The following is a 109,626-nucleotide window of genomic DNA, read 5'->3' on the forward strand; positions in this document are numbered from 1 at the left end:
GACTAATGCGTTGTAAAAGATGTCATACTATTGTCGAGCATGAACTTGTTAAATTCCATGTTTGTAAAATAAAAAGTCGTCAATATCCAGTGAAAAATCAACCGTCCAACACAGAAGTTAATTCAGTAAATCATCAAGTTCATCAGAATGAAGAGGTGAAGAAGATGTCTACTGTTGATACCAATGTTATCAAAGAAGTAAATTGTTTTATTTGTGAAAAGGCTTTTAGTAATGCTGAAAAGCTCAAAGATCATCTACAAAGTCATTGTGATGATAATGATGAAAGCAGCAGCAATATAAAGGAAATTTTTCAATGTGCTATTTGCGGGATGACAGTAGATACTGGAGAGAAACTTGAAAGTCATGTCGAACAGCATTTATTCAATGATGCTGATGATAATCCTGATCTCATTGACGTGGTAGTTGATATGAAGAAACCTGAATTACATTCTTGTGTCCAATGTAATCAAAAGTTTCATTCAGAAATAAATTTAGCATTACATATGCAAGCACATGAGGAAGAAACTGCCATTGCCGAGTGGGAAGATGAATATAAAATGCAAGGAATTTATGGATGTACTATTTGTTATGATACTTTTGAAAATGAACAACAACTTGCTGATCATTTTGACGTACACAATTGTAGCTCACATATTTGTGTATTATGTGATAAACCATTTTTGACTTTAGCTGAACTTCAAGAACATGTAAACACTCATTAAAACATTTCTTGCCGATGTTTGGCAAATAATAGTTAGTTTATGACTTTATGATATTTTATACCCGTATGGAAATAAATTTCTGGAAAAAACTCTAAAAAAAGTCTGGATAATATCTGGAAAAACTCTGAATAGTTTCTGGGAAAAGTCTGTGATTTGGAACATTACCAGAGTTTCGGTGGTATTGCCAAAGACTCTGGTGAATTTCTGGAAAAACTCGGGAATTTTTAACTAATGTTGATTGTTGCTTCTCAGAGATTCCTGGAGATTTACCAGAAAAACAACAATCAGCGTTGGTCTAAAAACTCAGAGTTTTTCCAGAAATTTATTTCCATTATAATCTTTATATAATATTGATAATTTACTGTTTATGAATTTAAGCTGTTATCTTCGTTATTTAAGTACTAATAGTGTTTTTATCTGATATAATGAAGAAAAAAAAACATCTAAAGGATGGTTGTAAATAATCTTTTACTTTAAATTGGAGTTTATTATGACAAGTTTTATTTTTCATGATTATTTTAGGATTTTGAAACTTTAAAATCAGGAATATTTAAATTAAAAAAAAAATATATCGGATGGAATGAAAAAAAAATAATAAATTAAAGTGCACAGTTCATAGAATGTATGTTTAATATATACAATAAAAATTGGAAAAAAATTTTAAAGTGATACGTAATAAATGAATTTAATAAATAAAAAGCTTTTTTATTAATATTCTTTTGTTGTTGCCTTCTTATTATAAAATGAACTTTCAAACCATAAAAATTTTCAGATAATTAAGAAGTTTCTGCTATTAATAGTTTTAATGAATGATAATTTGTAACTTCCCAGTGGGAAGTTATAGTAATGGGTCCGATTTTGCGAATCCCGAATTTTGACATATCTTCACGTTTTAAGGTCCCCAGAGTCGAATGCGATCGTTTTCCAGTGGACGTCTGTGTGTGTGTATGGACGTATGTGCGTTCAGAATTATTTTTCGCCTCGATTATCTCGAGAACAAAAAATGATATCGATGTGGGACCAATTGCATTCGAAAATGACCTGAATTTCTCAATTTATAAATTATACCATTTTTTAGACAAAATTTCGAAATCTTTAAAAAAAAAATGAATATTAAGTGATTAGAATACTTGTATGAAAATATAGTGACAATATTTCATCGAAAAAACAAAATTTAAAAAACAAAATCAGCAATAAAAGAATTTTAAACTCGTGTCAGGATTGAGAAAACAACATTAAAGACGCTAGAATAGTCAATAATAATTGTCAATAATATGGAATTGTGTCCATAACAATTGAACATTGTTACTAACAAGTGATTATTGATCATAGTAATATTTAAATAATAAGTTTTAAATTGTTATAAACAATAAAAATAGGGATTCATTCTATATATATATGAGTACTTTTAACGCATAATTTTTTCTTTTACTAAAAAAATGTTACCAACCGTATGACATAAATGAAAACATACTTTTTTCGTGTATAACAATGAAATTTGTTGTAAATAATGAAAAAAAGGATCTATGAGGTATATTCGAATTCTTCTAACGCACAATTTTTTCTTTTACTGAAATAAAGTAACTAACCATATCAAATGAATAAAAACAGACTCATTTCACTTATAACAATTCCATTTGTTATAAAGAATGGAAACGGGTTCTATTCCAATTGTTTTTTCATTTTTTCCACTGGGAAGTTGGTCGTGTGGACCTTTCGGGTCGCACCCAGACCACTGCAGAGCACTGATATTTTAGATAATAATTTGAATAATTGGATCTAAGGAAAAAATTTAAGCATTTATTCAATCGATTATGAAAACAAATTTCAATTGAACTGTCAATAGTATGGCATATCAAATTTATCTATGTCCAAAGCTTTACTTACAGGAAAAATGGGTTTAAAAAAATGTCATTGAATTTAAATTTGTGTCATTTTGATCTTCATGTATCAATTTAATTACCCATGTCACGAAAACAGGATTCTTCGACTTGGTTGAAAATTGCAAGAAATAAACTTGGAGTTGTTAAGAAGTATTATTATTATTAGTTACAACAAAAAATATTCCATTTTATAGCAAAGAGTTGAACAAAAAAAAACTACCCTCAAACATCGTATTTTAAGATTATAATAAAGACTACAGAATATACAGAAAAAAGTGTTGGATAAAATTTAAAGAGCGTTTAATTTTGTACATTAAAAGTCTCAAGACTTAACACCCTATTTTTCCAAAGTTTAGTTAAAAAATTTAATTTTAATTCGACTTTCATATTTTTTTGTACACGGGGAGAATTTTTTCACTAAATGTAAGTGTCGAAAATGACAAGCCCACGTTTAGAAATTTAGAAGTAAAATATTTCTGTTCAACAGTGAATTTTGGGTTGTCGTAAGTAATTCCTTTACAAAGACACCTTTAAAGTCACAAGTTTACTTACATGAACTCAAAATTTATTATTGAATAGAAATATTCTTACTTATAAATTTCGAAACGTGGACTTGTCACTTTTTGCACTGAGATTTAGTTAAAAAATTCTCTCCGTGTACTTTCTTTAATTTATGAGATGATTACAAAAAACCAGATACAAGATTGTTTATTGAAAATTTCACCTTTTGCTTCTCTGTCCTTTTGGGTTATTATTTTTATTATTACTAATTATCCTTAAACAATCCAAGAATGTTTCTTTCAATTTCAACCATGCTAAAAAATTCTCAATACCATCACAATAGCAGAACTACTTTAATAATAATCAAAAATAGATTATTGTGAAATAATAAACTAATTAATTGAATCGACAGTAATAAAACTCTTCACTAGTTTATTTACAACAAAGAAATAAAGAAAAAAATAGACTTTATATTCAATATTTTGAAATTGTTGCCATTTTCGTTTCATTGTCGTACAATTTTCAATACTTCCAACTATTACTTAATACAGTATATATAATATATATAATATTTTTATATATATATATATAACATAATACATAATAATTAATACAATCAATTAACTTCATAAATTGCTACTATTTAAATGCTATTATTTACAATGACACAATTCTATTTATTTTCATATCATTCTCTACATTCTCACTTTTTTGTCCACTCTTTGACACTTGTTCATTCACTTATTTTCAAAATTTATTATTGGAAATCCTTTCTCTCTCTTTCGCTCTTACTTTATCAACATTTTCTCTTGTTAAATTTTTTTTTTTAATTTTATTTACTTTTGAAATAATTAAACAAAATAAATAATTAAAGTTACTTGACCTTTATCTTAAAACTTTAACATTATACATAGCCAACAGAAAATAAAAATAAATGTTTTCATTATAATTAAATCATAGTACGTTTTGAAAATATTTTAGTTTTTATTTTCATTACTTTTTAGACTTATTAATGATGTTTTTTTCTTAAAATAATAAATTGTATTATTTCGAAAGTAAAATAATATATATATATATGTTTTAACTTCAATTGATATTAATTTTTATTAATTATTTAATAAAAATTAAAGTAAATATTCAATCAAGAAGAGATATTTTTACAATATTGAAAAAAATATTGTTTTTAATTTTTAGCATACTTTAAGTATCTCAACATTTCTTAAATTTGTTACTCTTAATAATAATAATAATAATAATAATATATCAATATATTTAATATTATTATTCTTGTTATAGTTATTTTTTATAGTGATTTGGTTTCTGTACTATTCATAAATGCCGTTTCATACCATTCTTTTTCATTTACTTTATAATAATCATCATTACTATTTGTTTATATGATCAATGTTATTATAGTTCATTATTGTTATAATTATTTCTATTATTTTGCGTTTTATTCATCTTGTTTCTTTTTTTTTTTTTTACTGCGATATTACGTCTACATAATTAGCAGGATAGAGACCAACACGACCATCTTTCCTTCCTTTACACCAACCCTGTTCATCTTCGTCTTCCAATTTTTCAAAAATGTCACCTGAAAATTGTTCATAAATATTCTTTTAATAATAATAAGAATAATAATATAAGCTTAGAGGTAAATTAAAAAAAGTTTAAGGTTAGTTTTCACTTTTTCTCAGGGTTGAAAAATTCTTTTTTATAATACAAATAATTTCTTAAATTTATTAATAATACAATAATTTATTATAAATAGAATCTAAAAGATTTCATGAGAAGATAATGTTTTATTTCTCTCTAGCTGGACTGGACTTTTATTAAAAATTCCCTAAACCTTCTGATTTTTACTATGAATTTAAAAGAATTTTGTTGAAATTCTTATGACAACTTTATAGACATAATTATTAAATTTTAAAAGCAATATTACCTTGTTTAAATGTCAATTCATCAGCTTCAGCTCCCTCATAGTCATATAAAGCTCGCACTGGTACTCCAGGTTCTCCAGTGTCTACAAGAGCCTCACCACCATCCTCATCCCAGTCTTCTTCATCAAATGGATTAGTATCTTGTTTAGAATTATTTGTTCCATTCCTACAATCAATTATATTTATTTCAATAATATAATTCATTCAAATGCACATAATTTTTTCCAACAAAAATCACTAATAATTTATAATTCTTTTCGCAATACCTTAATAACAAATTTAGTTAAAAAATGAAAAAAAAAAATATCAGTTCAATTTAATAATGATTATATAATATGTTTTATAGTACTAGTGCAGAAAGTAGTCTGTAAATTTATTATGCCAGCATATTTTAATACACTAGTGCAGAAAATACCCTATAAGTTTATTATGCCAGCATATTTTAATCCACTAGTGCAAAAAATACCTTATAAGTTTATTATGCCAGCATGTTTTAACACACTAGTGCAGATAGTAATTGATAGTTTCATCATTTTATTATATTTTGCATAATAGATTATTTTCTACTTGAACCACCATTGCAGGTCTTACAAGCTCATAATTATAAAATGATCCACCTCTCATCACACATTTACCATTAAAAATTACCCAATTCTTTTTATTTCTTGATAATATCAGTAGCGATAAATTTTTCTTCGTCATACCTGCATGGAAAGTTCACTTTTCCATTGGAGAGGGGTTGAACTTTTCATGCACGTATGACGAAAAATCATATTCAGCCCTAGGGAGGACAATTAGACTAGCTTAAATCACGTGTTTCCAACGTGAGCTAGAATACTTTCCCTCCCTAGGTGTGAAATGTATTGATTTCTACCCTATTGTATTTGCATTTTTCATTGGAAAATACTTATATTATTATTAATTACTTAAGGCTAGGCTTTACTAACCTCAAATCACCTCAAATTTTTCTCATCAAACTGTGCATTTTTTATTAGTTTTTCTCATGTGAAAAATATTTAGGAATATTTAGAAAAGTGGCATACACATTGGAAAAGAAAGATGTTTCGTACTAGTGTAATAATAAACGTGGAATGAATGATTTTTTAGTGAAGGGCTAATGACAAGTGCATCCGCCATAACACCTCGAAATTCACTGAAAAGTTTTTTTTATTTTACCATTATTATTACACTTATACTATCAATCTTCGTTTTCCAATGTGTATACCACTTTTCTACATATTCCTGAATATTTTTTACGTGAAAAAACCAAATAAAAAATGCACAGTTTAACGAGAAAAATTTGAAGTGATTTGAGGTTAGTAAAGCCCAGCCTTGAATCAATAAATAAATAGTAAATGAATCTTACGTTATCGTAGAGTTCCTATTAACAGTATGACTATCGTGATTTTTCTCTGAACTGGGCTGTGATTCTAGAGTATCAGTTTTTCCATTACCATGATTGCTGTCTGTGGAAATCACTCGAGGTGTAGATTTCGCTCTGGATTTATTATTTACCGGTGGGAAATCCTGTCAAAACGAATTATCACATTTTAATATACTTATTGAACCACACATTCTTAACTATTTTAAATATTAGATAATTAGTAAAAAAATATATATATATATAAATGTATTAAAAATTCTCAACATGCTTTTTCTAAAGCTAATTGTCTAGGTTTATTTTTGTAATAAAAATAATATAAATAAAAGACTTTACATGCAAATCTTCACCAACAGGTCGTTGATTGATGAGTGTGATAGATCCAGCCGGCAATGCTTCCTTTGATTTAGTTCCCTTGGTTATATCACGAAACTCTTCGGTATAATCCTGTGTAATAAGCAACAACAACACAATCACATGCATGCATTCCATATATTTTTCTAATAAAAAATACTAAACTAGTTCCAAGGGATTTGAACTATTTCATTAATTTATCAGGGTTTTCTTGCAACAATGAATAATAAATACTTAATAATATTAATTATACAGTAGAGTTTCAATAGTTTCCATCAAAGTAATTCACTAAAAAAGAGATTTATTGAATGTAAAAATGCATCTAAAGTCATAAGCAAACAAATGTTGGTGAAGAAAAATTAAAAAATAGGGGACCATCTTGGTTTTTTTTATACAAATAAAAATGGCTGAAACTCTACTGTATTTGTCAATAAAAAAAAATTATCATCATCATCACTTGTTAGAAAATCACCTCAAACTGTGGCCAATTCATCGCCATATTCACTCCATGATTATTTGACCACCATTTTAAGTCTTTTTCATAATCTGCATTGTTAATTGTGTGATAAAATTCTTCATAAATTTGTGGAAGACTACAAAATAAAATTTATTTATATTTAAAAAAAAACGGTGTTTTTATTGTATAAAAAAACAAAAAAAAATGAGATTATTTTAAAATACTTACACTGGATCCTGTGAAATATTTAAGCATTTGTGGATACCAAATAAAACATCCTTGAAAAATTGAAGCCTTTGTGCCTCCATTTCTTGACATTTCTCATAAACTTGCGTCATATCCTCCATATATTTAGGATTATACTGATTAATCTCTTGTAATGCTGCTTCGTATTTTTCCTTGGCTTTTTGTACCTCTTCTTTAGTCTTTTGCACACGATCTTGCATTTTTTTCACCTAATAATTATCATAAGATTAAAATATGATGGCTTGAGTTATTTTAAAAGCGACAATGAATAACATAAAATAATAATAATTAATACGTAGAAAAATGGGTATAGAACCCACGATAATGCATAATTAATTAAGATTAGCAGCATAAAAAGGTTAGAAGTTGAAGTTAAAATACAACTTTTATAAAATGTTACCATAACCTGTTTTTACTTGAGTGGGATTTTTTTTTGACAGTTGTAACTCAAATTGAAAAAAAGGCGATTTGTTGAAGTATTTAGATTTTAATTGCAAACAAATAATAGATTTGGGGGAAATAGGAATTTTTGAGTAGCTAAAGGCCTTCTCATAAATAGGTAAAATAAAAATAAGGCTCTAGAGACAGAGTGAAAAATTAGGAATGCACATGCGCAGAACCAAGTGGCTTTTATTATCATGCTTGTGCGCATGCGCACTCGCAATTTTTAGCTAAATATCTATTTTTATCCTTATCTTATTTATAAATAAGATATACAATTATAATTGTATATAAGAGCTTTGGAAGATTAAATTTTAACAGAATATTGAAAGCAGTAGATTTAAATTTTAAAAAAGTAGAAATCTTTCGAACAAAGTACTGACTTTTAGTAACTAAAGGCTTGAAATTTGAAGAATCATATATTATTAAAAATTTGGAAGTTCGAACTTCCGAAAAAATAGGAATTTCGTATAAAAATTTCAATTTTCTATAGATAGGGATTTTTTGATCTCTGAAGTTTCAGATTTAGAAAAGAAATTTGTTGATGTATGAAATTTTGTATTTGAAAAAAGACATTATAAACCTTCATACGATTAGGCAGATAAAGCTAAGAATAAGAATACGCATGCGTATTCTTATCCTTAGCTTTAAAGTCGAAACACTTAAAGAGTAAAATTGGAGGTTATACAGACATTATTTCGACGCATGCGCGCAAATTATTTATGTGCTGGTTTACAACTTAAAATAATTAATTTCTCGTATTAAATAATTATCTATATAATAACTTCTGATTAATAATTGCTTAAAATAACTTGAAATAATATATAATAAATATAAAAAACATAACTTGAAATAAATAATTTCCCATATAACCTCAAATTTTACTCTTTCAGTGTCTTGGTTATATCTTCCCAATTGTAGGAAGGCCTTATACACTACGCGACATAAATGGTGTCTTAATTTGGTATAGAAGGGTATAGGGAATCGTATGTATAACCTTAAAAAAAAACTAACAAAATCGAACACCATTTATGTCGCGTAGTGTAGTTTAGTAATGTTTAACATTAAGAAAAAGAGATGTTTTAAGGCAGTAACGATTAAATTTTAGAAAATAATAGTATTTTTGTTTTTAATAAGTAGTTACAATTAAAAAAAAAAAACAAAGATATTCTGACAGATTGATGGTTTAAATTTAAAAAAAAGAAGTAGGAAATATTTGTTAAGTAAAGATTGGCAATCCTAGGGATTTTTAGGTAACACTAAAAATAAATTGACAGGTTTGAAAATATCTAGAATTAAAATGCTCTAGGTAGTTTTGCTTACCAATTGAGCTTTCTTCATTGTAGTAATAATGATTATGAAAGAAATGTAATAAAAAAAAAAAAAAAGAAACAGGAAAAAGACATATTAATAACATGCGTCATGCTTATTATTAATACATACAAGCGTAACGTCGGATATCTTATTTTTCTTAAGATTTTTAAAGAATCTTCGGATCCATGCAGAGCATCCAAATATTGTCATCTAGAACGCGTTAATTTGTGTTTGTTTTTGTTCTACTTATCTTACCAAGTTTACAACCAATTAAATTGGAATGAAATTGACTTTTATATATAATTATTCAACAAATAAACTAATTTAGAAGACTATTTCAAAATTATCCTTTAAACATGCTTTCCTAATTTACAACAAAATTTAAATAATTACAATAGATTTTAATTTATTTATAAAAGCTAAATTTAGTTTTAAGTTTTTAATAATTTTTCAACATTAAATCGTGCATATAATTAGTTAAATTTGTTTAATAAGTAAACGTACGTTATCAGAACCTCGAGCTGCTTGCTGTAAATAAATTTTGCTGAATTTATCTTCATACAATCAAAAGTTAGTTCGAAATGATTTTTTTTTTTTCTTTTTACGATGATGAATATCTCTTGTCTATTTATAAAAGTATTATAAAAGAAAGACCATTACCAAGACTATTTTATTCAGATCAAAAAGCACAAACACTAGAGATAAAAGATTAAAAAAAAAAAACAATCAATACCTGATCAGGCGAAAGTGAACTATCTGCTGATGCATTGCGTTCTTGATTAGCAGCCGTTCGTTCTGTTTTACAGCTATTATGATAGTCTGTTTTAGCTTTTTCCACTTTTTGTAATAATTTTGACCACGGTTTTTGTGCTTTTTTGAATGCATCCTCCATTTCTTTTCGCTCTTTCAAGGTCATCATAGACTAAAATAATAAATTTATTAAAATTGATTTAACATTTTTACTTCATTTCACATTTATAACATAATTTATTTATTAAACAGTGACATAATTTTAATTTATGGAATATTGAATTAGAATTTATTCATTAATTTTAATGCGCATGCGCAGAATACAGTAAAATAAATAATTTTGTTCTTCCCATGTAGATACATGGTACCAATATAGAAAAGTAAAATTCTCATAATCACGATGGAAGAAATTTATGTCTTTTTTTTTTTAAAAATGTAATCTAATCAATAATAATACAGGATAACCTCTCTATAGCAATATTTGTTAGCTAAAAATAACTCTAGATTTTAATGTTTTTCCATCATTTTTGTTTTTATGATTACGAATTACACATCAAAAGTGCCCTCTAGCTCCTTCAAGGTGAATTATGTTTCTCACTAGATTGCATGTCCTTTTAAAATATGAAATATTTCATGTTTGAATCTTGCAATAGAGAGGTTCATTTTATTGCTGGATTTTTTTAAGTATTCATAAGGAAAATTAAATTCCAACACTTATTTCAATAGGGCATGTGTTTGACAAATAAATAGTACTTGCTCTAAGATATTTTAAGGACGACAATGAGACGAGGTTAAACCACGTGGTTTGAGCTAATCTACTTTTTCTCCCTAGATGTGAAATGTACTATTTGTCACATTGTCACAAAAATTTTGATTTTATTCTCAGTTTAGAGGTTAGTAAAGTGAGACGTTCTGCCTTGTAGAGACAACATGCGTGGGAGCATGCGCACAAACAAATTTTGTCATTCTATGTAAGGAAGAAACGTCGGACTTTACTACCTCTGAACAGGGAGTAAAATCGAACTTTTCATGGGGGTATAACAAAAAAAGTATTTTGACCATTAAAAATGTTTTACTGTTCTGTTTTTTATATTATGTTTCATTTTATATATTTTTTTAATGTTATTACTTTAACTTTTTGGCGAATTAAAAATTATTTTTTCAAACTACTAAATTCATATTATTATATATATTAACATCGACATAACGTCACTAAGGTGTCTAAGTATACATAAGTTATGTATGTTAAAAACTGATATTTGTACGATTTCGTTTGTTAAAAATTACTGAAAGCTAACATTTAAATGTATTTCACTAAATAAAATAACTTAGCAGAAATTATAATATATTATTAAATATCTGACATCAAAAGAATATTTGGACTTTGTATTTCATTTATTTGTCTAAATAATCTTATTATCTTTGTCAAATACTTCTAAATTGTTGAAGATTTTAAGGCATTTAATTATTTTCACAAAAAATAATATTAAAAGTAATAATTCTAATTTTTGTCTCTAAAATTGTGTGAAATTTAAACTATGAAATGATTGAATTATCTACATAATACCAAATTTTCATCAAAATCTAATAATATTACAGAATGTCCTAAAACTTGTCAAGTTAACAAATAGTTTTATAAAAATACCTTATGATATGTATCTTTTTGCCATGTTTTGACTTGTTGGATAATATCATTACATAAATTCTCTTTGACTCTCAAATGGAGATCACATAACCGATCTGCTTCAACTAATGATCCTTTCCATGCTGCTTCAGTAGTACCATACTCTGGACCTTTTTCTATTTTTTCATTCCATGATTTTGACCACGCTTTCAATGCTTTAGCATAATTTTTTTCAATTTCCGATCGCTCTTGAACTAGAGCAATCAAATTATCACACAATTTATGGCCGTCTTCAATCCTTTTGGTCGTTCGTTTGTAGTTGCCTGGTTCCCAAAATGAATCTGACGTTGCTATCAGCATGTTGTCTTCACTGTGATGTGACATCTTAATCCTAAAATGAGAACCACCTTTCTCCTGTAATGATAGAAAATAAATAAATGTCAATAAGTCATGTTCATACGATTCTGTTTAATGTATAAATAGTATCAAGTTTTAATTATATTTTATTGTCAGATAACTCAATTAGATTCAGCATTATTGGCTTATTACATTACACTAAGACAACGTATTGATTGGCCTCATTCCGTCCATGCCACTCGCAAATTCAATTCCTTCAACAATTTAATTAAATAAGTTAACGATTTCTTAAATTTTTTGATTGATATTCATTAATATTAGATTTAAAGTTAGGCTTTACTAACCTCAAATCACCTCAAATTTTTTTCATCAAACTGTGCATTTTTTATTAGTTTTTCTCATGTGAAAAATATTTAGGAATATTTAGAAAAGTGGCATACACATTGGAAAAGAAAGATGTTTCGTACTAGTGTAATAATAAACGTGGAATGAATAATTTTTTAGTGAAGGGCTAATGACAAGTGCATCCGCCATAACACCTCGAAATTCACTGAAAAGTTTTTTATTTTACCATTATTATTACACTTATACTATCAATCTTCGTTTTCCAATGTGTATACCACTTTTCTACATATTCCTGAATATTTTTTACGTGAAAAAACCAAATAAAAAATGCACAGTTTAACGAGAAAAATTTGAAGTGATTTGAGGTTAGTAAAGCCCAGCTTTAAGGTAGTACTAGCACATAGAAGCGGATTTTATGGAGGCTTGGAGGGGGCCCTATTGAATTTATATAAAACGAATGATAATTTATTGAATTATTGATTAAAGTATTTACTGGATAAATTACAAAAATTTTTTGTTAATTATTACTATAAATTTGATAATTAATTTTAAAGGTGACTTTCATATTGGCCATATTGTAAACGTGAAATGCATGATTTTATAGTTTTCAATTAATAATTTCTTCATTAAATATTCAACAGCTGCAATTTTTTTTGTGAAATATCTATTCGAAAACGTTCCCGAATTAATGATCTCGTTTTTCGTAAATATTTGCAGTACGGAAGATTGGAAAATTGAACGATAAAGTCGAAAGTACTATCTCTCTCTTTCTCACTCTCATTTACGTCAATGTCTGAAATTGTATTTTTAAATACGATTTTTTCATCAAAATGCCCCATGACTGAGCTTTTTTTTGCTTGTAACTTGTTCGTGACAATCTTAAGAACATCATATTTCAACATTAAATTTATTTGCAGACTTTAGCCAAGTGCTAGAACTACCTTAAGTACAAAATGAATGGAAAATTGATTTTTTGACATTTTTTTATCTTTATCATCAAACTTTTCCTATTATTTTCTACTGTTTATGACACATAATTGATTGATATAATTAAATAAATTTTCATCTCTCATCAAATCTTCATCTGTGCTTGAATCAATGTATGCCACAATCCAGAGAGCTATAACTCCTTCAAAATTGTTCTATCAATTGACAAAGCTAGATATCATGATGGTTAATTCATAGATCAACAAAGCCATTCCAAGTACTGTTCTATCAAGGTAAATATATTTAAATAAAAAGATTTTTCTTACAATATTATGCCTATTAATGCTTCCTAAGGAAGTAAGCATAAAAGAAAGCCTATATACAAAATTTATTCTTTATCTCCAACTCCATCAACAACCCAAATGACCTATTTAGCTTTAATACCACTTGTATTCTTTTCTACATGTAAAACTACTCAAAAGCTATTTCAGGGTCATAGAGTAGCTTTGAAAGGCAGGATGCATTTAATGTGAATGACGCGGAAAGCTCCACTGAATGTGACAATTAGGGCAGCTTGGATATTAGTAACCTTGACTACTTCCTCTTAATTCCTTCATGAGCCTCTTAACATTTACATTTTCACGGCTACATGATGAACATTATCAACTATCATCATTCCATTCATTTCACATTTTATCTCTTCAATCATTTATTTATTTATTTATTATCCAAAATTTTATCATCATTTACTGGTTCACCGATGAATTCACTAATTCATGTCAATAATCTTGTTTTTCATGTCCAGTTTTACCAATTATTGATGAAAATAATGAAGAATTCAGACTTGACGGAGAATAAGAGGTCAACTTTCTTGAATATTTTGTGTTTTAAGTGAGCTAATATGCTTTTAGTTGAAGTAAATAATGAAGACAAATAGATTATTATTATTTTTAAATGATGATGAAATAATGTTGTCTATTTTGCTGATTATTGTTATTACAGATAAGAGAGAGAGAGAGAAAAAAAAATATTATTACAAATAAATTTAAATCCAAAGCTATTTTATGAGCCGTGCAAATGGCATTCGTTCTCCTTTACTCCTTTTACTACCTCTGTCTCTCCCCATATAACTTCTTCAGGGCACATTGACCCAAGCTAACGTAGCAGTTCAGCCGGAAGTACTGTCTCGAGAGTCTTCCCGCCAACAAAACCAACTAATTTTATGTTTTAATTGTTAACATGAACAAGTACTACTCTTTAAAACAATCAATAGATAAATTTTATGATTCATAAACTTTTCTTGGTCAAGATGATCATTTTGATGGATACCTCAAGCTATTGTTGAAAAGAAAAACGAGTTAACTGTAATCTAGATATTTAAATTAACGAGAATTTGATCACTCTGTTAGAGAAGATCCTCTCCCCTTGTATGAGCTCTACTCGTCATGTCCATGAGTCCATAACGAATCTTAGCTTGGATAATTAACGTTAATTATGTGCACGTAACACAACCTAGGGTTACTGGCAAGCATCACATTAAAACAAAAACACTATTGAATATGGTATTATGATCGTGTTATATTTATTACTTAATGAGTTTTATTTATTTTAATTCACTTTTATTATACGTTGGAAAATATCCTTTTCTGGTCAATCATTATTGTTATTGATTTATTTACTGAATTCCAGAGAAAAGATCGTAATTAGTTTTTGTTCCTTGCCAATAATAATGTAGGTAATAAACCCAACTAGAAGAAGCTGTTGAAAAGACATCTTTTGGATGTAGATAAAAAGATGTCTGAATGAATGAATGAATATATATTTATTAGCAAACATATGCAACAATATGACTTTCAATTTACGTATAATCATTATAAATTCAAACTTTAGTTTAATTCTAAGTATAAACTTCCCAGTTTACGATAAACAATTATAATTCTTTGTTCTCTATTGCTGTTAATTAGCAACCACTCTATGATCTCTAATTGTACTATCAAGTTTATTGTATAACAGAAATACTATCTCATAACCTTATAGTTGTCTTATTGACATCCAAAAAAATGTCTATTTCTGTGTAAAACTTTTTTCAAATGATGTCTGAAATAATTACCAAAAGAAAGCTAGAAAATACTCTAGACATGTTTTAGACATCATTTAATTTATCTAAAAATTAATCTCCATCGATATCTTTTTAATGAATTTTTGAAAAACTAATTGTTATTTTCAAAAAAAAAACATCATATAGGCATAAAAAAGTTTTTTTTTCGACTTGGGATAGGATAAATTTTATGTGAAATCGATTTATAGGGAATTTAGTGAAGTTGGTATTAGTTTTTAAGGAAATGTCAAGGCTGAGCTTTATTTCAGTTTCCCCCTAGAAAATCCCAAAGAGTCGGGAAATAACTAATTTATCAGCCAATTTGTAACTATATCCACTGATTTTAGTATCAAAATAAAGCCTACTTCATATAGAATGCCGCTGGTAAAAATTTTATTTTCTTAATTTATATTTTAATTAAATTTAATTAGGAAAAAAATTGTCATCGAATTATTATTAGATTTTTCATGCTTCATGGCCGTCAAGAGAAAATAATTCATTATTTTTTTTTTACAAATTTTTCGCTGGAAAAAATTATCTGCCGACATCCTTGCCACCTTCTATATTATAAATAAAATCATTTTACATAATAAAACGCAGTAATTAGGATGTATTTCGTCATATCATTTTTCAGGTGCTTTCTGCTACAGCTAATAGGGCAAAAATTTTAAGTAAAGCCCAGCTTTAATAATATATTCAAATCCTAATTATTTTCGTCTCTAGAATTTTTAAACTTGTATTTTGCTCCACATATTTTTCATCACACTAAAATAAGGTTGATTTTGAATGAATTCGTTGTCAATATTACAAGTTTATCGGGAATTAAGTGTACTTAGTATCAGTACCGAGAAAATTTTTTTTAATTCATCCAAAAATTAAAACTCACATTTGGAGATGAGCTTTTTGAATTTAAAGCATTCCAATTTCGTTATTACATTTTTAAGATATGATGCCACATAATATGTATGTGTGTGTGTGGGTGAGTGACAATTTTTTCGAGACGATAACTTACGAACTAAGGTAAAGTGTCCTATTGCCGACCTAGTGCCTAAAGCCGACCATTCAATTTATTCGTAAATATTTAATTAAAAATAATAAAAAACGTACATTAATTATATAATTATCATTTCTTGCCCTAAAAATCCTGATAATTATTTTTTTTATATTTAAAAAAAAATACTCAAATTGTTAAAAGCCAATTTCTACAGATTCAATCGTCGAAATTCTTAGAATGGACCTTTAAAAGAAAATGTAATAATTTTATATATAATTTATTAATACTTGATGCTATGAATATTTTGGGTTCATTTACTATTAAGTCACTGAGGAAGAATTTACAATTCGAAACTAATAATTTGTTCAGTTGAAAATTAGTAAAATATTGTGGTCGGAAATAGGCATCATTAAAATCATGATTTTTCCTTATAACGACCAATTATAATAGAAATAATCGTTTCGTTCTTACGGTATTAGAAGTGAAATTACATCAATATTATTTGAAAAAAAAATTCATCGAAATTAGCACAACCATTTTCATAATGTCGTCAAAAAATTGAATAAAAAGTTTTTTTTCAAAATTCCTTAGACATCATTATCATAGAATGTGATTGATGATAATTGATGTGAATGATTTAAAATGATAATTTGTTAATAATAATTAATAATTATTATCTAAATTGATGAAAAAATTGTTAACATCAAGCTCTAGGATCTCCACTTATTACTTTTCCCGCCAATTTCAAATTTTTAATTATCCTCAATTTTATTCCTTACGTCTATTTCACTTGAGAATAAAGTAATTAAAAAAAATTAATTGTTTATAAACACAATGTGGAATTAAAAAGCATGTTACATCATAATTAATGTGTCATTTTCTCCACGAAAATAAATTCTATTATAAGCTAAATTTTTTATAAAAATAAATTTACACTCACAATGTTATAATAGAACAAGCTTTATCTGCTTTATTTTAACATTAAAATATGAAAAATACTAAAAACAACATAACAACAAAAATAATAAATGTAAATTTGAAAGCCCTAGAGGCATTCAATTCGTACAACCCCTAGACGTCTTTTGTATACTAGAGAGATTCGAAGAAAAATAACCTTGACTTGAAGATCGATAATTTAAGCCAACTTCTTGAATATTCTAGGTAAAGTAGACTTAAAATATTTAATATTTTGAGTACTTCATTCATTTATGCAACAGATATTTTCGAAACCATTCAATAATCAATACAAATAATGGTAAAAAAGTAACTAAAAAAAAATTCCCTAGAAAAATAATTCAAACAAAAAAAGATAATTTGTTTTTTAAAAGATCACATGACCTATTGATTCATCAAATATTGATATAATCTCAATAAATTTATCATTTTTTAATTCAAAATTGTTCACATTTAATCCATTAGATTAATTGACAGTTGAGAGTCTTACGAGATATTGACCAAACTATAAGACAATTGTGTATACAGTTTGATAAGACAACCATTTGTAGAAGCTAAAACACATCACAAATGGAATTGAATTTGTCTCTTATCAATTTATCGGCGCCTACCAGATATCATTCTAGTACAAGAGACACAGGGGACCGCTTAAAATGGCTGGTTGGTTGCGTAACATATAGGTAGGTCATCATCACGTGGAATATATACTTGCAATGCCCCTTACTAGTCAGCAAGGTCAGGTTGCTGTAATGTATAGTAATAACAATAATTGATGACTTAAGAGACAAATATAGAGGAATTGCGTTATCAGTTAGACTTCTGAGAAAAACTATTATATTGTAATTTAATTAAATTTACGATAAAACTCCAAGCTCTTTTGAATAATCAGTTAGATTTTTCACCACAGATTATGATATTTGTATGGATTTATTGTTAATAGAATTCTCATTGACGACTTTAAGTACATAATTAACTTGTCTAGTTTTGCAAGTATTGTGAATAAGCATGGATGAAGAAATACTGATGGATATGGAGAATTGTGGAATTGAAATTTAGACTTTGCTTGATGACATTTTGCTCATAAATGATTTCTAGATATTTACCAGGTTATAAAAAAAAAGAAGGTAAGATAATTTTTATGACTTTTTTCTTCTAGAAAATGAATTTAATTTTTTATTGATAAAAATAACCAGTTTTATTGTAGGAAATTTCACTTCATGCCAACATCTACACTCTTGGAATTTAAAGTAGCATTTTTTCTTCATAGAATTCACTGTAAAAGTGTTACATAATTGAAGAGAGTAGAAATTCAAGTTAGTTTTTATAAAAAAGAATAATTTTCCAATTCAAATCTTGATTATTTTACCAGTTATTATTTTTCTGCCATTAAAACTTGAATCAATATCCACTTTTACCCTTCATTTTTGTCAGTAATTGATAAAATACTCTAATTGAAATCAAATGTTAATTTCATTTCTGTTATATAAATTAAAAACAACTTTAGAAACCTAAATAAAACTACAGTATAACATTCTTCACAATTAATTCTGAAATAATTCCTTGAACTTTGATGGTTTAAATAAAACCAACTTATTTCAACTATACAAACTTTTGTTACATCAAACATCTAACAACAAATTGGATTATTAGCACATGCTTCTATAAAAGTCACGTGATTTATTATTGAAACTACGTTATCATTCAAGTGGATAGTTATATCCCTCTTTTATTTCATTACAGACCCTCTTTATATCAACCTTTTAGCCCTCTGATTTCTGAACTCCAGACCCTAGTATGAGCAAAGTATATCTAGTTTTTTCTTTATTTTCACCCTTTATTACTGTTGAAGTTTATAACAAAATTCAGTCATTACTTTAGTTTATAATACATCACAATAAGTATTCTCACAGTTATATATATGACATCTAAGTGTTTTAATAATGATGGAATTACGTCTTAGACTAAGTTTATATTACTCTCATAAATCTTTATATTATTATTTTTTTGGAGATAACATTTAGGACTGTTTTAAAAGATTATTATGTAGCCTAATAAGTACTAGTGAAGTTAGTTCATGAGAGTTTTTCAGTCTGTTGGGACATACTTTTTGAATCTTGTTTTAACTCAATGAAGGAAGTTAAAATATAATGTAAAATTAGTTTATTTATTCATAGAAATAAATATCCTTAGACTAATTTTTCCAACAATTACACACATAATTATTGAGTATAATTAAACAAATCTGCAACTTTTATCACTAATTCATCACAATATCTGTCAATACTCATACATCATAGTTAAATTAATTTTAGTCATGTAAGGTAAAATAACTATTCTCCACTAAATGTCTACGTACTCAGAACTTAAGCTAATTATTGTATCATTTAATGAACTTGACAGCATATTATGGCATTTATTTATCAATGATTTATGCTGACTGATGAACAAGATATCTTTTAGTTGCTAGTCTTTTTTAGATATTTCAGATCCAAGTTTTCAATATTTATTTGATAATAGCGATCAAACTGTACAGTCAAAATATTTAAAATTTGGCCAGTTGTATTATAACATATCACTACATCATATACCAGGTTTTCATATAGATAGTAATAACTGTTCTATTTTTATTTTCGAAGATCTATTTTTTTGGTGATTTGACGTCGACCTTACAATGTATAAGAGACTATGAAACATCAAATTCAAAGCTTAATGTCTTTGGTTCTAGATGATCGAAAAAAATAGCTGCTAATAAATTATGTTAGATTCAAAGAAACTCTTCTATCAGTGTAGAAAAGACTTTTTTGCTGATACAGAGTAGTTGTACTTGATTAATCAAGGGTCTATTAATTTAGTTAATTAATTAATTACATAAAAATCATCTTGCAATATTTGTCACTGTGTTTTCTGTAGGGGGGTAGAGGGTGAAGAGGAACGCGGAGGTAAAATGATAACTAATTTATTCTAATTATTTTTATAAATATTTATTAATAATAATAATATTTATATACAGTACGTAATACTTAATTTATATTTAATATTTATTTTGATAATTACTTTTATAGATATTTATTTTGGAACTTAAGTTCCAAAAACGATTATTGTGTTTTTTGTTTATCAATTTTTCAATTTATTAATGCATTAAAAATGATTATTATTTTTTAATATATTGATTAATTTGTTGATTTACGTTTTTTCTTCGTGTTCCACTTTACCCCACCTCTCCCTACTAATCACTCTTTAATAAATAATGCAATGCAATCTAAGAATAAATGCTGCCTTGTAGTGAGTTTTATGAACTTCATAAGTATTAATTACTAACAATCAATAATAAACATGAATGATCTGTTTTTTAAATAACGTAGTGGCACCGATTATCGACTAACTACCTAAATTCCGATCACTTTATTATTTAACAATTATCTGTGTAGAAAAAAATTGTATTTTTATTATAAAAATCTATAGATTGATTGCTGAACTTGTTGTTAGTCAAAAAGAAAAGTAATTCATTGTTTTTAATAATAAAAAAAAAATTCTTAATCAAGTTGAAAAATAGATCTTTCTTTATTCAATTGTTGAAATTATTAAAATCAATGCTTGAAACAAATAAAATTTACGTATAATTTTATCTAATTTCATTAATTTTTTTCAATTACTTACGTTTTTCTTAACATTAATAGTCTTACGATCTTTACACATGTCCCTATTTTTTATAATAAAAAATTAAAAAATATTGTGGGATCGTAGAATTCATAATGTATAAACTTAAACTTGAACTTCTAAAGAAACCACGAAAGAAGGACAGAATTGAAGGAAAAAAAAAATTGAAATCTTTTAATCTAAAATTCAAACTATATTAAAATGATCTAGAAGTTTCTAGAGGTTTTTAAATCTTAAATACTGAAGTTTCTCAAAAATTGTACGAATATGAGTAAATTAAAAATTTATCAATAATACTTTGCCAACAGCTTAATTCCATCCTATATCATGTATTAATGGTTGGAATAAATGCATTCCTTATTATTGAATACTAAAAATTTTTAATGTGTTAAAATTATGAAACTTCAATCCATATTTATTGTCAATACTGTGTTTTCAATCTTTTTTTGTTTATTGGAAAAGACGAGTACTCCTTCTTTGTGATGGCTTTATGAACCTAACAATTGTTAATAAATAAATACAGTAGAACTTCTATAAGTTTGAAGCTCTAGGATCAAGCATTCTGAAAATTAGAACTTATAGGGTGCCCTCTCCATTCAATGCTGAGTGAGACAGAAATAGCTATTTGTCTCACTCCTTCTCTATTGCGCGCTTCTTACTCACAGCTTTTGAATCAGCTGATAGCTTCTCGCCGCAAATCTGTTTTAATGAGATTTCATAATTATTTTTCCAGGACCTTAACCATCCATTGCTAGCGGTAAAAGTATCATCTTCATTTAATTGTGCACTGAATTTTAATGCCTTGGCCAGAAATAGGTATTCCTGAAGCACGTGCTGTTTTGAACCATAACCACACAGCTTTGTTAATTTTATTAAATCGTTGTTTACCAAAACGTTTATTAGGCTTATGAATACTAGAGTCTTGCTGTATAAGAATATCTTTTTTCTTTTTCCATAGCCGAACAGTAGTGTGATTAACATCAAGTTCTTTAGCAATATCATCAACTGATATGCCTTGTTCTAACTCTTTCAAAGCATTTATTTTCACATTGACAGGCAGTTCTGTTAGTTTTTTTATCAAGTTCTTATTTAATGAGTTTTTATTCATTGTTATCAAATTTTCAATACATTTATCATAATAACAGAAATGATAATAATATTTAAATACTGAATACCAATCAAAACTTGACAATTAAGGTTATACTCTATTTCTAACCACAAATACTCTATTCTCTTTTACCAACGGTTGCGCATGCTCAGTGCAGTGCGCCGTAGAGTCGACGCAATATACAAATCACTAGGAGTAGAAGAAGCCACTTCTCCTACAATGTAGGGGAAGTCGATGCTCTACTAGGCACCTTACTGCTTCAGTTCCTATTGTTTTTTGTGCTCAAAAATTAATAATTTTCAAAAAATCAAAATAATTTATTGAGGAATTAATAAACTCAAAAATTACTATAGATAATTTATATTACTTAACAATTATCTCTTGCTTATGGCCTCCTGGCAGGCAAGTTAGATGAAATATCTGAAAGTTATGAGCAGCTTCAAAAGCCTAATAGCCTTTAAAATAACACTTGTTAACAATAGTATAAGGAAAATATTTTTATTATGTTTATAAAGCTTCCTTTGACATAGCGAAATAACCTTTATAAACTCTACTGTATTTTGTTTAATAAACATATTCATCAAAAAAAAAAGTAGGGGAAGTCGAACTTGAGGATGTATGACTCTTTTATGAATTTCATTTTTAAAGCTTTAATTTGAGATATGTAATACAGTAAATAATACTTTATTGGTTTTCATTAAAAAAAATATACCGTTTCTGATATATTTTATGAAACAATTGAACTTAATGGTCTCATTAAACTACGTGTTATTTGTACCGGAAGTATGTGAAATTGGAAGCAAATGACAAAATTTGCTATGTTTCATCCATTTTAATGGAAAAAAATATACTTCAAGAAAATTTGAACGTTCTTTTATTTATTTATGCATCAAAAATAGGCGTTACTGAGTTTATTTTTCTAAAATTAGATAAAAACTTTGGCAAAATGGAATAATGGGTGGTCCGACATGTTGAATGCGATGTTGACAATAGTCATATGGAAACTTTTATTTATAATAAATAATTATAAATCAGTACAGATTAAATTATTACTAATTAATCGTTATTTAAAATTTAAAAAAAGAATTTAGGTACACATAATTTAAAGAACAAACCTATTTAAAAATTTTTTAGATGCACTGCGGGGTTTGACTAGACATACATCCTTTAAAGTATTCAAATTTATAAGAGTTCTACTGTAATACTTTGTATTAATTATTAAAAACTATTTTATGAAATTGAAAATAAAATTTCTAAAAATCTCATTTCTTTTATTTATGTTAAATAAATACTTCTATCAGTGCACACTAGTCAAGTATAATTAAATTGATTTTCAACCTCCATTACATATTCATCATCAACATCATCATCATCTATACCACATTTATTTAATAACGTTAATATCACTTTTTCTTTCAACTACGACTCATCCTAAACTTTAACCTCTGTAGTTTCTGCTTCACTCATTGAAAAACTCTTCATTATCCTTGATAGCTTCTTAAAAAATTCAAAAACATTATACCCAGTCTAAGCCTATTATTGTCGATAATAATATTGCCTTATAAGCAATATAAAAACAAGTATTTATGAAAGAAAAATATTCTTTACCTTAGTATATTAATGTTGAGGTCGACAGAATACAAATGGCATGAAGTAAGTGCCAGGTGCATATAAGTATTTAAAACTCGCTAAGCCATTCATTCAAGCGTAGTAGGTGTTGCACTCATGTTATACTTTCAATAAATTCCAATCTGATTTCCTTTGTTTCAAGGACATTTTGTTGTGGCAACAATCATTGTCGCATTTATTTACACTGATTATCAGATGTTTTATTTAACCAAAAAAAGAATTCCGTATGATGACACATTTTATTTTTATCGATTCACAAACGTTCCTGATGGCTTACGTGTTCGAAAACAAATGCAATCATTACGTAATCATCCAAGATTGAATACTCAATAAGTCAATTTAGGGGACACGTGTGATTCTTATGGAATAGTCTGGTCACATTGTGTGTCATTTAGCCAATAATTACTAAACTTTTGCTAACTTTTTTATTCCCCTAGTACTTTCAAATACTTAGGGATTGATTTAACGACTAAATAGTTTTATTTATGGCATTAAAATCGTGAAGAAATGTTTTATTTTTTTTTTCCACATACACATTCTAATGAGCTAGTCTATCCTTTCAATAAATGTATTTCATTCAGTCATTTATTATTTATATTTATCATGTTTGTGTGCAAAAGAGAAAAGTATTAGAACTTTGATACAATACTGAAAGGGGCTTCTTATGGCAAAGTTTCTTTATGCCAACCTACTAACTACATCCAACCTTTATGTTTAATAGTGCATTTGATAGTTTTATTTTATAAAAATACAAAAATTATTCAATATTATGTAAATTTAAAAATTGCTTTTTTTAGATCCAATTAAGTAAAAAAAAATTAGAAATGTAATGAAAGACTTGACAAATTTTATAGAGTTTGCTATAATGCATGTTTCTTTTTTTTATCTCAAAAAGTAATGACAATTAATCAATGTCAAGTTGGTTTACATATTTGGCATGAATGTAGCTTCCGATTAAAAAAAAACTTCAAAAAGTTCATTTATTGATGAGGTACGATCAATTGTTTAAAAAACAGTGCTATTTTTGACATAAACAATTAAATATCTCGAAAACCATTAGTCGTAGAGAGTTGAGACTGGTCTCATTGTTTTTCTCGTGAAAATCTCAAAAAATTATACGCATTATGTCTCGATCTCCGATGCGTATTTTTCAAGATATTTAATACAAAAAAAAAGCTATTTTTTTATAAACAAAAAAGCACATTTTGCCATGTGGTCACAAATTCATACTGATGTCTGCCGTCACTAAAAACAACCTAATGAACAAAATCGGTTAATGTTTAACGGACTTTCATTTTGAAAACCATATTGACTGGACTATAGTATTTGAACGAAAAAAAAACTTAGTAATAATGGAGTAATGCAAGAAAATCAATTAATAATTTTATCGAAATTGATTCTCTGGCACTTGAAACATAAATGCTTCACGATGTTTGTTTAATCATAAAAGTTTAAGGGTGATAGCTTCTTCCTACAATACCGGTCATGATAAATTTCAATTTTTAATTTACTGCCAAAAAAAGATAATTACTAATAATTATAATCGTCACTCAAAAAAATGCAAAAAGTTTATGTTGTATTGAGAAGCTTGGATTGAAAAAAATCAAAATATTACGTTTAATTATAAATAAACACTTGAAATATATCTGTGTAAATATATTTTGCTGAATACAATTTATAGATGTAATCTAAAACTTCTGTTTACTGTCAAAAAAAATTAATAAGGGGTAATCACTCTGCTGTCATTTTCATTTTATCATACGATAAGAATCATGAGCTTATGCATTAATGATTTTTAAAATATCGATAAATATTTTTGTTATTTTTATTTCATCAAACTTACTGCATACACTGATGGAATTATTTTTCAGCAATATTTACATCAAATGGTTTTCATGTATAGCCATCAGGTACTTCAAGTAGTCAACCAACTCCAGTAGCATAAAGTGTACATTTTCGTGAAAGTCAACCAATGATGCCTTTCCTGACTAACTTATACTTTATTTCTCTGAAGTCTAATAGGTATTTTCAGACCCCAATAATTTTTTTTTTGTTCATTTTAAGTTTAAATAGTCGATTTATTTAGTCCACTTAGTTAGCAGATAAAGAACATCCGTAAATAGTAATTTGAAGAAGCGATGAATCGCGACACTCAATTCAATTCGGACATCCTGAGTATTCATACTATGAGTGGGAGCCATCAGTGATCCTAGATCTCACAGTTGTAACCCAGTTACAAACTTTCCTCGCTCCACCTGCTATCGAGTGTATCATCCAACCGTTAAGACCACATACTCTTCAATTTGGCATTTGGCACAGATAAATTTTTCACACATCTCCATTTGCTTTCCCATCAACTTCTTAGGCTCACTTTTGATCAATATTGACACACAAAATTGATTCAAGACTCCTTCATATTGATGAGAAGAAATAGGCCAAATGTCTGATAATGAACTGGTCCTTGACATGTCTCACCAATTAATACCAAGTGGTCGAAATTGTGCTATTCGTTGATTGGATGTAGGAAAGCTGAAGAATGTCAGATGCATCGACATATCTTGGACATGACACTGGAAAGAGTCACGAGTGAAATGCGGCCTTGAATCTTCTCATGAGAACATTGACCGTACCACTGAAAAGTCCAAGTCTGGAACCGGACTGTCGAGAAATTCAATGGTGGTATCAAGTTAAATGGAATCCCAGAGACAATACAACACGAGAAATACACCAAACCATTTCTCCCTTGTTATATTCTGTAACGGCAAATCTAGAATGTGCTCGTGGGAACAAAAGAAAATTGCATTTCATAAGAACATTCAAGATATTACCATAAAGAAAAAAGTAAAACACTATTATTTAGATAAACTCTTGATTAAAATCTACTAACAATGTTTCACTGTGGTTATGTTATTATGAAAATATTATTTTCAACAAGACAAACTGTCTAGGAATATATATTTTTTTTTTTTCATTCACAAGTAATATTGCCAAGCTGTGAATGGGCCTTAGAGGTACCTATTAGCAACTTTGTGATATTTTTTATTGATAATCTTTGACGATTATCAACTAATTGATATTTGAAATAGTCCATATCTATTACTGCCAATGAAAACTTCAATAGTTATATGTAGGGAATTTTAGGGGATTTTTTTTTTTTTTTATTTCATTAAAATAACAGGAAAACGACTCAGCTGATTCAGACAAAATTTTTATCGGATTTAATTGATATTAATACACTTCAAATGGTGAAAGAATGATGTAATTATTTTCATTTGTTCGCAAGTTATCATCTAGGAAAAATTCTTCACACACACACATGGGTAATAGCACGATTCACATTTTAAAAATAATTTTGATGAGCTTAAGTATTTTGAACCAAAAAAAAACTAAATTAAAACTCGGGATTTCAATTTCTAGATCAATTTCAAAAAATTCCCTAGATAAACCGATGAGTTACTTTCGGCTGGGAATAAGTTCATTGAAATCAGCGTATTTTTCTCTATAAAATGAACTCGGTCTTGACTTGTACCACGAAATTTTTTATTAACCCTGTTTTCTGCTGCACATTGACTGAACTAAAACCCAAATTAGCTCATCAAGGGAAAAAAAGTGCTCTAAGTTTAATCTCTCTATTTGATAAAGCAAAGACTCTTCGGAATATAAGCAAAAAAAAAATCATTATGATTGTACATATGTAACTTTTTCAAAAACTCTAATCTCGGTATTTATACTACCGTTTATCATTTCTAATTTGATATCACTTTTTTTTTTCTTACTACCAATATAATTTTTTCACTAGCTCTATACAACTATAACTAATTAAAAAAAAAATAAATAAAAAAAACTAGTGATTTTGAAACGAATTTTAGTAGGTTAATTATTTATTTCCAATAAAAAATCGATAGACGGCGCCGTAATTTCACATCTATCATCATCACGTAGATAAAGCATCAAAATTAAATTGCGTGCGCACATGAAGACAAATATGCGCCATATGAGGGAGTAGTGAATAAGAAGATACAATAATTTAAAACAGCGAAAATACAGAATACGTGTAATGGAATGTGATAGCTGGCGTTGAAACATCGTAAGTAAGTGTAGAGAGAGAGTTTTAACTTGGACACTCGCCAATTTGTACCACATCCAACTTACGATCAGACCAATGCCCGGAAGATTGAGCTCCAAAGTGTTATACATATATATATGTATACACATATATACATACAAATGTATTTCCTCGAACCGTTTCCAACGATATGCCATCGATTAATAATTAATTACGTGGAAGACGATCTTCAATATCTCTCATTAAATCTAATTAATGGATTGACAGTTTCCATCAGGTTTATAATTGATTTACTATACTTTCTGATCAATATTTTGAATATAAATAAATTATTTAATTGCATTTTAAATTCTATGAATATAGTCTTGTTATTGCTTATTTATAAGACAACTTCAAGATTATCATTAAAAATCAGGAGAAAAATTCATTAAAAACAAGTTAGAAAAACTTGTTTATCAAGAACTTTTCATTACTTTCTTTGATAAGTCGATAAATTTTTTCATAATGTCATTGATAACCTGACAAATTAGCAACAAATAATTATTATTATTTCACTGATTGAAAAAAAAAGGGAATAATCGAAATGACTCACTTTCGCTTGGAAACCTGTTAAAAAATAACGTGGAGACGTTTTGAGAAGTAGTTTTCTCTTCCGGAAGAAGAAGAAACACTTGTTTAATTACCAACAAATAAATGAAGATGTTAAAAAATAAATAAATACAATTTTATTGGAAATAGTATAAATAAAAATATGTCGGTGTGTTTATTTTCCTGCACATTCCATCGATTACATTTTTGAGGTTCGGTAAAAGAATGAAATAAATTATAGCCAATTACCTGCAACATGTAGTGACGTATTCGAAATATTTTTGTTATAAGTAAACATAGTAAACAAGTATGGATTATTTTATGATCTCTAGATTTAATGGCTTTTACTGATATGATATGATAATATGTTTTGAACTTACCCAAAGTAATAATATCGTCTTTATTTGCCGCTAAAGTTATCCACTATTGAGTTAATTCGTAGTAAATTGAGAAACACTAACCAACTAAACACAAAAAATTAAGGACACAAAAAGATATTTTTTTAATCCAAGGCACGTGTGTGATGTGGAATATTTCTATCTACACTATTCACCCACATAAATCATATAAAATAACACCTCAATCACTGTTAAAGATACCCAATAATCACGCTATTTATAGTAAACTTACTTGATAATGAATTTTTAACACACGTAGCCCATTACTATACACGACATAAGCAGACACAAACGTTCATTTGGCTGCTCTATAACCGACTACTGCTGTCTTACTCTAAAATTCTTAATGGGCGTGGTTTATTTCACGAAGATGGACGAATCACTACGATAAATAACGACCTCAAACTGTTTGTTTTTTTAAATTCCACTGGCGGCGCAAAAAATTACCACCACGCGCCACCTGTAGTGATGTTCAGGATTTAAAAATGTAGGGTAACAATGATAAACAAACATGGCGGCGGCAAGATGAAGTAAACAAAAAAATTTATTTTTAAAAATTTTTCATCCATAAATCAACATTTATTTGTGTAAGTACTTTCTTTTTTTTTTTGATTACTAAGTGTACAGTAATAATTATTAATAATTAAACTCTTGTATATATTCAACAATGATGATGTGTTAAGTTATTATATCTAATTCAAAATGTATTGTAAATAAAACGAGTATAAATAAAAATAAAATAACTAATATTTTGTACAATTAGAGCTTTTTAAGAGAAAAAAATTCTTTTCAATTAATGACTAATGATTCAGATCTAAAAAAAAAAATGGAATGATAATATGTAAAATACTATCAAAAAGCGTCTTTAATATTTTGAAATTGTTGCACTGCTAAATCGACAGGAAGATCGAAATGGATTGTTGTTAAACGGTCTAGAGTGTGAAAAGCATCTTGAAATCCTGCAAAATATTTTATTACAGTAAATTACTTTTATAAATTTATTGTTTATTTACAATAAAAAATAATGTTTATTTATTTCTTACCAGTTTTAACAACATAACTCCATGACGTGTAGTGATTTTCTAGTAGATATTGGCATTGTAATACGAGTCTTAGCCATATAACCAATTTATTAGCACTAAAAAAAAATATTATTTTTGTTAATATATGAAAAATTGTTTTTCTAACCTCTTAGATAAGTTATTTATTGTTTAAATAAATACTTACTTTAGTGCAGCACAAACGAAAGCTTTGAAATGAGCATTGTAACTTCTTTTGTAAAGTGTATGTGTAGCGATGATATTTCCAATAGTGATTAATAAACTCTGCAAAAGATACATATCGATAAAAATTTAATTAAAATCTATTAATCAAATATTTTCATTAAATTTATGAAGTTCTATGATTTCCTTTTTCATTGAAGTATTTTTATTATCTACTATTGCAAATACTTTTCTTTATTACTTAAAACATTTCGACATATTTTGATTTAGTTTGCTTTCATTCATGATAGTGAAATAATTGTCTTAATAATTTTCTTCATTTTTTTTATTCTTAAAGACTGATTGAATAATTTAAATTATTAAAAAGAAGAAATACTCAATGAATTTTAGTATTAAAAAAAAAGATCCAAGTTATTAATGAGCTTCATTAAAATTTAAAATTCTTTTTTAAATCCCTAACCTTTTTTATATTATAGATAGATAATTTTTTGAATTTTAATAAATACATTTTGATTTAAAATTAAATAAATAATCATTTTCATAATAAAAATATCATAACTTTGATCTGAGCTTAGAATTATCTAGAATTTTTTTCCAAGTGAATTTGTTCACCAATTAGTGTAATTCTCACTTACAAATGAATATAGTAAATAATTATCATCACTTAGTGGATGACTTTATATTAGATAATCATTAATAAGTAATGAATTAGAAATTATAGAAACTGAATAAGAAAATTATTTCATTAATTAGATTAATTCAGATTGAAACTACTAAGCTGTCATTTTCAATCATCACAGAATTTTGTTAACATTGCGGTCAATAATAACCATCAGCTCGAAGCACTATGATAAAAATATTTATTCTTCATACGTACTTGCTTTGGTGATAAATTTTTTTCGCTGACCAGATCTAAATTAAAGCTCTGTGACAATTTTTGAGCTGGACTAGAAATGTATAAATGGCCATTTTTTATTTCATAATACTTGACAATAAGTTCCCAAGCGTGCATAGTATGACTTGAGACAGTTTTTCGTTGAGGAAAACATCCAATAAATGGCACAACGCTGGTACTAGAGCTAACATCAGCCATCAAGCCATGTTGCATCAAGTCTCGTATACAAATAGCTAGATGTTTCCTCACTGCTGTCGTTAGTCTAGCACTCGAATGAATCTTCACTGATTCCGAATCAGATCCATAAACACTTTCAAATACATTATCATCATCACACCCAAACTCAACAGCGCTTTCAATCACATGTTCTACTGCGATATCCAATCGCGTTCTGAGATCTCTCCAAGCTGGAACTGTTGAATTTTTCTTTAAATCTCTTCGAAGCCGATCACTACCACAACCTAGTTGAGAAACCAAATACAGATGCAGCAGAGTAATGACTTTTTTTACGGTATTGAATGTCGCCATATTTTTAGCACCACTCTGTTCAGCTTCTTGACTACATTTCTTGGATTTACTAGACACTCCACCGCCATTTGTATGCACAGGACAGGCACAAGTGCATGCCAATGTTTCCGTGCTTATCTCGCCTTGCAGGTAGTGAATAAATCGCTCCAGGTCGTTAACTTGGGTTTTCAGTTGGTTTACTAAATGCTCTTTCATTTTCAAAGGACTCACAATCTGTTGATTATTGTGAAATAGATTTAATGAAATAAGAAATAACATTGAGGCATTATTAAGTGGTAATATTAATGAATAAAAATGAAATACTTTATTTAAACAAAAAGATTATCTTATTTTTTAGAACTTTAAAAGTAAAATTTAATCGAAAATTTTATAATAATTTGTTTTATTTCAATTTTTTATCTTATTTATCGTTAAAACCTTTCATTGAAAACCTGCTAAATCTTTTTTTAGACTTATATTTTATAAACTAATAATCTTTATCTCATTTTATTGTATTAAAAATTATTTTATAAATACTTTATTGTTATCAAATTTTATCAATTTATTCTACATTTTTATGATAACTCTAAAAAATGATACTTCATTTTTTTACATCTTCATTACCACTTGAGGAATTTTATAAATAAAATAATAAAAGTATTTACCTCGTTGATAGCATGATCCACTTGCCATCGTAAATCATCAATAGACAACTTGCATAAATCATCGACATTAAAATTTAATTTTTCCTTCAGATGATCTACAAAGAAAAACAATGAGTATATTTTATAACATCTGCAATATTTAAACTTGAAAAATGATTTAAGTCTAAGATATGTTAATTTTTATTTACTGATAATTAAATTCTGCCGTTCGAGAATAACACTCTGAGGTAGATCTTGACCATCTGTTTCATAAGCATAGCGTTCCAAGTCCTCCAATTGTGTTTTTAATTGATTAATCAATTCCCGTTGTTTTATTCGTTGCTGAGCTATTTTAGCTTCTTCTTCAACATCATCTAATTGATTGTAACTATTACAATATCTCTCTGAAGATGCAGAAGATGATCTCCTTTTAATCGTTAAAATATTTGAGACATCAGGTATACCACGAAATGCAAATTCTTCCAACTCTTTTAGTAAATTTTCCTTCTCTTCTGTTGGAGCATCAACTATTTGACGAAGACGAAATTGTACCTGTTTATTAAACATTTAATATTTTTTTGGTATTAAATATTCTCTGTAGTCTGAACATAATATTGGCAAAAAAAGATTTTCTAGCATGAGAATATTTTCAAAGCGACTAAAAATAATTAGTGGTAGTAAAAAGTTCTTTGAACCTGAGCAAGAAATGAAATCATTAAAAAAAACTAGTCACCATCTTCGGCTTTTTGCGATTATCTCGTAAATTATTGGAAATACGAAAAACAGTTTTAAATAAAAATTGAAGAGCTTTTAATTTTAAATTTAAAAACTCTTTTAATTTTTCCTCCTATTCCGTATGGTTTAAGACAGAAAAATAATATTTAATTAATTTTCAATATCTTTATTTATGATATCTTGTATTCTACAGAAAGTATGAAGACTTTGAATGAAAATTAAAGATTTTTCAGTTTTATATCAAAAGGTCGTAAAGTTTTATCCTCCATCTTTCAGAGTTTCACTTTAAAATAATGATAAAAATATGAAACTGTTGAAAACCAATTTTCTACGGGTTTGGAGTACTGTTTTTACTATCACTAATCATTTTAAGCAACTCCAAAAACATCTCATTCGTGTTTTCAGCCATGCTGAAACATTTCTACTTCACCACTTTGATGACTAAATTATTATAACTACTCTATTATCACAAATTCAGTATTTAAAATTTTTTTTACTGCTAATTCATTACTTATTTCCAATTGATAAATGATTAATAGGATTACTACCTGGGCAAAGTGTGTTGTTAGTGCAATTAAAGATGAATTAAGTACTTCTTGTTCCTCTTCCAGCATTTTAAGTCTGTCAGTATCATATGAATGACTAGAAAACAGTGAGTTAGTAAGTGTTTAATCAATATATTTATAATTATTATTAGTTAAATTTAACTTAATTATTGATTGATTAAGGTTGTAAAATAATTGATGTGTAGCTACCAAAACCAAGAATATTATTAGAATATAGTTGTATAAGCTTCTAATTAGTTGATTAATTTTAGGAATGTAATGGATAATATTGATTCACAATTACCATTCTGTAGTGGTTGCACATTTGTATTCATCAATAAATTCATTATCACCATCATTAGCTCCAACTGGGGCCCATCTTTCGCCAGAAGGACGTTCATTGTCATCTGATGTTGAGGTATCAACTTCCTCAGTTTCACTCATATCGTATTTGTCACTGGAAGAGGGTTTGAGATGTTCTGAATCCTACAATCGTACAGTATATGACAAAAAATTTTTATAACACTCGTTTTCTAATATATGATTAAATAAAAAATTAGTTTATCACTTCAAATTACCATAATTTATTGATTAATTAATTCTCCATGCTACATACTAATTAAATTTTCAGGAAAAAAATCACTTTATATTACTTCACTATTTGATACTATCGCCATTTTATATTTTATCGTTTGAGATTAATCGATTGATTACCACAACCTCGACATCAAAATCAATTTCTTTGTTATCGACTGTTTTTTTTCTTGCATGGATTCTTTATTACCGATAGTAAAGTTATTTTTAAAAAGACAGTCATTTTAACAACACAAGATGGCATCAAACATGGCTGACTGTCGGCGTCGGATTGCCGTGTGTGCGTGTCGTGAGTGTTTTTATTAAAAGAAAAACCTTTTTTACACGCGTTTTTAGTGTTGATTTACTCAAATTTTATACAACTAACATTAATTAACAATTGTATAGGTTAGTTAATGTAATTTATTCAGTATAATTGCATAAAATGTCTTGAAACTTTTCCAGCTTCTAATGCTCTTAAATCACGATCGAATTATAATCGATTGGTAATTTTTATGATTATTAATGTAATTAAATATGCTTATTTCAGCTAATTTATGGCACAATAAATGCGAAATAACAGAAAAATATGATTTTCGAAATGATGTTAGACAAAAGCTATGCATTATTTGTAAACATGCATTAAAAATATGACAATTATTTTGCAATGTAGTTGTCTAACAACTTTTTTTTATAAAAATGAATGTTATTTCAGTTATTTTTCTACAATAATAATCATTACAAAAAGTTGCAGTTTATTTATAATTATTTATTAAACGTTTGAAGTGTATTGAAGGTATGAGAAGTCAACAAATTTATTATTTTCCAACAGTTAGAGCTTTATTTGATAAAACAACATAGCTCTCAACCGGCAAATTATTAATAATCATCTATAAAAATATTACTTCATAATAAAAATGTTATAAACGATAAGAATAAACACTAAAGTCTAGCTATTAAACTATTTTGAACTCTTTCAGTGCCTATTCTACAATGATATTACCATCCAGACAGCCTGTAGCTTCTTGTGAGCTTCTAAAGCCATTATCATTGGATGAAAACGTTTCCGGAACAATTCTCCAAGGGCTCTTTGAGGTAAGTAAGGTCTCAAATCCTTTTATAATCTAATTGCGGTTCTGCTGACAAGCTTAGGATCCTCAATAAAAATTATAAGATAAGAAATAATTCATTGACATCCACCAATGTCATTTATTTATTTTTATCTTTAGCAATTTTAGTAATTAGGGTTACCGGTTTATTTATGGCAAACGAGAGGGAACTTTGAACATGAGTTGTTTCCCCCATAAATATCTAGAGTTTGTCATCGAAGATGTACATGAAGAAAAAAAGATTGTTGAGTCCAACTTTGTATACATTTTGATGTTAGTGCACAAGTATGACTCCCAATTTTTGTGCTAAAGATTTTTAATTCATTAATTATTGTTATGAAATGAATTTAAGATGTTGGCTGATGAATAAATGATCATCAATTATAAGAAAACAATTATGACAAATAAAAAAACAATACTTATTTTTTTGAAATGAATTTAGTAAATATTTCAGTTTACTGATCAAATTATCATCAAGTGTATATAATGATGAAGTAATAATTATAAATTATTGGCAAGAGAATAGTGAAATACTTTAACAATTTAAGCATTATAGATTGTTGATGTTACCACAATGTCTCTGCTCTGATGATGGACACAAGTCAATGATGCACACGATGATTGCATTAGAGATCAAAGTTGGTTGGCTATTAAATAAAAATATAACATTAAAAGCCATTCTAGGTGTGTCACTATTCTACTACTAACCCAATATTATAGAGAGTTTTATTTTTATTAAGTCCAAAAGATTACACTATGATATGTTGAAAGGAAAGTCTAAAAAGATGTATTTATGCAAAAACAAAAAGAATCACACTTAATTCTGTATGTTCAAAATAAATAATAATTGAATACTAATTCTACGTACAAATTGATAAACAAATATTTAACAAATATTCTAACAGATAAAATAATCATTCATGTTTACATTTATATTTATTAAAATAATTTTTAAATCAAAAGATTTATGACCTGATATTGTAGCACAATACCCAATCATATTTTCTTCGTTTTACTTATCAATGGAAATTAATTTTCACTCGTTACATTACTGAAATTTCGAGTCAAATTATACTGCAAGTGTATTTTGGTTTTCTTTGTTTGATGTTGTTGGATCTTGGAATTGTTTAACTCTTTCAGTCACGCTTGTACATTAAGAATAATTTGATTATTTATGTTTTAGTAAAATATATCAATTATATTTTAATTTAATTTATCTTTCATTATTTATATTTTAGTGTAATTCAACAGATTGTCACTATATATAGTCGCAATGACATGCTATAGCATGGATTTTAATTTGAAAATTCCAAAAGAGATGGTTACTGACACAAACCACCAAGCTAAAAGAGTTGAATAAAAATATTTTAACAAATTCTTGGAGAGTAGGTATGGTACTGTTTGTTCTTCTTGATAACTAATCCTTCAGCTTTCTTTATTAAGGTGATACAGTTCTTGAATTTTACCTTTCGGTAATCTTGGAAATGAAACCAATGGATTCTCACGATTGTGCTAAGTCTAGTGACAGTGTTATATTATATTTCACAAATATTATAATCGATTGTTTTAAAAGGTTCAATGTAGTTCACTTGTCTGCCATCGTAGCGTGCGCCAATCAGATCATTGGCCGTTTCTGTCCACTTCTATTGTACTTGTGTGACTTGTACGTTTCTTATTTATTCATTTTTATTCATCAGATTGTTTATCACAATCTGTAAACATTAATTTGTCATTTAATATTGATGGTTCTGTTGATGAAAAGTGATAGGATTTTATCATTTTTTTCGGCGGAATAGGTATTGTTGTTGGTGTGATTTACTACATGATACCTAACACAAGAATCTACCCCTTTTGGCGGTGTCACCACGGTACTTGGTGGCGCTCCTATCGGCGACCGGTGAGTCACATATTTGCGCAACTTTCTCACACTTCCTCTCTTTTGTTCAATTTTTTTTTTCACTTCCGCTTTTTATCTTTGTTTCGGGATTGAATAAACATGCTAAATAAGACAAACAGGGCAAAATAAGATACTGACTGAGAATGACTGCAAATCGATAAATATTTATTCTGCACTGATTTCTTTCTCTTTTTTTATTTTGGTTTCATTGTTCTAGAACGAGTTTACGTTATTTTAATAGGATTTTTAGCTTGTTTACTTGTTATCAATATCAGTAAATTAGAGTCAATTAAAATAATCGGGGGAATATTTTGTCACTTCATATGATTGAAATGGAAATGATTTAAATACTGACGGAGAAAAATAGGCAATTAAATTGATTTCTATAAGTATAAGTATTTATTATAAGTAAGTCATACTTCATGTGCCACCCGAAAAAAATAAAATAGATCTACATATACAGATCCACATTTTCGCCATTTTTTAGATCTAATTTAATCTACTTATATCTAAAAAACTAAAGAAAATTTGATCTAAGTAAATCTATATAAATAGTGATCTAGTGAGATCACTGTACATCTACACAAATTACTGTATGTCTATGGAGATCTCCATTGATCTCGATGATAAGGAAAATTTAATACATCTACAGAGATCACAGAAGATCTAAAATGATCAAAACAGATGTACACAGAACGAAGTAGATCTAATTGTGCCAAAAAATAGATCTAAGTAGATCAATGTTAACCTATTCTATTTTTTCTCGGGCAACCAATATATAGATAGTTTTTTTAAATCTAAAGAATTAAGGTTGGGCCTTACTAACCTCAAATCACTTCAAATTTTTTTCGTCAAACTGTGCGTTTTTTATTTGTTTTTTTCATGTGGAAAATATGTAAGAATATGTAGAAAAGTGGTATACACATTGGGAAAGAAAGATTGATAGTACAAGTGTTATAATGATCGTAGAATAAATAGTTTTTTTAGTGAATTTCGAGGTGTCATGGCGAATGCACTTGTCGTGAACGCTTCACTGAAAAATTATTTATTCTACGTTTATTATTACACTAGTACGAAAAATTTTTGTTTTCCGATATGTATGCCACTTTTCTAAATATTCCTAAATATTTTTTACGTGAATGCATGGTTTGACGTGCAAAATTTGAGGTGATTTGAGGTTAGTAAAGCTCAACCATAAAAGAATTTTATTTTTGCAATTGTCGTTTATAGTATAAAATAAATATATCATTTTTTATTTTTAATGTTATGTTCAACTAAAGCCCAGCCTTAAAATGTACTGAATTAAAAATTCAATTGAATTTCAAAATATGCTATTTTGTATAGAATATAAAAGATAAAATAGGTTTTTATGTTGCATTTATTGTATTATATCATTCATATTTGTAAAATACAGTAATTATATAACATTAAGAAATATCTTTAAAAAGATTCAATTTTCTATCATATAAACACATTGTTACAAACCGGTTTAATTATAATAAGAAACGAAATATAACATTGTTCACCGAAAAAAAACACACATCTTACACTCAGAAAACTGATTGATTGTATTCTTGATGTAATTCATTCACTTTAAAAAATTCTCCATCCGCTGTAATTACTTTCTTAATTAGACACTAAAAATACGAATAAAACGTTGTTTCCAAACGATTGGACGTGAAGAATAAAAAAAATAACTGTTAACTGTCGAGTATTAAACAAAAGAGAATTGCATCTAACAATAGTCTGTTATTTATACAACAAACTTTATTACAATTAAAACTAACAAGTATTTCATTTACCAGTGAAATTTATTAATTAGTGCAGTAAAATTAACCAAGACACTCAGTTGCTCCTTCTTAAAAAGTGAAAGGACTTCATTGTTAAAAGTTAGCAATATTAAATATCTCCTTTAAAAATAATATTCACGGCTCTGAATAGTTGAAAAATATTTTCAAATAATCACTTTTGATTTCAGTTGATTTTATTTTTAATACTCTTATTTATTTATTTATTTAAACATTTACATATGCCCAACAGCAAAGTCAGATTGGGACCACAGATAGTTATTAATAATATTTAGATGAGTGCACTGTAAATTTTAGTGTTTTATTTTAAAACATTAAAAGTGTTTTAACATTAAGTATTTAAACACTTAAAAACGTTTTAAAATCGAGACAATGTTAATCAAATGGGTGACGTCATATTGAAACACCTTTAACGTTTTAAAATAAAACACTAAAATCTACAGTGAAGAGATTTGTAATAATAAAGGAAGCTTTTTAACTGTTAAAAATATTTGTTATTAATTATAAAATTGTATCTTAACTATTAAACATAGCTTTGTTACAGTACAAGAAATATTTGTTAACCGTTAATAAATCTTCTTAACTATTAAGGAATTTAAAGTTATTAATATAATTCATGGTTTATTGTGGATTGTATGGTTTTTTTAATATAAAATGACATAACATTCGAATGAGGTTAGGATTTGGTTCTATTTCATGCATATTTCTATTAATAAAAGATATGAATACGGCAAAAAGTGAGGTTATGAAGGGTGAATTGATAAATATGACAGTTCTGGTTGATATAATGTTAGGTGGCGCTGCGAGCGCCGGTTTATTTACAGTGTAGAAAAAAAGGGTAAAACAATAATAAAGCAAACATAAAGTATTTCAGTAATAAAGTATCAAAAATAATCTATATTATTAGCAGTTATCTCTATTAGGGTTACAAAAATATAACTCACATTTTTTTTTAAATACACTATATACGAACTATTATTGTTACTTATTAAATCTTAAAAATAAATTATGTAATCATATACTAATATTATTTTTTATTCAAAAACCGAATTTATAAATTTAATCCGGCTGAGATTCATAATCTTACTACGTCCCATTTACACTTTTCTTTTATGGGCCTGATTTTAGTTCCTTTAATGGACCAAATACGTTGAGGTGTTTCATTTTAAATATGGGCCTTATCAAATTTGCTTAAATACGGCCACATTTTAAAATCCGGGAAATAGACTAGGCTCATATTTCTACTACACCATAGAAAATAGACCTGCATCCCTGTTTAGGGATCACCGCAGGCCACGCCAACCTTGATAAATTCCTACTTGGCTCCATAAGAATACATACTAAATTTTTGGAACACATCGGCCTGTTTGAAATAAACTTCTATTTACGTCTCTCTTCTCTGACCACACTTAAATGCTACTCGGGTTGTGATTAGTCATCCATACATTAAGAGAATTTTTTTACTGCTCGGAAGTAAAAACAATGAGAAGTACACGATTCTACGTTCAGAAGTAAAAATGTGTGTATTCAGGAGTGAATTTTACTTACAGTAAGTCAAAATTTACAACAGCGAAAAAATTCTCTCTGTGTAGAGGAAAGTGTCCTTCGCAAAGACTCTTAAGAAATATTTCTTCATCAGTAAATTTATTTTATTTTTTTTACTGATTTAACAATGTCATTTTTACCAGCATCAGAAGTAATTAATCATTAAAAATAAATTCCATTTGATGGATAGTGAAGTGTAGAAATAAGTACTAAAAATGTATTGATTTTTCTCCGAGTTATATTAAAATTCAAATCACATAATCAGCAAATTTTTTAATGAAAGAAATAAAAGTATTTATGCTTGAAATATTTATTATAATGATTTAAAAAAGTCTTAGTACTTTTTTTATTTAAATCAAGTTAGATGTTTATTTAATATATTTATTTTTACTCTTTTTTATACGTTCATTTTTATGATATTATAAAAGAAATAAAAAACTAGCTCGAGAATTTTATTTCAATAAATAGATTTATGAGAAAAATGACCGGATTTTGATGAATATGAGCTTATTTTAAAGCTCATTATCTTTTATTCTCAACTGTCTTGGTGAAATAATTTTTCTTCATTTTTATTTTCTACGTCAAGAGAGAAAAAAAAAATGACAAAGATTAAATGATCCCTAGATTTTTTTCACTTTTTATTTTGGAGTAAAAATTAAGTGAAGTGATTAAAAACTTGATCTCTTCTAAAATTGTATATCTCTAGTGGGTGTTTAATTATTTTTTCTTTTTATTCTTTGATAAAGTTATCGGATAATAATTTAGAAATTTTATTTCCAATTTAATTCTAGAGGATAAAAATCGAATGATGTAGGAAAAAGCACAGTTATATTATATTAAAAAGTTACTTTTATTGATTGTTTCCTTTTTTAATTTTTACTATAATGCAATAATAAATAATTTTTAAAAATTTATAGTTTAATAAAATATGTTATGTCATACGTACAAGTTTCTCATAATTTGTGTTTTTAATCGTGAAGGGACTTTATTAAACCTTTTAAATCCTTCATTGAACCTTTTAGTTCATCATATCATCGATTGCATATCTGATCAATTTTTAGAATGATGCGTGTGTGTACGTACGTATGTCTGTACGGATGTCAGCATTTTTTTCGTTTTCGAGATCTCAAGAACGGATTGAGATATCAACTTCAACTAAAATTTATTCGAAAGATATTATTATAAAGAAAATTTGAAAGAAATTTAAACAAATTCGGTTAAGCCATTTTTTTTTTATAACAAAAAAACTAATAATAAATAAATGAAAAGATGAACTATTTAAAATACTTTTAAGCGGAAGAATAACAATTTTATTCGAAAATGAAGTCAATATTGACTAGACATTATTGTTCACAACCAAATATGACTTCCACCAATGACACATTGTTTATAACAATATGAATTTGTTATAAACAATTAAAAATTGTATTTATTGATTAACTAATGCGTATATCACACCGATTTGGATGTTTTCAACATAATAATATTATTAATGATGAGATATGACTCTTAACAATTACACATTGTTTATAACAATTTGAATTCGTTATAAACAATTACTAATGGGAAGTTTGTCGTGTTAGCAAAGACAAAGTGTGCTCAGACCTATTTTTATTATTATTATTTTTATTTTCATGTAAAATATGTCGTGATTAATTAATCAAGATTAATATTGTGAAACATATAATATATAATATTTTAAAACATGCATAAAATTATTGTGAATTATTGCAAAATTTATTATTCGATAATTTTTGATTATCGATTGAAAAAACACCATATTGTATCTTAATCAGGAACTGATTAGACAGCTGTATTAAAGAGTGTCTGATCCAGATCTAATCATACTTCGGAATACCTGAACTAATTTTGAGTCGGGTAAGTGATCACTTTTACATATCAGTCTTAAGTGATCAGCATAAGAAAAGAAAATCATTCCATAGATAATAGAGAGATGGGGAGGGGGGGGGTGAAATTTTACCCCAACTACATCATAAATTTGATACTCAGTTGAATAATGCTAATTCAAACTTCCTATTCTGAGTGAATCATTAATTGATTTAGATGACAAATAGTCTTCAAGAATACTAAAAGTTTTACGTTAAATTTTAATCATCATAAAAGTTACTATTTCGGTTCGAACGAAATTTTATCATTCTATTTTTTCCATCGTTCCGTTTTTAACAGTTTTCCATGAGTTTTAACTCTTGTTAAAACGTCACAAGATACGTCAGAGAATGTCGAGGTTATCGTGATTGTGTTTTGCATTCAGTGACGTCAACGATTTTTATCAAAACTTTTACTCTAACCATTGTGTTATTAATGCTTTTTGTTTTTTGCTTTACTCCTTTCACAAGTTCTTTTTTTTTTAATATGTCGCGTGGCATGTCAGTTTGTTGCTGTTTATTTTTTTATTTCTTTTTATACTTATCGACCATCGCTAAATATGAAAAGTTTATTAGATGCAAGTTATTTTTAATCATTTTACGAGTAATGCATGTTTTCTACCAATGTAATCGTCACTGTTTTAACGATTTAATTACGGAAGAAATTTCTGACAAAACAAAATAAATTTTTATTATTACTTTCAAAATGATTCAATTTCAAAGGAAATTGCATGTTGAACACATATCAATGATAATTATTTTAACATTTTCTTTCATATACTGACAAAACACTGATAATTTTAGTGTTTTATTTTGAAACATTAAAAGTGTTTTAATATGACGTCACCTATTTGATTAACGTTGTCTCGATTTTTAAACACTTAAAAACGTTTTAAAACACTAAAATCTACAGTGAAGAGATTTGTAATAATAAAGGAAGCTTTTTAACTGTTAAAAAATATTTGTTATTAATTATAAAATTGTATCTTAACTATTAAACATACCTTTGTTACAGTACAAGAAATATTTGTTAACCGTTAATAAATCTTCTTAACTATTAAGGAATTTAATGTAATAAATATAATTCATGGTTTATTGTGGATTGTATGGTTTTTTTAATATAAAATGACATAACATTCGAATGAGGTTAGGATTTGGTTCTATTTCATGCATATTTCTATTAATAAAAGATATGAATACGGCAAAAAGTGAGGTTATGAAGGGTGAATTGATAAATATGACAGTTCTGGTTGATATAAAGTTAGGTGGCGCTGCGATCGCCGGTTTATTAATTGTTAAAAACTATTTTTTAACTGTTAAAAAATATTTCTTTACGATAAAATGAGATTTATTCATTATAAAACCACTAATGTGTTAATAACTAAGGCTTTTTTATTGTCATAAAATATTTATTAACAGTTAAAAACCATTGATTGTAATAATAATTGAAAAATCGTTTTTTAACATTCATAAATCTCTTCTATCAGTGTATTATTCTTCAATCCCTTCCGGAAAAAAATATATATGTGCATATATTGTTGGCAACTTTTATGTGTTTCGGGTACACTCATTTTTCCGTGCGAAAATGAATGTTGAAAAATTAATCAATAAACTTTTTTGAAAAATGCAATAACGGAAATAATTTTTTAAAATATAATATGATTGTTTTTTTTTTTAATAAATACATATTATTCTACTCTACTGTTCAAACTCATAATGGAATTATTTTCATTAAATGTTTAAAAGTGAAAAAAAAAAAAAAATTCCTAGAAATACTAGACAGTCACGTGTTGAGACAGACAAGTAGTGGATTACATAAAGACGGTACAATTTGTATTAACAAGAAACACCAATTTCCCGATAGCAGTAAGTCTTTCCTATTTATTATTATCATTAATATCCATTCACTTCTTTTTACACTTGTTCCTTTTTGATTCATCATTAACAATTAATTATTTCAACGATCTTTTTAATACATTCTAACACAGCATTGCAATAAAGTAATATTTTCCTTCTTTCAAACAATTTATGCCATTCTATTATAAGACAAAAAATTTTTGAAAACGTTTTTAATGTTTTCACTAATGTTTTTTACATGTTTTCCCATTCTTGTGGTAATATTGACAATAAATTTCATTTTCTTGTTAAGTAGCAGTAGGAGTTAGGAGAGAGAGAATATATCAAGCGAAAAGAAGTCTAAAAACAATAGGGTGTTATTTAGAACATTAATTTTTATTAATATATAAAATATACTATTTTTATAAATAATTAATCGGAAGGTAATTTACCGACGGTTGAATCGAAAAATAATTATCACAACAGAACATGAAATAATTCATTCATTTTTTTTTTTCAACATTAATAATCCTTTACACTACAAAACGCAGTGTTTTAATATAAAACACTTAAAGTGTTTTGAAAATACACGTTACCAATTTGATTAACATTGTAGTCAATTTTAATGCACTTAGAAGTGTTTAAAAAGTTACTACATTGTTAATCAAATGGGTAACGTGTATTTTTAAAACACTTTAAGTGTTTTATATTAAAACACTTCTAAAGTTGAGAATTGCAGGGTTTTTTTTTGTTAATAATACTCATTATTGATTATATTGTGATATTATTTGTGATTTGCTTTAAAATAATAACTATTTGGGCGTAAAAATTCCTTCAAGTTCGTTCACATGGAGAGAAGGATTGAATAAAAAATACTCTACGATTCAGAGTAATCATAGTACACCGTACAAACAGAATAAAATTTACTTTGCAAGCAAGGAATTTTTATGAAGTGAAAAGGAAAGTTGAAGCTTCATAATTTTTTATCAACAACTCAATCATTTACCGACCAGTGATTTCCATTTAAATTTATGAATATTTTGTATTATTTGCTGCATTATTTTGTGACTATGATGATGTTTTATGAGCAAATAATAATAATGCACTTTTAATATTAATATCTTTTAAAATATAAAAATAGATATATCTTTAATTTGCTGACATCAATGCTTATTATATTAACTGTATTGAAAAAAATTTGTCTGAAATTCGTTTGACAACATATTCAATATACTTTCAATTTTCTTTCCAATTTAATATTAAATAAGTTTTATACAAAGCAGAGGAGAAAAAAAATTTAATGCTGCATAAAAAGTCGATGAAAGAGAGAGCATATAAGAAAGATGGAGAGAGAGAAAATTTTTTTTTTTTTTCTAAAAAGTAATCGAATTTCTTTCGATGTGGAAATAAAAAGTGTACTAAGACGATGAGGAAAACGCGTGCTGAGCCTGCTGTCGCTGATGCTCTTGGCGAGTCTGTACGATCAATACGCTTCTCTCTGGTCTGCTAAACTCCTCCCCCGTTCCCCCCTATCGTTTCCGGTAACGCGCAACTACATTATCGTCGCTCTTCGCGATGCCTCACTATGAGATAACATTACCTGAGAACCTTTTGTAGTTTCCACAATTTCTCTTCAATTATTTATAAACGTTTTTGAATGTTGTTTTATGCTTTTAAGGTAATGTCTAGGTCATTCAACCAATTGTTTACGGAATTATTTTATTTACCTTACTTTTAACTTCTACCAAAGATTTTGGGAATTTTTATTATAAATGTTAATGTCTTATTATTCAATAAAAATTGATTTAAATTTTTTAACAGCAATAATTTGATTTTTCTACGAATTTATACACTGATAAAAGAGATTCTTAATAATAAAAGAAACACTTAGAAACGTTTTAAAACACTAAAATTTACAGTGAAGAGATTTTTAATAATGAAAGAATCATTTTCATTGTTAAAAAATATTTTTTAATAATTATAAAATTGTATCTTAACTATTGAATATACTTTGTTACAGTATAAAAAATATTTTTTGACAGTTGATGAATCTTTTTAGCTACTAAGGAATTTAATGTAATAATTTATATGTATAATATATATTTTATAATTTATATTATTATGTATTATTTATATTTTATTGTGGATTATGTGGTTTTTTTAATATAAAATGACATAAAATTCGAATGAGGTTAGGATTTGGTTCTATTTCATACATATTTCTATTAATAAAAGATATGCAGAAGGCAAAAAGTGAGGTTATGAAGGGTGAATTGATAAATATGGCAGTTCTAGTTGATATAACGTTAGGTGGCGCTGCGATCGTTGGTTTATTAATTGTTAAAAACTATTTTTTAACTGTTAAAAAATATTTCTTTTTCGATAAAATGAGATTTATTCATTATAAAACCACTAATGTGTTAATAACTAAGGCTTTTTTATTGTTATAAAATATTTATTAACAGTTAAAAACCATTGATTTTAATAATAATTAAAAAATCGTTTTTTAACATTCATAAATCTCTTCTATCAGTATACGATAAATATTTTCTGCTATAATTCCTTTAATTATTTTCTATGATTATAAATGTTAAACAATATGCATTTATTATTAAACAATTATTTTCATAAATAAGCTTTATAATTAAAAGCGTAATTATTCACTCTAATAAATTATATTTTCGTTCCTGTCTCTTACAATAAAAATTAACTTCAAAGATCGAATAATAGAATGGTGTATCATCTTTATTCCTATTACTATACGATGGAGAAAATCATCTTTATTAAACTAAAATCAACACTCAAATACTACGAATAAATCATAAAAAAAAGTAACTAAAAATAAATATTAATAACTAAAGTGGAAAAAGATTCAAGTGTTTGAACAGCATTAAATCGTTTTGGTTTTCGATAAAAATCAAGGAAATTCACTTTTAACCCTCAGTTTATTTGACTAACTATTTCCATAAGAACAATTGCGATAAAAAAAATCAACACAAAATTAATGAGAGGAGTGACGCAGTGAAAAATGAATGATATTGGTTTTAAAGTTGATTTTCCGATGTTTACCTAATCAATCGCATAATTAACGATTTGTCGGTTAAATAATGGCTTCGGTTTGAGGAGGATAGAAACGGTAATGTGATGGTTATGTAGATGTATACGGACGATTGCCAAGGGGAACGCAGGAGAGAGCTTTGAAAAGTAGAGGGAAATATCGATTAGAGTCGACGATATGCTCTGACGAATCGAGCAGTGATTAATTAACGGACTGAGAGTAAAGTAAAATGAAAGGGAGAAAAAAAAGGGGTGAAGATAGACTCTAAGGTATCTTATATTCTACACCAAGAAAGAGTCTCTTCGAGATCTGTTTAGAACGAGTCTTATTGAGTCTCAAATATTCATTGGACATTACATTTTTTTTCTGTCTTACAAATATAAATAAAAACTATTGGATTATATTTTATCCATTTTTACCCTTAAAATTTCATTAATTATAGAAAATTTTTTATTTTATCATCGAACATTAAGTTCATATTAACCCATTAAAACTCCAGCCAAATCTACGGCAGATATAATTGAAGTAACTAATGAATTTAGAACATAGTTGAAACAAATACACTTTTTTTTTGTTTGTCAATTGAATTTGTGAACAAAAATTATTCAAACAAATTAGTCTAAAAGTCGTTATTTTTTTACAATCTCACTATTCCATTCTACAAAAAAAAAATCATCAAAAAATCCGTCTGATATTTTTTTGCCAGATTTTATTTTGCTGGTGTAAAATCATGATAAAAAATTGCATAGTGTCAATTCACGTCATACTTCCGAGATCAAATTATCGAAATGTCGAGATAATTATTTTCCCCACCACAAAAATTTCTCAACACAATAACTAGGTGAAATACAATTTTTTTCACCAAAAAGAATGTTATTTATGCATAAAAAGAATTTACATTGGCTAGAGCGCTAGCCTATTTGGACGACCCGTGTACAAAAAACAACTTGAAGCGTCTAATATTAGCGTACAAAAATCATGAATAAGAATTTTTTTTTCAGGAAAAAAAGGCTTTGGATAAAACTTACACAGCCAAATACAGAATTATTAAATTAAATTTATACAGAATGTAAGATTACAAAAATGGTAATTCAATTATATCTGATACAATTACCAATAAGAGTAATAATAGATTTATTTTATGATCACTAATCAGAAAGCTGCAAATAGAGTCCCTTAAGATAGAGTCTGGCAAGACGACGCCATATTGCTCAAGTTCTGCCTAAATTCCCATCAGATCTTAAGGGACTCTTCTCTGTTTTTTCTTAGGAAAAGAAGAGAAATGCACGAGCTCTTAGCCCATACTGCCTAGCTTTTACATAGTCATAGTTTGTTACAAATTTTAATTATAATTTTTTTTCTCCAATATGGCGCGAAGTGCAAATACTGTCTAGACATCCCCACAGTTGGGCTAAAATGGCATAACATTGACAACAACAAAAAAAACCGAAGAGCAATAGCATTACATTTCCTACAGGAGCCTTAAAATATTAAAACACATATTGTTAAAAACAAATTTAAGAGACTCTAGCTGTAAAGTGAACGTAGCGCTATCTAGCCGTAGTAATATCAAGTACAGGAAATAGAAGGCCCTTAAGTCTGTAGATAGAGAGGGGATAGTAATCAATTTTTTAGAAGAGGATAATGGAGTATTTTTTTACTCCAAAGATATCTCTCAGTAATGTCATGATTATTAACTTGGATATAAAAAATGTATTAGTTTAGAAATCTATCAGAGATCATCTAGAGAATAATCACTTCCCACTTTCAGATTCTTACGAGAACCAATCAAGTATGTTTTGAGCGTAAAAGTTATTCATAGAATAGTTTTATAAGCTCAGTTTATATTTACGAAGGATAAAAAGATAAAGTTTTGTAGATCCTTTGTGCACATGTGGTCGTATATTAATCAAGATGACGTCATAAGACAGGTAATAAAGTTAAGTAATATTTACTAACAGCACTAGGAAGTATACATGTATATATATATATATATATATATATATATATTTCTGAGTGAAGAGGGAACAGAAAAGAGAAAACCGAATGAAACTTCGTATCAAGTCCCAGCAGACCATGAAGGCTGTGTTCTTCTGTGGGTGTCTTGAGGGTGCAGCGAGTCAGGACCATCAAGTAAATTACCTGCAGGTCCATTTTCAACCCTCTAGTAGTTTCTTTATACATCTCTTTTTTCCCTTAGATCACTTCTGCTTTACCACGAAATGCACTTCTTTTCAATTCAAATAATATAAGATTTTTTTACTTAGACACAACACATATTTGTCTATTAAAAATTACTCGATCATTTCTGATAAAATATTATCGATATGATGATTTATTTTTATATCTTCTGAGAGTAAAAATAGTATTTCTGTTATGTGAAAGCTCATATCAAGTCTTTAGGTCTTTTCATTTTGTTTTAAAAACACTCGAAATTAGTGCATACAAAGTGCACACTGAGGATGTACAATGCAAATTAGGGTAAGGAAGGGTAAAATAGAACGCGGGGGCGAAGTCAAACGCTCGAGAAAATGTACTAATTTATTCAAATAAGTTTAAAAACGCTTATTATACTTTTTATTTATCAATTTCTCTATTCATTAATGCATTAAAAATTATTAACATTTGTTGACACAATGGTTAATTAATTGATTTACGTTTTCTTTTGGTATTTCATTTGACCCCACTTTCCCCTACTAATTTTTTAAATTTCCCGCATAAATGAAGTAACCAATCAGGAGAAAGTCACTCATTATTTCGATATATATCGATCATTGACTAACTTCATATGTCCATATGTATTCATACCCAGTAATCAATCATGTCACTGAATGAATCAGTCATTGGATTGGCACTGAATATCAGTAAATATTCACTAATTCGCAGTAGTTTTCACTGATTCAGTTTAAGAGAGTAGATAAGATCTACTGTGGTGTAAAATTTTACTCCTACCATAAGGGGTTTTTTTTACACATTTTAATCGATGAACTTTAGCGATATTCATTAACATTTTTTATTTAATATTAATTAGATTCATGTAAGCAATACGTTTCACGTCACACAAAGTTGAATTCATTTTTTATAAACTCGTTTGACTCAATTTCGAGAAAAAAAATTATTTCAAATTTTTAAACTGATTGATTTGAATTAGGATTAATAAATTACTGCTTTTTTTTCATCCAATTACCTGTAAGAAAGATCAGTTTAAATGGTAATTAATATTTTAAATGTTCCCAAAATCATGAATAAATCCGATTATTTGTAACACTATTCTTTACAAAATAAAATTGAAAAAATAACCTCTAGAATTAAGTAGAGCTTTTCTAGAATAATCACAACTGGACTATAGAAAGCGTCTAGAAATCGTGTTAACCAGTATCTAGCATGAATCAAGTGATTATATGAAAGTCTATATAACATTTTTATACTGTAGTAGAGATTTAGTAAAGAATTTAATTCTAAATCTCTATAGTATCTTTTGAATCAAAATCCAAAGTTCAGTCGTGACAAATCCTCTACTAAATGCCACCAATTTCACAGTCATGATTGGATACAGTGGCAGATTATTCCACTTAATTGCTCAAATGTTCTTCAAGTCAATTAAAAAAAATTGATAATAATAAAAATTGATAATACTTTTGCTTGATAGCTCAATCGTTTTTTAGAAAAAGGAAGAATTCCTTAATCCATGCTTGCAATTTAAAAGGTCTTAATACAGCAGTAAATCGTTTCCTTGATTGTCCATGTAGCTGTCAGTTGCAGCTATTTTTTAATTATCCACTTGATGGCTGTTTATCAGTAATGAAGCTTAGCATTATGAGAATCTAATTATCATCAATTGCTAATGTATAATGATGAAATTAAAGAGCTTAGGGAGGACACAAGGACACGATAGTATACCCGGACATGTGGGTAAGCTTCCCGGGAGCTTTGCTGATGCGCGCGCATCTGATTATCAAGCTTTCTTTCTCTAAACCTTCTATATCGTTCTATCAACGGCTTCGCTGACACTAACAGGAGCCGCATCCCTCCTCTACTATACAGCTATCCTTCGACGACTCTCCGGGGGTTTTTCAATGGTCTTTGGTTGAATATAGTTTTTTCCGAAAAATCCAAATGTCCATGTAAATTGCTACTGTTGAATGTATCACTTATGCCTAGATTTCGATTCTTTTATTCACTTGACATAGAAATGGTATTTGAATAAAACGACATCAAGGGTGTGGGGATGCACTTGTTGGGGTCAATGATCTGCATTTCAATACCCTCTAGTTTACGGAGTATTTTTGTTCAAGTTTATGACCTCTTATTTAGTCTGAATTTAATAAGATTCAACTATACTTAATTATGGTATTATATAATTAACATTTGCCTCGTCGTTTTTAGTTTCATTGATTTTTTTTTTTTTTGCAGATAAAGGTATCACGTGGATTGAGATAAACAGAAATAGAACTAGATACTATAACTAATATTTGATGCATATCAATTGATTGACAGCTTTTTTATAATTGATAATAACTTCCTACTTCTACTGGTGTAATATTTTGTAGGAATTTCCGACATTCAATTAAATTAATTTAATATCCTTCAACATGATTAATATTTCACACCATCTAATAAATAACTTCAAAAAGATAAAAGTAATTTAAAAAAAAAAAAAAAAACTCTTAAAATTCATTTTTTGAATCAAAATTAATTTTTAATTCTTATTTACCGACCGAGTATCGATAAATTAGATTTCCCATCAGTCGGTAACATTATCTCAATATTGCCTCTAACCCCTCAAATAACTATCATACATTTACCTACACTCCTCTCGTTCTCCTCTTCCTTGATTCAGCATTCGGTGGTTTGTTATTGATCTTACCTCCTTCCCGGTTTTGCTGAGTGAGTAGCACTTGGCCGATCTGTGTCGAATTGTGTCGGAGAGACCCGATTGTCAAGATATTTCCCCTCAATAGTATATAACAGTGCCTAGAGTATGAGGTGGGGTAGACGTTGATTTTGAGAGGGGTAAAGAGATGAGTGCTAGTATATGTGTGTGTGTACATATATAAGTGTGTGAGTGCGGGGGAGAGGAGAGACAGTCGTGAGCCCGGCGCTAGACAGCTGAAGACTCTGACGACCGTGTCGCCACCCTCGAAGACTTCACGGCGATGTCAGTGCGTGGAAAGCGGCCGGCTGGCGCGGATCGCTTGACGCTTCGTGTGTTATTTAATAAGCTATTTGTGCCTCTATATCTGAAATTTTGTTTCTAATTATAATGATAATATTATTGTTATTGTTATTATTATAAATCGATGATTATTTTATTAATAAAATAATCGCTATAGTTAATGATATCATTTAATGATGATATTAATGTTAATATTAATTTAATTGTTTTTATTTTATAGTATTTTATTGTTATTAACAATTGAATTGTTTTTTGTTGCTTTTTTATTTTTTTTGATTCAATCAATTTTATCATGTTTGGAAGATTCTATTGTATTCAGTACTGTGACTCTAGAGTCCAGTATTGTGTCTCTTCGCGAACAAGGGTGAGATAGAAGAGATTTTTTTATTTTTATCTTTCATGAATTAATATTTTTAAATGAAAAATTAAAAATTATTTTTGAAGTTGGTAAAATAGTTGTTGATGCCATTTTTTTTTTTAAATCTATAGATATAAATTATATTTCTTTTTTTTTTTTTTGCAATAGATGTATGTAAAAATAAGAATAATAAATAAATGACAAATAATTGCTGATGAGTCAGTAGAAGATTAATGACCTCAATGTGCTAATAACACAAAAATGATATTAAAAAAAAAAATCTCTTCATTGTTTGTCTCATACTTGGACATTATTAGTCATTTTTCTTTAATAAAATTTTGCTTTCTTTAGAGAAGAAAAGTGTCAGGTGTTTTAAGAGAACACGAAGGCTTGTGTAATAATATTAAGTGAAGTGTGTTGCGATCATGGTTTGAGTAGGTGCCAGATCAAGTAGTGTAAATAAACTGTAGGATGTTGTGAGTGCAAAAAAGGAGTTTGGGGGGGAGAAAGGAAGAAAAAAAAAAACGATGGCAAAAAAGCATAAACAAGTGAACTAAAAAAATCTCGATCAAAATCCAAAGCTCGGTGCTGGAGGAAAAAGTTGAGTGACCAAAGAGTATACGACAACGGGTGTCGATGGTGGAGGGGGGTAAAAATCAGAGGGAACATCACCGCAGGCGGAAACGGAAGTTTGAAGATCCAAAAGAGAGGACCATAAAACTGGCGTCGCGTGACCACGAATCCCGCGGGACTCGGACCCGTCGACGGACCAATGGCGGATCACTGTCAAGTCGTGGTAGCGCCACTAGTATGCAATGTGGTCTATGTGCTGTATTAGCAAGTCTCTTTAGACGTGCAATGTGCATTGCCGGAAGCCGACGTGGATCTGGTGAATCTTGTTATCAAGAACTTGCTACGGAAATGCAACAGACTCATGTGATGCAACCTGATGAACCGGAAGTTACACCTTGTGATATTATCGTTGCCCCTGACAGCCCGACACCGAAGAAAATTATGCTCAAAAGTGTTCGGGAGGTTCAAGAGGTAAAATTTTTAAAATTATAAATGAAAATTCACTTTTCCTTTTTTATGCGAGAAATATTTCATCCTAAAAATTAGCTTCCAATTTGCATGAAAATTACTGTTCTATAGCAACTCAGTGAAGATATGCTTCGATTGTAAAAATTACTACACTGAAAACAATTTATAGGCTTAGAAACCATACCCTTAGATTAACTATTTAAACTTTAACGTCCATAGTACGGCTAGCAGAGCAACACTTCATTTGCTCATAAGAGTGATATAGTTATTACAGTTGTCCAAATAATTAGAAGAGACAAAAGAATTACTTGGGATTGCTCTCACCATAATAATTTTTTTCAATGTCAGATCACAGTGAAGTAAGATCATGATAATCCTTCATTTTATTGCTCTGTGTATTCTCAAGAATTGAAACAGTGTAAATCAGTGAAATCACAACAAAATAGTGGATATTTACTAATTCTGCAGTCATGATCCCTGTTTCATTTTGAAAAGAGATATTTTCATAATTTATGAAGGTAAAATGACCTGTAAATGACCACCAGCATCCGGCGAATGACCAGTTCATAAAATACTTGTGACTAATTTTTAACCACATTTAGTATCACCTCGAATTGCGAAAAACATATCGAAATTTTATTCAAAAACTGTTGGAGTATGAACAAAATTATCCACTACTTTATTGTATGTAATGATAAGGTTACTTGTTTTTTTTTTTATGTGTGAATGACATGGCGCATGTTTAGGTTGATAGTAAATATACGTCTTAGACTTAGTTTTATTACTCTTCCTAGAATGAGTGTATTGTTTATTTAATAGCTTTTAGGACTGATCAGGACTTGATGATTATTATGTAGTCTAAACATTACTAGTCTCTTTCCAGAGTCAGAGACCAGAGTCTTTCGTATTGTAAGGACATACTTTTAAATCTTCATAATAATGAAAGCAACGTATGATTATTTAGATTGTTTTATTACTTATCAAACTAATTGCTGCTAGAAAAGATTTATAAATGTTAAAAAACGATTTTTTAATTATTATAAAAATCAATGGTTTTTAACTGTTAATAAATAGGTGATAGCAATAAAAAGCCTTAGTTATGAAAACATTAGTGGTTTTATAATGAATAAATCTCATTTCATCGTAAAGAAATAGTTTTTAACAATTAATAAACCGGCGTTCGCAGCGCCACCTAACGTTATATCAACCAGAACTGCCATATTTATCAATTCACCCTTTATAACCTCACTTTTTGCCTTCTGCATATTTTTTATTAATAGAAATATGCATGAAATAGAACCAAATCCTAACCTCATTCGAATTTTATGTCATTTTATATTAAAAAAACCATACAACCCACAATAAAATATGAAATATATTGGTTACTTTAGATCCCTTAATAGCTAAGAAGATTTATCAACTGTCAAAAAATATTTCTTGTACTGTAACAAAGGTATGTTTAATAGTTAAGATAAAATTTTATAATTATTAACAAATATTTTTTAACAGTTAAGAAGCTTCCTTTATTATTACAAATCTTTTTTGTCAGTGTCCTCTTTAAGTTTGTTTAAATTTGCCGTTTACAGGGTAAAAATATCCGTGTTTCAGCATCGCTTCATTAACCAACAAATTTTACCCCAAAGTTTTTTTCATGATGTGCGGGAAAATTTATCAGACGTCACTACTGACGCAAAATAATTTCTACCCAGAATTTTTTTTACCCTACTATTAGTCCGGAAATGTATAGTACAAGTGTATGATCTCTAATCAGCTTGATCTAGGAGATTTAATTAGAGAAAGAAGTGAAAAGGTGAGACTTCAAATCAACTCTGTTGAAAGAAATCTTAATTAGAGATTATAATGCCACGATCATACCAATTACACTTAAGATATCAATTTATAAGTGTAATATAATCGGATCTGTTGATGAAAAATAACCATGCGTGTTTGATAGCCTTCATCTGTTATTCAACTTCTAGTTGCTTTGATTTAACTCGAATACTTCACTCGTGTTTGTTTTAAGTAAGTAACTTACGACCTTTAAATAGTAGAGTAATTTCCGTGCCTGACCTACGACACGAAAGGAACTTTAATCTAGGCTACTACTACGTCATTTTAATTACATACTTTATGACAAGTTTATAACTATCGTTATAAGTAAATCCTAATTATTGATCTTTATAAACTACTGTTATTATTCTTATTATCCTATGAATTTCATGTTATGAGAAAGAAATACATACATTCAATAATCGAATATTTTTAGTTAACAATCGATATTTATTTATCGATTGAAGCTTATTTGATTATATGTATCTAAATCGATTGAGGCTGGGCTTTTCTAACCTCAAATCATTTCAAAGTTTTTTCGTCGGATAATTTATTTTTTATTTATCTTTTTCATATAGAAAATATTTACAGGTGTTAAGGAAAATAGTATATAGAAGGGAAGACAAAGTTTGACAGTGTAAGTGCAGTAAAAATTGCATAATAAATAATTTTTTAGTGGAAGGCCCATGACAAGGACGGCCGCCATGACACCTTAGAATGCACTAAAAAATTATTTATTTTACAATTTTTACTGGACTTACACTGTCAAATATTGTCTTCGCCTCTGTATACCATTTTTCTTAACACTTGTAAATATTTTTCACATGCAAAAAATAAATAAAAAATACATAATCTGATGAGAAAAATTTGAGATGATTCGAGGTTAGAAAATCCCAGTCTCAACTCTTTCAGTCTTGGTGGTTTGTGTCATTAACCACCTCTTCCGGCATTTTTAAATTAAAATTCCTGCCATTTAGCGGAAAACTGTTGAATTTAATTAAAATATAAATACTGAAAGAGAATTATTACACTATAAATTAATTACACTATAAATCTCTAAATTGTTGAAGTGTTTTAATTTAACACACTTAAAGCGTTTTAAAATGATGTTACCATTTGATTAACATTGTAGTCACTTTTTAAACACTACAAGTGTTTTAAATTAAAACATAATGATTTGCAGTGTAGACTTGGAGGTTATACAAAAAATTATTTTTTCAAAATTATTATCTCTATTACATTTTATTTCAAAGTATTCTACGTTATCATTTATCAAAAATTTTTGTACATAAAACTATTACTACAATTTGTGCGCATGCGCCAACATAATTTCTCTGTATAACCTCCAATTCTGCTCTTTTAGTGTTTCAACTATAGAAAAGAGAAGAATAAAGATATTCAAGAGGAAACAGTCGTCGATTAATGTAAACCAATCTCGACAACACTAGTACCAACAGTTAATTTTGCTGATCTTTTGAATTGATCTTGGTTGTCTAGAGTCCTCTAGGATTCTCTAGGATACTTTATGAAGTATGGTATAGGTACTTTTGATAGATGAAACAATTAATCGTTGTTGATTCAATTGAGTGTTTATGTGTGTGCATTAGAACCTGGAGGACATTATTGAGTGATAATTGAATGATGCAAAAATGTTTGGCACAGTTAATTAGATCGATGTGATGAATGTGTGTAAGAAAAGAAACGTTTGTGAAGGTTAAGAGTTGAGTGTATCAAGTTTCGATTGTGACATGTACTTTAGATTCTAGAGTACAAAGCATGTGTAAAGGCATCACATGTGTTCCTTACATAATGACGCATTATTCAATGACGTAAACACCATCTGCATTATATACACCAAGAATTTATGTGCTATTGGCAATAATCGATGCGTAAAATTTTCGCTTTTTTAGAGATATATTTAAAGTATTTCATGCTCTATGAACGGAAATAAAAAAAGTCAAAACAGGCCTGAATAAAATGATCGAGAAAGAAAGCATAAAATTTATAGTGTCGTAGATTATTCTTAGAAGAATTATTAGATAAAAATTTGCTTTAAAAATTCATTTGCAATTTATAAAAATTTATCGCCTTCTTCCTTATTTCCTTTAGCAACTACCATCCATCGGAAATTATTTCTTGCTATTTTTTTAAACTAATTGACGTGACTTGGAAAAGTTATGATATACATGTAATGGATTATAAAAAAAGAAATAATACGATAAGTAAGTTTTTATTTGTTAGAGAAAAACTAGAGGAAGGTGCGTACGTTCTTTACACAAGGCAAGTAGCTGAAAATTGTACGTAGGATTTTATTCTAATTAACTAAATTAATAAAGTATTCTATCACTTTTAGATGCTTAAAGGATTTCAATGAATCTTTTGTACTTAAGGAGCGTATTTTATATTACTTTTAAGGAGCTTCGAGCGTTTAACGAATTAAAGATTAATATTATAAAAATTTTAAAAGTGTTAGTTAATAATTTAGAAAAATTAAGTTTGCTTTATCAATAGATTTCAACGTTTAGTTGAGAAATAATAAATGTATGAAGTTGAGTTAAAAGTTAGGTTAAACATTAAATCCAATGGCATAAATTAATTCAGATTTATTGTAAATAAAACGATCAAAAGTTTTATAATTTTGTAGTAAATCAATTCTAATGGTCAAGTTTCATTTAATATCAAATAATGTTATTTATCTTTTAATTAAATTATTAATATAAGTTTTCCCTATACTGTACTATTAGTCGTGCACAAACCTTCTTAAGGCTGGGCTTTACTAACCTCAAATCACCTCAAATCTTTCTCGTCAAACTGTGTATTTTTAGTTCGTTTTTTTCACGTAAAAAATATTTAGAAATATTTAGAAAAGTGGCAGACACATTGGAAAACAAAGATTAACAGTACAAGTGTTATAATAATCGTAGAATAGATAGTTTTTCGGTGAATTTCGAGGTGTCATGGCGGATGCACTTGTCGTGAGCCCTTCACTGAAAAGTTATTTATTCTACGATTATTATTACACTAGTACAAAAAATCTTTGTTTTCCGATATGTATACCCCTTTTCTAAATATTCCTAAATATTTTTTATCTGAAAAAAATAAATAAAAAATGCATACTTTGACGAGAAAAATTTGAGGTGATTTGAGGTTAGTAAGGCCCAACCTTAAGGGAATTTTATTTTTGAAATTGTCGTTTATGCTATAAAATAAATGTATCACTTTTTGTTTTCAATTTTATGTTCAACTTTCGTTAGACTCAAATTTACTACGAGAATTCTAGGAATAGCACTGCAAATCCAAGTGTGTAATTCTTGTAGACACTTTTAACAAGCTAAGCCTCTTCAATGTTAAATACCGTAAACAAACTATAGATTTTAACACACACTATAAAACGTGTCAACAAATCATCTATAGTTTGTTTACGGACATTTCACATTAAACACACTTTATGTGTATTATTTTAACACGTTAGTGAAACCTTGGGTTTTGCAGTGAGACTTTGATGATTTTCGGTTAATTTACAGTCATGTATTAAAAAAGTTAATGGAGATATAAAGAATCTTCATTGAGCTTAATTTTCTTTTTTTATTTATTTATCTGTTATGCAATTGAGCAATCAGAATGTGATAATTTTGTTTTGTTTTTTTTTTAGTGAATCATACCAAAGAAGGATTAAGTAGAAATTACTCTGCAGTTTATATTGTACAGACAAAAGAAAAATAAATTTTTTAAGATATAACAGGAATTTTTACGAAGAGGAAAAGTAACAAAACAAATTTCACGATGGAGGCCATTTTAACTCAATTCTTCTTTCCGTGCAGTTGAATGCAAATGTAAAGTAAAAATTGACCCATCGAAACCAATATATTTTTCATGCTTTCTTTTTTTCATTAACATGTTAAAAAAAAATCATCAAAACAAGTTTACTTCACAGGAAGTTAAATATACTGTAAGTTCTATAAATAGAATTGAAATTGAAGTCAATTTTCACTAGACCAAGACTTCATTGAGTTGTCTCTTCGTTCACTTCACAGTCAATAAAAATAAACAGAATATTCTCTCCGTTCAGTAACCTGCCTGTAAGCTAAGGGCATTGAATGAAAGCCTCATAAATTTATTATGTTGTCTAAATATTACGTCCGAAAGGACCTAGTCATTTTTGGATCGATATCGGAGAACGGAGCTTGTAAAACTTGAAAATAAACAGTTTTCGAACCTTTTCCACTCAAATTCTAGTAAAGTTTGTTAAAAATAATACTAGAGAAAAAACAAATAATAATAATAATGTATGAAAATCTACGTAAATTGTTCTTGTAATTATTACACAATAAACAGTAAATACTAGTTACTGTTTATTGCTAGTTTTTATTTATTATCCTAAAATATTATGAACATAATAATAATATAGTGTCTCTGGAACTGCACAAGTAGTGGACACACTTTTCCACACTTCGAATATGTTAAAAATATTTCAATGAGCTCATTTTATGCTTACTTTATTGATTGTTGATTTAAATTCAACTCAGTTTGGTGGACTACACTTCATGAAAATAAGACATTAATTATTTAATCATTGCAGCTGTACTTGCATCATATTTGTTATTATAATTATTTATAAAACAAAAAAGAATAAGAATACTTATGGATTCTTTATTAAACGATAGCGGATTGTGCTGAGAAGTTAAGCATAATATTAAATAAAATCAAAGGGTCCTTCGATTGACCCAAGTACTTAAGGTTATATAATAAAAAGAGTAATAAAATAAAGAGAAATAGTTTGGAGTCCTTACAAATGTGTGTTAAAAATACACATGTTTATATTTCCTAAACTTTACGCTGTTTCTCAGTTGCGGACGAAAAGCAATAAACCGTCTCAGATGCGGACAGGGTCCATCCAGGTTGTGATCATTGTCTTAAATTTCATCTCCGCCTACTAAGTACAAAAATCTAAAAATAGGGAGGAGTAGGTAAAATAAGTAATGCTTATTGGTTCGAAGATTACTTGCCAATTTCTACAATTTTGTAGAGACGTCTCACTTTCTGTAAGACCCCCCAAAAAGTGTTTGAGAGCAGAATCAACTTGCCAACTTCTACAATTTTGTAGAACCATCTTATTTTTCGGATGCAGATTTGCGTTATATTTATCTGTAGGGTGGGACATATTTTTCTGTAGGCGGGGCTAATTTCTTACTCTGTTTTGGTACCTGACTATTTTCTTATTGACCCCGTCCGCAATTGAGACTACTATGGTCAAGACCCTGTACGCAACTGAGACATTTTATTACACTATTTTTGGGCCTTGTCCGCAATTGAGGTGCAGCCAAACTTAAAACTAAGTTGTTAAATAAATAAAGAATGAATTGAGATTCGTTTTTGTTCAGAGAATCCAACAGAGTGAGAAAAAAACTGTAGTTTTTTCTTCAATAAATGATAGCCTGTCGTTTCGGGTAAAAAAAAGGACAGTAAATAATTTGTTAATTAAAATACATTACAATTCTTTCTTGTGAAAATTTTATTATGAGTCAAAATGGTGAACTATACAAAAATGAATAGAAAATATTTTGTAGTTTTTGTACATGATTCATGAGGTTTATAAGAATTGTTATAAATTATAATTAGAAGGAATTGAGTTTAATAATTGATTAGACAAAATGGGACATTATTTTCAATTTATTTAAATAGAAAGATAAAAAAATATCGTTAAGCAGACTGAAAGGCTTTTACGAACTGATGCACATTATTCTGAAACTACATGATATCCTTTGAGTCCAAATAAATCCTAAATTGTGTTTAATAAATAGTCTTTAACATTCTTAAAGAAATAATATAATTTTAGTTTTAAGACATGCTTCCATCATAAATCGGAAACTCATGCAGAGTATCGATACACTGATAGAATGATTTAATTGGTGGGACTAAAGGAATTCATTAAAATTATTTTTCAGCATTTTTTTTTGATAAAAAATTCATATTGTTATAAACAATGTCGTATTTGATTGTGAACAATCATGTCTAGTCAATATCGACTTCATTTTCGAATAAAATTGTTATTCTTTCGCTTAAAAGTATTTTAAATAATTCATCTTTGCATTTATTTATTATTAGTTTTTTTGTTATAAAAAAAACGGCTTAACCGAATTTGTTCAAATTTCTTTCAGATTTTTTTTATAATAATATCTTTCGAATAAATTTTAGTTGAAGTTGATATCTCAATCCGTTCTTGAGATCTCGAAAACGAAAAAAATGCTGACGTCCGTACAGACATACGTACGTACGTACACACACAAATAATTCTAAAAATTGGTCAGTATGCTTGCAAATATCTTGAAACGTGGAGATATGATGAAAATTCAAATTCCACCAATCGACCCAATTTCAATAACTTCCTAATGGAAGTTAATAACATATTTATTTGCTGCTAATTAATTATGTTAGACTCAAAGAAATCCTTGTATCAATGTACACAAACAAATACTGAAGAACGTCATTTATTGAAATTAATTTAATGAATAAATTTCGCACACAGTCCAACAACAATTGTCAAAATTATTAATAAATTCTAAAAAAAATATGTATTTGTTTTTTAATTCAATCAATCGTGGTTCTTAAGATCATCAACAGTGTCCTATAAAACCCGAGCAGTGGTTCTTATCTAAAAAATTTAAACCTTACATAGAAGGAACACTTGTCTGACCATTACGGTAACACCTACTTAGCCATACTCGTTATAAAACTCAGTGAAATTTCCAATGGATGGAAAAATATTTTTTTACTTTACTCAAAGTCAACGTTTTCTCTAACATAGTAATAAATATTATAAACATGAGATTGTTAATAATAAATATATTTTCAACAAAAATGAAAAATTATTTAAATCATTTCCCAACCTAAACAAAATTAAATTCATTCGTTTTATTTCTATTTGAAAAAAGAAGACTTAATCGATTTAAAATTTAACTCTATTAATGCAACAATAAATATTGAAATATATCGCATAGATGTGTTGAATAATAGGAGGAAGTTTAGTTGTAAAAAGATGAATGGAAATATTTTAATTAAACTTTTGATTGTGATAAGAAACAATAATAGAATTGTGAAAAATTGTTTTGTAAGAATAAAATAGGATGTGGTCGTCAATAAATCAATATCAATAAAAGGAGCAGAGGAGATAGTTGTATTGCGATCGTACAACTAACCAATGACTTCTAAGGAACAGCATTGGGATTTATGACGTAAAAGATCAAATAAATCAGGTCAATCGCTTTGGAGAATGCATATTATTTATTTATTTCTTACCATCATTTTTATTTGTACACTCAGACAGATCTTCAGATGATTTTAATTACTTAACGATGATATCATGATATATAATCATTAATATAATTAAAATTGTTGGAATTGTTTAATTGGATCATAGCTAGAGAAATGATTAAGACATTCACACTGGAATTATATTTATGAATTTTTTATTGCGTTGTATGAGCAAGGGTGAAGTTTGATTAAAGGTTGACCGAATTAGGGTAGAGGGCAGTGAATCGTGAGGCATTCGATTACTTAAAAAGACTATTTATTTTTTTCATGTAAAATAAATAATCACACTTGATAAAAATATAAACAATTTTGAGAATCTCTTTGGATGAATTCAAGAATTTTTTTGAGCTGAATCATCCAACTGATTTTGATTTAAAGGATGCTTTAGAGATCGCTTTAAAATGGAGTGTTTTGACAAAATTAGAACATTGATTTTATTTTAGAAATATTTGTTTAAGGCTTATAAACAGTAGGAATAATTTTTTTTTAAGTTTTTAGAATTTCTAAGATCCTTAGTTTGGGTTTAGAAATTTTTTTAGGTTAATTATGGAACCGATTTTAATTTTGACAAGATTAAAGAAGTGGCAGTTGTTAGAATTAATTTGTTAGTTAAAATTGGTTGTTAATGATAACAATGATTTTTCTTTAATTCTTATGGGAGTGGATTTTTGATTGCCATTGAAAATTTCATTTTTTCTTTAGAAATAGAAATGGGTGACGTCATATTAAAGCACTTTTAATGTTCCAAAATAAAACACTAAAATTTACAGTGAAGAAATTTGTTATAATAAAAGAAGCTTCTTAACTGTTAAAAAATCTTTTTCAATAATTATAAAATTGTATCTTAACTATTAAACATAGCTTTGTTACAGTACAAGAAATATTTGTTAACAGTTAATAAATCTTCTTAATGATTAAGGAATTTAAAGTTATTAATATAATTCATGGTTTATTGTGGATTATACAGTTTTTTAATATAAAATGACATAAAATTCGAATGAGGTTAGGATTTGGTTCTATTTCATGCATATTTCTATTAATAAAAGATATGCATAACGCAAAAAGTGAGGTTATAAAGGGCGAATTGATAAATATGGCAGTTCTGGTTGATATAACGTTAGGTGGCGCTGCGAACACCGGTTTATTAATTGTTAAAAACTTTTTTTTAACTGTTAAAAAATATTTCTTTACGATAAAGTGAGATTTATTCTTTATAAAACCACTAATGTTTTCATAACTAAGGCTTTTTTATTGTTATCAGATATTCATTAACAGTTAAAAAACATTGATTTTAATAATAATTAAAAAATCCTTTTTTAACATTTATAAATCTCTTCTATCAGTGCAGATATGATAATAAAACATAAAAACTATTCAGTTGCACTAAATATTATTTACCCAAAAAAATAGTTTACCTGAAAAAACTGTAGTGTTAAGGAAACGTTTAATGACCCCAATTAGAAAATGCTGACTTTTAATAATTAAACAAAATTGCCATTCAATTTTATTGATTGTAAATTATCTTGAGCAATCTAAGAAGTTTTATATTCCATCATCGAATGCAGTCTTGAAAGAGAACACGATGAATCGTGAATACCAACTCTCTAAGTGTTGCAATGACGACACGCCCGTCCTCGCTCCATTTTCTCTTTTTTTTTTCTTTTTCTTTATCACAGCGCCCCCCTACTCCCCCTGCTGACAAAAAAATCGTCTGTCAGTTAATATTTAATCAATTTTGATGAAATATTTTGATCTCAGACAATAAAATATTATTTCCAGTTATTATTTAATTCAATATACCAATTAATTTGATAAAAACAATCTTTTTGTGTTCCAATCCTTTGTGTCCAGTAGAGATACATTTTTTTTTTCTGTACCTTTGTGTGCATATCGCTGTTAAAAAAATATGTGAGTGTTTAAATGATTGAGCGGATTTACGACTCTCTATCAATTGGATTTGCTTTGTAAATGAATTTGAAGACCAGGAAACTAGTTATTTGAAAGAGGGAATTGGAAATTTTAACAAATAAACTGTTTAACTTCAGTCAAGTGACGGTAAATAATGAGATAAAATTGTCTGTACATATTTTATGTGATTTATAGTTAACAAATAAACTTGGTGATATAAATGATTTATCGAATCATTTTCGAGGCTTAATTTCCGATTTATCGAGTTCTTTTTCTTGAAATTTTTATCTATAAAGTTCCATAAAAAAGATCATAAATTATATAACGTCTTAGATTATTGAAAGATGTTTTGAGTAAATAAGTAACTTTTATATGTGGTAAAAATTATTGCGTTTTATAAGTAACTGAATTTACGATCTCCAGTATACCAATGTATTTGAATTTCATTCGGTAAATTACCGTCCGAGTCGGAAAATAAAACTTAATTTAAAAAAAAAGATAAAACTAATAATTTTATTTGCGTAAGTAAGAACTGCTCAGGCGAAAATTGATCTCAAAATAGGCTTTCCTTTAAATCTAAATCAAATTTTAAAATTTTCAAGAGCTGCCCTCTATTTAAAATATCAGTGCTCTTTAATGGTCTGAGTGCGACCCGATTTTTTTGTTTTCAAAATTAACGTCTTAAAAATCTGAAACGTTAAACCCTCGTAAAAAATTTCTGGAGCTTTTGTGCCAAAAATCTCTTTGAGGTTTTCGATCATTTATGAAGATAACACGTAAAAAAATTTTGGTCCAAATCAGAGGTGTCTTTTTTACGACTGAACTATGTCAGAATTAATTATTATAATTATCACAATGAAGTCATATTAATTATAATTATTATTAGGAGATCAGGCGTGAAAGTTTTTCCTAAATTGCAAAATGCTGCTAGTTTACTATTTTTTCAGTTGTTTGATTCTGAAAAAAAAATGGCTAGACTGTTTTTGCTACACGGAAAAAATTTTCTAGGAATTTTTACTAGTCAATTTAAAGTAAATTTTACTAGCCAAAAAAGTGAAAAGCTAGCAATTTTTATGTAGTAAAAATAGCTAAAAAAACTTAAAAAAAAGTACTAGTTTGGCTGGTAAAAATTGGAAAAAAGATTAAGGTATAAAATTAGGCAAACAGACGTGTTCTAGCGTAGTAAAGTAAGAACATCTGAAAGTATAAAATAATCCTTTGATATAGGCATAATTATATTTAATTGATATATTGAATAAAAAGTAAATTTCTGAATTTATAAATTTTTTTCTAAAAATTTTTATCAACCAAACTAGTACTTTTTCCTGAGTTTTTTAAAGCTATTTTTACTTAAAAAAAATTGCTAATTTTTAATTTTTGTGGCTCGTAAAATTTACTCTAAATTGATTAGTAAAAATACTTAGAAAATTTTTTCCGTGTAGAAACCTATTTAGTTCTACACTGAAAATCCGAGATAATTTATATAGGTGTCAAATTCATTCATTTCATGTGTGTTACATGGCTTACGCCGTTAACAAACTATGCTACAAGTGTAAATTTTTTACACACTATTATCTGTGTAAAAAGTGTCTACAAAATTACTATAGTCCATTTATGGCGTTATACATTATCTGTGTAAATTTCAAACATGTGTAACGGGATTTTGGATTTGCAGTGTAAGTACCGTAATTATGTGCCGAATGCAATTGGTCCCATGTCGATATCATTCTTTGTTCTCGATATAATTGAGACGAAAAATGATTCCGAACGCACGTACGAACATACGTACATACACACACACGGACGTCTATTTATAAAAAATGTTGTATTCGACTGTGAGGACCTTGAAATGAGATTTGTCAAAATTCGGGATTCGTAAAATTGAACCCATTATTTTAACTTCCCACTTTATTAAACAAATTTTTCTTTAATTACTTGTCGATATTACCATTACTAGAATTTTTATTAATTTCAAAATTAAAGAAAAAAGTATTAATTAATATTCTATTAATGATGTATTTCAATCGTTCAGAAGGTTTATTAATGAACTGGTAGTCCTAAGAAAGGCACTATCGTAAATGAATTTCTCCTCTTCTTCCGGTGGGATTCTAAACTGCAACCGCTGAATTCGAAGGTGATGCCTTAATCCGCGTAGTTATCCGGATACTTTAATAATAAATTTATTTTCTATTACATTGACTTCTTTTCGTTATCAGGTCTAAAGCAGGTCTTATAATCCAATCAACCCTAACTGATATTAAACCCTGTTTTCAACCAAATAGTTTTAATGAAAGTTTCATTTCCTCCAAGTACATTAAAATCAACCTCAAATGTGTTCGAATCAGTCTCAAAATATCTAAATCGGGTTCAATTTCAGTGACATATTTTGATATCAAAAAAAAGGTTTAAATCAGGTCTTACGTTTTGGATTGAGTGGAAAAAATTGACAAGCATGTGACGAAGAAAATCTTAAAATTTTTGTTTAGAATAAATATTTTTTACCCTGAGATTTGTCAAATGAAACTGGATAGTTACATAATGTTGTTTTCTTTTTATTCTTCATTTTTGATCAATACATCCCTCCTCTGAGCTCACTGAACCCTGAGAAATTCATAAATTATCTGAAAAAAATTCCAATCACCGATTTCATAATAATGTTATTGCCACTCTTCGGATGACATTTTGAATAAAAAATTTCCTTTCGGTATAATCAATCATTTCGTCTCCAAGTAAACTTTATTCCCTCATGATTAACCCTCCTGTAAGCTCCATTTTCATCCCCATGTATTATACAAAAAAATTCATAGGACTTGTAGGATCTTGGGAAAAGAATTTATTTTCTTAATTGTTTTTTTCTTTCACACAATAAAAAAAATTTTCTCATCAAATCATCCTTAAATCTGACTAAAAATTCAGAAAGATTGTTTGTAATTGACAAGAATAAAATAACTGACTAAATTACCTTTAAACCCGAATAAAAATGATTGGGTGCCCAAAAGAGGCCTAATTCTCATTAGAACTTTATAGGATACCATGGACACTTAGTGCCTAACTTAACTTCAATTTGGCCATTAATGAAGAAAAGGTTAACAATACAAACGCTCCAATCGTTTATATCCTATAGTAACTCCATGAAAACACTCCAGGACAGCCATTGTGAGCCCAAATGATTTTCCTGGCCCATAATCCCATGTAGGAACTGCCAGAGCTGACGATCGGGTGAACTTTGACCCAACACTGGGTTGTCTAATTTTGACCGAACGGAGTTCATTCGAGGTTGGACCAAGTTAGGCATACAATTGATCTACCAAGAATGAGTAGGTTTTTGCACCTAATTCCAACCCATTTTCTGAAAATAGGTATGATGTTTTGATTTTTGGAATTTTTAAGGCCCATTGTAATTCATATAACTTTTCGTAAGATCACAAAAATATTCAAATAGATATTTGATTCTGTCCATCATTACTATAAATTTCAGTAATCTGCACTATTTTTCCGGGAGGAAAACAAGTTTTTACTCCAATATTTTTTCTTCATTCTCTCTAAAAATGAAACAGTGAAAATAATGAAATGTGCTGCAGAGTCAGTGAATATGATACAACTTATTCAAACAGTGGTTTAATTTACACTGAAAAATCAGTGAATATAAATGAATATTCACTGATTTTACAGTCCATCGTATAGAGTCTCTTAAGATGGAGTCCAGCATGACTATGGTTCCTTAAGTTCTTATGGAAATTTAGGCAGAACTCAAGTAATATGGCGTTGCCAGACTCTGTCTAAAAGGACTCTACCATCGTATTGTTTTCACTGCTTTCTTTTTAGAGAGTATTGAAGAGTAAATTTTCACTCCTCACTCCTGCCTAGTAAATTTTACTCCTTCTTAAAAAATAATTTTCATTATTTTATTTCTGATAAACAAAAAAATATCATTAGTTTTTATGAATTTTGAACTTTTCTTCAATAAAACAAGTTCTACCCCAATTCCCCCAGTGAGAACTGAAATATTGCTTGAATTCTCTGAATCATAGATTAATCGCCTGATATTTTTCTTCATAGAATATTAATTCTTCCTTCTCAAGACTTGATAAATTTAGATGCACTGAATTTTGTTTCGAGTGAGAATCAAAATATCCCTAGAATCCCTCAGATGAAAGATTTATTCCCAGATGATATTTTTCTTTATAAAATAATAGCATCTTTTTTTCCAAGACTTGATAAATTTCCCCATCGACTGTGCACACCTGTTTCACTACATGTGCATTAAAGTAACTGCACTGAATAAATTCCAGTTGTTCTAAAAGCTAACAAAAATAGCATTATGATCATAAAACTCGTTTCTTTTTATTTTATTTCCATCTTTACGGCGTGTTACTGCACATTGTGTGGGTCATAAAATTTTCATAGATCAGGGAAAGTAATAACAATGGTAGGGAAAAAGCACTGAAGAAAAAAAAAGGCCAAAGTATAAAAAAAGGAGCAAAAATTATCTTAAAAAAAAAAAAAATAATAGAATGAGAAAAGAAAAAAAAGTAGAAGAAATAAAAGGATTAAGGATTAAAGGGAATAGTAGAGAGACACTAATTGTCCTCAGCGAGCAATTAATATGTTATCGTGGTTTCAACACAGCTAAAAGACACGCCTGAGACATTTAATTTAGTCTCTGTCTCACTTTCATGACCAACAGTTATTACTTAATCGATTTGTTTTCACAGAAAAACAGTTTTTTTTTATCCAAAAGTAGGAGAGATAAAAATAAACTTAGTATTCTAGCTGTGTTGTAGTCTCAATTCCTGATGAAGAGAGGGGGATGGTGGATGCACTTGAACATATAGAAAAGTTGAGAAAAAAATGATTAGTGGAATGAGGCTAAGTTGGTGGTGGTGGTGGTAACAGAAGGGGAGAAAAAGAGAGAAGAAGCTTGATATATGGGTCATCCTCAGAGATTTTTTAGCGTTTCAGAGTGAGGGTGATGCCTCACTAAGAGGTTAATCGAAAAAAAATAGTACATTGAAAAGTAGTTCAAGTTGTGCTTCGTGGTATATTTCGTTTAACAATATCTATTTTGGTAATTTTGTTACATAATTGAAAGGTCTGCTTTTTTTAGAGTGTAGGTATTTTTGAGAGATAAGTGACTGTTGATGTATATTGATGTAATGAAATAAGTATCATTTATTATTCAGATATTTATTCTTTTCAAAAACTTCCTGAAATATTTTTTTCAATTGTTTATTAATTGTAAAATAAAAACAAAAACGAATTTTTCTTTTTTCTGAGCAAAGAAGATCTGATGTTTTGAGATAAAGATGTTGGTAATTAAATTTGTACACTTTTAGAACATGAATTATATTGTAAATCCAAGTGTTTACAATGCTAATTGCCATAAACAAACAATAGAATTGAGACCTCGAGTAGATTTTTATTTGTTTTACAATCCCTTGATAAAGACTGAATTTGTCCTAAAAAAACCCTTGTTTTATTCCTGATATCATTGAATATTTAAATCTCCGCGATTTTCAATAATACAGAGGAAAAGAGTGCTTTTTTTCATTCGTTAATATTTTCCGAGCGGACAATATTTAATTAGGTTAAATTGTTCAATGAATATTTTATTAATTTATTATGTGCATCGAAATTTATTGAATGAAAATCTGAATTTAACAAAAAATTTTAAAAGTCCTATTATACTAAAGGAGATAGCACCATATTTAAAGATGACTGCTTACATGTAAGATGCCATATTAAAAAGTTTCTGATTGGATACTTTTCAAATTTTATTGTTTCATGTACAAACAACAGATGGCGCTTCTTTTGTATTTTATTGAGGCTGGGCGGTATTTATTGGAGTATTTTCATCGTCAATTTTTTTCACCACAGAATATAATTTATTTATTGGTTTTTTTCATATAAAAGATAATTATAAATGATCTAAAAAACAATACACAGGATTATATACAAAGTTTTTTAAAAAAAACGCAGTGATAAAATTATGATAATGATTTAAAAATTAACGGCTGATGAAAACTGGACTTACCATTTAAACGAAAAACGAGATCATTAATTCGGGAACGTTTTCGAATAGATATTTCATAAAAAAATTGCAGCTGTTGAATATTTAATAAAGAAATTATTAATTGAAAACTGTGAGATTATGCATTTCACGTTTACAATATGGCCAATATGAAAGTCATCTTTGAAATTAATTATCAAATTTATAGTAATAATTAACAAAAAATTTTCGTAATTTATCCAGTAAATACTTTAATCAATAATTCAATGAGTTATCATTCGTTTTATAGAAATTCAATGGAGCCTCCTTAAAGCCTCCATTAAATACGCTTCTATGTGCTAGAACTACCTGAAGGTATTTCGGATGCTAATTTTCGCAAACTTCACATCCCCTTTTTTTTATACCAATTGAGAGAGAAAACAATTTTTCTTGATTCCCTGGCCGAAAGTATAGCTTTCCTGGCCGCATTTCGCTGCCGAAACAACGACTTTTGTGGTCTACTCCATTTAATGCGTACTTCGATTAACTGAAAGATTTTTGTGGCTCGGAAACATAAACTAATCTATTGAGGAGATGACGAATGGCTTAAGGATGTTATCCACATGAATATTATGTTTATTTTAACCAGATGAGCAATAAAAAAAAAGTTGAATATTTCAATAACTCGTAGAATAGTCTACATATGTTTACAAAGTAATAAAACATAAGAAATAAATGAAGGACAAAAGATGCATTCAATCCTTCATTAAATTTGAAAATTGTACATTCAACGATTGTACTTTCAATTTTACTTGTAATTTTAATTTCTTTTTATCAAATATGTAGAATAATTTTATATCAAGACTATAAACATAGTATAATAGTATTATTGTTGGTTAATATTTGAGTTTCCTGTAATGAGTGTTACTATTATTTATGTATAAATATTTTTAAACCAATTCCTGACTTTGAACTTTTTTGCTGATGCCCGCCCCCGACCAGCAAAAACCTCGGCTTCGCCTCGGCTCTGCAAAAGTCGGGAGGACATCCTCCATACAACTGTTTAGCTTATCAAGTGATTATCGAACTTACTTTCGGCGAGATCAAGAAAAATAGTATACGACATACGGCCAAAGAAGTTGAATGCCCCGGTGTGTGTGATATAAGGCCGGGAAATTCAACTTTCTGGCCTTGGGTCGTAATATACTATTTCACGAAATGTTTTATCAACAAAATTTTTTTACCACACACTTGTCGAGATATTTCATATTAAAAATGCCAATAAATGCATGTGAGTAGGGTTAAAACGACAGGAAGTAATTAGTATTTCATAGAACATAAAACAAAAGTTATTGATAAAACAAAAATTGTATGACGCCTCTATCTTTGTCTTTTTGTTAGTTTAAAGACAGTAGAAAAATATGGCAACAGCGCATTGAAGTACCGCTCTTGTTCAACTAGATAATTTTTTTGATAATTACAAATTCATTAGCAAACGATAAAAATGAATGTCTAAAATTTGAAATTATTCAAACTGATTGAAATTCGAAATATGATGTCTGTATTGCAACAACTTATTTTCATCTTACTATTAAACTTTTTTTAAGAAAGGTTAGACTGTACATACGGTGTTGCCATATTTTGTTATTTGTTCCGGAACGTAATCAAAACAATAATTAAAATTAAAAAAAACTTTTATAATAAATATTAATTAAATTTATTGGTAGTTAAATATATATTAGAAAAAAATTATAAAAAATTAATATAATGCATATTACATCTTATTTTAAAATATAAGTTATTTTTTTTTTAAACACTGTTTTCATCCCTGCCCATTTCCATCCGAAAAACCTTAAATTAAATTTTTCAGTTAATTACAGAATTGAAGTAGTTGTCGATTTTTATCGAACATTCATCATAATATTTATCAATTCTTTTTACTTAAGACTAAAATCTATCCCGAAATTAATTTCTCCATACGCTCAAATAATGAAATGCAATTTAATTCTTGGTTTTAAGCTCAATAAATTCGCATAATTGTGTTGATTATTTCATGTTATCATCTTAATAAGAAGCATTCGTTACAGGATGTGACACATCGATGTAAATATAAAATGTCTATAGGCTCCCCATAGAATTACAATTTTTTATGGATTATTTTGGCCATGAGAATAAAAAATATGTCACAGATTGAGGGCAAGACAGATTGAGGTTCTGCTGTATGTATTAATTGATAAATCAATTTGTTATATCTTTCATCATAACATTAATTGATAATTTGACCCGAAGATACTTAAAGAGAAAATATTACTGCCTATCACTGTCCTAGGATGATTAATTGATGTTTATTTGGATACTCCAAGTGATAGAGTAATACTAAAAATAGAATAATGATGGGAAATGAAGATTATTATTTTCTTTTTCTTTCGCTATATTTGGGTGATCTAATTATATCTCAAATAGATAGGTCAACTAATTGGGAATTGAGTTCACCACTGAATATTATCAATGTTTTACATATAAAAAAATTTTTTGTTTACTAATACATGAATTAAATGAACAATCACGATCCACAAACAAGAGATGAGTAAATAAAATAAAAATATCTTTAGAAAAAAATATGGTAAATATTTAAAATATATTCCCCAGCCCCATTTGCTAATTTAGTGATTTATTAAATTTGCTCAAATTTAAGGCCGTAAGAGGGCCGGCGGAGTTCTCGTCGGACCACGATGAGTATGGGTACGTCCAGGAAAATAGTAATTAAAGTATTGCGATAGCTTGAGTGCTGAAGCACCTAACGCGCCAACTTGAGGGGTCCAGGTTCGTGCGAATACAAAACTGTGTAGATGGGATAAGGCGGGAGAGGGGGGGGGCTATTTAGATAATTACCAAGTGTTTTTTCAATTATTCTGTGTTAAAATTATTACTGTAAATCAGAGCGTCTAGAATCTAAACATTTAAAGTGATTACAATGTTAAACTCCACAAACAAACTATAGGAATTTTGTACACGAATTTTAATCACTTATACAAGAATTCTTGCTGTTTATAAAAATGCGATAGTTTTTTCATGGAGTTCAACATCGTAATTGTCATGTGTGACGGGAATTTAGATTCGCAGTGCATTTGATTAAGATTGTAGTCATTTTAGGTACAGTTCCTTTCAGGGATTTCTCTATTTTTTAGCCAATTAAACACATATAGACAACTTCACAACTACCTCAGGACGATTCTTAGCGAAAAATATATTCTGTCGAGACCAGGACTTGAACCCGGACCTTCTAGTTATGCGCTGGCTGCTCTACCAGTTAAGCTATCTCATCAGTCAATATAATTCGCTTCAAATCGTACCTGTATTCGTCAAACGTGGCTCCCTCTTCGCTCTGTGCTATCTCTCATACGGCCTAAATAAATTTATTCGCTATATAAGTGTATCCCAGCACAAATAATTTATTTTTGAAGGTGACTCTTTGAATGCACCTCGAAGTGTTTTAAAAGTGACTGATATGTTGATCAAATGGATGATGTCAGTTTAAAACACTTGAAGTGTTTTAAATTAAAACACTTGCAAATATGAGATTTTCACTAGTGTTTACTACTGTGAAGGTAGGCATTCCTCTCATCAATGTATCATCTGAGTTAAAGTCGTACTTCCATCCCACTCAAACGTATTTTTCGTCATACCCGCACGAAAAGTTCACTTTTCCATTAGAGAGTAGTTAAACTTTCCAAGCAGGTATGACGAAAACTCATATTCAGTCCTAAAGAAAATAATTAGACTAGCTTAAACTATATGTTTACCACCCTTGCCTTCAGGTTGTAATTTTACCCGTGATTTGAACTAGACTACATTTCCTCCCTAGGTGTGAAATGTACTATTTCCGGCGTATCAAGCTATTTTCAATATTTTTTCAACAGTAGGATTTTAGTAATTTTTTTTTTGCATTTCCTCAAGTCATCAAAATAAGCTTAATAATATTTAATTCAAGATCAGAAATTCTTCCCACTGTTATTTTTATACTAACCAGTTATTTTTTGATATATTTTAAAAAATTGTGCCAGAGATAAAAAAAAAATTTGTCACTTGGCGCCTTGTAAATTTAAAAAAATCATCGTTGTCGTATTACACACATTGTACGACGTAATGGATTATTAGTCGTCTGACCTCCTCTCGTGTATTCTTTTTTAATTCAGTATTTTATTTTTCTTTCTTTCTTCTTCCTCTACTTGATTTGAAGATGAGAGAATGTGTCGTACAATGTCCTCGGAAAGATACAGTAGCGCACGTGGCCTCCGTAAAAATAGCATGCTATTATATATTATGAAGAATTGAGCGTGTGTATTGTATGACGATGAACATAGAAAACAATAAAAATTTGAAAGAGTAATTTAAACATTTTTCCTTTGACACTTAATAAGACTGAACATAAATTACAAATCACAAATATCAACAAAAAAGTGTTTTTTTTTTTATTTTAATTGTCTAAAAATTTATTTTTTAATTCTCAATTTTCCGTAAGTAATTAATTTACTCTTTGATGCAATAAAAATATCTCTAATCGGATTAATTATTGAGTATTTGATTAATATAATGCAGTCGTTAATAATTAAATCACTAACATGAATAAATTATTGATAGAAATAATTATAAGATTTAATACTTTTTATAAATAAATATCAATTCTTTTGAAATGTAAAATTGGAAATTCTATTATATTTATTAATGAATAATTTATTTATTTTTAAGTAATAAACGTGATTTTCTTAAAGATAAAAATAATTTTTCATCTCAATAAACATTATCCTTTTTATATACTCTCTTTCTGTTTTTCTGATGGAAATTATTTATTATTATTAGCTCTCATTTACTAGTTATTCTTAAGAAGATTGACATTATTATACCTTTTAGTAGAAAGTATAAATACAAAATAAAATGTATTTATTTCAAATATTTCTGTTATTATCTGCATTAATACTTAAAATGTCTCTTCAAAATTATTCCTTGTTAATTTTAAATTTCAATTTAATTTTAATGGCAAAAAAAAAGTCACCGTAAGAAAAAAAATTATCCAAAAACTTGTTAACTATAAAGCACTTTAGAATCTTATGAAAAATTTTAATTAGTAACAATAACTACAATTATGATATAACACTGTTCAAAGCCTCTTTGATCCACACTACTCCAAGGACGTCTTAAGCATGGGTCAAAGAGACCCTCATATTGAAAGCATTGAATAGCGAATCAATAATAGACATTTATTAAAATTATCTAAAATTGAGATAATTAAAAATTCATTTCATTTCTCATATTTAATTATCTTAAAATATTAAATCTAAAAAGAAAAACATCAATTTATGTTAAAATTAATTTTATGATGTGAGTATGTTAATGAATCGCAGATCTTCTGTCGCATAAATTACGATTTTTAGTATATTAGTTGCGCAGAGATATCCTTAAGGTCCTTGACGTTGTGTAAACGATCGATTTCAACATAACGTACAATTAAAATAGTGTCAGCGACAAAAGACAAGCATAGTGTGTGTGTGTGTGTGTGTGTGTGTGTAGAAAGGCTTGTCAATCAGTACACATATGGTTGTGCTTGAACTTCAAGTGTATCTTGGATATACTACTGAGCTTATCGGTGAATCGATTTGGTCACGATTAAACACAGCTTTGGCGATTAATAGTCGAGTAGACGTGTGTTTGACTCACGCTTGTAATTGGATATTTCCAATTGTTTTCACGTTTGTGGTGAATTTTAGGTTTTTTTTTTCTCATCAATACCTGCTTTGTGCTTTATAGATCTGATGTTCTGTTAGCTAGGAATTGAATTTCCTGAATGATTCAGTTGTAATTATTTTATATAAATTCATAAAAATAAAGTGGTTTTTCTTCACTAAAAATCCCATTTTCTCGTTGATTAGTTTTGTGAATTTTTTTTGTAAACGTAAAATATCGTTTAATTAAAGTGGTTGAAATCGACAATATACATTTATTTTCATAGTAGTTATTTTATTAAAAATGATCATTTAAATAAAGTTTTGAAAAAATATAGTCCACACTGCAAAATCCCAAGATTTCATAAACGTATTGAAATAACACACATAAAGTATGTACAATGTAAAATGTCCATAAACAAACTGTACATGATTTGTCGTTACTCTTTACACGTTTTATAGTGTGTAAAAATCTATAGTTTGCTTATGGTATTTAACGTTGAAGGGGCTTGGCGTGTTAAAAGTGTCTGCGAGAATAACACACTTGGATTTCCAGTGCAGTATGGGTGCAATTTAATTAACGAATTTAACCTCCCATTTTATTATACAAAATAATTCGCAGGTAAATGAAATGTAGGCGTCATTGTTATTAACAATGTTTGCCTGCTCGAGTCCGCACATTTTAATCAATTTTTAAAATATTCATAAATTGACAATATTTTATGGAACATTTTCTATTCTTTACAGTGCAACGAAAATTTCTGTCACCTCACTTTTTTTATTTTCGACCTACTTTTTGAGATATTTGATTTTAGAAAATGAAAAAGAGCGTGCTAACCATTTTCCAGTTACCATACCATTTGTTGGTATTACAGATTTCTGTCCAACCGATTTTACAACGATTTCTTAGCATAGTATTGATGAATTTTAAGAAAAATTTTAAATATAGGACTTTAACTGACAACAAACTGTGTAATACATAGGAGAAAAAAACAGTGATCGAATTTATCGATATTAATATTATAATTGGAGTGCTGTAAAAAAATAATAAAATGAATGAAATTACAGAATCAATGGTTTTGTTAATACTTTTTCATTATTATTAATAACGTTGTGTAGTTTTCTCTGAATTTAACACCATTCATCACAATTCCGATCGGGAATTTTTTATAATATGTTCAAGATATTTTGATTGATTTTTATGTCTAATGCACTTATTGTCATATCAACCGGAAGGTGAGAATTACTAATTTAAATGACATTTGAAATTTCTCTTATAAAGTTACGCGATTTGCAGTTATTCCGAAGAAAACATTATAAAAATCAACTGCCAGAATATGTGTTATTTTTACAATCTCTTTTTTATATTTAAAAATAAAAAGCTTTCTGTGGAAATCACAGAAATGTAAAATTATTCTTTTTAAAACTGATGTCAATATTGTACTAAAAGGGTTAAAAATGTCAATTTAAAATATATATCCTAGAGATGTTTCTATAAACGAAACGAGTTGAGAAAATGGTGGAAAATAAAAGAACCAATAGGATTTTTTAGGAATGAAAATTTTTAGAAGCATAAATTTTAGATTTTTTAGACACAAAAATATTAGATTATAAATTAACAAATAAAACATGCTATCATTAATTTTAAATTTTCGCGATTATTAGTCAATCATTAAAATAATTATTATTCATAATTAAAAGTTTTTGAATTGAAATTTATCTTTGTACCATTGATCACGAATTTATATTTCTCGACATCTAATTCTAGACAGAAAACTTGCTCCGATCTAATTAGTTCACAAAAAATTGCTACACAAGTCTCCAAAAAAAACCCTAGAGAAGTCATTAAAACCCAAATTAACCTGAAAAAAAATCAAAATTAAAGCATTGAAGTAATCCATACAACAAAAATCGATGTACATTAAATGTTAAAAAAGGATTTTTTAATTATTAAAATTAATGGTTTTTAACTGTTAATAAATATTTGATAACAATAAAAAAGCGTTAGTTATGAAAACATTAGTGGTTTTATAAAGAATAAATCTCACTTCATCGTAAAGAAATATTTTTTAACAGTTAAAAAATAATTTTTAACAATTAATCAACCGGCGTTCGCAGCGCCACCTATCCTTATATCAATCAGAACTGCCATATTTATCAATTCACCCTTCATAACCTCACTTTTTGCCTTATGCATATCTTTTATTAATAGAAATATGCATAAAATAGAACCAAATCCTAACCTCATTCAAATTTTATGTCATTTTATATTAAAAAAACCATATAATCCACAATGAAATATGAATTATATTAATTACATTAAATTCCTTAATAATTAAGAAGATTTATTAACTGTTAAAAAATATTTTTTGTACTGTAACAAAGCTATTTTTAATAGTTAAGATACAATTTTATAATTATTAACAAATATTTCTTAACAGTTACAAAGCCTCCTTTATTGTTACAAATATCTTCTATTATTTTTCGTTAGAGTAATTTCTTACTTCCATAAGTCGAGTAATTAATTTACATATATTGGTCGAACAATTGAATTTCATCGCCCATAAATAGTATCATTTAATTAATTGTCTAATTAACAAATAGATTAACAAGTAAACTTGGAATAGATGACAATGTTGAGTAGGTCAAAATCACTAGCATAGGCTGTGCTCCTAGTGCTACTGTTGGTGAGTTTCCAGAGTGCATTAAGGTCGCTGCAAGCTATCTTACAATCGAATGCACCAGATAATTAAGTAGACGAGCTGCAAACCTGCTTATCCAACTGAACTATGAATCCGTATAACTATATCATTATAACTTGTTCTTTACACCTCTCCTATAATTTATAACTAAAATTAATTCGTTCATCATCTTTATAAATATTTATTCACCCTGTGCACAAGTGTATTCACTAATTAATCAATTATAAATTATTAACATTTTCACACTCATCTCTATTTGTTATTCTTTTTTAATTGAGTTGAAATACTTCGTTTGGGTAATTTTTCGAATTATTTTTAAAGCCAGGAATTAAAACAATAAATATCTCGAATAGCATGATGGAAACAAAATAAAATGCATTTATGAAGACATCAAAGATTCATAAATTTCATTTCATTAAATATTTAAATAAACGCTTCAAGTTGGAGTAGTGACCAATTTTGGTATAAAATAGTTACTAAATACACCGATAGGTGGTGCTGTATTACTAGAAAAAAAGTAGAGATAAACGCCCGAGGCAGTAATGTTACATTTACTGTACTCCGTGAAATAATGTAATTTGCATTTCAAACGCTTCAAATATTGACCACTCAATTGACGCCATATATTGACGTGAAAGTTCACTTTCAAGGCAAGGATTACATGAATATCATTTATTAAATAATCGTAAAATAAAAGAGATATTTATTGATATTTTTATTAAATTGAAAAAATATTGGAAAATCATTTAAAGGATTGCAACTCCGATTTAAAATGTCCTGAAGGCAGAATGCAATTCATATACATCAGAATGAGTGGATTTTATTTGTTCAATTGATGGTAAAATAAAACTTTGTGTAAAAAGTGATTTATAAAATTAACATGTATCAATTATAAAATCGTTTTTTCATTAATCAAAATGACATTTTTGCTTATTATTAGTAATTTAATAAATGCCATAGAGAATAAAAGTAAAGAAAAGGAAAAAAAAAAAAGATAAAAGATGGAGAGAAAAAAATTAAAATCGAGATATGAGGAAAAATGAACACAAGATCGACGCGAGAGAGTCGACCTGAATTCCAGTACGTGACCTGAGTCTTAGTGACGTCACTAGCAACCCTCGTCTTCCTCATCTACTCTCTCACCCTTACCACCATTTTTAGTATTGCCACACTACTTAAGAATGTTCTTGTATATTATAAAATCGACCTCCACTCATCTTAAAATCTTGAGATACCGTCAACCCCTTTTATTACATTTTTCTTTCTTTTTCATTATGAGAATAATGAACAATTAAATTTTTCCAATAAATTTCTAAAAAAACCTCTTCGACCCTCAGTTGAGATTTAAAGAAATATTCTTTAGGATTGAGAAACATTATTATTTATCATTTGGCTTTTAGCCAATTCAATAACATTTATAAACGACTTGAGTAATCAGAAAAAAATCCCTAGATCAGTTATCTAATAATTTCTTCTCTACCGATTTTAGTTTGTTCTACAAAAATATTTGTAATAACAAAATTTCTAGTTCTAATTCATTTTTTGGAAGTCTCAAGTTGGCACTATATTGAAGTCTCTAGAACTGTTGCACTAGGGATTTTTTTCTCCCCAGAAAGACAATGTTTTTAGGGAAATTTTTTAAATTTTGATTGAATTAAAGAAAATTAGAGCTATTTGGTGATAATTATGAATTTTTATCGATAATTGGTTCATTTTTCTGTGCCAGCTAAATAGATTCAGTAATCAAGTTAGAAATTTTCTTATAAAAAAGAAGAAAAAGAAAAACAACAATAAACGATGCATAAATAATCTGGCGCGTCTTTCTATTACGTAGTGCCGCTAACATCTAAGATTAACTTGTCGTCGAGTAATAATAATTCACTGAATGCCATTGCGAAATACTCGAGGAGGTCACTGCTACATAGAATAAGACGAGAAAAAATAATAAAGAGCCATTGAATGGAAATAAAAAAATGTCTCCATTCAATCATAAATTTTTCTAAACACATAATAAAAAGAATTATTAAAAATAAATTATTATTAAACTGAAAAAGTTATTTTGTTTATCACGAAAAAAAGAGAGAAAGAAACGAAGCAACTAATCACATCAGATTTGCAATTCTGACCAAAGCGTAAACTGTCTAGTCACATAATCACAACAGACGGATATCGAGTTGGCTATCTGTATCTATTGTTATTGCTACCGGATGTAGTCCTTCACTATCTCTCATTCATTCGTTCTTTCTCTCTCTCTCTTCCTCGTTCTCGCCTTCTCTCGTTCCTTGCTACCCTTCCAGTTAATTTCCCCCTATTTGTACCTCCCTCTACTTGTTCTAGTATCAACCCCTACCCCGTACCCCTCTTCATCATGTCTCCCTACCACGATCTAATCTGTCATCTTGCCTGGAAAATCTTACACCTTCCAGGATACTCTAGCTCTCTTTTTGTGCCCTATTTTCTCTGCTTAACCCTTAAGTGCATAATTTTTTCTATTCAAAGGAAGAAAATATGTATGATTCAGAGTAATAAGTATATTTAAAGATGTATGACACTTTTATAAATTTCATTTTTAAAGCTTGAATTTGAGATGTATAATAAAGTAAATAATATTTTATTGATTTCCATCAAAAAAATATATCGTTTCTGATATATTTTATGAAACAATTGAACTTATAGTCCAGTCAATATAGGAGGCTTGGCTCCATTTGTGTTGAAAATTTTTGTACAAAGAGCAATTTTCAATTTTCTAATGTCAAAATATCCGTGATGACCTATAGAAAAAATTTGCCCAAAAACGAAAGTGCGCTGATTTTTTTTTATATGATTTTTTCGCATTTCAATGGTCCCGTGTATCTAAGCGAGACAGCACTATAGGCGGCACCACGCGCTAGAAAAGGACACAACTATCGGAATATAAAAATCGTATTTTCGATAAAAAAAATTGTAGTTTTCTTGTTCAATATTATTTTATTAATTATTTGATAAACAAAAAATGGATAAAAAATTGCTTCATTATAATAAATAATACATTTATTTATTATTTTCATTTATTATTTATTTAAATTGAATTTACTAAATTAATGTTAAAAATTTGAACGTTTTTTTATTTATTTATGCAAAAAAAATAGGCGTTACTGGGTTTATTTTCCTAAAATTAGATAAAAATTTTGGCAAAATGGAATAATGGGTGGTCCGACATGTTGAATGCGATGCTGACAGTAGTCATATGGAAACTTTTATTTATAATAAATAATTACAAATCAGTACAATTTCAATTATTACTAATTAATCGTTATTTAAAATTGGAAAAAAAAATTTAGGTACACATAATTTAAAGAACAAACCTATTTAAAAATTTTCTAGATGTACTGCGGAATTTAACTTGACATACATCCTTAAGAAAAATAGTAAAAAAAATCAAAGTACATATTTTCATATATTTTTATTGAAAAAACTTTTGAAACGGCAACTTTTTTTTCAAGAAAATAATATAAAACAAACAGATAAGTAAAAACTATAAACATAATCAGAGAATATGAATATTTACCGATATAATGCACTGACATAATATATTTTATGTACGAAGAAAAGTTCTCTCAATTTAATTTTAATCACAGACAGAATTTTTCAACATATATAAATTCGCGTCAACGACGCCCCGGTATTCGAAAATAACAGTTTCCTTCACGCAATTCGCTAACACCCTTTTTTTCTGCACACTTGAAAATAATACAACAAGACATCAATTACTACACAGCTAAGTCTGGATCCAGACTTATTAATCTCGAGATTAGTTAGAGAATACGGCGCAAAACGGCTTTTTAAATTTTAAAATGACTTATACACATAATAATGTAATTTAGGTAATACTTATATTTCCAAATAAATGTTAACTTTCGTATTAACAGCTTCGGAAGATCCATTTTGCCTCACTAAGTTACCAAAAATCGAAAAAGCCGTCTTGCCCCGTAATCCCCTAATTATGAATGTGTAAAAAGAGCATAAAATTATCGTTTCATTTTCGATACGCGATGCATTTAAGGGTTAAATATATTTTTCGAATATAAAAAACACTGTTTTTACTGCTGATTCTTTTATTGGAGATTCAAATGTTGATAAAGATAATTTTCGAGTAGAATTCGATCACAAAATAACGATATTTATTGTTTAGAAAAAAGTATAACAATAATTGCAACTCTGAAGAAAAAAAATAACTAGAATGAGTTGTATTGTACTTATTTTCTTTGAACGTACTCTTAGTCTGGATCAATATCTGCAATTTTTTTCTTTGCGTGCAATTATTGAAAAATATACTAGAGCCTTTATAAATAGAATTCGAATTATAGTAATTTGCACTAAACTTTATTCAGTGATTTATATTTAAAAGAAATATTACTGGATTTATGAGTAGCAAAACTATAGGTGTCACTACTATCGATGTCAATTATATCTATTCTAAGCCATACGAGTTTTGATATTAGGGGATGGAAGGAGGTACTTTATGTGCTTAGATCATATATTCATTGTGCACATCATTATCTGACTAGAAATTAGTTCGGATCTGATTTATCTCAAGTGAGATCAGGACCGGTTCAGGCTTTTTGATCCGAATATGATAGTAAACGTTTCACTTCTGTGAAATGGGCTGGATCAGTTTAACAAATCTGGTCCGAATTAGACAGATTTTTTTGTAAAATTATTAAAATTTAATTTTTTTTTGGTGAAACTGTAGTGTGAGGGTAAAAATTACTGTTCACATTGTAAAAATTACTAAACTGCATAGTAATTTTTACCCTTACACTGCAGTATTACCAAATTACCATAAAATTCAGGGTAATTTTTACTATACATTTCTCCGCGTATATTTCTTCTATTTAAGAAATATGCATTATTGAGCATATTTCACAGAATTTCTGCTAAAATGTCACCGAAAATTGTTCAATAGGAATTCGAACTTACGACTGCTAAACTCGCCCGAAATTAAAGTGTTGCCTTAATCCATTCGGCTAGTCATTTATTATTAAATTAATTACAATTTTATAGCTTTTTTTTAAAAAGAAAAACTAAAAATTCCCTAGAACGATTCAATTCAGGACATTAAATACGATGCTAATTTTAATAACGTTCGGTAACTGTTAAGGTTTTTAGTATTCGATTTAGATGAAAAATTGATCAGATGACCATACGGAGAACTTCTGATAGGATCTGATTATAATCCAAAATATCTGAACCAATTGCTAGTCAGGAAATTTGGCTGAACAGCGTTTTTCCGTGACTTCTACTGAATCTTTGGTCTCCTAGTACATAAAGAGAATTCGTTCACTAAATGTAAGTGCAGAAAGTGACAAATCCACATTTCGAAATTCAGAAGTAATAGTATATTTCACACCTAAGGAGGAAAAGTAGACTAGCTTAAACCACGTGTTTACCATATTACACCCGGTTTAAACTAGTCTGATTGTCCTCCTTAGGGCTGAATATGATTTTTCGTCATACCTGCGTGGAAAGTTTAACCTCTTTCTAATGGAAAAGTGAACTTTCCGCGCAGGTACGTCGAAAAAATATTTCTATTCGATAGTGGATTTTGAGTTCTTGTCAGTAAACTTGAGATTTAAAAGGTGTTTTAGTAAAATAATTAAACAGAAACATTTTTACTTCTAAATTTCGAAACGTGCACTTATCATCTTTGCACTTACATTTAGTGACAAAATTATGTCCATATATACTTACTCACCCGCAAGAGTAAACTCTAAAATTAAAATGATTGAGTATATTTTAATTACTGTATTTTGTTTTATAAAATAATATTTTTATAGTACAAATAATGGTAAAGACGCTGGCAAATAATTGTTTTCAGCAAAATTTCAATGAAAAATAAATAATTTGTCATTTTCTCTTGATTACCATGAACAAAAACCAAATAATGATTCGACGACAATTTTCTCTTTAATTTAACTCACTAAAATACTGAAATATCGTTAATAACTGAAATAAAATTATCATTAACAGCATTTCACATCAAATAAACTTCATTTTAATAGTGCAGTTAATTAAAATAATTGCACATGGATTGATAAATAAAAAAATTTCACACTTTTAAGAATATTTTAGAAGACAAAGCAAATCCAGTCAAGCTTTGAAAAGTTTTTGTTTTTATTATTATTGATTATTATTCAGAGTAATATGCATACAAGTTATTGTTTTCTGGTTCTTCTTAGTCGAAGTTTAGTTATTAATTGAGGATTATTTAGATCCCAATAGTGTACTGACTGAATAGAATATTATCCGAATGAATTATTTGAATACAATAATAGATTTCAGAGAATACAATAGTCTCATGAATATTCACGTAGTTCTAATCAATGCAAAATTGCAATATTCATTCTAAATACCCGCCCTTCACATTTATGAGGAAAAATCCCTAGCCAAAGCAAACAAGATTGGCTTTATTCAAAAAAATATTCGATCATAAGCTGTGGTTCAAAAGTCCGGATTTAAACCTTCAAGTTTCAATGTCTAGTTATTTATTGCTGTTTTTCAATGATCATTGATAAATCTCTAGAATCTTAAAATCATTCAACAAATCATTGAATAGATTTTTTTTCTAGACTTGATATCCATGAACTATTTTAAATAAACAAATAAATTATTCTTTCAGCAATAAACCATTCAATATCACCGTTTACTTGATCTGCTATTTGATAAGCTAAATTCCCTAGTGCATTCTTTTTTCCCCTAAATGTGATGAAAAATCTTCTTTATCAGCCATCGGTGAATAGAGAAATTGGTTAAGTAAAAATTGCTGAATCTATAAAATAAAGAAAAAGTAGAAGAATATTTTCTACATTCAAGTATCAATTATGTTGTTGAGTTGCGGATCCCAATTCTCATGAGACTTGTTCGCTATAGAAGCGAACGAACGAGTGAACCCTCCTTCAACTCTTTGCTCTCAAGTGGCAATTATATGTACGATCAACGATAAATCACTTTGTCCTAGTAAACTGTGACATCGGGATCTTCAATTTTTTATAATGATGATAAAAATAATCATATTGAAAAATGAATAAAAATAATTGGAAAACTTGAAAAATCCTATTTTTCCTGCTGAATGTAAGACAATAAAATTTCGAGTATTTTTCGCTCCAATTTCATTTTTAGGACTTTTTCATTTTGTCAACAAAGTGCTCGAGAAAATTAGGAATAACAATTTCTACACTGATAGAAGATATTTGTAACAATAAAGGAGGCTTTGTAACTGTTAAGAAATATTTGTTAATAATTATAAAATTGTATCTTAACTATTAAAAATAGCTTTGTTACAGTACAAAAAATATTTTTTAACAGTTAATAAATCTTCTTAATTATTAAGGAATTTAATGTAATTAATATAATTCATATTTCATTGTGGATTATATGGTTTTTTTAATATAAAATGACATAAAATTTGAATGAGGTTAGGATTTGGTTCTATTTTATGCATATTTCTATTAATAAAAGATATGCATAAGGCAAAAAGTGAGGTTATGAAGGGTGAATTGATAAATATGGCAGTTCTGATTGATATAAGGATAGGTGGCGCTGCGAACGCCGATTTATTAATTGTTAAAAATTATTTTTTAACTGTTAAAAAATATTTCTTTACGATAAAGTAAGATTTATTCTTTATAAAACCACTAATGTTTTCATAACTAAGGCTTTTTTATTGTTATCAAATATTTATTAACAGTTAAAAACCATTAATTTTAATAATTAAAACGGCTGTATGGAACTTCCAAGTTTTAATGCCAATAAAGATTACTATTATATTATTATTATTATAAATCTCTTTTACGGGTGTAATTAGTGACATAACTATTAACTGAAACAATGTCAAATTATGTTATTCATAGCAAACATCCATTACTTACAGAATAGTAAAGTTTTCCTCATGTTATACAAAAAAAAAACTATTCAACCTTAAACATAAATGGTCATTGGCAAGAAATTGTATAAAACAAAAAAACCTTACCTCATTAAATTTTCTATAGAATGCGAAAATTCCCTAGTATGAACAGTAAGTAAGTTATTGTGCTAGAAAAGTATAAATGAACGAAGAATTGGATCGCATTCATGATAAAATCTCACGCATACTCGGACTAATATGAGTAGAGGTGATGAATAATGCAAAATATGTAGATAGATGTTGGAAGAACTACTCACGGTCTTGATAAATCTGTTGAGCTATTTGATCATTCAGTTCATCATCATGTATCATAATTTTACTTGCACGTCCATGATTATACACATCCTGCTTGCTGTTATACGTATACGCCATTATCCTCCTATGCATATGGCGTCTATTATAATATTTATTGCGACAAAAACGTCAGTCGTCTCTCGTAACAACCGTAACGAATCTTAATTCAGCCCGGCCTATTTCACAATTGGCAATCGGCCGAGTCGTTATGCCAAAATATTGATAAAGTATTCATTGATATCAATCCTACTTAATCATTAGATAACTCTCTAATTTTCATGTCTTTCTTTTTTTGTTACAGACTTCAAGTGCTGAAATAACTGTTGACAATGCTGAACAAAATGCCGTGTTTGTCAGAATATCTGGTAAGTCATAAACATTATCTCCAACAGGAAGTGAATTCCTTGAATAAACACAATGCTTTCAGTAAACAAATCATGTACATTGTGATTTTGATTAATTTATTATAATAATAAACAATAAATTGTTTATAGAGGAAGCCGCGTTACCATCATCAGGTAATTCACCAGTGGCATCAGCAAATATGTCATCCGGTGATGAACCAGAAATTCTTCAAAGACGTCATTCAGAAACTGATCAAATACTCTTGGATAACTTGGACATTGAGAAAACTCGGACAAGACATACTGGCCGATTTCTTACTATGCACAAAAGAAGGCGTAAGAAACTTACTACCAGGTCATTAAGTCAAGAACCAGGTCTCTTGGATGATATTTTTCACGGACAAGTGCAGGTAATTTTAAAGTTCATTTATCTTCAATGATTACTAGAAAGTTTTTTAATAAACTTCAATTATTTAATGATTAATTTTAGCTATTTATAAAAAAAATAAAATATCATAGTTTTATGGTGGTGTAAGTGTCATGTAAAAATTTTATTAATTAAAACAGAAGAATATATTTGTAGAAGACAATCGAAATATCAAGGAATGTTATTCTGACTTTTTAATACTTGAATTTTAGTATCAAAAATTAAATATAAATAATTAGTGAATTTTATAACAGTTGAAGTATTAAGTTAAATTAATAATTAATTAATTATTAAATAATAATTCTAATAAACACAATGTTTCAAGATGACGGAAATAAGTAAGGTATTTTCAATAGTAATTTTTCCATACTTCTCTGTAAATTTTAGTGTTTTATTTTAAAACACTTGAATATGTTTTAAAATCGAGACAATGTTAGTCAAATGGGTGACGTCATATTAAAACACTTTTAATGTTTTAAAGTAAAACACTAAAATTTACAGTGTTGACCTTCTTGTTTTATACACTAATTTAAAAGGTAAACGAGTTTACATGTTATATTTTAATTACAAAATTGTCTTCCCCACCTATTTTTTGAGATATCAAGTTGGCACAAAAGTAATGAAACACTTGGTTTACGTTTTATATTTTTTTTTACTGTTATTACAATACAAAAAGCTTAGTCAATGATGTAATCACCATTAGTATCTTAGACTTCTTGCCAACGATCCAGCAAAGTTTGGATGCCTTTCGCCCAGAACTCTGATGGCTGTGCCTTGAAAAATTTGTTCAACTCCGCCTAGAGTGTTTCATTACTTTTTTGCCAACCCAACACTTACTATTGAAAATGTCAAAAATAGACAAGAGTAGAGCTAAAACGATAAGAAATGCATCATAAAAAAATTTATAAAATTAAATATTAATTAAGGATGTACGAGCGTTAATTTTTTCACGGAAGAATTTTTTGAAATTTTGATATTCGATTTATTTTGTATAATAAAAAATTTGATGAAAATGTCAGCACAATTGTGCCGCTAGTTTTTGAGAACTGTTAATTTGAAATTAATTTTTTTACACAGGCTCTTATGGAGATCACGTGATATTTTGCTAAATCTGCATTTACCTATTGAGTGGTAATACAGTTTTAATAAAATATCATAAGAGTAAAAAAATTTATTTCTGATTAATAGTTCTCGAAAACTAGCAGCACAATTGTGCTGAAATTTTTATAAAATTTTTTATTACACAAATTGAATCAAATATCAAAATTTCAAAAAATTCTTCCGTGAAAAAATTCAAATTGTTAGAAACAATGTGTAATTGTTAAGAGTCATATCTCATCATTAATAATATTATTTTGTTAGAGACATCCAAATCCATGTGATATACGCTATAGTTAATTGAAAAATACTATTTAATTGTTTATAACAAATTATTGTTGTTGTAAACAATGTGTAAATGGTGAAAGTCATATTTGCTTGTGAACAATAATGTCTAGTCAATATTGACTTCATTTTCGAATAAAATTGTTATTCTTCCGCTTAAAGGTATTTTAAATAGTTCATCTTTTCATCTATTCATTATTAGTTTTTTTGTTATAAAAAAAACGGCTCAACCGAATTTGTTCAAATTTCTTCCAGATCTTCTCTATAATAATATCTTTCGAATAAATTTTAGTTGAAGTTGATATCTCAATCCGTTCTTGAGATATCGAAAACGAAAAAAATGCTGACATCCGTACAGACATACGTACGTACGTACACACACAAATAATTCTAAAAATTAGTCAGTATGCTTGCAAATATCTTGAAACGTGGAGATATGTTGAAAATTCAAATTTCACCATTCGACCCAATTACAATAACTTCCTAATGTGAAGTTAAAAATATTTTCATTTTTTAAATAGTCTCTTGATTCCTACTGATGTAATTTGAAATAGCTCAACACACGAATTATTTGAAAAATTCGCTAATTGGTTAATAATAAAATTGAATAAATAAAAATGATCAAGATGTTTTATTTTTAAACTTTTTCATTATTAATAAACATATTAATTTTCAAGGACTAAGAAGATAATATGAATGTGTAATTGTATGTAAACATCGGTTATAATTGCAGTAATTAATAATTAATCATGAATGTTTATAAAAAAACTTACCGTACTAAGTTGGTGTTTATCATCTACTATTGATGAGTTACTTTAAATAGCATGAATTACATCTGTTTCGTGCTTGCATGTCAATTGTTGTGTACACAACTCATTGTGTTTTATTGAACTGTTGCAGTGCGTTCTGCAGAGGGCCGGTCACTGGCGTTTCAACGCTTTCACCCTGGAGACTGTATCAGGAGGTGAGTGCACCCACAGGCATTCGGTGGACATCGATTTTCCCTATGCTGACGCCATTTTTACTTTCCTTGCTAACTATTGCCGATTTTTCATAAATTGTTTATTTTTTAAAGCTTTATTTCAAAAAAGTTCTGCTATTTTGGTGTCAATGAGCAACTTTAAATGGATATCATCGTGATAAAGATGGTTAAATAAAAATTCTATTGATTAGAGTACTTCAAAAATGACTCAATAATATTAAATCATTTTAAAACATTCACCTTTTAAAGATTTTAAAACATAGTGTTCCTCATGAAGTTCAAACTCATTATTTCTTTTTTTATTTAAACTTTAAATAAATGTTCATAAACTCTTCAGTAAACCCACACTGTATATGTTAACATACTTATATTGCAGTAATATAACATGAAAATAACATAAATTTTCATGTTTCTTATTTACTGACTGCAAATCCAAGTGTTTAACAACTAGACATTTAAAGTGTTTACAGTGTTAAGCATCATAAACGACGAATGGCATTTTTGTAGACGACTTTTAAACGCTTCTTGCCGTTTACCAAAGTGCTGTAATTTGTTTATGACGTTCAACATTGTGAAAAGTGATGATTAGTTATAATTTAATTGAGAAAAATATGATTTAATACAAACAAAAAGTGGTCCATAATCCTGATTGTCTCTTCTACTGTTTTAAACAAATAAACAATGTGATTGATTGATTGCTAGTGCCAATCCAATTACTTAATTAATTTATCATTTGATTCGATTCAAAATTCAGCAAATAGTCACTGATTTGCAGTAATTTTTACTGATTCAGTTTAAGTGAGAATATACACATAAATATATAGATATTCTCTTAAAAATCATAGCATTCAACTCTACGAGTTTTGAAACGTGAAAGTACAGTGAGCTGTAAATACTCTTTAAAAAGTAGTGGAATTAACCTATTGAAACCCATGCTAAATCTACGACAGATACCCCTGGTAGGGTATGCCAGTCTTTCCAGTAAATAAAGTTATCATCCAGTCATGGCTGAGTACAAAACCATTACTGGATGATAACTTCCTGCCAGTCCCAATACTGGACCAATAATGGCGCTGTTCCTACTAGGGACCGTTAAACTGAATATTGGATCGATGGCAAAGCTCAAAAATTAATTTAGTCGTGTTTTTTTTGTCAATTCCATCTGTTTAAACGAATAGATTAAAAAGTTGAAATTATAGAAAAATAATATCACCATTCGATTCTACAGAGAAAAATATGAAATAAATTTATCTTTAATTTTTTTTGTCAAATTTCATTTTCTTACTTAAAAAAACGTTTTCTTTATACCCTGGTCGAAAGTACGTGCTTTCGGCTTCAGTTTTGAGGCAGAAAGCCTAACATTTATGCTTCGCTAGAAATACTCGCGCGCCATCTACAACAGCAGAGCGAAAGAGTTCTCTCGTGCACACTGATACGTAAAACTGCCGCCAGTCAGTAGTAGCTAATAACTGTGATTGCATATAACCTCAAAAGTTATTAGTCTTTTTTTAATGAAGTTGTAGTTGTTATTTAATGATAAAAAAGATGAATGACAAATTAGAGGAAGATTAATATTAAATAATATGACAATTTTATTACATAACTACTTAATATTAAATAATAATATCATTCTATTTTATTTTTGATGAAAATAAAGATATATTTGTGCAATTAAAAAAGTTATTCTATTCGTGTTTTTTTTATGAATTGATGCCTGCCCCCGACCAGCAACACTCGCTTCGCTCGTGTTACAAATGTCGGGGCAGGCATCAATTTTTTTAGATGCGATACATATAATGTTTTTCCGTACTTTCGACCGGCTATAAAGAAAAATAGTATACACCACACGAGCAGAAGTTTGAAAGCTCTAAACTGCACGACATGATGCCTTCGGCTTCTCCTCGTCATGGCGCGCAGTGCAGGAACTTCAACTTTCTGCCCTTGTAGTGTAATATACTTTTCTTACTACTTCGGTCGAAAGTACGTATTTTGATCCCTGGTTTCAGAGAAGAAAATCTAATTTTTATTCCTTGGTCAAGCTGTTCGCGCGCCATCTAGCATAGCGGGAGTAAAAATTTAGCCGCGTACACCGACACACAATACATACGTAAAAATATCCCCTCTATAATACTACCACTAGAACCCGCGACGCGTGCATCCATAACTTCGACGTTTACTTGCAATGATATAACCTCACATTTTGTTCACACTCATTAAACGCTAATTTTAATTAATAAATTATACTCATAGAGTTGTAATCAATAAAGTGTAGTGAAAGTAAAGTAAAGTATAAGAAGTAAAAAATCTAAGCTATAATTGATAAAATTATCTCAGTTGTTATAAAAATATTTGTAATTGTAATACGAATAAATAGCCATGTTTAAAATGTAAGCTCTATTTGTAGAAGTATTTGATTTGATGCCTGCCCCCGACCAGCAACACTCGCTTCGCTCATGCTGCAAATGTCGGGGCAGGCATCAATATCTATTATCTAACACATGTCATTGTTCCGTACTTTCGACCGGGTAGCAAGAAAAATAGTATACATTACACGGGAAGAAAGTTTGAGAGCCCTGCCCTGCGCGCCATCTTGCCCGAGGCTTCGCCTCGGGCAAGATGGTGCGCAGGGAAGGAAACTCAAACTTTCTTCCCTTGTAGTGTAAAATACTATTATAAATCCTTGGATGTTTCTCCTCTTATGAACTACACTACAGTTAGGTTGATTTTGAGAAATTAAATCGTATGAAAAATTCAACTTTCTTAAGACATGCTTTATTGTATTTGTTAGTATCTGCTTCATTGTTGCTAGCAATGTTGTGTAGTTCATAAGAGAGGAAATATCGAAACCAAATGTTTATAACATTTTTTGAGCAAAAAAATGAAATCTGACACAAACATTTAAGAGGGATTTGCCAAAACAACTCAGTATCGTTCTTCACAATAAGAGTGGAAACATATCACATTGAAAAAAAAATTTCTTGTTTAACAATATATACACTGTAAATTTCAGTTTTCCAAAATGCATTATTTTAATGCAGATAAGTGTGTTAAATATGACGTCATCCATTTGATTAACATCGTAGTCACTTTTTACACACTTAGATCTGCGTTAAAAGTGACTACAGTGTTAATCAAATGGATGACGTCATATTTAATACACTTATCTGCATTAAAATAATGCATTTTACTGGGATTTACAGTGTATAAAAAAGTTTGTTCCAACTTCCTTTTGGCGCTATAAAATTGAGAGACATTGATAGAAATTTTTTTTTTTCCTTTCAAGTAATTAGCAATAGCTTTTATATATACGCCATTTTTTTAGCTAAGATTTCATAGTTTCGAATACAACTAGAAAAACTATTAAATTCAATGTATATTGATATTATTTATTCACTTAAATTTTTTACTCAACAATTTCAACTAACTTTTGGAGTTCACTGTATGTCACGATTTGAAATTTAGAAAATTGTGTCTATTACAGTAATTTTTCACTGAAAAGTTAATAATAAATCTATCTATAACAAACTACTTATTTAAATAAGATGTGTCTAAAATTATCTTAAGAATAGATCTTACATTTATTTTATAAATTAAAATATTAAATTTTTTCATAATCATTGAAATAATTTAATCATATACTGTTAGAGAATAAATTTTCATGCTTATATTATCCTTTTCAGGTCGTTCACTACCAGTATTATGCGTCCATTTGTTCCAATGGTACGGACTTCTCCAACACTTCAATCTGGATGTCGTGAGGGTGTGGAAATTGTTCGGTAAATAAATTTTTTCTTTTGTTTAAACCAATCTATCCTCCTGCATCTATAAAACTTTCAGAACCTTTAGAATTTATTTTCACGGGCTTTTTGACATTATTTGCATATGCAATTTATGCTAAAATTCCTGAACTAGGGTGTGGTAACCTCTACTTTTCTACTTATGTTTAAAAACTTTTACCCAATAATTGATAAACGTAACTTTTCTGAAAAATAATTCACTATTTTTTTTTTTTTAATCGTAAAAAAAACTTTTTTCAATTACTATTTTATCTATTTAATTCAAGTAGTTGATTAGCTTATTCTCCATGGTTTTCAATATAAATAAGTAGCACTAAAAAGTAATAAAGAACATAATTACGTGATAAGTATTTTTTTTATTCATCATTATTTATTATTTTTAGCTCTAATCGAAGAAGGCTATCACAGTACAAATCCCTACCACAACAGCATTCATGCAACAGACGTGACACAGGCCATGCATTGTTTCCTCCAGGAAGAAAAGGTAACGATTTATATCATTTTTATTAATACCAACAAATTTTTCATTATTTTATTCTCTACAATAGAATAAAAAATTAGAATTAAATTTTCTCTACCATTTAATGAAAGACAATAGAAAAATGCACTTTTCCAAACCATCATCAATAAACACTTATTTTCCACCTTAAAATAACTAAAAAATTACACATTTTATATTAAAATATGAATTACATTCTAGTCCAGTTAATATGCTTTTCAAAATAAAAGTCCGTTAAACATTAACCGATTTCGTTCATTAGGTTGTTTTTAGTGACGGCAGACATTAGTATGAATTTGTGACCACATGGTAAAATGTGCTTGTTTGTTTATAAAAAAATAGCTTTTTTTGTATTGAATATCTTGAAAAAAAAACGCATCGGAGATCGAGACATGATGCGTATAATTTTTTAAGATTTTCACGAGAAAAACAATGAGACCAGTCTTAACTCTCTACGACTAATGGTTTTCGAGATATTTAATTGTTTATGTCAAAAGTACCACTGTTTTTTAAACAATTGATCGTAGCTCATCAACAAATGAACTTTTGGAAGTTTTTTATTTTTTAATCGGAAGTTACATTCATGCCAAATATGTAAACCAACTTGACATTGATTAATTGTCATTACTTTTTGAGATTAAAGAAACAACACGCATTATGGCAAACTCTATCAAATTCGCATGTTTCGAATTAGGCTGTTTTTTGAAGCATATTGGACTCTACAAAATTTAATTAAAGGGATACTTTTTATTTTATTCAGTAGTTATTTAATTATAAAATTTTTTAATTTTGTTCCTTTTTTCTTTGAAAATTTTGTAGAGCTTTTTCAAAGTGTCTATACTTCTCTTCCCATGTAATAAAATTACCTTAAAAACTTTTTTTATTTTTGATAATTTTATTTTTTATTACAGATAAAAAAGCATATTAACAGCTTGGAAATAATGGCATCGCTCATAGCAGCAGTTACTCATGATTTAGATCATCCAGGAGTCAACCAGCCATTTTTAGTTGCTACTAGTAATCATTTAGCAACACTTTATGAGGTAAAATATCACCCAAAAGTATTATTAAATCCTAAAAAATGGGAAGGACCTTTAGATAAAAATTATAAACTCAAATAATGTTAACTTTTAGAACACTTCAGTGCTGGAAAATCACCACTGGAGATCAGCAATAGGTTGCTTACTGGAAAGTGGAGTTTACGAGCAACTTTCTCCAGATTTGCGACCTGAACTTCAGCAATATATAAGCTCGTTAATTCTCGCCACAGATATAACTCGACAGCAGGAATTTCTATCACGTTTTAAAAATTACTTGGATAAAAACCTATTGGACATGAAAATCGCAGAGAATCGCCATTTCATTCTTCAAATAGCTCTTAAATGTGCCGACATTTCAAATCCATGTAGACCTTGGGACATATCGAGAAAATGGTCGAATAAAGTTTGTGAGGAATTTTTTAGACAAGGTGATTACGAGCGACAATTAAATCTTCCAGTGACACCACTATGTGATCGTTATACCATAAGTATTCCTAAAATCCAAGTAGGATTTTTTGAATTTGTGGTAACACCTTTATACCAAGAATGGTATAGATTTCTGGGTGATGGTTTAAGTGTGACATTGATGGATCACTTAAGAGCAAATCAAAAGCGATGGGAGGAGTTGATAACACAAGAGAACATTGAGGATGCCAAGACAGAGATGTCGGATTTGGAAGAAGCTAAAGACACGATAAGTAGTGATGAGGAAGTTGAAGGAATGCAAGCGGAAGACTCAAGCAGTGATGTATTACTTCCAGAGCCAGCAGGTCCATCAACATCATCAACATCCCGCCGATCAAGTCTACCAGTTCAAATATCTATTCAGCTAAGTGGAAGAAGACACTCGGTGCCTGCTAACATGTTAAAAATATTACCATCACCGCGAGCACATCGTCGGGAAAGCATTCCTGCTGATGACAAGACCAAGCAGTCACTTTTAAAACGTGATAGCCTCAATAAATTGAGCTCCCTATCGCTATTGTCATCTAGAAGTAGTCTGATCGATTCTGCGGTGAATGATAGCTCTGGAGAGCGACCAGTGAGTGCAGAGAATCTCCTACCTGAACCTAGCATCGCCAGCATCACTTCTAGTGTCAAAGCTTCAAGGCTATGCTGTGTTTTGCAACCTGAATGCCGTACTACTAACAAGCAGTTGACTCGACAGCAGACATTCCCACCATTACAACCTTACGCGAGGACGAGATACATGTCTACAACTGCTGAAATGTCTAAATGTCGAACTGATACCTTAATGGAGGCTGAGAGTCCATCTAGTTCAATCTCCAGTCCATCTAGGGATAAATCAAGAAACTCTGAAGACTCAGGACGTAGAGAAAGAAAAATTAGCACTAGGTCTTATACAATAACTGACTCAGTATCTAAAAGAAGAGAATCATCGTTTGAAAATCGGCTGCATGTTGAACCAAACTACGTTGCTGAAGGTCTAAGACGTCATTCGATTCAGTATACACGTACTGACGATTCAATTGGTAAAGGTATTAAACATAAGAGACCGTCTAGTGCTCAAGATGCTGATCCTGCGCAGATATTTTATGCTACGCTTACTGGAAGTATTGGTGTAAAGCAAAAATCAATGGAAAGTGATTCAGCAGCTACATATGCTAGTTCTAGATCAGTTTCTAGATCAAATTCTGATCAAAAGTGGATGCCAGATCCAATGCTCAAGGTATCTGATGCTGAAGAATCAACTAAGATCCATGAAAATCGACGATTTTCATCTTCAGCTACTGAAACTAAAATTGTTATGACTGATAGTAGTGGCAGAAGATTTACTACTATTCCTGTGGCTTCTGAATTACCTTCTCCCAAAGTTTTCTTTATTGGAAGTCCTCCAGAGTCACCACCCAGACTTAAAAGTGTGTCTTCCGGCAGTGATAGCAGTAGCGAGATAAGAAAGAACATTGGAGAGAGCTTGGAGGGTATTTCAATGACTGTTAAGAGAGACTCAGAGGTATTTAAATGTAAAAGCTCTAAGATTCCTAAACTGGAAGATAGCAAAATGAAAGAGAATGTTGATCCTAGAGGTATTGAAGATTCGAGTAAAAATGTTGGAACTACTAGACGCACAAGTCAGGTAAGAATATAATTTTTTAAAACTATTTTTATGGAAAACACAGTTTTTGTCATACCTCCACGTAAACTTCAATTTTACTCCCTGTTCCGAGGCAGTAAAGCCCGACCTTTCTTCCTTGCATTAAATGACAACGTTTCGCTTTACTAACCTCTAAACTGAGAATAAAATCGAAATTTTCATGACAATATGACAAAAAGATGTAATCACACCATTTTTCCTCACCCTTCATAGAAAGTGAAGTTTTTCTCACTATTGCATGACTCTTATCATAATATATAATTGTCTCACATAATATTAATATTTGTTATAAATTTGATGATACTACCATTTTAACGTCTAATTCGATAAACAATATATTCCGTACCTAGGGAGGAAAAGTGGACCAAATCAAACCATACATGAGATTGCATGTCGTATTAGTTTTTAGATGCTTCTTACTTTGAGTTAAATATTATTTTTCACCATACCTGCATCAAACAATTCACATGGGTAAAAAATGATATATTACTCACCAAGGGAACAAAGTATGATATTTCGACCTTCTTAAGAATGCAGGAAAATGATATTTTGCTCACTTGTGTATACAAAACTATAAACTCAGTAAAAATGATGTACAAACAAGTTGAAATGATGAATTATTCTTCTTTGATAAGCAATATTGTATTTTCAGTATCAAATTGAATTTTCATTAATGTAAAAAAAATATTTTACAGAGTTGGGCAAGAAGGCGAGGCTCAGCGCCAGTGAGTTTGATGTCAAGATTGGATGACGGACCATTAGTAGTTTCAAGAGGAGATCATAGACGTGGATCAGTTCCTACAGACATCAGCGAGCATCAAGGTATATATAGACATATACAAGGAAGTAGGTGTTAAAAAATAAATAATTTCTATTTAAAACTCTCAGACATCAAAGATGATCAAGTAAATATGATAAATCTTATTTATTTACATTTTTTGTCATGTTAAATCGTAGGTGGATCACTGAGATCAGCTTTAGGACCTAGAGAAGAAAATTTACCATCACCAAGACGTGCTAGTCTTCCTCAAGAAACAGCTTTCAGCAGTATAGGTGTTTTAACTGGTAAACTATCAACCCATAATTTTTGATGAATTTACCAAACGAGATTATTTTTTTTCTTTTTTAAGTTGTTTAGCCAACATAACTTGAATATTTAGAATAACAAAATATTGGGAAAGATATCTAAAATTATTAAAAAGTAAAAAATATTTATTTTTAAAAAAAGTCAACATTTATTATGTCCAGCTGAACAATTAGAAGATGAAGACGATCTTTTTATTGAAAAGCTAGTTGCTGAATTTCAGCATGGCTGAAAATTGCAAGAATTGTTCTTGAGGTTGCTACAAATAATTAGGAATAGTGAAAACAAAGTTTCAACCCCAAGGAAGAGTTAAAACTATCGAAAAACTACTTTAAATCTGTGGAGAAGAGACTTTTTAAATATTGTACTATCTTTTAAGATAGTTATAGCACTTGACCAAAGTCTGCAAATAAATTTAATATTGAAATATGATGTTCTTAAGATTGTCACGAACAAGTTACAAGCAAAAAAAAGCTCAGTCATGGGGCATTTTGATGAAAAAATCGTATTTAAAAATACAGTTTTATGCATTGACGTAAATGAGAGTGAGAGAGAGAGATAGTACTTTCGACTTTATCGTTCAATTTTCCAATCTTCCCTACTGCAAATACTTACGAAAAACGAAATTATTAATTCGGGAACGTTTTCGAATAGATATTTCACCAAAAAAATTGCAGCTGTTGAATATTTAATAAAGAAATTATTAATTGAAAACTATAGAATCATACATTTCACGTTCACAATATGGCCAATATGAAAGTCACCTTTAAAATTAATTATCAAATTTATAGTAATAATTAACAAAAAATTCAATGAATTATCCTTCGTTTTATAGAAATTCAATAGGGCCCCCTCAAAGCCCCCATAAAATCCGCTCTTATGTGCTAGAACTACCTTAAATTATTTTGAAGCTAAACTAAAAGACGCAAAGGATAAAACCTTTGGGACCTTTTTTATGTAAAATTAAAAGATCTTCAATTTTTATTCGTAACTTTTTCTCATATCTTTTTTGGTTTACAAGATAATCATTTTAATAATATTTTGTGAAATGTTCAACCATGCTGAAAAATTCCGATTTCAGAACTGTAGCAACTAGACTATAAAACACTAAACATGACACCTTTCAGTCATGAATAATATTTTCAATGGATTCATTTCGGTTTATAACAACACTAAAAATAACTATTGAAGCACAAAATAAATACATCATTACAAATTCTAAAATAAATAGATTAATTGAAATATTTGTGTTTTAGATGAACGTCAAAATTATTCATTAAATAACAACAACAATAACAACATCGCAGGAAGCAATAATAATAACACAAGCATCCGAATAGCTGAAAATATCTCTGGAATGCCATCACCAAGACGTGGAAGTGTTCCAGCGGACATTTCTGAGCTTAGACGTGATTTATTTGGCCGCAGTAGTGTCAACGGTAAGACGAGGAATCGTAAAAAGACATTAAGAAGACGAAGCAGTGGAGGTCCTGAAATGTTTGCTGGTAGAACTGATGACGACAGTGGAAAATGGACCACTTGGAGACGAGATCTGTATAAAAGAGACTCTATTCCTGAACCAAATGTCAAGAGACGTGGGTCTCTCCCTGTTGAAATGGTTTCTGTGTTTCATTCTGGTCCGTAAATTGCCTATTTTATTTTGTTCGATTCATTTAATTGATCAATTTAAGTTTTATTTACTTTAGATACCGTTTCCAATGTTGCGAGATTCTATGTTTGTTTTATATAAACGATTGTAAATTTACTAAATTGCTGGACTAGTTGATGATAAACCAGCAAAATTGATAGATTGAATGTCAATAGGATGGTGAAAGGGGAATTAAGAGATTTTGAGGTGAAATTAAATTAATTGAACTAATCCATTAGCCTTTATAAAGAGATTAGAGAGATAAAAGGGTTGGTAGGGAGTTTTTTTTTAATAAAATTAACAGGAATAAAGTTAGATACACAGAGAAAATTCCCTTTGCATTGGAATTAATCAAATGTTACATTTACTTTTTAATAAATTTTTCAAACATCAGATTAAACTTTTTCCAAAAATTCTTTCTATTCAAATAAAGTCTTTGAAAAAAGTAGATTTACGCTGTTTTACCATCAGAAATGATCCTTCTCATCAAGTACCAATTTTAGAGACTCAAAAATTAAATTTAAGAAGCCATTGAAGACGGAAAATTAGCCAAAATTTCGAACACAATTTTTCGATACATACAGTAGAGCTCTAATAATTTCGAGCACGTTAATTAATATTTAAACAATTTGAGTGTCAGTGGATTTGTAATTGAATTTTGGGTAATGTTAAAGTTTAGAGGACTAACCCCCGATGACCTTGAAATTTTAGTATGTTGTACCGTTTGTTATGCCGAACAAGAATAAATACACGCAGAGAAATGTATAGTAAAAATTACCGTGAATTTTATGGTAATTTGATGACACTGCTGTGTGAAGGTAAAAATTACTATACACATTGTAAAAATTACCAAACTGCATAGTAATTTTTACTCCAATTTTACCTCAAAAATTACTATGCAGTTTAGTAATTTTTACAATGTGCACAGTGATTTTTACAATGTGTATAGTAATTTTTACCATCACACTGGAGTGTCACTAAATTACTATAAAATTCACGGTAATTTTTACTATACATTCCTCTGCGTATATATATGTTAGGCGTGGAAACGTCAGCTTCACAGTAGAGTTGCCATCCGTACGAGTTTTCCAGGACATATCCTCTTTTTTTTACTAAGGAGGCTGTCCGGGGTACTTTTTTCGAAATGTCCAAGTTTTTGATTTTTTTTTATTGAAAAGTTCAAAAATTATATAAAAAATGATTCCATGAATGTATTTTTATCATGTTTCACGCTATCTGAACAGAATCAATCTTCAATCATAATTATTACCATCAGGGTATATCTATACTTTAGATGGGAATTGAATTTAATTCCATCCATATTCATTTATTATATTGCTTTTAGTTTATGCTGTAATTTATTCTCTTAAATAATCCTCCATTAACGGTTTGATGTAATTTGTTCTAAATAAAGCTTTGCACCTTTTTATTTCAATAAAGATTCACATAAATTTTGAAATATTTAATGAAGAATTTTAAGTCTGATCTGTCCGGGTTTTTTACTGCTCCAGTCCGGGGTTTCAAAAATTTGAGATGGCAACCCTAAGGCTTCACATATTTTTTTAGGTTTGAAAATTAAAATTTTGATATCTTGCAAACCGAGGCAAAATTTAATGCACGTTATTATTTTAATGTTCAACCTTGAAAAAGTATGTGAAGATATGATTTCCGCACCCTGCATATGCATATCAAATTAATCAGTATAATTACCTCTACAACATACCAAAATTTTAAGGTCATCGGAGGTGAGTCCTCTAAACTTTAGCATTATCCAAAATTTAATTACAATTCGACTGACACTCGAATTATTTAAATATTCATTAACATACCCGAAATTATTAGAGCTCCACTGTATGTATCGAAAAATTGTATTCGAAATTTTGGCTAATTCGCCATCTTTAATAGCATCTTTAAAGATTTTTTGAGTTTAACCCTTAATCATTTACGTAATCTCCCATTTTTAGGTTTCCATTGAATTTTTAAAGACACATTGATGCTCTCTTCTGATTTTAAAATTATTTTAAAAAATTATGCTGTAAAAATTGAATCTCTCAACGGCTGCATAAAAAAGAGGCGCTTTATTGCCAAATTGGAGATCGATGGACAGCATTGCCATCTTAACAGTTTCCATTTCAATATGAGTCAACTGCTGTCCGTTGATTTGACAATTCTGCAGATGATTAAACATGGTAATATAACGGTCACCAAACGAGTAAATTAGGCGAGAAATTAATAATATCGATGAAGGGTTGAAAACATCTCTGTTATTATATAAATATATTTTTTTTTATTTCACATGATCTCTTAGTAACAACTGAAACAAAAAAAAATGTTTGAATATCAGAATAATGATTATTAAGAAAAAAAAATTACAATTTCAAAATTTTTATCTAAAAAGTTTTGTTTTTTTTTTGTACAGGAAGTGGAGGAGGGCCACGAAGATCAAGTTTGTGGAGGTTTTAACACTAATAATTGATCATTAAAAATTCAAACTTTATCAATTAACAACGAGAGAATGGAATCAGCAGTGGTTTATATGTATGAACAAATTCACCAAAAAAAAACATCAAATTAATGATAATTGATGACTGTTAACGGTATTATAAATTAATTTATTTAAATTTTTAATTAAGTATTATTACATCGATTGTATAATTTTAGTGAGCCGATAAATCAGAAATAAAATTAATCGATTACTTAATCGATCTGTTTATCGATTAGTTAAAAAAATTTTTAAGTATCTTTTACTGTCTTCCGAAGAATTAAAAATTCTTACGGAGTAAAAAATACGCCAAATTAGTGCCATAAATGATGATAATTTTAAAAAAAATTTGAATTTTTTATTAATTAAATAATAAAGAATAAAAGAAAGAAGCAGTTTAGATGTAAATTTTGAATAAACAAAAAAATGGCTCGAAAAGTTAATTTATTGAATAATAATGAAAACAAAGTAAACAAGTAATTGATAGTAACATAATTTTTTTTTATTTGTTATTAAATTTATTAATTGAAAACGAATTAATATGAAAAAACAGGGTTTTTAATCATGACTTTAACTGGCTATTAATTAACAAAATAATCAATCGATAATTAATAAATTATTAAATAAAAATAATAAACATTGAAAAAGTTTAAAAAATACTTAAACAAGTTTTACGAGAGAAGGAATAAAGACTGTATAGACAAACAGAAAAAAAAAATTAAAAATTTAATATAAAAAAAATTAAAAACAAAAATAATGAAAAAATGCAACTGTGAATTTTAGAGCGTAGATTATATAATCAATAAATGACAATGCAAAATGGAATAAATAATACAAGAAATGTTTGATCTGAAATTTTTGCTCACATAAAAAAAAAAAATAATAAACAAAGATGATGGAGCTGACAAAATACAATAAAGAGAAGAGTTATTGCGTGACAGAAAAAAATTGTAGCAAAAAATGACATGAAGTTAATAACAAGTTAATTAAATGTAAAGAGAAAAAAGGTATGGATTAATTAAAAAGAGTAAAACATTCCATAAATAGCAGAGAAGAATTTAGTAATTCAAGTAATTGAAAATCATTAATAGAACAATAAACAAATACTTGTAATTATTAGTACAAGTAATTGTGTCATAAAAAATTAATTATTTAGAAGAATTCTTGCACAAACAAGGATTTTAAATATTTAATAACAACATTAAGAAATGAGAATCTCTGTCAGGATATGACATTTTTAAATTAAATCTAAATTAATATAATTTTTGTCGTCATTTATTCTCATAGAAATTCGATTAAAGCTAAAGATAAAAAATTTTTTGTCATTATTAAAGTTAAAAAATCAAATGAAACTTTAATTTTATTTCCATTAATTATTATTTTCATATCTCTAGTGGATTTGAGTCTACATTAAAAGGCGATTTGTAAACCGAAAATGGTAGTGTGGCATTAAAAAAATGTCTTAATCAAGGATTTATTTAAACTAATTGAAACCGAGTATTATTTATTGCAGTATTTATTTATTTATTCCCTTCTGGATAATAATAAAAATTATTTTAAAAAATAAAATCATTCACTTTTAAAATTTGTAACATAAATCATGCATTCTACCATTAAGCCACCGATGAACTCATAGGAAAGTCTCATGACTTTACTCAAATTTTATCATTTTTAAATCACATGATTTAAAAAAGTTTCAAAATTTGATTAAACTAAAATCTATTTATCAGCATAACTTCATCAAAGTATGTTACCGTAAATACACATAAATGTGTTCAATGTTAAACCCCATAAACAGTCTATAGATTTTAACATACTTTGGAGTGTGTATAAAACGACCACAAGGCTCTCTAGTTTGCAAATACTAATTTAACATTGAAACACTTAAAGTGTATTATTTAAACACACTCCAGATGTACAAATGTAGATCTACTTCAATTTACAGGATTTAAAGAAAATTAAATCTAAAGGTTTATACATACTTTGCATGATGATGTTATGTATATTTACAGAGATCTCGATTGATTTGGTAGATAAACAAATTTTATACACATACGAGATCAAAGCAGATGGATGCAGATCAAAGTGAATCTATGTTAATCTGCATAGATCTAATTTTTTTTTCCGATCTGTTTCAATTCAGTTCAATCAATCTGGATCCAACTGATCTGAATGAATTGATAAAATGGACATTTAATTAGATTTTATCTTATTTTGATAATTTATTCTCAGAGATTACAAATCTACATTAAATTCAAAATAATTTCATCAAATAAAAATCACTGATTGTGCAATAATCTTTCAAATTGTTTATTATTCGATATAAAAATCAAGTCACAGTTAGTATGATGCTCATTTATGTCGCGATTGATATTCAAAGTATGCTAAAAAAATAATAACACTGATGAATAAATGTAATCTGGCGTATATTGTAATTTAAGATAATGACATTATTCATAAACTAATGAATGAATTACACATACACACAATAACAAAAGCATTAAATAGCCAGGTAGATGATAAATAATCGTGTTGATCGTTGTAGAGGAAAACAAAATATCAATTAATATTATTAATCCACAATTAATGAATAATTAATGAACAATGAACAACACATAATTGGTGATGAATAATAACTGATTAATAAACAATTAATGACCTATAATTATAAAGTTAATAATAAAAATAATATATATAACATTGACGAAAAGACAGTTTATTAACGAAAATAATGTTATACATTAATCAATATAAATCAAAAATATTGTCATTGACGTGCTCATAATCATTATGAATATTAATTAATTTTTTTATTAACAATTAGTTGGTTGTAAGAAATCAATATGACACCTCAACGATATATGGGGGCTTATAAAATAGTATTATTAAGTATAACTATTAAATGATTAACAAAAATTCAATAATTAACGTTAATACGATAATTAATTAATGCTGATTAATTAATTAAATCCATCAATGTTTTATGATTGATGAAAAATCGATGAATTAGGGTTTAATTTTGACATTTTAAAAATAAACGAAGCTCATAAGTAATTAGTTATTGACAATTGAAAGTAATTTATTAATTAATCACCATTAATTAAATAATTAACGTTATAAAACTGTCTTTTTCTCTCTAAAAATGGATGTTTCTACTTAAACAATAATAGTTAATGGATAAATTCTTCGAAAGTAAACTTCAATATTGATGGGTTAATGATTTATTAATAGATATAAATTGTTAATCCATGAATAAATATTTATTAAAAGTCGTATCTCTAGATCAATAAACAATGATAATTAATAATAAAATATGTTTAAATAATTAATGGTTAAAATTATAATTAATCGACATAGTCCAATGAATGTATGTGTCGTAGATAAGTTAAGTCTTCTTTACAAAAATAACCAAACTGTCTTCATACTCATTTTTATTTGTTTATTATTAACTTTTTATTAATGTAAATCTTTTTAAATTTTTATTTATAATTAATTAATTAGTTGTAAATTTATTTAAGTATTTTTTTCTTAAATTTATTATTTTGTTTTGTCTGGTTTTGGACTCTTTTAAAATAATTTTCGAAACACTGAAATAATTATGATGTTTATTTTCAGTCTTTGTACAGTAGATTTTTTAAATCATTAACATTATCGCGCAGGTCCGCAATAAAACTTTTGTATTGTTAAAAAAATTGTATCAATCAATTTGTAGGACTACTTTTTATATTAATTTCTGTGCAATTATTATTTTTATTTTAATTGAATTTGTTTATTTTTTTATATAATTGCGCAATTCTTTCTTCTATCATTGATGATTTTTTTTTTTTGAATAAATTTTGATTTTCAAGCAGTGAATAATGTTTACTAGACATTAAATAACATATTTTGCATGAAAAAAAAATCATCAAATAGACCAATAACTAATGGAAGTTGAAGTAATGTGGAACAATATCAATTTTATTATATAACGAAATAAAAACAAATAATTAGGAAGGAATTTTATTTAAATAATAAATAAAAATAATGTGAATTATAGATGAATGTTTTTAAAAGGCCTTATATATAAGTCAGTTATTATTTTTTCTTTCATTTCTGTATCAGTTATTATAATTCTTCAATGATCAACAATGTTTTATAAAACTTCATTAAATAGAATTGATTTATTTCCATAATATATGAATAATTTTTATTAATAATCAAATCATACTAATTACAACCATCTTTAATTCTTTTGATTTTATGAACTTTCTGACCATTTGGAAAACTCAATTTATTAAACTCAGATTAACGTTAATAAAATGTTAAAAATCTTGATATAATTGGATGAAGTAAAAAAAAAGAACTGGATTAAAAAATGGCTATTTAAGAACACTGATATATAATAAATATATACAGAAAATCAATTGTATGAATTAAAGGAATTCTTCATGATGTAAATTTGATTCTGAAATGACTTTTATGCACATAAATACTCGGGACCCATTTATCATTTATTAAAGACTTACTTTAATTGAAATAAAAGGAAACCTTTTAAAAATAATAACAAATAACATAAACAAGAGAATAAAATTTATAAATAATTACTTTTATGTTAATTAAAGATAATAATAAATGATGAGAATAAACAAAAGCACGAGAAAATATTGAATCCATTTATGTTATAAAGTCATTGAATGATAAAAATAACAAAATAAGTAATAACAATTAATGTAAATTCAATAATTGTATGTATGAGTGGGTATTTGACACTAAAAGAAAACATGTAAATTAACTAAAAAATTCATTGAGCAGAGTGAAAGTAAAACAATTAATCGATAATTAGTCATTATTTTGAATTGATGAAAAAAAAGTCGAGAAATTTGACGATAAAGAAATTAGAAAATTAATAGGGACGTAATTTCATGTAACGTCAGTGGTAATGAGTATAAACCCCATTGATATTTCCATTCAAATATTAACGTTGTCTCATTTTGGTGTGATTAATGGATGATTAATGTGATTACTTTGTATTGAAGTGGTCGAGTTTTAAAAATCAGAAATTAACTAAATGAAAAATGAATTAATTAATTTATTATACAAAAGACCCAATAGTAAGCAACTAATAACAGGGTTACACATTGTTAAATGGCAATACAAAACAGCGATATAATACACATTCATACTGTAAAGAAGACACGAAATAATAATATTGAGGAATAAGAGTAAATAATAACTTGGAAAAGAATTGTAAATCAATTAAAATGTTTATTAAATCAATTAGAAAATTTTAAGGACAAGAAAAACGTCCGGTCAAGTCAAGTCTCAGTCAGAAACTGAAAATAAATAAATTCATCGAGTGTCAATGTGAACATAAATACCTAAGCATATATTTTAGAATATCATAGTCATTAGAAACTGTTATTAATGTTTATTAAAAGCTAAAGGATTAATTAATAGACAGAAGTGACATCGAGTCTACTTTCAATTACAAACTCAAATAAAACAACAAGTCAAGCATTGCTCACAACAAATTCAGTCGACAGATTACAAATATTTTACAATACTTACGAGTACACAATAAGCAGATTTTAAACAAAAAGAATTAACGAAATATAATTAATTGTGTTAAACTTTTTTATATAGTTAACTAAGTTAACTTTTTTTACCACTTCAATACAAAACTGCCAATTTAATCAATCAATAAATGTGTTAATTAATAAATAAAAAATGATTATTAGTCCCAATTTGACTGCTCAATATGAGCATTGTACAAAGTCGTCACAAAAGACTCGAAAAATTAAAAATAGAAAGAAAAATGAGACAAAAAATAACTGTGGCTGGACCATAGAATCAAAATAATAATTTTTTGTGGAAAACAAAAAATGATGACAAGAAAGAAGAAAAATTTTTTAAAGATGATTAAATGTTAATTTTAATTGGGTTATTTTATTTATTTATTTATTTATTTTTTTATAATAAAAATTGATATTGACTTACTTTAAATTTTACTGAAGGACTGAAATCTGTCTAACTTCTACCTTGATAATGGTTTAATATTATCTTTAAATATGTAATAATTAATTAAATACATACGTAAATGTGAGTGTGTGAGTGTATGAAAATGTGATAATGAGAATGACAAAAAAAAAAAAAAATTCTAAGAAGAAATAAATCAGCCAAAAAATGAATTGATAAATTGATTTAATCATTTTTAGTTTTAAAAAATAATGTTTTCCATGACTGTATAGTTTGTTAGATTTATAATATTAATTATTAATTGATGTTAAATAGATAATTAATTTATATTGTATAAATATTATTTAATATTACAATTTAATTTATACGTAAATATATTTAAACACGTCAATTAATGAAAATTTTAAAATATTTTCTACGAGATTGACTGTAGTTAGCAAAAAAAACAATGGTGGTATAGATAAAAAAAACAATGATTAAACAAAACATGTGTTCTTGTAAATGAAAAAGATAAAATGGTAAAAAAAAAAAAAACGTTTTAACGTTTAAAAGTGTATAAATTTATTATTTATTAAATTATTTTAATCATCCAATGGCCTATAT

General features: G+C 28.1%; 4 protein-coding genes across 12 annotated transcripts in view; 2 read left to right on the top strand and 2 right to left on the bottom strand.

Annotated features, from left to right (window-relative positions):
• Positions 1–1,200, top strand: part of LOC118071357 (uncharacterized) — a 3,036-nt gene extending 1,836 nt beyond the window's left edge. Inside the window, exon 2 of the mRNA XM_035090469.1 lies at positions 1–1,200. This exon is cut by the window's left edge and continues 1,420 nt beyond it. Coding sequence (XP_034946360.1) covers positions 1–722 — 722 coding nt within the window. The 3' untranslated portion in view covers positions 723–1,200.
• Positions 1,201–4,562: 3,362 nt separating this feature from the next.
• On the bottom strand, positions 4,563–29,059 carry Synd (protein kinase C and casein kinase substrate in neurons protein Synd). 4 transcript variants are annotated; one of them, XM_035090443.1, is made up of 12 exons: positions 28,967–29,053; positions 28,717–28,800; positions 11,635–12,027; positions 9,973–10,161; positions 9,744–9,767; positions 9,249–9,260; positions 7,467–7,693; positions 7,254–7,374; positions 6,764–6,874; positions 6,413–6,573; positions 5,049–5,212; positions 4,563–4,700 (listed from the first exon to the last, which is right to left on the bottom strand). In XM_035090443.1, exons 3-12 carry the CDS (start codon positions 11,995–11,997, stop codon positions 4,588–4,590), a joined length of 1,485 nt encoding a protein of 494 aa, XP_034946334.1. In that variant the 5' UTR covers positions 11,998–12,027; positions 28,717–28,800; positions 28,967–29,053; the 3' UTR covers positions 4,563–4,587. The 4 variants fall into 4 exon arrangements, with proteins under 4 accessions (XP_034946334.1, XP_034946335.1, XP_034946337.1 ...); XM_035090444.1 differs by lacking the exon at positions 9,249–9,260 and having other exon boundaries at positions 28,717–29,059; XM_035090446.1 differs by lacking the exon at positions 6,764–6,874 and having other exon boundaries at positions 28,717–29,059.
• Positions 29,060–29,353: 294 nt separating this feature from the next.
• On the bottom strand, positions 29,354–33,966 carry LOC118071363 (RUN domain-containing protein 1). 2 transcript variants are annotated; one of them, XM_035090478.1, is made up of 9 exons: positions 33,862–33,966; positions 33,588–33,769; positions 33,287–33,380; positions 32,213–32,555; positions 32,025–32,119; positions 30,835–31,593; positions 29,962–30,059; positions 29,778–29,872; positions 29,360–29,693 (listed from the first exon to the last, which is right to left on the bottom strand). In XM_035090478.1, the coding sequence occupies exons 1-9, from the start codon at positions 33,862–33,864 to the stop codon at positions 29,587–29,589; spliced, it is 1,776 nt and encodes a 591-aa protein (XP_034946369.1). In that variant the 5' UTR covers positions 33,865–33,966; the 3' UTR covers positions 29,360–29,586. The 2 variants fall into 2 exon arrangements, with proteins under 2 accessions (XP_034946370.1, XP_034946369.1); XM_035090479.1 differs by lacking the exons at positions 33,287–33,380; positions 33,862–33,966 and having other exon boundaries at positions 29,354–29,693; positions 33,588–33,756.
• Positions 33,967–34,130: 164 nt separating this feature from the next.
• Positions 34,131–106,237, top strand: LOC118071318 (uncharacterized). Of its 5 annotated transcripts, none has more exons than XM_035090409.1 (13): positions 34,131–34,264; positions 34,837–34,951; positions 87,568–87,631; positions 87,761–88,020; positions 90,321–90,384; positions 94,083–94,178; positions 94,583–94,683; positions 95,610–95,741; positions 95,833–97,836; positions 98,550–98,676; positions 98,812–98,919; positions 100,195–100,575; positions 103,006–106,237. In XM_035090409.1, exons 2-13 carry the CDS (start codon positions 34,850–34,852, stop codon positions 103,047–103,049), a joined length of 3,483 nt encoding a protein of 1,160 aa, XP_034946300.1. In that variant the 5' UTR covers positions 34,131–34,264; positions 34,837–34,849; the 3' UTR covers positions 103,050–106,237. The 5 variants fall into 5 exon arrangements, with proteins under 5 accessions (XP_034946300.1, XP_034946297.1, XP_034946296.1 ...); XM_035090406.1 differs by lacking the exons at positions 34,131–34,264; positions 34,837–34,951 and adding exons at positions 52,080–52,200; positions 52,881–53,573; XM_035090405.1 differs by lacking the exons at positions 34,131–34,264; positions 34,837–34,951 and adding exons at positions 52,394–52,535; positions 52,881–53,573.
• The last annotated feature ends 3,389 nt before the right edge of the window (positions 106,238–109,626 follow it).

Source organism: Chelonus insularis, unplaced genomic scaffold (genome assembly GCF_013357705.1).
Source record: "Chelonus insularis isolate UGA/USDA-ARS -01 unplaced genomic scaffold, ASM1335770v1 contig_77_pilon, whole genome shotgun sequence".
In the NCBI taxonomy this organism is placed as follows: domain Eukaryota; kingdom Metazoa; phylum Arthropoda; class Insecta; order Hymenoptera; family Braconidae; genus Chelonus; species Chelonus insularis.

Coding starts and splice junctions, on each gene's coding strand:
- Synd (XM_035090443.1), bottom strand. CDS start 11,997: ATGTCACATCACAGTGAAGACAACATGCTGATAGCAACGTCAGATTCA. Junction 10,162..11,634: donor AAAAAGATACATATCATAAG/GTATTTTTATAA, acceptor TTATTATTTTAG/TCTATGATGACCTTGAAAGA. Junction 7,375..7,466: donor AATATTTCACAGGATCCAGT/GTAAGTATTTTA, acceptor TTTATTTTGTAG/TCTTCCACAAATTTATGAAG.
- LOC118071363 (XM_035090478.1), bottom strand. Junction 33,381..33,587: donor TGTGCAACCACTACAGAATG/GTAATTGTGAAT, acceptor ACTGTTTTCTAG/TCATTCATATGATACTGACA. Junction 32,120..32,212: donor ACGGCAGAATTTAATTATCA/GTAAATAAAAAT, acceptor TTTTCTTTGTAG/ATCATCTGAAGGAAAAATTA.
- LOC118071318 (XM_035090406.1), top strand. CDS start 53,166: ATGGTGGAGGGGGGTAAAAATCAGAGGGAACATCACCGCAGGCGGAAA. Junction 87,632..87,760: donor CGTGTTTGTCAGAATATCTG/GTAAGTCATAAA, acceptor AATTGTTTATAG/AGGAAGCCGCGTTACCATCA. Junction 90,385..94,082: donor CCTGGAGACTGTATCAGGAG/GTGAGTGCACCC, acceptor TATCCTTTTCAG/GTCGTTCACTACCAGTATTA.